We start from the raw sequence: 119,100 nt of genomic DNA, 5'->3' as shown, positions 1-119,100 counted from the left end.
GCATTGAGGGGCGGAGCGTGACATCACACGGACTCCTGCGATCTGACATCTTATCCCCTATCCTTTGGATAGGGGATAAGATGTCTAGGGGCCGAGTACCCCTTTAAGGGCATGTTACATACACCAATACCACTAAGGCTGGGTTCACACTACGTTTTGTCCCATACGGGAGCGCATACGGCAGGGGGGAGCTAAAAGCTCGCGCTCCCGTATGTGACCGTATGCGCTCCCGTATGTCATTCATTTCAATGAGCCGGCCGGAGTGAAACGTTCGGTCCGGTCGGCTCATTTTTGCGCCGTATGCGCTTTTACAACCGGACCTAAAACTGTGGTTGACCACGGTTTTAGGTCCGGTTGTAAAAGCGCATACGGCGCAAAAATGAGCCGACCGGACCGAACGTTTCACTCCGGCCGGCTCATTGAAATGAATGACATACGGGAGCTCATACGGTCACATACGGGAGCGCGAGCTTTTAGCTCCCCCCTGCCGTATGCGCTCCCGTATGGGACAAAACGTAGTGTGAACCCAGCCTAAGACTGATGCAAAGCTACTAGCCCGAATGGCCAAGGCACTTGGAGATTGTACCCCTATACTGTGTCTTGTAGATTGATTAGACAGTGTTTTTTAGGCAAAAGTATAACGATAATAGTTTAATACTGTATGCTGGTATTATTTGGTACTATATGGCACACCATAAGGAGCGGTAGCTTCTGGGCCCCGATGCAAAATCTGCAACAGGGCCCCATATGCCAATTAAAATACTTTTCTTTTAAGGGGCAGATGTGTTTTGGGGCCCCCTTAAGCACCAGGGTCCTGGTGCGACTACTACCTCTATAGCTACACCCCTGGTTTCTATGGAAGGCACTGCACAAGGCACTATGCTCTGTTTCCATGATCCTGTAACAACACATTCCCTGCTGATCTTCCCCAGTAAGGAAATATGTGATAGCTTTGTTCATATTTGTTTTGCTCTACATGTTGGCATACCAGCATGCCGATGCATACTGCCGACCTGTGCCCACTCATTTCACTGGACTGAACATAGTCTACTAGGGGGAGATTTATCAAAACGTGTGCAAAGGAAAAGCTGCTGAGTTGCCCATAGCAACCAATCTGATCGCTTCTTTCATTTTGCAGAGGTCTTGTTAAAAATGAAAGCAGTGATCTGATTGGTTGCTATGGGCAACTGGGCAACTTTTCCTCTGGACAGGTTTTGATAAATCTCCCCCCTAGTGTATAAAATATATATATATATATATATATATATATATATATATATATATATATATATATTATATGTTTATGTCTAAGTGTATGCTGTGATTTTTGTACAGCTAGCTGTGCTTTTGAGTACTGCAATGTAAAAGTATACAGAGAGAAATGGACCAAACGTGTTGACGTATACAGCGTACATGGGTTGACGTATACACAGTACTGTGTTGCTGGTACTGGAGCTCTATAGAAAAGCAATGCTATAATGTATTTATTATTTATGAATTTATCAGATGTGCTTTAGAACCTCTGGGATTCGCTTCAGAAGTGACAGAAAGAATCTGTTGTATAAACAAGAACTTTTATAAAGTTCCAATTCTCAGTCAGAGAACAAATAGGTAACTCAATGAAGAGTTTGTTATTTATAGCTTTACTTAACATTATATAACTATATATTTATTGTATGCATTTGTATTGTATGTAATTTATTTATTTGCTGTTTCTGTTTTATTAAAAAAAAAAAATCAAACAATGATGAATGTAAAAGACTGAATAAAACACTAAGGTCCAGATTTAGCAACGTGCCGGAAACCAAAACTCTATGGTTTTGTCTGAATAAATCACAGTTCAGCTTTCATTTTACCAGAGCTCGATAAGATATGAAAACTGTGATTTAATTCTCTTATGTGTGTGATGGGAATGTACTTTTTTTTTTATTGTCTTTTTAATAATATTATTATTTTTATTATTTATTATTAATTCTTGTTGTTGTTGTACGATGATGTAGTAGGGAATAATAAAAACTACCATGCTTTGTAAGTATAAACCTGTACCAAATATATACACCGAATATATACACATCTGTGCAACTGTGGTGACCCAATACAGGATGTTGTCCTGTCCGGTAAATGATGCCTCAGGCACTTCCAGTGTCACTGTTCTGGGCCCACTACTCCAGAGTAAATTGTATTTTGTTGTATTGCCATTTTGTGTTATACATATGTTTATCAGTGTTACTGTAACCTTAAAGGAGTAGTCCAGTGGTGACCCAGTGGTGAACAACTTATCCCCTATCCTAAGGATAGGGGATAAGTTTGAGATCGCGGGGGTCCGACCACTGGGGCCCCCTGCGATCTCCTGTACGGAGCCCTGACAGCCCGCGGGAAGGGGGCGTGTCGACCTCCGCACGAAGCGGCGGCCGACACGCCCCCTCAATACAACTCTATGGCAGAGCTGAAGCGCTGCCTTCGGCAATCTCCGGCTCTGCCATAGAGATGTATTGAGGGGGCGTGTCGGCCGCCGCTTCGTGCGGGTCGACACCCGCTCTCTGGCCGGAGAGCCGGGGCACCGTACAGAGAGATCGCAGGGGGCCCCAGCGGTCGGACCCCCCGCGATCTCAAACTTATCCCCTATCCTTAGGATAGGGGATAAGTTTTTCACCACTGGACTACCCCTTTAAGGGAAGTCATGCAGAGTAAACCAGGTGATCCTGATGCCCCAATGGGATGCCCCCACCTTAATCCTTATATAATGTAGGGGGAGGAGTTGTTCAGTTGGAGCTGAGGTACAGTGTGGAGAGATGCTGGGAGAAGTCTGTGATAGTCTGAGGAGAAGTCTGAAATCTACAACCACGTCATTTACCAGAACCCTATCGCACAGGTACAGTCTCAAGCCTGGTGATAAGCTAGACGCTTCAGGGGAATATTCTTCAGTCAGTCTAAAGTCAACATGGGTTGTCATAAGTCTAAAGCTAAAGTATAAATTTAGCAGCAACCATAATACAGTCAAGTGAAAGCAACTACAAGTCCTAGCAAGGCAATAGGATCCCAAGGGTTACTTTGCATCTCCCCTGTTCTGGGCTGTACTTTAAAGGATATTACCATAATTCCTGACTCAGTAAAATTTTTAATTTATTTATTGTTTGTTAATTTGGATTTTTGTACGAATATTCACACCCTGCGTTTTCGCCGGTTGCTGTATTCAATACCGCACTAGTTAATTGAGTTCATCTTATTTTCTAAGTAGTGTCCATATATTTCCTTTTGGTCAGTTGCGATTTGGTTTATCGCACTGTCATTTATTTTTTATTTTTTAATAAGGCAGCGATATACAATTAAATAATAATTTTTCTATCTCTTGAATCAATAGACATAACTCTTTATATCATATACATTTTTTGAAATAATATCCAACTTGTGTTGTTGAATGCCGCACCGGCGATTAAGCGGTGTGACTTCTTGAGTCGCTTGTAGTGTTACATTCAGACCACATGCGATAATTATAATTATATTATATTATATATATTTATATACATATGTTTATAGGATTGCATTGTGCTTTCACATTGCTGTCTTATTACTATTTTTGTGATTTCTGTTTTTATATATTTATTTATATCTATTTATATATTTTTTTTCATACATTGTTATATGGATATGTAATTCTATGTAACAACTCTTTTCAAAAAGCACTCTAATGGTTAATTCCTGGAGGTATATATACCTGTTACCAGCCTCCCCTTGTCATGCCTGATGAAGCTGCACATGCGCAGCGAAACGCGTTGCATCTAATAAATCCATTGATTTTATTTGGCTGTCTGATGGTTCCTCTCTGCGCCAGACAAACTCCTGACTCCTTGGTCATTCGCTTTTGATTCTACTCTTACCCAGGAGGGCTGCAGTGGACCTTCTTTCATATCTCTTCTGCTCTTAACCTTGTTGTGTGTGGGCGCACAACCAAATTCGGTAAGCGGCTTGGGAATCACCTTCCCCTACCCCCACCTGCAAGATCTACTGATCCCGCACATGAGGCGCCTTCCCTCCTTTCTCTTGACTCAGTAAAAGATAGTTTTCCGTAATCCTGCATCTGTGGTCATTATTGTCCCCAACGCTTGGCCCAGGAGAACTGTCTAAACCTTGGAGCATGGAGGTTAACGCTACCCTGGCATCACGAACAGTACACAACAATGTTCATAAACTGCTGCATGACCAATGTTACTCACCTACCATGTCACAGTGAGCAGCAATGGCTTCTCCTTGATAGTTTTGTTCACCTGCTAAGTAACAAGATGCTATTTCTCCTCTTGCTTGACTAAGTTCACATATACTATTTTTGTTAGGTTTTGTTTGCCAAAAACAGAAATGGGTCCAAAACACACAAAAAGGTGCAGATCTTTCCATTATAGTATTTCTCTGTGTTGGTGCCAATTCTGGTTTTGGGCAAAAAATCCTGACCAAAAATGAGGACCACATAGTGACACTTAGCCCATCCTAAGGCCAGGTTTACACTATGGAATCTCTACCTGGAAATATTCTGGTTGGAAATTTCAAGTGGGGGGCCATGTGGACATTGAAGGTAAACATAGACAGTAATGTATTCTGCACAGTATTCCAGCAAAAGAATAAACTAATTAATTATTTTGGCAGAGGAACTTCAGCAGCTGAAAGCTCCACCCCTGAAATTTCGTATTGGGCTCTGTGCAGCAAAATCCCATTAAAAGCAATGGCACTCGAGCCTCATGCATGCAACTGTATTATGGGTCCAAACTACTTCCAAGTTGTATTGTATTATGGGCCCATGCAACCTTCTTGTTGCACTGTATTATGGGGTTGTCTGACCTTTGAGAAAAGTGAATTTAAAGATTTGTATAAAGTCGTAATACGATTTTATACATAATACAATCTCACATTTTGTATAAAAATCTAAAAATTGTGGCATGCTCCATTAGATGATGTTTTACAAAGTTATTCTCTCTTAGAAGCATAGAAGAGAACACACCATAGTACTATGCCATTGGGAGGACTAATATGGCAACAGAGTGCCTACTGCAGTGTTTCCCAACCAGTGTGCCTTCAGCTGTTGCAAAACCACAACTTCCAGCATGCCCGGACAGCCTTTGGCTGTCCGGGGATGCTGGGAGTTGTAGTTTTGCAACAGCTGGTGGTATCTTGGTTAGAAAGCAGATTTGAAGGAGATTGTAATGTGAAGGAGATTGTTTGGTGAAGCAGTTAGCTGACAAGGTGCAAAAACTACTGAAGAACTAGGAGAAGTACGGCCCTCAGATTGGAATGTAGCAGCCATTGGGAAGACATAACTGGATGTAGGAGGAGCTACCACGTGTGTTCGTCTCCTGCTCTCCCCTCTCCTGATCTCCCCTGGCTGGAAGCTCTCCGATCCTACCCAGTTGAACTGCCTCTGAAGCCTTGACCCTGCTCTGCTACTCTCATCCCCAGACCTTGCCTGTTATTTGTCTGCTGCTTCCAGGCTCTCTGGCCCTTTAGCCTGCTGGAAGGAACCGCTGTTGTGTGCTGGAGAGTAGGATCCCTGCCATGACGTGTAGCTGAGCCGGGGCAGTCACGTGAGTGGTGCGGATCACGTGAGTGCCGGCCGTGGCGCGGCTGAACGCTAGTGTACGCACGGTCTCTGTGGATGCTGCTGCAGGTCTGAGGAGGCTGCTTGCTAAAGTCATGTGTGGTGAGGGTATGATAAGGGCATATGGCATTACCCCTTCTGTTCGTGACGCCAGGGCATGGTTTATCCACCACCCAAAGGAATACATCTGGATCCTGGACTAGGCACGGGGGCAAATAATGACTCCAATGCCAAGTTAAGGAACAATGGCAGCTTTACTGAGTCAGACAGGTGTAACAGTCTATACAGCTTGGCTGGGCCCAAGGAGGTGACCAGTGACTTCAGAGACCTCAGCTGGGACTTATGGTGGACTGGGACAATTTTCTGCAGAGCCACACTGACTGAAGACAGATTGACTTGGACTGACTTGACTATGGCAGACTATGACTGACTTTACCCCTTCTGTAGCTTACCAGGCTTTGACTTGACCTGTTCTGGACTTTAGGATCCGTGGCTGAGTGGTAGACTTTAGGCCTCTTTAGGACTCCAGACATACACCTAGGACTTGACCTTACTGCAACTCAGCAAAGTCTTAAAGAGAGTGAGGAGGCTCCACCCAGGGCTTATATGGGGGAGACTCTGGTGGGGTCCCATAGGTAACCCTTAGGTCACATGGTCACTGGTACCTCACTGGGTTACAATCACATGACAACAGTTCTTAAAGGCATAACACATTTTATATACAATACTCTATATAACAAGCATAGAAGCAGATATACAAAGGAACAGGTGCAGGGGGGGGGGGCCCAGGGGTAACTGTATGGAGGCTGTCTGACAGGGAAGCAAGGGTACAGGGGTGCAACTCCTGTACTGAGCCACCACAAACTCCTCCTCTTAAATACAGCTGTCCTTGGCACCCGGTCCTGGAGGGTGGACGACATTAAAGTGGCCACTGGGGCCTGGTGATAACAAACAGTTCCTGGGGCATTTATGTCAAATGTCCTTCTCAGGGCTGGTGAATAAATAACAAATAACTCTGGTACAGTCCATGTGGCATTGGCAAGAATGTCCTTATAGGCTCCTTTGTTAGCAAGGGTATGGATAACCGGGATGGTTAGACTTGTGAGGTTTTTGAGTCTCGTAAATGCATACATAAACGAATGCCTTAGCTGCTGGGGCCCTTCGGCTATAGCTACTTCTCCACAGAACACTATACACAAGGATATACATTTTAAGACAACATAACAATATTACCATTATACATGGTAGCTCTGTCACTATACATGTTTTACCTATGCTTCCAGGAGAACTCTCTGGCCAGTAGAGTACCCTGTACACGATGGACAAGAAAGTGGTTAGACATTTAGACATTATTGACTATTTTGGACTGAATAATATACACTGGTTAGTTACAGTCTTAACTAGGCATAACATTTGACTAGTTGATACACACACACACACTGTGTACATGACATTAGCATTATCTATGCTAGACTGACTAAATATCACAGTATTTTATACTGATAACATTATACAAAGGTAATATTACTCTTTGTACTTGGCTGGTAACTGTCATGGCAGTGAGGTAGTGGAAATGCTTCTCCTGACCTAGTCAGGATACCTCCTATACAAATTGCCATGGACAAAAAAACATAGAACGTTTCAGGCATTTTTGTACAAACACGTTATATATACTTTATCACAATGTGCCTTAAACTATACAACAACAATATTTGCATTTAATGGTGCAAAAAGGAATAAGCCAAATATATTATTCTGAAAATATATTTTTAGAGTACCGCTCCACAGTTCTGGTACATTTAGAGTTCTCAGTAAAGGATCACAGCTATAAGCCGGGCACATACACTTACGAAATGGTTACAGGAGTTCTTGGTGAGTCCACCAGGCACTTTTCCTTAACCCCTTAAGGACGCAGGACGTAAATGTACGTCCTGGTGCGGTGGTACTTAACGCACCAGGACGTACATTTACGTCCTAAGCTTAACCGCGGGCATCGGAGCGATGCCCGTGTCATGCGTGGCTGATCCCGGCTGCTGATCGCAGCCAGGGACCTGCCGGCAATGGCCGACGCCCGCGATCTCGCGGGCTTCCGCCATTAACCCCTCAGGTGCCGGGATCAATACAGATCCCGGCATCTGCGGCAGTGCGTGATTTGAATGAATGATCGGATTGCCCGCAGCGCTGCTGCGGGGATCCGATCATTAAGAACGCCGCACGGAGGTCCCCTCACCTGCCTCCTTGCGGCTCCCGGCGTCTCCTGCTCTGGTCTGCTCGATCTCAGACCAGAGCAGGAGACGCCGGGAGCCGCAAGGAGGCAGGTGAGGGGACCTCCGTGCGGCGTTCTTAATGATAGCCGATAACACTGATCTGTTCTATGTCCTATACATAGAACAGATCAGTATTAGCAATCATGGTATTGCTATGAATAGTCCCCTATGGGGACTATTCAAGTGTAAAAAAAAATGTAAAAAAATGTAAAAGTTAAAGTAAAAAAAAAAGTGAAAAATCCCCTCCCCCAATAAAAAAGTAAAACGTCCGTTTTTTCCTATTTTACCCCCAAAAAGCGTAAAAAATAAATTTTATAGACATATTTGGTATCGCCGTAAATGTGTAAATGTCTGAACTATTAAAATAAAATGTTAATGATCCCGTACGGTGAACGGCGTGAACGAAAAAAAAAAAAGTCCAAAATTGCTTCTTTTTTAATACATTTTATTTAAAAAAAAAATTATAAAAAATGTATTAAAAGTTTTTTATATGCAAATGTGGTATCAAAAAAAAAGTACAGATCATGGCGCAAAAAATGAGCCCCCATACCGCCGCTTATACGGAAAAATTAAAAAGTTAGAGGTCATCAAAATAAAGGGATTATAAACGTACTAATTTGGTTAAAAAGTTTTTGATTTTTTTTAAGCACAACAAGAATAGAAAAGTATGTAATAATGGATATCACTTTAATTGTATTGACCCTCAGAATAAATAACATGCGTCATTTTTACCATAAATTGTACGGCGTGAAAACGAAACCTTCCAAAATTAGCAAAATTGCGTTTTTCTTTTTAATTTCCCCACAAAAATAGTGTTTTTCGGTTGCGCCATACATTTTATGATATATCGAGTTATGTAATTACAAAGGACAACTGGTGGCGCAAAAAACAAGCCCTCATAATAGTCTGTGGATGAAAATATAAAAGAGTTATGATTTTTAGAAGGCGAGGAGGAAAAAATGAAAACGTAAAAATTAAATTGTCTGAGTCCTTAAGGCCAAAATGGGCTGAGTCCTTAAGGGGTTAAACATTGCATAAACCTGAAAAACAGTGGTATTTTCACAAAACACAGTTAGTGTCACGACTCAATAGTAAAGTTATCACACGTAGACTTTTCCGCCTGGGTATTTGCCATCCCAGCCTGCTTCTGAGGGACATATAACGGGGTCCCCGGGACTGTGCCCCTTCAATGGAATCACTCAGGTGTTCCAATTTACCCGAGATAAGGTAGACTCGGTAATGGTGGGGCTGATGGTAAACACCATCTGCACGGCAGCGGCTTGCGCCACTGGGGGAACAGTAGTTGGTGCCTGTTCGGCTGGCCAAACCTCCTCCTCAGCAGGAGCAGGCCGAGGCACTTTAGTTGGTGCCCACTGATTAGGCCAAACCTCCTCGACAACAGGAGTAGGCCTGGGCACATCTGTAGATGACTTGTGCAGTAACTCTGGTGCCATGACAGGCGCCTCGGGCAAGTAGACATCTTCCTTTTGGACAGTGCCTCTGACTTTAGGTGGCAGCAAACCAAAGAACTGCGTCCCAGTCGTCCAATGGGAAATAGACAAAAGGAATTTGAGTTGGGTTTTTCGGACGGGTCACTGCTGCCGCCCACTCTCCTCTCCTACTTTGCACAGGAGTGTATTCCACAATCTCCCCGCTCTCTAGAGAATGCAGTGGTGTGGGGAGATAGTTCCTTTGAACGGCACAACGACTGACCAAGCTGGTCCCACCATGATGACAGTCCATGTGGTTGCCAAACCCCCGCACTTTGTCAAATTTCACAACTGTAGCTCTGCACCTTTCCAGGGGTGGCTCTCTCGGGATGATCCAACATTCTGATGTATAGGGCTTCCAGGGTCTTGGTGTCTTGCTGCTGCGCCTGGCGTTCTTCATAAGGTAGAAGCTTCGGCCCATACTCTTTCCTTCTTTGTGCCCTCATCTCCTCCACTATTTTGGCCACCTGGGCTTCTCTCTTAGCTCCCTTGGACTGGACTGTTGGAACTGAGGGATGGGGCTTCCCTAGCAGGGGAAGAAGGTGCTCTCGCATATAGTGGATCAGTCCAGGCTCATCGCCAAATAACCACTGGGGCAACGGTGGGAACCAGGGGCATACTGCAGACTTCTGGACCTGGGGGGTTTGTTCTGGGCTAGGCATAGAAGGATGGGTAGAGAAGACGGCCTCAGTCGGGTACTCACTTATGACTCCTCTGTATGGATCTCCGCCCAGGATCCCCAGGTCCGGTGGTGAGGGGACAGCCTCACCGACGATGCACCTTTGGAAGATGCCGGCGTTCCCTCCGTCGGGGTTGCTGGCCAGTCTCCATTGTCCTCGGGCAGCGGGACTTGGTAGCAGGCATCTTCGGCCCCCGATGGAGATTTGTTGTAGACGATCTGCCAACTTCTGAAACATGTGCGCCGCGGCAACTCTCCAGGGCCATCTTGGGACTCTTGTGCTTGCCTGTTCCACCATGTTGCTCCACTCACAGACTTCTGGCGCTGCTTCTTTTACTCAGGATTTCGGGAAAATGGCCGCCGGCCAGAAGTGCGTCAGTGGTGCAGCACTGACTTCCACTCCCCCGGCAACAAGGGGCGGATCTTCACAGTTACACTTTGGATTCAACACAGCAACATGGCTTCCACGCCCAGGGGCGGGATGCTAACCAGTGCGGGACATTTCCGTGCGATTCTCCAGCACATCTTTAACCCTTTCACGTACAGGCAATACTTTGTGACGTAGCATAGCTTCTGATCTGATTTTACACATGGTCGGCACAATACTTGTTGTCACGCTGCCTCCCCGGAGTGCTCACGGCGCTCCTCTGTCTGCAGCGCTCCGGTCGGCATTGCTGACCGCGAGCGCTGCTCTCTGGTCCCCGGAGGGGACGCGATCCGAGGCACGGCTCCTGTCCGCCCTCGGGTCGCGCCCCGTCTCACTCACCTCTCGCCCCCGTCTGCTTCCTCCCGGCGCGCGCGGCCCCGCTCCGACTTGCTTAAATTTAAAGGGCCAGTGCCCCACTAATTGGTGCCTGGCCCAATCACTTCCTATCACTCCCTAACCTATAAAAACCCACTTCCCCTTCCTCTCCTTGCCGGATCTTGTTACCTTGTGCCCTGAGAAAGCGTTTAGTGTGTCCCAAGCCTGTGTACCTTGACCTTCTGCTGTTGCCCCTGACTACGAACCTCGCTGCCTGCCCTGACCTTCTGCTACATCTTACCTCGCCTCTGTCTAGTCCTTGTGTACCGTGCCAGTCTCAGCTGCCAGAGAGGTCGAGTCGCTACTGGGGAACACGACCTGGTAGTTACTGCAGCAGCAAGTCCATCCTGCTTTGCGGCGGGCTCTGGTGAACACCAGAGCTGGTTGGTAATGTAACTGTGAACACGCAGAGCTGGTTGGTAATGTAACTGTGCAGGAAAATCTTGGTAATAGCGTCCACAATATAGTTACTTTTGACTTAAAATGTAGAAAACAAAGACAGACGGGGAAGGCAAAAACATATAACTTTAAAAAGGCAAATTTCCCTGGGCTGAGGGCTGCACTACAGGACATAGACTGGGGGGAGGTGTTCTCAAATACTGATACAGAAGGTAAATGGGACATCTTTAAATCAACTCTAAATAACTATACAGCTAAATATATACCAAAGGGGAACAAATATAAACGATTAAAACTAAATCCTACATTGCTGACACATGATGTTAAAAGAGCAATAAACAACAAAAAAATAGCCTTCAAAAAATAAAATCTGATGGGTCAGCTATAACATTTAAACAGTACAAGGAGCTTAATAAAATCTGTAAAAATGTAATAAAAACAGCAAAAATTCAAAATGAGAGACAGGTGGCCAAAGAAAGCAAAACTAATCCTAAATATTTTTTTAGATATATGAATGCAAAAAACCAAGGACAGAGCATGTAGGACCCCTTAATAATGATAATGGGGAGGTTGTCACGGGCGATCAAGAGAAGGCGGAGCTACTGAATGGGTTCTTTAGTTCTGTATACACTATGGAAGAAGGAGCTGACATTGGCCAGGTCAGTGCTGCTAATACATCATGTAATGTACTGAACTGGCTTAATGTAGAGATGGTACAAGGTAAGTTAAGTGATATAAATGTAAGCAAATCCCCAGGACCGGATGGACTACACCCAAGAGTTCTTAGAGAGGTAAGTTCAGTAATATCTGTACCCCTGTTCATGATATTTAGAGATTCTCTGGTGTCTGGTATTGTGCCAAGGGACTGGCACAAGGCAAATGTGGTGCCAATCTTCAAAAAGGGCTCTAGGTCTTCCCCAGGAAACTATAGACCGGTAAGTTTAACGTGCATTGTGGGTAAATTGTTTGAAGGACTTATAAGGGATTACATACAGGAATACATAGGGGATAATTGTATTATAAGTGATAGCCAGCATGGGTTTACTAAGGATAGAAGTTGTCAAACCAATCTAATTTGCTTTTATGAAGAGGTGAGTAGAAGCCTTGACAGAGGAATGGCTGTGGATATAGTGTTTCTGGATTTTGCTAAAGCGTTTGATACTGTCCCTCATAGACGTCTGACAGGTAAGTTAAGGTCTTTGGGTTTGGAAATTTTAGTTTGTAACTGGATTGAACACTGGCTCATGGATCGTACCCAGAGAGTGGTGGTCAATGATTCGTACTCTGATTGGTCCCCGGTTATTAGTGGTGTACCCCAGGGTTCAGTACTGGGCCCGCTGCTGTTTAATTTATTTATCAATGATATAGAGGATGGTATTAACAGCTCTGTTTCTATCTTTGCAGATGACACCAAGCTTTGTAGCACAGTACAGTCTATAGAGGATGTGTATAAGTTACAAGATGACTTGGATAGACTAAGTGTCTGGGCATCCACTTGGCAAATGAGGTTCAATGTGGATAAATGTAAAGTTATGCATCTGGGTACTAATAACCTGCATGCGTCGTATGTCTTAGGGGGGATTAAACTGGCAGAGTCACTGGTAGAGAAGGATCTTGGTGTACTTGTAGATCACAGACTACAGAATAGCATGCAATGTCAGGCTGCTGCTTCCAAAGCCGGCAGGATATTGTCATGTATCAAAAGAGGCATGGACTCAAGGGACAGGGACATAATACTCCCCCTTTATAAATCATTGGTACGGCCTTACCTGGAATATGCTGTTCAGTTTTGGGCACCTGTCCATAAAAGGGACACTGCGGAGTTGGAAAGGGTGCAGAGACGCGCGACTAAACTAATATGGGGCATGGAACATCTTAGCTATGAGGAGCGATTAAAGGAGTTACAATTGTTTAGTCTTGAGAAGAGACGTTTAAGGGGGGATATGATAAACATATATAAGTATATTAATGGCCCATACAAAAAATATGGAGAAAAACTGTTCCAGGTTAAACCCCCCCAAAGGACGAGGGGGCACTCCCTCCGTCTGGAGAAGAAAAAGTTTAGTCTAAAGGGGCGGCACGCCTTCTTTACCGTGAGGACTGTGAATTTATGGAACGGTCTACCTCAGGAACTGGTCACAGCAGGAACAATTAACAGCTTTAAAACAGGATTAGATACATTCCTGGAACAAAATAACATTAATGCTTATGAAGAAATATAAAATCTCATCCCTTCCCCAATATCGCGCCACACCCCTACCCCTTAATTCCCTGGTTGAACTTGATGGACATATGTCTTTTTTCGACCATACTAACTATGTAACTATGTAACTGCTTAGAACCGATTCCCCAGTACGGCCCGTGTCATCGCCTCTCTGGTACAGGGGATCCACCTCCAGTGTCTTCACCAGCCGCTAGTCCGGACCCTGACACTTGTATAATTCACAATGGCAGATAACAATGTTTTCTTCACCTCCCCCCCTATTTCACAATAAACACTTTTTACTGACAAAGTGCTGTACACTTTTTGGCACAATTTTTGTTCGCATCTACGTGCAAATTTTCGGCAATACTAATCACAGTTCAAACTAGGGGGGCACTTTAGGCATAAGGCACACACCCGTATCCTGTTCGTGGGACGCCAAAAGTTGTGATGAGGGTGTGATGAGGGCAGATGGAATTACCCTAGGGGCAGATGGCATTAACCCCTTGTGTTCATGATGCCAGGGTGTGGTTTATCCTCTACACCACCCAAAGGAATACCACTTGACCCTGGGCTAAGTACATGGCTGCCATAAATCTTGATATATAAGCGGTGCAGCTGAGTAGCACTGCACCCTATGTATTAGTGAAGGTGCTGAGGTCCTCTGGCATGAGTGCTAAATCCACCAACTAGTGCAAATATCCAGGTTGACTGTGGTGCCCCTGGTGGCTAATGTATGTATAGTTACTCAAAAGCAGTCTGTTTGGAGGAACTATTGTGGTTAAAGAGGTATTACAGGGTTAAATAACTTTTAAATATCCTGCCCATTATGAACCCATTATGGTTCATCTGTACGTCCTGATGTGCCGGTGTCCCATGATCTCGACAATCTGTGCAGGGAACGCTGGCACATCAAGACGTACAGATGGACCCCAAACGTCATCAGGGGGCTGGCTGTGTAGGAAATATAAGAAATAGCCAAGCCCCCTGATCCCAGCTGCCACCTCGAGCCGCAAAGGATTGTGAGACGAAGCCCCTCAGTTTGTGAATAGCCTGGGACATTAAAGGGTTAATCACATTGGGGCACGGTACCTAACAATGAATAAGTATAAATCCAAAAACTATGGAAAAGATCTCAAAGATGGAGTAGGAACCAGGGCAAAGCGAGGCATGAAACAGCTGGAGGCTCATTCTGATATTGTGGATCAACTTGAATGTGTTTATTCAACTAAAAAAGCCCCATCTGCATTAAAAATGTCTGAAAAAAATATATCAGAGTATAGTAGTATGGATAATCTGGATAAGAACTTAGACTCGGGAGATGAGCTGGGGGCACCTTTACCTGACATGCCCAGTGGTGCATATAAAGGATCAGGACCAAAAGCCAATAAGGGTACATCATGGGAGAGTTATACGGATAAAATGACTGGGGAAATGGAGCCCCTAAGCTGTCTAGTGGTGAACCTACCTTGAGTGATGTTTTAGGGGCCGTTCTCCAATGTAATAAATCACTGTCAACACAGATAGGGGGTTTAAAGGAAGAGGTATCCCTAATCCGCCATTATTTAAAAAAAACTTGTAGAATGAACTACTGAGTTGTAAACTCATGTGGGTAATCTGGAGGATGTACAAGTTACCCTACAAAAGAAGGTGGACCTTCAGGTTAAAATAATTAATTCGATCACTGTCAAGCAGGATGATCGGTTGAGGAGAAATAACTTGAGATTAATCGGGGTCCCTGAGAAAGTAGAGGTAAGTAATCCCACAGTTCTTTGAATGCTGGATGAGAGACATATTTGGATTAGAAAATCTATCTACAGGATTCTCGCTAGAATGGGCTCCTAGAGCACCGACTAGGCCCCTACCACCGGGGGCTCCTCCCTGTACCGTTATGCTTAAAACTCTGAATTATAAAGATCGTGATACAATTTTGCAGAAATCCAGAGAAAAGTAAGATTTAAATATGAATGGCCAGCAAATCTTGATATACCCAGATTACTCATTAGAAATCCAGAGGAAACGGGTTAAATTCTCAGATGTGAAGAAGCACCTAAGGGGACTCTCGATCTCATATGCTATGCTTCATGCCAGGCTGAGAGTTGCTGCTTTCGAATTTTTTGAATCTGCAGAAGACGCTATGGGATGGATTGATTCTAATAGACCAAATTGAAGCCCCCCCCCCCCCCCCCTAGAGAAGTGTATAATATAAAATGTGGTTAATTTGGGGGAGGGGTGTAATGTCAGGGGATTTATTGCTTTAATAAAATGTTATATTGGTATACTTACGGGGGGGGGGGGATACACGGGGTTGTGCTGCACTTACAAATTTGTCAATGTTACGCCCCCTCTCATAGGCTTGCATTGAGGGGGCAGGGCGTGACGTAATGAGGGGGCGTAGCTATGATGTCACGAGCTCCAACAGTTTGTTCCAAAGGCTGTGCTGCGGAGTACCCCTTTAATTAAAGGTCTTTGTTATGGCACCATGCAGGAGACTGTCGCCCTATATGCAGATGACTTGTTATTGTTTCTAAATGAGTGGCAAGATTCTCTGCCTGCGGCTATGGCATTAATTAACAAATTTGGTGGTGCCTCAGGTATTAATATTAATTGGGAGAAATCTGCAGTTTCACCACTACTTAGCCCAGGCCTACAAGAGATAAGTCTGAACAGTCCCCTCAAAATAGTGAGTTCTTTTAAATACCTAGGGGTGCAGATTACCAGTATTGTAAATGATTATGGGGCATATAATTTGGATCCATTGTTAGATAAATAAATAAATAAAAATAATTAAGGATTGGTGTAAATTGCCAATGCCAAATCCTTGGCTATATTACCTTGCCTCACAGATGCAACATTTGAGAGGTTGGGCGATAAATGATAGGGAAACAAAAATTACTAAATTATTAATGTATTGGACAGAAACAGATCATTTGATAGAAGCCCTTGAAATTGGGGCCTTCACTGATAAAGCGACCCAATTGCCTATGTTATTGGCCATAAAAAAAAATATGGGATAAAACTAAGCAGCTGCTTGAAGTGAAACACAAAATATTCACCAATATGGCCGAAACACATATATACTGAGATTGGTAATGTCTGTAAAATAGAAAGTTGGGTTAGGAAAGGGGTAACTCGAATGTCCTCCCTATTTCATAATAATCTTCTTAAATCATTCTCCCAGCTTCAAATAGAGTATGAAGTGCCCCAAAATAGTTTCTTTTACTAACTACAGATAAGAAGTGCGGTTAATAAACAGAGTAAAACAAAAAGAATAGTTCTAGAGAAAAACTTCCAACCAATGGATTTAATATTAACTACATCTAAGTCAAGAGGTGCTATATCCGAGATATATATGATAGGCTTTTAGATGGCACCATTAATAAAAAAAAAAAAAAAAAAAAAAAAAAAAAATGCTACTGAAGGAGAAATGGGAGAAAGATATTGGTTTAATTACAGAAGAGCAATGGAGAGAAATACTCAGAAATATACCTAGGTCCCCAGTGAATGAAATACAACGGCTCTGGAATATATACTTAATCCATCGAGTATATCGTACCCCAAAAATATTATCTTTATATGGGGGGGGGGGGTTTAACAGATGATAGATGCCCTAGGTGTCAGGAGACGAGAGCCAATTTTAGGAACTGCCCTAAATTAAGGAGATATTGGGAAAGTGTGATTGAACTAATAGAAAGTGTATATCAAATTACTTTAAACGTTACTCCGTTAATCTATATTTTGGGCTGTACATCTAGGCTATCGGTACCTAAGGAAACAGATTTAGCTATAATGAGGTTACTATATATGACTCTAATTGCCTCCCATTGGAAAGACAAAGATCCTCTAACGCTGGGAGAATTTAAAAGACAATTTGTAAGAATATTACTTTAGAAAGTTATGTCTATAAGAAACACAACAATATTGGGCAGTACTATGCCATTTGGGAAAAATGGTTGGGCTTTTCCCTCTCTGGAATAGATAATACAGTGAAATCTTCCTTAGCGGACACCTCCCAATAGTGGACAGTTTTTAATTCCCCAGAAGAGTCCCATAAGACTTAATGTATTAGCACCCTGCGAATAGGGGACATTCCCAATAGTGGACGTGGACACACCTTATAGGGGACAATAGGGGACAAAACACTCCCAATAGGGGACAATAGGGGACAAAACACTCCCAATAGGGGACAAAACACTCCCAATAGGGAACAATAGGGGACAAAACACTCCCAATAAGGGACAAAACGCACCCAATAGGGGACAAAACACACCCAATAGGGAACAATAGGGGACAAAACACTCCCAATAGGGGACAAAACACTCCCAATAGGGGACAACCAGGCTTATGTGCCGGCCCTACCTTGTACACAGGGTCGCCATCAAGGGGTACAGCCAATACCCAAGTAAGGGGCCCAGACTCCCAGGTGGCCCAGGCCACCACTGCAGCAGCCCCAGCACAGAAGCAGAAGACCTCTGTGTTCTCCTGCTTCTATATGTCTGCCGGCCACATCATTCCCCCCCCCCCCCCCCCCCCCTTCTTCCCTGAATCCCCCCTCCCCCCGTGCCACTTTATTCCACCTGTGTCAAATCATCTCCTCCCCCCTATTTGCCACCCCTTGTGCCACAACATTTCTCTTGACCCCCCCTCTTCATAAAGGGGGGGGGGGGTGATGAATTTACAGAGGGTAATAATGGGGGAATGAAATGGCTCAGGGGGAATCAAGGGGAAATGATGTGGCCAAGGGGGTAAGGGTGGGATAATTTGGCACAAGGCATAAGGTGGCACAGGGTGTAAAGAGTGGATGAAATGATGGGGGGGGGGGGTGATTAAACATCACTGGGAGATTGTACTGTAATATTGCTTTTTATTATGTTTTATAGGTAATTACACTCTGGAGTGAGTACAAGACAGTGTTCAGGCATTAAGAAAGGTTTTTGAACCTTTTTTCCAATAAGGGATATCTCTCAATAGAGCGGTCACTTTTTTATGCCCCATGAGGGTCCGCTATTGGGAGATTCTACTGTAGAGAGAGAGAGAGAGGAATTTGAGAGGAAGTTAATCTATGGTACCTAGTCTCTTGCAAGGAGGGAAGAGAGAGAAGAAGGAAGGGGGAAGGAAAAAAGAAGGGAGAAAGGGAAAGTAGTTATGTTTCATGCTAGCCCCAAGGCCAGACGTGCCTTCTTTTTTATTTATTTTTTCTTAGATTGCCGGTATTTGGAAGTAAATAAGTATTACGTACTTCAATATAATTCAAAATAGGAAATGGTTAGGGAGAGGAATCCTGATTCACCCTGTATCATTTAGTAGTTTTCTTTTCTTTTTCCCTGTTATTACTGTTTTCTTCTTTTTTTTCCTACCTTAGTCGGCTCGACTATTTTTTTTTTCTTTTTCTTTATTTTCCTTTGGGTTAAATACTCAGCTAGTTAGATCTTATAGTAAAGGGCAGGGGAAGGGAATGAGTGGGGGGAAAGGGTGGATGGGTTTATTCTATGTTTATTAGCTTTGCAGGTACTTGCTGGAATACACTAAACAATATCCACAAAATCTCTAGAAAAAAAAAACCACCACAATAAAAGATAAGAAAGTTAACTACCGTATATGCCAGCGTATAAGACGACTGGGCGTTTAAGACGACCCCAAACTTTTACAGTAAATATATAGAGTTTGGGATATACTTGCCGTATAAGACTACCCCTCCTACCGCGATGTACAGTACCTTGTAGTTCCCTCCATATTAAGTAGGCAGTATAGTTCCCCCACAATAGCAGGCAGCTCTCCCACATTAGGTCAGCAGTTCCCACACATTAGGTCAGCAGCTCCCACACATTAGGTCAGCAGCTCCCACACATTAGGTCAGCAGTTCCCCCACAATAGTAGGCAGCTTCCCCACATTAGGTCGGCAGCTCCCCCCCACAATAGTCGGCAGCTCCCCCCCACAATAGTAGGTAGCTCCCCCCCCACAATAGTAGGCAGCTCCCCCACATTAGGTCGGCAGCTCCCCCCCACAATAGTAGGCAGCTCCTCCCCACAATAGTCGGCTGCTCCCCCCCACAATAGTAGGCAGCTCCCCCTCACAATAGTAGACAGCTCCCCCCCACAATAGTAGGCAGCTCCCCCCCCCCCCCCCCACAATAGTAGGCAGCTCCCCCCCACAATAGTAGACAGCTCCCCCCCACAATAGTAGGCAGCTCCGCCCCACAATAGTAGGCAGCTCCCCCCCACAATAGTCAGCAGCTCCCCCCCACAATAGTAGGCAGCTCCCCCCCCCCCACAATAGTAGGCAGCTCCCCCCCACAATAGTAGGCAGCTCCCCCCCCCCACAATAGTAGGCAGCTCCCCCCCCACAATAGTAGGCAGCTCCCCCCCCCCCCACAATAGTAGGCAGCTCCCCCCCACAATAGTCGGCAGCTCCCCCCCACAATAGTCGGCAGCTCCCCCCCCCACAAAAGTAGGCAGCTCCCCCCCCCCCCCCCACAATACTAGGCAGCTACCCCCACAACAGTAGGCAGCTCCCCCCACAGACATACAACTTCCAGCCATATAGAGTGTATGGCTGGAGGCTGTATGTCTGTGTACTGCCCCCCACAGTGTTCCGTCACCGCTCCTCCGGCCTGGGGTCACAATCTACTGCTATGGCCTATGGACCATAGCAGCAGTCCCCCGACCGGAGGAGCGGTGATTGGAACACTGTAGATGACGCGCCGCTTGTCACTCAACAGGCCCCGGCCAGCTCTCGTCCTCCTGCACCTCTATGGTTGTACGCTCGGGACATCACTGATGTCACGTGCGTACAACCATAGAGAGGTGGAGAAGCGAAGAAGGACTGGAGGAAGACCGGAGGAGGACGCGTGGTGGTCGGGGAATGGTAAGTGGCCCGCGGATATCCTTATGTTCCGAAAAGATTTTTCGGGACACAGGGATGTCCGGCATATGAATACTTATGATTATCTTCCCGGCTTCTGTGTGCAGCTGCAGGCGGGGGCCGGCCAGAGCATGTGCAAACTAATTACTGTACAGTATACTTAAAAACCAGGGTGCCTCCAGCTGTTGTGAAACTACAACTACCAGCATGCCCGGACAGCCTTTGCTGGTCCGGGCATGCTGGGAGTTGTAGTTTCACAAGAGCTGGAGGCACCCTGTTTTTTAAGTATACTGTACATTAATTAGTTTGTACATGCTCTGGCCGGCCCCCGCCTGCAGCCGCACACAGGAGCCAGGAAGATAATCATAAGTATTCCTATGCCGGACCCCAATACCCGGCGTATAAGACGACCCCCGACTTTTCAGAAGAAAATTCGGGGTTAAAAAGTCGTCTTATACGCCGGGATATACGGTAGAAGGTGAAAGACGCTCCCTGCTGCAGACATGTGTGGCTGCAGGCATCTCTGTGGCTTCCGGTAATGAAGTGGTAATATAAAGGCAGCTTCACTGTAAGTAAACATTCAATAGAAAGTTAACCAATCCAAATTCTCTCTTATTATGATGTTCAAGTTATTTCTTAAGGCAGTAAATGAAGACATTCTATAAGGGTATGTTCACATATCCTACACCTGAGAAAGTATATTAGGAAACTACTGCAGAAATCAGTGTTTTGTAATGAAGAACGTATGTTGTTTACACGTCAAGCCAATGGTCAACCTGTCACATTATGGGGGCCTCACATGGGGTCCATGGTTCCACTATAGTGCTGGACATAATGTATCTAAGGGCAAAGATACAGTGGGTGAAATAAGTATTGAACATGTCACCATTTTTTTCGCTTAATATATTTCAGGTGCTATTGACATATAATGTTCACGTCAGATGTTGGTAACAACCCGAGCTATGTATACATACAAAGAAACCAAAACAAATAAGCACAGAAATTAAATGGGCACTGTCAGATAAAAAAAAAAACTTTTGATATGTTGTAAAGCATGTATAACCAATAGGTTTTGCAATTGCTTTCATTAGAAAATGTTCAGTATTTCATACCGAAAAAGCCAGTCAGACAACTGCCCCCTCCCCTTGCCTGCTTGGACACATACTGTGTCCATGAGTCATCACCTATGTCATGGACACACTTCCTTGATTGACAGCTGTGAGCGTTTTCTTGGCTGTGCGTTTGGGATCATTGTCTTGCTGAAATGTCCGCCTTTGTTTCCTCTTCATCATCCTGGTAGATAGCAGCAGATTTTTCTCAAGAATGTCTCTGTAAATGTGCCCATTCATTTATCCTTCAATTATGTGAAGTTTGCCAGTACCATTTGCTGAAAAGCCGCCCCACACCATGGTGTTCCCACCTCCAAATTTCACTGTTGGTCTGGTGTTTTTAGGGTGATGTGCGGTGCCATTTCTCCTCCAAACATGGTGGGTGAGATTTCTCAAAACCCGTCCAGAGGAAAAGTTGCTGTGTTGCCCATAGCAACCAATCAGATTATTTCTTTCATTTTTGAAAAGGCCTCTGAAAAATAGAAGAAGCGACCTGATTGGTTGCTATGGGCAACTCAGCAACTTTTCCTCTAGACAGGTCTTGATAAATCTCCCCCGGTGTGTATCATGGCATCCAAACAGTTCTATTTTGCTCTCATCTGACTACACTATTGTGGTGGCCCAGTACGGGATTTGTTACCTCGTACCCTTGTTGCTCTGTCAGGCAGCCTCCCTGTAGTGTCCCCTGGGCCCCACCTGCATCTGTTCTACTGTATTTGTATATTATCCCTCTTTTATGTATATAAGAATGTTGTATCTTTAACCTCTTAAAGGAGTAGTCCAGTGGTGAACAACTTATCCTCTATCCTAAGGATAGGGGATAAGTTGCAGATTGCGGGGGGTCCGACCGCTGGGGCCCCCTGCGATCTCCTGTACGGGGCCCCGACAGCCCGCGGGGAGGGGGCGTGTCGACCACCGCACGAAGCGGCGACTGACACGCCCCCTCAATACAACTCTATGGCAGAGTCGGAGCGCTGCCTTCGGCAATCTCCGGCTCTGCTATAGCGATGTATTGAGGGGGCGTGATGGCCACCGCTTCGTGCGGTGGTCGACACCCGCTATCTGGCCGGAGAGCCTGGCCCCCGTACAGAGAGATTGCAGGGGGCCCCAGCGGTCGGGGGGCCCCCGTGATCTCAAACTTATCCCCTATCCTTAGGATAGGGGATAAGTTTTTCACCTCTGGACTACCCCTTTAAGGAAGTAGGGCATACCTGTACACCCTACGCCCGATCCCGGTATTTAAAAACGTGACCCTGCATCATACCGGGTCGGTCCCGGCGGCTAATGATAGCCGGACCCTGGGCTAATAGCGTGCAGCACCGATCGTTGCGCTGTGCGCTATTAACCCTAAAATGAAAGTGAAAGCTTCCCGGCAGCTCAGTCGGGCTTATCGGGACTATCGCGATAAAATCGCAATGTCCTGATCAGCTAGAAAACGACCGCCTATAACACTGATCCATGCAAAGCTATGGCTTTGCAGGGATCAGTGTAAAAGGTCAGTGTGTGCAGTGTTATAGCCCCCTATAGGACCTATAACACTGCAAAAAAAAAGTGAAAAAAGAAAGTTATTAAAGGTCATTTAACCCCTTCCCTAATAAAAGTTTTAATTTTTTCCCATAAAAAAAAAAACTGTGTAAATAAAAATAAACATGTGGTATCGCTGCATGCGGAAATGTCCGAATTATAAAAATATATCCTTAATTAAATAAAAATTCCAAAGCGTATTTTTGGTCACTTTTTATATCATGAAAAAATGAATAAAAAGCGATCAAAAAGTCTGATCAATACAAAAATGGTACCGATAAAAACTTCAGATTACGGCGCAAAAAATTAGTCCTCATACCGGCCTGTACGCGGAAAAATTAAAAATAGCATTATTAACCATAACTTAATTCCTGAGCTTATTTCTTTCGGTTTCTTTGTGTGTCTGGATTTCTTTGGTCGTTACCAACATCTGGTAAAATGTCATGTCAATAGCCCCTTTGGAAATATATTTTGTGAGAATAAATGGTGTTGTGGTAGCGGGGTGTGATGAGGGCAGATGGCATTAACCCCTTGTATTCGTGACACCAGGGCATGGTTTAGCCTAAAACCACCCGAAGGTATACCGCTAGATCCTGGGCTAGGCACGGGGGCAATAAAGACTCTGACGTCAAGTTACGGATAACAGTATCTTTACTGAGGGTAGACAGATGGTAAAGTCTATACAGTTCAGCCAGGGCCCAAGGAGGTGACCAGTGATGCAGAGACCTTAAGGGCTTGCTGGGACTTGTAGTAGGATTGGACAATTGAATGCAGACCACGCTGACTTGACAGATGACAGGGACTGACTTGACTCATAAAGCTGTGACTTTATCTTACTTGACTTGCATCTCCTGTACTGGGCCACCACATTGTCATGTTCAACTCTTATTTCTCCTACTGTATCCTTAGAAACATTATGTGACGGAACCATGGACCCCATGTGAGGCCCCCATAATGTGACAGCCTGACCATGCTTTACAACATACGTTCTTCATTACAAAACCCAGATTTCTACAGTAGTTTCCCAATATCATCTCTGAGGTCTAGTGATGTGAACATAACCTCATAGGATTTCTTCATTTACTGCCTTAGGAAATAACTTGAACAACACTGTGAGAGTGAATTTGGCTTGGGTACTCTCTACTTACATTTTCCCACGGGTGAAGCTGCATTTATATTACCGCTTCATTACCAGAAACCACTGAAATGCCTGCAGCCACACGTCAGCAGCAGGGGCAGGGTTGGAGCAAGAATTTTTGCCACCCTAGGCCATAGCTAATTTTGCTGCCCCTTGATCCCGCCCATTGTCTCCGCTCTTTGACACGCTCCACCTTACTACTGGGGTGACACACTGTAACAAACCTCCTCATGTAATCTCCTTACTACTCAGGTGACACTCTGTAACAAACCTCCTTATGTAATCTCCTTACTATTGGGGTGACACACTGTAACAAACCTCCTCATGTAATCTCCTTACTACTCAGGTGACACACTGTAACAAACCTCCTCCTCATGTAATCACCTTACTACTGAGGTGACACACTGTAACAAACCTCCTCCTCATGTAATCTCCTTACTACTGAGGTGACACACTGTAACAAACCTCCACCTTCTCATGTAATCTCCTTACTACTGAGGTGACACACTGTAACAAACCTCCTCCTCATGTAATCTCCTTACTACTGAGGTGACACACTGTAACAAACCTCCTCCTCATGTAATCTCCTTACTACTGAGGTGACACACTGTAACAAACCTCCTCCTCATGTAATCTCCCTACTACTGACTGAGGTGACACACTGTAACAAACCTCCTCCTCATGTAATCTCCTTACTACTGAGGTGACACACTGTAACAAACCTCCTCCTCATGTAATCTCCTTACTACTGAGGTGACACACTGTAACAAACCTCCTCTTCATGTAATCACCTTATTACTGGGGTGACACACTGTAACAAACCTCCTCATGTAAGCTCCTTATTACTGGGGTGACACACTGTAACAAACCTCCTCCTCATGTAATCACCTTATTACTGGGGTGACACACTGTAACAAACCTCCTCCTCATGTAATCTCCTTACCACTGGGGTGACACACTGTAACAAACCTCCTCCTCATGTAAGCTCCTTATTACTGGGGTGACACACTGTAACAAACCTCCTCCTCATGTAATCACCTTATTACTGGGGTGACACACTGTAACAAACCTCCTCCTCATGTAATCTCCTTACCACTGGGGTGACACACTGTAACAAACCTCCTCCTCATGTAAGCTCCTTATTACTGGGGTGACACACTGTAACAAACCTCCTCCTCATATAATCTCCTTACCACTGGGGTGACACACTGTAACAAACCTCCTCATGTAATCACCTTATTACTGGGGTGACACACTGTAACAAACCTCCTCATGTAAGCTCCTTATTACTGGGGTGACACACTGTAACAAACCTCCTCCTCATGTAATCACCTTATTACTGGGGTGACACACTGTAACAAACCCCCTCCTCACACTATGGTGGTGCTGGCTGGACGGGTGCTTTGGATGAGCGGAGGGTGCTTCAGATGCTGGCTGGTTACTAACTTTCTGGCAGTGGATAGAGCGAACCCCCATCAAGAGAGCACTCTAGGCAGCTGCCTATTTTGCCTATAGGCAGAACAGGCCCAGAGCAGGGGGCATCTTATCACCTTCTAGTTTCCTAACTTTCTCATCCATTTTTGTCTTTTTTTTTCTCCCAGAATTACTTCCTCTCACTGCTACAGGGGATATTGTTTAGTGCAGTGGTCTCAAACTGTGGCCCTCCAGATGTTGCAAAACTTCAATACTCAGCATGCCGGGAGTTGAAGGTTTGCAACATCTGAAGGGCCACAATTTTAGACCACTGGTTTAGTGTATTGCAGTATGTATCAGTGCATGGAGACACATCTGTAGGCCACTGTTACCTAACCAGGGTGCCTCCAGCTGTTGCAAACTACAACTCCCAGCAAGCCCAGCCAGCCTTTACAGACCACTGAAGTTTATAGTATTTTACATCTTTATGCGCCCTCTTCCGGGGAGAAGTTGTATTTGACAGCAGAATATAGGGAACAGAGTATTTACTGTACTGTATCTCCTATACATCCTATACTGTCATCCCAGTGCTGCCCTGCAGACACAGAGAGCGAGCCACAACTGATTAAACCACGCCTATTTAACAAGCCTTGTCCAATCAGGAGTGAGCGTGCAACCCGGGTTTCCAAGCCCCGCCTCCATCTATACACTCGCCAGGAACGCCGCGGCGGAGTTGTTATTGTCAATAAAGTTTTGTAGAGAAAAAAAAAAACTTACGAGAAAGTGATTGGATGCTTGTGTCTAGAACGCAGAATCTCATTGGTCGGTTGGTTTGAACTGCGGCGGTTGTGAAGAGACGGAGATCACCGGGTGATAGCTGCGGCTACTATACTAATAAATATAATGGAAGCGACCAAGAGACTGACGGCGGGAGGTGAGGCTGTGCTACGGGAGATATAGCGTGTGTGTATATGGCGGCAGCAGACTGCCCTGTATTGTTGTCAGGGCATACACCTCCAATATGTCATATATATATATATATATATATATATATATATATGTGTAATTTACATGAGCTAGAGTGTGTGTGTATATAAATTATACAAGACATGACACGCCCCCAATATACACCTATCATGTGTACATAACCTATAATATACAATAACACTAATATACATGCACCTTATTCATATCCAATGCATTCCTGCTGATATATATGCATTCCTACATATTGTATACATTACTAGTGCTATAGAAACACCCCATGTGTACACATCGTATACATTCTGTTGGACTAACCACCTCCACCACCTCCTATGCAAATTGTAGGCGAACTTGTGTTATTTGCAGTGCACTCTATGGTAAAGAATGACACCTTCTCTTTATTCTGTGGGTCAATACGATTGGGGTACTCCGGCCATAAGACATCTTATCCCCTATCCGAAGGATAAGGGATAAGATGCCTGATCATGGGGGTCCTGCCGCTGGGGACCCCCGCAATCTTTCATGCAGCACCCACCCCCTCCCATAGGCTTGCATTGAGGGGGCAGAGCCGTGACATCACGATACTCCAGCCCTGTGATTGTGATTCATCAGACCCGGAGCAATGTTCGCTTCAGAGGCTGATGATCGTGGGTGCTGCATGAAATATTGTGGGGGTCCCCAGCGGCAGGACCCCCACAATCAGGCATCTTATCCCCTATCCTTTTGATAGGGGATAAGATGTCTTAGGGCCAGAGTACCCCTTTAAAGCAAATCTGACAACTAGTTCACCTGCACAAAGCCGAATACACCGAGCGGGTGAACTTGATTTAAATGATGTTTAACTTATTTGGATCCATGGTTCGGTTCCAGATATATATAATTTTTTTGCCTCCCTGCCCATTACTTCCATGTGCCCGCCTATGTAAGCATGTTGTGGGGGGAATATGGTAGCAGAGGGGATGAAGGAAGGGATGCTGGGTATACCAGGTCCTACCCCCATTGAGCATTCCTTGTAAGGGGCTACAAATATATTCTGATATGTCTTAATGCTTTTATATAATATATAAATCATATATTTTTTTTCTTCACAGAAGAGCGCCGGTTGAAGCTTCTTGAATACTTGGCAGCAAAAGGGAAGCTGAAACCTCAAAACAACTGCAAGTAAGTAAATGGGTTATCTTATTAAAGTGGTGTGACACGTAGGGTATGTTCACGTGTACTTAATGTGCAAATTTGATGCAGCAGATTTAATCAATATAAATGAACAGCTTAAATCTGCAGCGGATTATGTATGTGTGAACGTACTCTTAGAGTGTATTCTCATGTACGGTGTCCTGCGCATGTTTGATGCTGTATATTTGAAGCTGTGTTCAGTCATTTAGTTTATATTGAAACCTGCTGCATCAAATATGTACAGGATACTGTACGGGTGAATACACCTTTAGGGTAGGGTCACAAGAAGCGCATCCGAAGCGTATTTGGATGCGCTGATGACCTTCCCTAGAGTGAGCCTCCTGTTATGTCTGTGTGTCCTGTGTTATCTGCTCGTAGCAGCAATCCGCCACTACAAGCAGACACACACAGATCTGTGAGTCTCACTCGCATTAGAGTCCGCTCTCAGCCGAGCTCAGGGAGCAGGGGGGGGGGGGGATGGGGCAACCACAATAGCCCTCATTTACTATTGCAAACCCGACATGTTTTGTCGAGTTGTGGGCCAGATTCTGTCGCATTGCGTCAGAAATTCTGTCTGCGCCAGAATTGAAAATACCCCAACTAACTCTAACAATTACCTTTGCTAAGAAAACCCGAAAAAGGGGTGTGGTCTCCGAAAAGGGGCATTTTACAAAAACCCAACATATTTACTAAGGTTTCCACATAAAATGTGGTGGATTTGAGCTGAGGAAAACCAGACAGATCAGAACATGTGTAAAAAAAAAAAAAAAGTGTAGGGAAATTGGAAAATGTAGGGAAACCTTAGTAAATACCGTGGAAAATAAATAGCAGGGAATTAAAACCCACAAAGAAACCTACACAACGCTCTTAGTAAATAAGGGCCATTGTCTGAGTAAACTGTGCATGCGCGCACAACTCCCAGATCCCTGTGTGTCTTCTCGTTGCGGCAGATTGCTGCTATGAACAGAAAATCCTGGACACATGGGGACAGAAGAAGGCTCACTCTAGGAACGGTCATCAGTGCATCTGCACTGTCAAATACGCTGCGGATGCACTTTGTGTGACCGTACCCTTACAGGCAATCTGACGTCTGTATTTGCTGCTAATGGCTGCAAATACTGTTGAATAGTTGTTAAGGCATGAAAGCAAACTGTACCTTTCCCAGAGCTGATGGTGGTTGCCAAATTTAAAAAGTTTCCTGTTTATTTCTCAGCCAAGTGTCAAGGAGGTATGACTGAGCTGCTCAAGTGCAACAGCCTGACATGCCTGTCTGCTCGCTCTCACCTCCCAGGGGCTGAAAGGTGGTAAGACATGCCAGGTAGCACTTGAGCAGCTCAGCACCGCCCACTTGACTGAGAAATAAAAAATAAATTTTGGCAACTACCATCCGTTGCAGGAAAGGTACAGTTTGTAAGTTTGCTTTTACACCCATAAAATCTATCCAACAGTGTCTGCACTAACATGAATATAAAGTAGTACCGACTACTCAGAGGGTTGCACATTTTGTGGTTGCAGATGACTGGTCTGGTCTCTGAATTCTAACTTACAAATGTTCAATTTCATGTGTTTCGCAGACCATATCTAAAAGATTGCACCAATCTACAAAGTAAGAAGCCACATGAGTCTTCTAAACAGGTAAGTGAGCAAAAAGACACAAGATTCATTTTATTTATTTATTGAGAATCATAACATTATATCCTGATCTATAGGCTCACAATGCACGAGAAGAGAACCTTAAGGCGAGTTTACACATTGTTTAATTGTTGTGGAATTTTGCTGGCATTGTAAGTAGAGTGTTGGCAAACCCCATAACCACAGCCTTAAAGGGGTACTCCGCCCCTAGCATCGTATCCCCTATCCAAAGGACCCCCGGGATCTCCGCTGCAGCACCCCGCTTTCATTACTGCACAGAGCAAACTCTCTCTGTGCGTAATGACCGGCAATACAGGGGCCGGAGCATCGTGATGTCACGGCTCCGCCCCCTCGTGACTTCACAGCCTGCCCCCTTAATGCAAGTCTATGGGACTGGGCGTGATAGCCGCCACGCCCCCTCCCATAGACTTGTTTTGAGGGGGCGGAGCCGTGACATCCCAATGATCCGGCCCCTGTATTGCCCTTCATTACACACAGAGCGAGTTTGCTCTGTGCAGTAATGATAGGGGGGTGCTGCAGCAGAGATAGGGGATAAGATGCTATGGGCGGGGTACCCCTTTAAGCAATCTGCAGCAGATTCTGGGAATGGTGAGGATTTTCAGATCCGCGGTGTCCAATAAGCACTTCTCTAAAAGTGAAACAAAGGTGTAGAGGCTTATAGACTTGATATATAGGGGGAGATTTATCAAAACCTGTCCAGAGGAAAAGTTGCTGAATTGCCCATAGCAACCAATCAGATCGCTTCTTTAATTTTTAACAAGGCCTCTGAACAATGAAAGAAGCGATCTGATTGGTTGCTCTGGGCAACTTCCTCTGGACAGGTTTTGATAAATCTCCCCCAAAAAGCTGAGCAGAGACGATCAGAAACAAACGGTAACTCTGCCATAAAAAGTAAGGACCCACTTTATTCCTACACTCAAATGTGCTAAAACATTACTATTTTTTTTACTCTCCCATTAAAAGTTATGTTTTAGCACACTTGAGTGTGGGAATAAAGTGGGTCCTTACTTTTTATGGCAGAGTTACCGTTTGTTTCTGATCGTCTCTGCTCAGCTTTTTGGGGGAGATTTATCAAAACCTGTCCAGAGGATTAACAACCAATCAGATTACTTTTTTTATTTTTGAAAAGGCCTCTGAAAAATGAAAGAAGCGATCTGATTGGTTGCTACGGGCAACTCAGCAACTTTTCCTCCTGACAGGTTTTGATAAATCTCCCCCTTGTTTTCACTTTAATATTTTTTTACTCTCCCATTAAAAGTTAAGTGAAAACAAGGGGGAGATTTATCAAAACCTGTCAGGAGGAAAAGTTGCTGAGTTGCCCGTAGCAACCAATCAGATCGCTTCTTTCATTTTTCAGAGGCCTTTTCAAAAATAAAAGTAATCTGATTGGTTGCTGTGGGCAACTTTTCCTCTGGACAGGTTTTCATAAATCTCCCCTAAAGTTTTGAAAACCCAGCACTCTACACTCCTAGTAGTATATAGTGTTACACCATGGTAATTATTATTATTCATACATATATAAATTTTTTTTTTTTATTTTATTTTTTTTTTTAGCCTACTAAGATATATCCTGAGGGCACCTGCAGTGTACCACCAGGCTAGGCAGGATTGGTACTGATATGAAACACTTTACAAAGCCCCCCTAACATGTTTCATCACAGAAATTACATCTTCAGAGGATATGGAGCAATGCCCAATTGGGTACTTTTGCTCCTTAGTTTTAGGGATTGGTTGGGTTTTCTGCACCCAAACCCTTACCACTCAAACCTTTTGACGTTTTAAAAGTTTAATAAAAAAAACTTTAATATAAAAACTTTGCATGTAAGGGAAGTCACTTTATTTGGTCAACCTCAAAGATTGTATAATATGGTTCCATAAAGACCAAAAAAATCACGTGAACCAAAAAGTGAAAAATCTCTATAGGTAATGTCTTAAAAGTTGTCCACGTGGCCACATCATTGTATCACAATAGTAACTGTACTTTGTGTTGTTGTTTTTTCTTCTTTTTTTTAAATAGATTTGGGAGACAAAGAAAAATGCTTCTAGTAAAGTGTCACATTTTGCTTTTGAAGCAAATAAGAACAAAACCTCATATGCCGGATCTCTTCCACATAAACCGAGCTTAGGAAAAGTTCCAGCACAGCAGACTGTCGCAGCAAACAGACCTGTGAATAAAACTTTATCCAGGAACCCTCATCCATCTAAATGCGGCCTACAAGGAGCAAGACCAGATTATGTGGAAAGGACGGTGCAACCCTCTTCTGTTCCCAAGACCCATGCTATAAAGCAGGAAAGAAGTGAAGAGGCGGACATCGCACTAACAGTTATCTTGACAAAAACACAACATGGGGAGAAACCTGAAATCTGTGTGATGGACAAGACATCACCTACCAGGAGGAGCCAACATGCATCCGGTGTACAGTCTAAGAACAGACAGCAGAGCATATCCCAATATAAGAAAATGCCTGTAACCAAAACCATAACACAGACTACCAAGACAAGTCTCTGTGATGCTCAGACCCAACCTCCAGCTGGTAAGCCCTTGCCTGTGGACAGCAGTGGACACATCCGCATAGTGTCTAGATTAAGCCTTCCTGGAGTTAAAAGTGCAAATGAAAGAAGCTTCCTGATCAAGAATTTAAGGAATGATGGCTCAAAGCAACCAGTAAAGGAGCAGAGGAAGAGTAAATCTCAAATGACTTGTCCTACCAGGCACAGCACAGCCGCACCAGGCGCATCCTCCACTATCATGGCACAAAAGATTAGCACCGGTCCTGTGTCTGCTCCAAAGACAAAACTACGTACTTCAAGGCACAGCACAGCCGCACCAGGCGCATCCTCCACTATCATGGCACAAAAGATTAGCACCGGTCCTGTGTCTGCTCCAAAGACAAAACTATGTACTTCAAGGCACAGCACAGCTGCACCAGGCGCATCCTCCACTGCCATGACACATAAGAAAATTAGCACAGGTGTTGTGTCTGGCCCACAGACAAAACAATGTAATTCGGGTTATTCTTCAAAGCAGATGTCTAATAGTCAGAATACTTATTCACTGAATAACCTAACAGCTTCTAGAAAAAGCATAGGGCCACTTGGATGTAACAAAGTAGTAGGTAGATCCAAGGATGAGTACACTAAACAAAACAGAACTAGAGAGAACAAGCAACAAGGTGTGACTAAAGTAACCACCAGTAAAGCATCCAATCTTGCTGCCACGGACACCACTTGCAGACCACAGACTCCCAGCATGACAGCGGAAGACCGCAGGTAAGTGAAAGCTTATATATAGTTCTGACACTTATAGACAAGACATTATATTATAAGAACACATAGAGAAAAGGAAAAACGAGAGCACTCACTGTTCTGTAGTCCTTGTTTCTTTATTGTGCAATTCTTTGCTGTGAGGGATGTGAAGAGCTGTGGGGGGGGTACAGCAGTAGGCGACGGTCCGTATTGCACGGCGTGCTCTTCATCAGGCCCTTTGTGGGGCCTGACGAAGCACACGCAGCACGATACGGACCATCGCCCACTGCTGCTAAACCACCACAGCTCTCCACATCCCCCACAGCAAAGAATTGCACAATAAAGAAACCAGGACTACAGAACAGTGAGTGCTCTCGTTTTTCCTTCTTGATATTGCCTGCAGCACTAGGAGCAGCACCCTGAAGTCCAGTGCAGTATCACCTGTGAACTACCTGTTCCCATAACTGAGACATAGAACGGAGTTAAGCAAATGCCGCGTCCTCAGATGTGTTTTGACATTATATTACAGTTGATCACACTAAACATCTTATTATGTGTTTAAGGGGTTGTCCCATCAGGACCTGTTATGGGATAAGGATGTTGTAGAGGGGTCCCCTTCCTTAGGGACAGATGAAAAGTAGATCTTGCTGTGGCAGACATCTGTATATTACATGGACCATCTGAATGATCACCATATAATGCTACAGTTCCCCCTGCAGGAATGAATCCGCAGTATTGTTTATCTTACCACACATGGAAGTTATTTAGTGCACCCAGGGTATTGTACAGCAGCTCTGCCTCTGCCTTAAAGGGAATCTGTCATTAGTATCACCCACATTAACCTGTTGTACAGACTTGTAGTGCGGGTAACAGAGGACAATGATACTTTTCAGTCCATGCTTTGTACCTCTGTGTTCCGCTGGAATCCTGGTTGTTCAGTGCATTCGAATTCCTTTTTTTTGGTGCTAGGTGACATCTGGCTTAACCCCTTAAGGACCGAGCCATTTTATACCTTAAGGACCGGAGCGTTTTTTGCAATTCTGACCACTGTCACTTTAAACATTAATAACTCTGGGATGCTTTTAGTTATCATTCTGATTCCGAGATTGTTTTTTCGTGACATATTCTACTTTAACTTAGTGGTAAAATTTTATGGTAACTTGCATCCTTTCTTGGTGAAAAATCCCAAATTTTGATGAAAAAAATGAAAATTTTGCATTTTTCTAACTTTGAAGCTCTCTGCTTGTAAGGAAAATGGATATTCAAAATATATTTTTGTTGGGTTCACATATACAATATGTCTACTTTATGTTTGCATCATAAAATTTATGAGTTTTTACTTTTGGAAGACACCAGAGGGCTTCAAAGTTCAGCAGCAATTTTGACATTTTTCACAAAATTTTCAAACTCACTATTTTTCAGGGACCAGTTCAGTTTTGAAGTGGATTTGAAGGGTCTTCATATTAGAAATACCCCACAAATGACCCCATTATAAAAACTACACCCCCTAAAGTATTCAAAAAAACATTCAGTAAGTATATTAACCCTTTAGGTGTTTCACAGGAATAGCAGCAAAGTGAAGGAGAAAATTCAAAATCTTCATTTTTTACACTCGCATGTTCTTGTAGACCCAATTTTTGAATTTTTGCAAGGGATAAAAAGGAGAAAATTTTTACTTGTATTTGAAACCCAATTTCTCTCGAGTAAGCACATACCTCATATGTCTGTTAATTGTTCGGCGGGCGCAGTAGAGGGCTCAGAAGGGAAGGAGCGACAAATGGTTTTTGGGGGGCATGCCGCATTTAGGAAGCCCCTATGGTGCCAGGACAGCAAAAAAAAACACATGGCATACCATTTTGGAAACTAGACCCCTCAGGGAACGTAACAAGGGGTAAAGTGAACCTTAATACCCCACAGGTGATTCACGACTTTTGCATATGTAAAAAAAATATTTATTTTTTTTACCTAAAATGCTTGGTTTCCCAAAAATTTTACATTTTTAAAAAGGGTAATAGCAGAAAATACCCCCCAAAATTTGAAGCCCAATTTCTCCCGATACAGAAAACACCTTGCATGGGGGTGAAAAGTTCTCTGCTGGCGCACTACAGGTCTCAGAAGAGAAGGAGTCACATTTGGCTTTTTGAAAGCAAATTTTGCTCTGGGGGCATGCCGCATTTAGGAAGCCCCTATGGTGCCAGAACAGCAAAAAAAAACCACATGGCATACCATTTTGGAAACTAGACCCCTCGGGGAACGTAACAAGGGGTAACGTGAACCTTAATGCCCTACAGGTGTTTCACAACTTTTGCATATGTAAAAAAAAAAATTTTTTTTTACCTAAAATGCTTGTTTTCCCAAAATGTTTACATTTTTAAAAAGGGTAATAGCGGAAAATACCCCCCAAAATTTGAAGCCCAATTTCTCCCGATTCAGAAAACACCCCATATGGGTGTGAAAAGTGCTCTGCTGGCGCACTACAGGTCTCAGAAGAGAAGGAGTCACATTTGGCTTTTTGAAAGCGAATTTTGCTCTGGGGGCATGCCGCATTTAGGAAGCCCCTATGGTGCCAGAACAGCAAAAAAAACCCACATGGCATACCATTTTGGAAACTAGACCCCTCGGGGAACGTAACAAGGGGTAATTTGAACCTTAATACCCTACAGGTGTTTCACGACTTTTGCATATGTAAAAAAAATATATATTTTTTACCTAAAATGCTTGTTTTCCCAAAAATTTTACATTTTTTTAAAAGGATAATAGCAGAAAATACCCGCCAAAATTTGAAGCCCAATTTCTCCCGAGTACGGCGATACCCCATATGTGACCCTAAACTGTTGCCTTGAAATACGACAGGGCTCCAAAGTGAGAGCGCCATGCGCATTTGAGGCCTAAATTAGGGACTTGCATAGGGGTGGACATAGGGGTATTCTACGCCAGTGATTCCCAAACAGGGTGCCTCCAGCTGTTGTAAAACTCCCAGCATGCCTGGACAGTCAACGGCTATCTGGCAATACTGGGAGTAGTTGTTTTGCAACAGCTGGAGGCTCCGTTTTGGAAACAGTGGCGTAGTTTCTCGCTGGCAGTTTGAGCTACGGCAGAAAATTTGACGCAGCTCAAACTTGCAGCCGGATACTTACTGTAATCCTCCGCCCATGTGAGTGTACCCTGTACGTTCACATTGGGGGGGAACATCCAGCTGTTGCAAAACTACAACTCCCAGCATGTATGGTCTATCAGTGCATGCTGGGAGTTGTAGTTTTGCAACCGCTGGAGGCTCCGTTTTGGAAACAGTGGCGTACCAGACGTTTTTTATTGGGGAGGGGGGCTGTGTAGGGGTATGTGTATATGTAGTGTTTTTTACTTTTTATTTTATTGTGTGTTAGTGTAGTGTAGTGTTTTTAGGGTACAGTCACATGGGCGGGGGTTCACAGTAGTTTCTCGCTGGCAGTTTGAGCTGTGGCAGAAATTTTGCCGCACCTCAAACTTGCAGCCGGATACTTACTGTAATCCTCCGCCCATGTGAGTGTACCCTGTACATTCACATTGGGGGGGGGGGGGACATCCAGCTGTTGCAAAACTACAACTCCCAGCATGTACGGTCTATCAGTGCATGCTGGGAGTTGTAGTTTTGCAACAGCTGGAGGCACACTGGTTGTGAAACACCGAGTTTGGTAACAAACTCAGTGTTTTGCAACCAGTGTGCCTTCAGCTGTTGCAAAAGCTACAACCCCCAGCATGTACGGACAGCGGAAGGGCATGCTGGGTGTTGTAGTTATGCAACAGCTGGAGGCATACTACTTTGGCTGGGGATGCTGGGGATTGTAGTTATGCAACAGCTGGAGACACACTGGTTTGCTACTTAACTCAGTGTGCCTTCAGCTGTTGCAAAACTACAACTCTCAGCAGTCACCGACAGCCAAAGGGCATGCTGGGAGTTGTAGTTATGCAACCACCAGATGCACCACTACAACTCCCAGCATGCACTTTAGCTGATTGTGCAAGCTGGGAGTTGTAGTTACACAACAGCTGAAGGTACACTTATACATAGAAAAAATGTGCCTCCAGCTGTTGCAAAACTACAAGTCCCAGCATGCCCATAAGGGCATGCTGGGAGTTGTGGTGGTCTGCCTCCTGCTGTTGCATAACTACAGCTCCCAGCATGCCCTTTTTGCATGCTGGGAGCTGTTGCTAAGCAACAGCAGGAGGCTGTCACTCACCTCCAACGATCCAGCAGCACAGGTCAGTCCCTCGTCGTCTCCGCCGCCGCCGCTGCTCCTGGGGCCCCGATCCCAACAGGGGCGCCGTGGATCGGGGTCCCCAGCACCCGGGGTGCACGTCCCGCACCCGCTCACGTCCTCCGGAAGAGGGGCGGAGCGGGTTGCGGGAGTGACACCCGCAGCAGGCGCCCTGATTGGTCGGCCGGTAATCCGGCCGACGAATCAGGGCGATCGTGAGGTGGCACCAGTGCCACCTCACCCCTGCTGGCTCTGGCTGTTCGGGGCCGTCTCTGACGGCCCCGATCAGCCAATAGTTCCGGGTCACCGGGTCACTGGAGACCCGACTGACCCGGAATCCGCCGCAGATCGCTGGACTGAATTGTCCAGCGATCTGCGGCCATCGCCGACATGGGGGGCGAATGACCCCCCTGGGCGATATGCCCCGATGCCTGCTGAACGATTTCAGCAGGCATTGGGGACCGGCTCCGCTCCAGATGGTTGCGGGGGGCCGGTAAAACACATGACGTTCTCATACGTCATGTGTCCTTAAGGACTCGGAAATGGAGACGTATGAGAACGTCATGTGTCCTTAAGGGGTTAAAGGAGTACTGCAGTCTAAGACACTTACCCCCTAGCCTGCGGATAGGAGATAAGTGTCTGATCGCCGAGGGTCCGACCGCTGGGACCCCCCCCCCCCCCTTCCCCCCCCGATCTTCTGTACGGGGACCCGGCATTACCGCGGCTCGGTGTGCCCCTCCATACTGCTCTATGCGAGAGGCGGGGATGCACGAATACTGCTTTTCCGCCTGTCCCATACAGATACATGGAGGGGGGGGGTGTTGACTTTAGCGTCATGCTGGGGCCGACACGTCTCCTGCACGAGAGAGCTGCGACAGAGCCGGGGCACCGTACAGGAGATCGTGGGGGGTTCCGAATCCTGCAAATATGGGATGTGTCTAGGGCTGCAGATCTCTTTAAGGCTAGGTTCACACTACGTTTTGTCCCATACGGGACCGCATACGGCAGGGTCGGCTCATTTTCGTCGACCACGATTTTAGGTGCAGTGGGAAAACAGTTTTACACAGGCAGGCAATCATTCTTATGAAAATTCTATATTCAAAATCAACAAAATAAAAAAGCCCCCCCCCCCCCCCCCCCATAACCTGAAAATCAAATTTTTTTGAAATTATAAAATTAAAATAACTCTAAAGGTGTATGCACATGTAAAGTATCCTGCGCATATTTGAAGCTGCAGATTTTGTGCTGCAGGCTTGAATGCATAATGCTGTACATGTGAGTAGACCCTATTCCCTTTCCACAGGATTTAGGTTAGCAAGGTGATCGGTGGGGGTCCAACCACTGGGACTCTGATCAATCATGAGAATGAAAGAGGATTGTCCTGCAAAATGTGGTGAAAAAATATTTTTGCCATAAAACATGCTTTATTCTAAAAAGTACTGAAATGTAAAAAAAAAGTATTAAAAGGTTAAAGAAAATAGTTAAAGGAAAACGGTCATCTGTTCACCCACACTAAACCCAATACACTGGGGTTAATGGGTTAAATACATACCTGTGCTCCGGAGATCTGTCCCTCCGAGAATCGGCATCCACCTTCAGTGAATTGCGAGCTGGAGGCGGGCCGGCAGGCTCAATTTGAATATTCATTGTCGCAGGTCACCTGAGCGCTCAGTCGGCACAGCGCTCACATGACAGATCTCCGGAGTGCAGGTACGTGTTTAACCCATTAACACCACATTGGTCTCCTTTTCACCCACACTATATCCCAGTGTATTGGGCCGTTACACGGGGGTGGAGTCGTGACGTCACAATACTCCAGCGCTTCCTGCAGGGCTCACAGGTGGGTGCTGCATGCTAGATTGCGGGGGTCCACAGCGATCAGACATCTTATCCCCTATCCTTTGGATAGGGGATAAGATGTCTTGGGGCCGGAGTACCCCTTTAAGCAGTGGTCAGATATGCATGCTAGCACTTCATTTAATTTGATAATGGAGTACATCTTTGTCAAGCCCCTATAGTCTAACTGCCCCTTCATTTAACCTGGGGAACACTGGACCCCTCGGCAGTCATTTCCCCAAATACAATAACTCAAAGTATAACTATATTGTGCTTTTATTTCCCTTAATAAGGAAGAAATTAGAAGAGTGGATGAAGTCTAAGGGTAAGACTTACAAGAGGCCACCCATGATACTGCCACCAAAGAGACCACCCACAGCGAAAAAACAAAACCCCTGTAATCGCTCTTTGTGGGAGGGCATTGAGGAAGAGGAGGAGCTTCTGTCTCTGTCCAATAAGATCAGCCAGACACTTAGCGAGTGTCTAGAACTCATCGAGAAGGTAAAGGTTCTCCACAATGCTTCGTCTGCTGGGGAAAAATCTTTCTACAACATTGTATATAAAGTGAAGAAAATAACACGGTCATGCCTAGTGCAGGGCCACTTAACATGTTCATGATTTTAGCTTTCTACAAGTGAGTACAGCAGATACTGAATACTACCTATATTAAGTGGTTTATTTGTCATATAGGGAATTCCAGGAGAGGATATTCATGCTGCATTGGACAAGGTCCCTGAAGCAAAGAGGTTTGCAAAGTACTGGGTGTGTAAGGCAAGGCTCCTAGAAAGGGAAGGCATCTATGAGGTTATTGACGTCTACAAGCAAGGGGTCCAAAATGGGGCCACGGTAAGTTTGTGCTTTTATAGGAAGTTGCACAGCATTTCAGTGTATTATTAAGGGGTCACTCTAATTTTAAAACACTTTTGCCATATCAAAAAGACATGTCTAAAGTTTTGATCAGCCGGGGTTTAGGTGCTGAAATCTGCACCAATTGCTGAAATCATCAGGAATTGGCATTTAGCTAAGTGCTTATCTCCCATGTTGTCCTCGCCGTAGGAGATGGGATCCACAAACTTTCTATTTAATCCATCTCCTGCTGCCAGGCAAAAGACTGTGATGGCAACAAACTTTTTTTTTTTTTTTTAATGATTGTGATTATTTAAATACCTTTTTAAAGAGATACTTTCAAATGTGTCCCTAAATGTATCTGCAAGATAGACAGGGCTTGGACAGGGCAAATAACGTGTGCATACTCCTCCATTGCATGCACAGCGAGAGCCGGGTCCCCTGTTATGGAGATCAAGGGTGGGTCCCAGTGTTTGGAACCATTGCAGTCAGACACTTATGCCCTATCCTAAAGATAGGGAATACATTAATGGAGTACCTCCTTTAAAGAAAAACATTTTTTGGATTTTAAGTGGTACTCACATGGAAAACTTTTCTTTTTATTTTTTTTAAATCAACTGGTGCCAGAAAGTTAAACAGATTTGTGAATTACTTCTATTAAAAAAATCTTAATCCTTCCAGTACTTTTTAGGGGCTGTATACTACAGAGGAAATGCTTTTCTTTTTGGATTTCTCTTTTGTCACGACCATGTTGCTCTCTGCTGTCCATTTTAGGAACTGTCAAAAGCAGCATATGTTTGCTATGGGGATTTTCTCCTGCTCTGGACAGTTTTTAAAATGGACAGCAGAGGTCAGCAGAGAGCACTGTGCTCGTGACATCAGAGAAATCCAAAAAGAAAAGCATTTCCTCTGTAGTATACAGCCCCTAAAAGGTACTGGAAGGATAAAGATTTTTTAATAGACGTAATTTACAAATCTGTTTAACTTTCTGTCACCAGTTGATTTAAAAAAATAAATAAATAAAATAACATTTTCCACGGAGTACCCCTTTAAGTATTCCATTGGGTTGTCCAGAATTAAAAAAAGGGTCTGCTTTAGTCCATGTGCTGTGGCTGCTACTGCAGTTTGATTCAATACACACACCTATGCTGTTTCCGAATAAAGACACTTTTTAACGCTGAACACACTTTTAAGTGTACTTTAGTGACATCACTTTGAAGACTTGGAATTTTTTTTATGCCCTTATGGATAAAATAAAGCCAAAATGCAAGTGTACAGAACAGCTAAGTGCAAATAAGGAAAGTTCCTTCAAAATAAACAGTACAATCCCAAATTAAATCTTAAGTAAATATTACCAAGTGGTGAAAGTAGAACGGGGAGATGAGACGCCACTGCCCAACGTTTCGCCACTTCCTGGCTACTTCCGGGGCGTCGCCCCGGAAGTAGCCAGGAAGTGGCGAAACGTTGGGCAGTGGCGTCTCATCTCCCCGTTCTACTTTCACCACTTAGTAATATTTACTTAAGATTTAATTTGGGATTTGGTGTTGTACTGTTTATTTTGAAGGAACTTTCCTTATTTGTACACTTGCATTTTGACTTTATTTTATCCATTTGGGGTGAGATTTGCCTATTTTTCTTGTTCTCATTGTTGTGTCTCCAGTTGTTGTTTATTGTTCATACTTTTTACATTTTAACTTTTCGTATTAATAAAAATGTATGATTTTAGATCTGTAGTCACGCTTCCGTATGGGTTTTTGTTATCAGTATTGTGCTGCCCAAATTGCCGGCAGCATAAAACTGGTGCAGGCATTGCCAGTCCCGGACACTATGAATCACTCTGTTATGCCTCAGCATTTCAGAGTAAGCATAAGGGTACTCCAGCCCTAAGACATCTTATCCCCCAGCCAAAGGATAGGAGATAATGTCTGATCGCGGGGGTCCTGCCACTAGGGACCCCCTCAATCTCTCATGCAGCACCCACCTGTCTCAGCTACACGCAGTGCTTCGCGTCTGAAGCCTCACAACCATGGGGCTGGAATATCGTGATGTGACGGCCGTCACCCCCCTACCATAGACTTGTATTGAGGGGGTGGGGTGTGACATCACAAGGGGCGGAGTCTTGACATCACGATACTCCTTGCCCCATGGTCGTGCGGCTTCAGACATGGAGCCTCCAGCGCTGCGTGCAGCTGAGACAGGTGGGTGCTGCATGAGAGATCAGATGCTGCATGATGGGTGCTACATCAGACATCTTATCCCCTGTGTTAGCAGTGTTAGTATATGTGTGTATAGGGAGAGACTGTGGTGGTGGGGGGGGGTTAATCGGTAGCCATTGTCAGCTGAACACTTTCAGGTCATGTTCACACATGAAGACATGTGGCTTCTAGATCTATTTTTCCCCACTAATCACTGTTTCTTTGGCATTATTCTTGTATAGTTCTGTATTAACCCACTGTTTATTTCACAGCCAATTGAGGAGCTGAGGGAGGTTGTGTTTGACATAATGAAGAACACAAACAAGAAGACGAAAGGTGAGTTTTTTTATTTATTTATTTTAATTATATATAATATAAATATTTTTTTTATTGTCCTAAAATAAAAGTATGGAAACGCATAATGCTCATGACTTGTCTTCTATAGTGGTCACATTTGGACCTTTGCCAGCTGAGGAGGAGAAGGTGGAGAATGAGAACAATGAGGTTATCCCTTTAACTCCGTTTAGAAGTCGTACAGAAGAGGTGAAGACCCCCGGTACTGGGACTGGCATATGTGATCAAGGTTCTGCTGTGAAGCTTCAGGTCATAGCTCTTTCCAGGTAACACAACATAATAGCATAGTTCATAAGGTTGAAAATAGATCATAAAGATCTACAGAGTCCATCATGTTTAAGCTATATCCCTATTGTGTCCCTACTGTGGTTATCCAGAGGAAGATAAATAACCCTTATGAAGCTTAAGCCAATAGCCAGATATGAGAAAAATTCCTTCGGATCCCATATGGATCAACGTTCCACCACTAGAATCTAATATCCATAACCTGTAATGTTATTACTAACCCGAAAGGCATCCAGACCCCTTTTGATCCCTTTTATTGAGTTCCCCATGACCACCTCCTCAGGCAGAGAATTCCACAGTCTCACTGCTCTTACAGTAAAGAACCCCCGTCTGTGCTGGTGTAGAAACCTTCTTTCTTCTAGACGTAGAGGATGCCCCCTTGTTATAGATACAGTCCTGGGTATAAATAGATCATGGGAGAGATCTCTGTACGGTCCCCTGATATATTTATACATAGTTATTAGGTCTCCCCTAAGCCTTCTTTTTTCTAAACTAAATAACCCCAATTCTGATAATCTTTCTGGGTACTGTAGTCCTCCCATTCCCCATATTACCCTGGTTGCCCGTCTTTGAACCCTCTCCAGCTCCACTATATCTTGTACACTGGTGCCCAGTACTGTACACAGTATTCTATGTGTGGTCTGACTAGTGATTTGTACAGCGGTAGAATAATTTCCTTGTCGTGGGCATCTATGCCCCTATTGATGCCCCCCATGATTTTATTTGCCTTGGCAGCAGCTGCCCGACACTGGTTGCTACGGTTAAATTTACTATTAACTAAAATTCTCAAGTCCTTTTCCATTTTAGGCTAGGTTCACACGCCCATTGTCCCCCGTCCTGGTATTCTCCGTTAATGCTGCAGGAACGGAGCAGACTACTAACTGATGCAAAGGGATGCCATTTAGTGCTTCAGTTTTTCATTAGTTAGTATAAGCCGCTTTCCATGATGAGAGTATTAGTTCCCCCTGCTGCGGGAGTCTGCAGGTGGCTGGGGAGACTACTGTAGTGCTTGTACTACTACCCCCATCATGGAGCAGAGTCTGTTCCATGTTGGGGGTAATAGTACATGGGCTGAGGGATTGATTGCATGGGGTCTCGCTTCTGAGACCCGATGCAATTAAAAGCTATTAACCAGGGGAGCGGGCGGCATGCCGCTCCCCTGTGATGTAGTATATAGTGTGTTTTGTACTTTCACTTTTAAATAGCCGTCGGGAGCCCTGAATGGCCAGCACAGAGTGTCCATTCAGGGCTCCCGTCTGAGTTTTTAAAGTACCAAATGTATATAAAGGACCATTTGTATATAGATGCGCTGCAGGGGGCCAGACATATATTCCATTTGCACAACAGCATGTGAAATTGATTCTCAATCAGTGTTGCTTCCTAAGTGGAACAGACAACAGGTGGAAATTATAGGCAATTAGCAAGATACCCCAATAAAGGAGTGGTTCTGCAGGTGGTGACTACAGACCACTTCTCAGTTCCTATGCTTCCTGGCTGATGTTTTGGTCACTTTTGAATGCTGGCGGTGCTTTCACTCTAGTGGTAGCATGAGACGGAATCTACAACCCACACAAGTGGCTCAGGTAGTGCAGCTCATCCAGGATGGCACATCAATGCGAACTGTGGCAAGAAGGTTTGCTGTGTCTGTCAGCGTAGTGTCCAGAGCATTGAGGCGCTACCAGGAGACAGGCCAGTACATCAGGAGACGTGGAGGAGGCCGTAGGAGGGCAACAACCCAGCTGCAGGACCGCTACCTCCGCCTTTGTGCAAGGAGGAGCACTGCCAGAGCCCTGCAAAATGACCACTCAAATGGTCAGAAACAGACTCCATGAGGGTGGTATGAGGGCCCGACGTCCACAGGTGGGGGTTGAGCTTACAGCCCAACACCGTGCAGGAGGTTTGGCAATTGCCAGAGAACACGAAGATTGGCAAATTCGCCACTGGTGCCCTGTGCTCTTCACAGATGAAAGCAGGTTCACACTGAGCACATGTGACAGACGTGACAGAGTCTGGAGACGCCGTGGAGAATGTTCTGTTGCCTGGACCATCCTCCAGCATGAGCGGTTTGGTGGTGGGTCAGTAATGGTGTGGGGTGGCAATTCTTTGGGGAGTCGCACAGCCCTCCATGTGCTTGCCAGAGGTAGCCTGACTCCCATTAGGTACCGAGATGAGATCCTCAGACCCCTTCTGAGACCATATGATGGTGCAGTTGGTCCTGCTTTCCTTCTAATGCAAGACAATGCTAGACCTCATGTGGCTGGAGTGTGTCAGCAGTTCCTGTAAGAGGAAGGCATTGATGCTATGGACTGGCCCGCCCGTTCCCCAGACCTGAATCCGATTGAGCACATCTGGGACATCATGTCTCGCTCCATCCACCAACGCCATGTTGCACCACCGACTGTCCAGGAGTTGGCGGATGCTTTAGTCCAGGTCTGAGAGGACCTCATCAGGAGCATGCCCAGGTGTTGTAGGGAGGTCATATGGGCACGTGGAGGCCACACACACTACTGAGCCTCATTGTGACTTGTTTTAAGGACATTACGTAAAGTAGGATCAGCCTGTAGTGCGGTTTTCCACTTTGATTTTGAGTGACTCCATATCCAGACCTCCATGGGTTGATAAATTTGATTTCCATTGATAATTTTTGTGTGATTTTGTTGTCAGCACATTCAACTATGTAAAGACAAAAGTATTTCATACGATTAGTTCATTCATTCAGATCTAGGATGTGTTATCTTAGTTTCCATTTATTTTTTTTAGCAGTGTGTGTATATGTGAAAGGTTGAATGACAACCTGGGTTTATGGGAGGGGCCTGGGTGGTATAAATACCAGCACGTGCAGGTTCAGGTGCACGTTGGACGTCACGCTGTAGGGGATCAGCTGACACGCCAGTCAGCTGATGCACAGGAGTCACGGTTTTCAGGATAATGGTAAGCGGCCGGGGCCGGCCGGCGTGCCGACATCCGCGGCAGCCCACTCTCCGGAGGTAAGCCGGAGCACGGAGGGCGCCCTCGGTCAGCCCCGGCCACGGTTTCAGCACCTCCAGTCATTTTTTCCCACTTACGCACCGGGTTCCCGTACTCCGTCCCCGATTCCCCCGTCCCGCACTCTCCTCCGCTCTCTTTGCGGTGGCCCCTGGACCCCCCCCCCCCCCCGTTGCCGTTTTAAACTCTGCTGGACGGTGCATGGGGAGGGGCCTTGGCGGCTACTGGGTTGCCGGAGCGGCGGAGGAGATTCTGACCTCTGCGGGTGGGCCGAATCCCTTGCCTGGGAGTTTTACCGGGGTTCCCGCCACCCGTGGCCGAGTGGCAAGATCGGTTTACCGCCCCCCCACCCCGATCACCAGAGCGGTGCCGCCGGGTCACATGGTGTGCGGGGGGCGGGGCCCACTGCCGTCTCGGTGCCCGGCTGGTCCTTCACCTGGATTTCGCCGCCGGGTCACCTCCTCCTCTTGCTCGGCCTCGTTTGGTCGCCCGGCCGCGTGGTCCGGGGGGGGGGGCGGAGCACATGACTGTCATAGTGCCTGGCATGGTTCTCACGCCGGGCTCTCCTCCTCCTCACTCCCCGTGGCTCAGGGCGGCGGGATCGGCGTCCTCCCCGTTTGCTGGGGGCGGCGTCGCCGGGCCGCGTGGTATGCAAAGGGGCGGAGCTAAAACTTGCAAGCGGGTCAATACACCGGCTTCCCCATAGACGGGGGACTCATCTAAGGGCCCGGCTCCCCGCGACCACAGGGCCGCGGGTATGCCAAGGGGGAAGTCTCCGGTGCAATTCCCCTCCTCCACTTATCACACCCGAGGTTTCCCTGCCAGGCGCAGGGTCCCCACGGACCACGTTTAATGGTGGCTGACGGTTCACGTAGCGGCCATGCCATGCAGCCACTCACAAAGTTGTGCCATACAGTCACTCATAACAGTTGATAATGCACAGTCGCTCATAGAATTTTATTTCGTACAGTCACTCGGCATTTATACCTGGCAGTCATCTAGCTTATACCGTCCAGTCACTCATAGCATTTACACCGTGCAGTCATTATATGTTACCATACAGTATACACGCATATATTTTCGTTCAGTATACACTTACATTTACTACACGGTATACACACTTGCATTTACCATATAGCATACACACTTGCATTTCCATACAGTATACACGCTGGTATTTTCCGTACAGTATACACGCTTGTATTTTCCATACAGTATACACGCTGGCAGTGTCCATACAGTACACACGCTGGTATTTTACATACAGTATACACGCTGGTATTTTCTATGCAGTATACACGCGTGTATTTTCCATACAGTATACACGCTGGTATTTTTCTATACAGTATACACGCTGGTATTTTCCATGCAGTATACACGTTGGTATTTTCCGTACAGTATACACGTTGGTATTTTCCATATAGTATACACGCTGGTTTTCCATACAGTATACACGTTTGTATTTTCCATACAGTATACATGCTGGTATTTTCCATACAGTATACACGTTGGTATTTTCCATACAGTATACACGCTTGTATTTTCCATACACGCTTATATTTCCTTACAGTATACACGCTTATATTTCCATACAGTATACACGCTTGTATTGACCATACAGTACACACGCTTGTATTGTCCTTACAGTACATGCTTGTATTTTCATACAATAGAACACGCTTGTATTGTCATACAATAGAACATGCTTGTATTTTGTTCAATAGAATACGCTTGTATTTTTGTACAATAGAACACACGTATATTTTCATACAGTAGGACACGCTTGGGTTTTCATACAAGGACACGCCCGCATTGCCATACAGTATGACACGCTTGTATTTTCAAGAACACGCTTGGATTTTCATACAGGGTACACGCTTGAATTTGCATACAGTGTGTACGCTGTGTGTCCTACAGTGTAAGTGCTTTTATCATCCAGGTAGAATGCACGCTTGTCTTGCATACAGTATACACGCTCGTTTTCTCTAGAACATGTGATGGTATTTGCATACAAATATGCGATTGTACATTCACACAGTATACGCGCTTGTAAGGTAGGCACGCTTGCATTTTCCATATAGATCACACGCTTGGGTTTCTTACGATGTACACACTCGTGTTTCTCATGCAATATTTACACTGGTGTTTCATACGGTACACATGACTGTAATTCGTACAGTATGAACGCTTACTCTTTCACACAGTGTACATGCTCGTATTTCCAGTACAATACACATGCTCGTATTTCCAGTACAGTATACATGCTCGTATTTCCAGTACAGTATACACGCTAGTATTTCCAGTACAGTATTCTCGTATTTCCGGAACAGTATACACACTCGTATTTCCAGTATAGTATGCATTCTAGTATTTTTAGGTCAGGATACACGTTCGTATTTCCAGTACAGTAGACACGCTCACTTTTCTATATAATATACGTTCGTATTTTCTTTATACAGTATACACGATTGTATTTTTCGATGGTATTGTCTGAACGGTATGCATGATTGCACTTTCCACAAAGTATACGCGATGGTATCTTCGGCACAGCAGGCACGATTGCATTTTCCGTACAGTATACATGATTGCACTTTCGGTAGAGTACACATGATTGCTTTTTCCGGACAGTATACATGATTGCTTTTTTCCGTACAGTATACATGATTGCACTTTCCATACAGTATACGCAATTGTATCTTCTGTACAGCAGGCACGGTTGCATTTTCCGTTCAGTATACATGGTTGCATTTTCAGTACAGTATACACGATGGCGATTTCCGTACAGTATACACGATGGCTTTTTTCCGTACGGTACACACGATGGCTTTTTTCATAACGGTATACACGATTGCATTTCCATTCTGTAGGCACGCTGGTGGTTGCCATGCGGTGTGCATGCCGGTGGTTGTTGTGGGTGCATGCCGGCGGTTGTTGTGGGTGCGCGCACTGGGGTCCACTGTACGGCGGGCATGCCGGTGTTTTCTGTACGGTGTGCCCGCCTGTGGTTGGCATACGGGGTGTGCGCGGGTGTTTTACCATTCAGTGTGTGTGCTGGTAATTAGCACACAGTATACATACTTGTATGCTCCATTCAGTTACACGCTCAGTTTCCATTAGGGATAACACGATTATGGTTTAGATGGTGGGACTCTCAGGTTTCCGATGGCTCAAAACGTTGATGTTGCATTACGAGATTTCATTCATATTTCCATATGCCATGGCACTCTATTGTTCACCATAGGGTACAACACGCTCATGTCGCATACGTGGCATACGCATAGGTTTCCACACGTTATCATACGCTCAGGTGTCTATACGGCATAACACGTGGTGTTCCATACGATTAATGCGATCAAATTCCATATAGCTTACACATACCCGTAGGCCTTACATATGGTATTACACGCTTACCGGGCATAGTATAACGGGATCATGTTTTCACACCGTGGTAAGCATAGGTGTCATGGTAATTGGGTTAGACATGTCTTACAGAGTGCATTTTCACCATTTTTGGGGCATGTCCCGTTTACAGGTCGTGGATATTCTAAACCTGCCTGCCACGTCTGCAGGGGAATACATCATTTGGGCTATTGTTTCAGACACGTTTTCCTGAGCAATAGCAGCAGCACACATAGAGGAGTATATACCTGATATGCCTGACACGTTCTCAGGTGGGATATACTACTTGGTTATTGTTGCTGACACGTTTTCAGAGCAATAACATCACCACACATAGGCAGCTGTATACCTGTTATGCCTGTCACGTCCTCAGGTTGGGATGCACTGTATAGTCGTATGTTCTGACACGTTTCCAGGATACGACTGCCATACCGGTATTAAAGTGATCATTTACGGGTGTACTGAGTCTGGTTGCTATAATATGGGTATGTATACCTTATGTAATTTCGCTTACTATCATAGCTTTTGCTACGGCACATGCGCTACATAAGTTCGAGCATCCGACGTATAAGTTACTACTTGCATGACGCGATGCTTATCTGCCCTTTTTGTTTCGGGTACCCAGTAAAGGTCTCCGTACACGTACGTTATTTTAAGCAGGTTACTTGGTCCTGATTCTACGTTCATGAATAGGTCAGGTTACGTTAACATACCACCGTTATAGGTTCTACGTCAAGCTATCTTACTTTGCATACAGTAGTCATACGCTTACGTCATTGTTGCGGGTATGACACTACGTGCTAGGCATAGTGCTTACTTTCATGGTAACCACAGTGCACGGATCTTACACGTGATGGTTATTTGCATCAGGCACATAGGCGCATTATCAACCATTTTGAATCGGGTTACGTTTACAGGTTACGGATATTCTCACACTGCCTGCCACGTCTGCAGGGGAATACATCATTTGGGCTATTGTTTTGGGCACGTTTTCGCGAGCAGTAGCAGCAGGACACATAGAGGAGTATATACCTGATATGCCTGACACGTCCTCAGGTGGGATATACTACTTGGTTATTGTTGCTGACACGTTTTCAGAGCAGTAACGGCACTACACATAGGCAGCTGTATACCCGTCATGCCTGTCACGTTCTCAGGTGGGATGCACTGCATAGTCGTATGTTCTGACTCGTTTGCAGCATACAACTGTTATACCGGTATTAAGTGATCATTTACAGATGACCTGTGCACACATGTTAACATGGTTCAGTTAGTTGTTTTCTCCCATAGTTATGGTCGTTGATTTAGGGAATAGTTCGTGGTATCGGCAGTATATAGCTGTAATGTTCTGTGTCCCATGACATTTGGGTTTCTTTTTAGGGCTCCCTACGGTTGTCAGGTTTTGGCCATAATCCTGGAAACTACATACTAGGTTTACGGATAGTGGGTCATGTGGTACAGTAGGATAGGGAGCGGGTTGGTCAGTCCATTCAGCAAGTTCAGGTGGCGAATATGCACATGGTGTCTAGATGGTAGTTAGGGCTTCTGGTGAGGTAGGTGTCATTATAGGGATGTCCGCAGTAATATCGGATATTCGCTGAGGGGGTTGGGAACATGGCCTGAAGGCTGGGTCGGCAGCTCAGGCTCTTGTATCACAAGGGCATATTATACCACTACCCTACGCATGCTGTTTTTTTGCCCACTTAAGGTGTACCCCCCGACGGCGGTACGGGCACACCTCTGCCGCAGATTAGATAAGGTAGGTTATGTCCGGCATTCTGGTTACAGGATAGGAAATAGGGTTATAGTTATCATGGTATGTTAGGTTAGGTAGGCGTACGTTCCATATGCACTGAAAGGCCCTGACCATAAGTATAAAATATGCCCCCTGCAGAGTGTGTGTGTATATATATATATATATATGTGTGTATGTATGTATATTTATGCCCCCGCAGCGCTTTTATACATTAATGCACCCCCCCCGCGCCATGTGTACAAAGTATTGTATTAGCGCATCGGGCTGGCTGGGGAAGCCGGCGGCATTGCGCTGGGGTCCCCGGCCGGCCTGATGCACTAATACAATACTTTTCACACACAGCGCAGCGGCGGCCATATATAGATATACAGAAGTGCTGCGGGGGCCAGATATATAGCCCTATATGTCTGGCTCCCCGCAGCGCATCTATATATATATATATATATATATATATATATATATATATATATATATATATATATATATATATAGTACTTTAAAAACCTCGCCGGGAGCACTAAATGGCTCCTCGGTGCCGGCCATTCAGGGCTCACAGCGGGGTGTTTAAAAGTGAAAGTACAAAACACACTATATACATCGCAGGGCAGCAGAGCATGCCGTCCGCTCCCCTGGTTAATAGCTTTTGATCGCATCAGCCCCTGTACTGATACCCCCAACATAGATCAGAAGCAATAACTGTTAAAAAAGGATATTAAAAACAGTGTGCAAACAGTCGACATTTAATGATCATCCGTTTGCCATAGACTTCAATGTTAAATTTATAATATCGGTTTCTATTCCATTATTTTTAACGGGAGGAAAAATTCTGCATGCACCATCTTTATGCCATCAAAAATAACAGATTAGGAACCAAACGGGTGCAAACGGCTTGCAAAGGACTGTAAAAATAAAAATAAAAATAAAAAAAATTGACATCAATCGGATTCATTTACAGCCGTTTGCAAAAGGCTTGAACGGGTATGAATTAACGGGGACAGACGTTAATGTGAACGATCCCTTAATTGTCCCATTGTTTTTCCATTTAATACATAATCCCAACCCAGATTTTTCTTCCCCATGTGCATTACCTTACATTTATCAGTAACGAACCTCATCTGCCACTTCCCAGCCCAAACCACCAACCTATCCAGATCCATTTGTAACAGTGCACTGTCCTCTATTGTGTTTATCTACTATACACCGTACACTGTCCTCCATCGTATTAACCACTTTACAGAGCTTATTACATGGTAATTCATAAATATATGGATGAAAAGAACTAACACACACACGTTGTGGTTGTTTATGATGGGGTGTTGGTCTGAGTGCTGGGACCCCCAATCGATCTGACACAAGTTGGAATACTCCTTTTATGGCTGTAGGTGTCCAGATTTGTCCAAGTGTTACTTTATGCATGTTAGTTTTTCACTCATGCCCTTATTTCCAAACAGCAAGAAGAAGATTCCTGGAAGTGGCCAAGAATGGAAGCGCCTCACTCCGGTGCGGAGGTCCGTGCGGATCCATCACTCCTCTTCGCAGTACCCAGAGGTGGTACAGGAACATGATACTGTGGTGTCCTGTTTGGAAGAGCTCCTGGACCAGGCTGATACAGATGCCTACCTGTACATGAGGAATGAGGCGCTGCCAGAGGAGGCAGATCACAGCATCCTTAGCCTGAAGAAAGATCCCACGGAGGGTCAACATGAAGGACCAGAGTGAAGACTGCAGAGCCCTGTCTGGTCTACTAAGCAACATGTACATGTCTGTGTTCTCCAGGCTGTCTGTACTCAGGCCATGTTCATCAGTCATTTGGTTGCAGAAATACTATCAGAACTTCTACCCGATTGCATTTCCACATTCTAAAAGCCATACATTTTGCACCATAGCTGTGGGCAAACCTGCTGGCCATTGTTAGGCCTTTGGCCACCACCTTAATAGCACACCATGATTCTCAGGAGTGCCAGTGGGCTTTTAGAGGGAGTTCAAATGTTTTCCACTGAGCTGCCTTAGTCAGCAATGACTGTGGCATCTTCAGGGTCTATTCACACATACAGTATCCTGCACATTTTTGATGCACAGGATTTGAAGCTGCAGATTTAATGCTTTGTTTGGTCATTTGGTTTACATTAAACTCTGCAGCATTAAATTTGCAGCTTCAAATATGTGCAGGATACTGTACGTGTTAATACACCCTAAGGGTTTGGCACGACTTGACACCTGCCACACACGGGACAGGCACAGCTCCCATACTACTACTATAGAACAGCATGGAACAGAAACGGACAACTCACTTCTGTTTATTATCGTGGTGCTGGAGGAGAGGTCTGGTGCCATCTGCTGGTGATTAGTTATGTGCACAATGAAACTATACAGCAGTGGTCTCCAATCTGCGGACCTCCAGATGTTGCAAAACTACAACTCCCAGCATGTCCGGACAGCCAACGGCTGTCCGGGCATGCTGGTATTGGTAGTTTTGCAACATTTGGAGGTCCGCAGGTTGAAGACCAATGCCATACAATGTGCTGTCAGTTTTACTAGATGAAATACTTGTATATCACATGTAGCAGATACTGCTATACAGCTGTCTTTACGAAAGACATGTTGCTTTTAATTATTATTTTTTTTTATATTTCCTTACTTTGCACTTATTTGATAAAAAATTTGACGAGGAATAGGACAATAAGAAAATATTGTAAATGGTTACAATTCAGTATTATGAAATGTAAGAGAATTTTCCCAACTTATTTGTACATTGACTTTATATTTTTTGTATTAAAATACCAAAGACTTCAATGTTGTGGAAGTGATATTTCAGTGCAAATATAATGTGAAGATTGGTGTTAAAGGGGTACTCCTCGTGTCTGATCGCCAAATGACTGCTCAGTGCCTGAGATCCAGGCATGTGCACTCAAGCGGCAGAATCATTGATCACTGGTTTCCTATGAGAAACCATTGATCAATGTAAAAGATCAGTGTGTGCAGTGTTATAGCCCCATATGGGAGCTATATATAACATTGCAAAAAAAGGTGAATAAAGATCATGTAACCCCTTCCCTAATAAAAGTTTGATTCACCCCCCCTTTTCCTATTAAAAAAAAAACTGTGTAAATAAAAATAAACATAAGCAGTATTGCCGCGTGTGGAAATGTCCGAATTATAAAAATATATCATTAATTAAACCGCACAGTCAATGGCGTACGTGCAAAGTCCAAAATATCGTATTTTTGGTCACTTTTTATATCATGAAAAAATGAATAAAAAGCGATCAGCAAGTCCGATCAATACAAATATGATACCGCTAAAAACTTCAGATCACGGCGCAAAAAATGAGCTCTCATACCGCCCCATACGCGGAAAAATAAAAAAGTTATAGGGGTCAGAAGATGACAATTTTAAACGTATACATTTTCCTGCATGTAGTTATGATTTTTTCCAGAAGTGCGACAAAATCAAACCTATATAAGTAGGATATCATTTTAATCGTATGGACCTACAGAATAAAGATTAAGGTGTCATTTTTACCGAAAAATGTACTACGTAGAAACGGAAGCCCCCAAAAATTACAAAATGGTGGGGGGTTTTTTCAATTTTGTCTCACAATGATTTTTTTTTTTTTCCGTTTCGCCGTAGATTTTTGGGTAAAATGACTGATGACAAAGTAGAATTGGTGGCGCAAAAAATAAGCAATCATATGGATTTTTAGGTGCAAAATTGAAAGATTTATGATTTTTTTAAAGGTAAGGAGGAAAAAATGAAAGTGCAAAAACAGAAAAACCCCTTGTCCTTAAAGGGGTACTCCACCCCTAGACATCTTATCCTTTGGATAAGGGGATAAGATGTCTAGGGGCGGAGTACCCCTTTAAGGGGTTAAAGGAACTGGGGCATGGTCATTATTGCATTTATTTCAGTATTCGAGGCGATCAGGAAAAGGGGGGGGGGGGTGTAGGGCGCAAGTCACTAACTGTTGCAAAACTACAACTCCCAACATGCCCGGACAGCCTTCGGCTGTCCGGGCATGCTGGAAGTTGTAATTTTGCAACAGCTGGAGGCAGCCTGGTCGGGAAACACTCCCAGGAGGAACATGAAAGAGACAACACAAGTTCTCCAGAGTTATTTCATTGTTAATCCAAGTATTTGCTAAAATAGACATGTGAAGAATTAGACTTCTCCAGGGAATATAAAAGCGTTCTATGAGATATTTTGGCGACATATTGAAATTTATTAACGTTGCTTTTAAAAAGTAAACTTTTTGACACTGCACGTTTTATATATATTTTTTTTTATTTTCTGACACTGCTACTATAAGTAACTAATGCAGGCTTTTAAATTTGTCCGTGAAAAAAAAAAATTTCTACAAAATTATCTAACAAAAGGTGTCAGAAAAAGCAAAACCACAATAACAATATATAAAGAACAAATAAACAATGCTCCGTGTAATATCTAATACTTAAGCTCCTGTTTTAACGTTTGTGGGCGCCATTCAGCTGGTTGTAGTGCGCCTGTTGATCATACATGGTGTAAAGCTGTGTGTGTACTTATGGCTGGCTGTCATGGGCACCCCGCACCTCATGCCAGGCTGTGGTCAACGCTTCATCATAAAACCATAGGCAGCCTTGTTATCCGTGCAGGATATTATGTAATGGCTCTATTATTATTATTATTATTATTAGGTTGTGTTCACATGTTCAGGGCTTTTAAATGCAGTTCGTAAAGAAACAGATCCTGAATGGAGGACGCAGATTCAATAAGTGCAATTAAAAAAACCTGAACGTGTGAACACAGCCTTACTGGTGCTAAAAATCAGTCAATGTGATTGGCTCAGCGGGCTGTCACTCCTTCTCGTCTCCAAGGGTGGGGGCCGAAGCGCTGAGGAGTTTGGCAAGTTCAGTGCCAGAGCTGGGTCCTTTACGGGGCTCCAACAGTAGAACCCCCTCAGTATCCCCTATCCTGTAAGGCTACGTTCACACGGGCGTCTGAGTTTTTTTATTTTATTTTTTTATCCCTGTTTTGGTTCCGTTTTTGCAGGCTGTAAACGGATTAAAAACTGTTTTTAAAAAATCCCATTCATGACAATGGGATTTTTTTGCAATCCGTTTGTACCCGTCTGCACTCATTTCCATTTTTTTGATGGAAGAAAAAACGGCACATGCAGTATTCTTTTCTTCCGTCAAAAAAAACGAAAGAAAAAACGGATACAGTAAATTTAACATTGAATTCTATGGAAAACGGATAAGCCTATGATGTCATCCGTTTGCATCAGTTTTTTCAATCCATTTTTTGATCCGTTTTTACTTCTGAGCATGCCCAGAACAAAAAAAAACTATTTTTGTTTATTAATTGAACAATAACGGATCCAAGCATATAACATCCATTTGCATCCGTTATTGTCTGTGTTTTTGTTTTTTTAAATTCCTTTTTTATTTTTGATGGGAGAAGAACGGGACGGGTCTAGATGGCCATGTGAATGCAGCCTAAAAAGGGGATAAGTTTAGTTACCCAGACAACCCCCTTTAAAGGGAATGTGTAATCAGAAAATGATCTATTGTTTAAATCAAGTGTTTAAGTTTAACTTTAAGTTTTCGAAGATTTTTTTCTTTTTTCCAATTTTCCATTTTAATATCTTTTATTTTTCAAAATAATCCGGAAATCTTGCAGTTTTCATTCTGGCCATTAGGTCTGCAACTAAGGCTTCTCTCACACTGTTGTTGTGACATGGCAGTGTAATAGTAAATTGGATCTGTCGGGACCTATTATTTCCCATTGTGCCCCCGTCAAAAAAAAACGTCCGTTAAGGCACAAAAAAGGAAAAGAAGAAAAAACGGACGTTTGCCGACGGAGCACAACGGCCGTGCGAAAGGGGCCTAAGGTGAAATGACCTGTTCTGTACTGATCGTTTCCCAGCAGTGATCTCCTTATGACAGACAGGAGAACAGTGAAAAGTAACACCAGTTTAGAGATAATAGAGGTATATACAATAGCTGTTGCTCACAGATCAGTCTCCCCTCCCTGTAGAATGACCTCTGAAAAGTTCAGAGCCCGCTAAAACAATGAGACAGTTTCAGTCTATTATTGATGGAAGAGAAACCCAGCACTACTATCATCCAACTTTTGCTCTGTGTATGTAGAGCAGAGTAAGGAGATTTGTTACTCTAAGGCTGGGTTCACACTGCAGAATTTCTGCCGGAGATCGAGCTGGGTGGACCTTTTGGGAGATCTGCTCAGAATTGCATTGCCATTTATGGGGATGGCAATGTAGTCCGCGCGGTCCTAGTGCCGCCAGCTCGATCTCCGGCAGAAATTCTGCCCATAAATTCCACAGTGTGAACCTAGCCTAATAAAAAAGAATCCTATCTTTATTTTGTAGCAAAAACTTCAATATAAAAACTTTAACATGGCTTCAGTAAAGCCGGCGTCTTTCGGGACCAAAGTTCTTAGTCATGGCTGTGATGCAATTAAAGCACACTATCGTGTGCCGTCGTCTTCCCTGATGACACATGGGAGGATTTATTCCCCAGTGTCAGCGGACATATAGGCTACTAAGTACTGACCATTCACTGTGATTTTACCGTAGAGGTCTGGGACTGTTTAAATGCACGCTCCTACCAACAATATATGTGTGCTTTAATTGTATCACAGCCATGACTAAAGACTTTGGGTCTGAAACCTGTCGGCTTTACTGGTGGTAACGTTTTTATCATGACAAAATGATTGGATTTTTTTATTGGAGCTTGGAGTCTCTTCTGTGTATTGTTGTCTATATCCATGGGGCCTGCTAAAAAGCATATCTCTAAATGGTGTTAAAGAAGATTTTTCTAGGGACCTGTTCACATTGAATCTTCTTGCTGCAGCCTCCCATTACTGTTAATGGGATTCCGCTACACAATTCACTTGTTAGATGTTCAACAGTGGAACATGCTTATTCTTTCAGCAGAATGACTGGAACTACACTGCAGTCTGCAGGCTACTGCAGAAAGAATATGCCCAGAATTTCCTTGCTGAAATTTCGGGTGGAATTTTTTGGAGTTTGAACAAGCCCTAAAAATTATTGTAAGCATTGACTTTCTTAGACCACATAAATGTACACATACCCTAAGCAGTGGTTGTTGTTTTTTGTCCAATATAATATTCTCAAACAGGCAGCATATCTTTTATCATTACTAGATCTCTTGTTTCTAGCAGATGCAAGGACTACATTGCCCCTTAAAGGGGTACTCCGGTGGAAACTTTTTTTTTTTTTTAATCAACTGGTGCCAGAAAGTTTTAAACAGATGTTGTAAATTACTTCTATTTAAATATCTTAAATTCTTCCAGGACTTAGCTGCTGTATGCTCCGTAGGAAGGCGTGTAGTTCTTTCCAGTCTGACCACAGTGCTCTCTGTTGACACCTCTGTCCATATCAGGAACTGTCCAGAGCAGGAGAGGTTTGCTATGGGGATTTGCTCCTACTCTGGACAGTTCCTGACATGGACAGAGGTGTCAGCAGAGAGCACTGTTGTCAGACTGGAAAGAATTACTCCATTTCCTTTGTAGTATACAGCAGTTGATAAGTACTGGAAGGATTAAGATTTTTAAATAGAAGTAATTTACAGATCTGTTTAACTTTGTGGTCATTTTGTTGATTTAAAAAAAAAAATAATTCTACCGGAGTACCCACTTTAACGTTTTTTCCACAAAACTGCTGCTTCCACTGTAACTGTAACAAATAATAAACTAACACACAAAAGAATATAAAATGATACTTCAAATAAACAATGTAAACTTCTAAACTCTACTTTTTTTCCCCAAAAGTCCAGTGGTCTCCAAACTGTGGACCTCCAGCTGCTGCAAAACTACAACTTCCAGTATGCCCGGACAGCGAACGGCATGTTAACACCAGGAAGCAGCATCTATACATCAGTCCCTTTTAAATCAATAGTTACATAATATTTCCTTTTCTGTGAAGGGAGTCTTTTTAAGGTAAACCCTAGATGGAGTCTGAAGTAACTGTGTGACACTTGTAATGGCACCATACAGGTCATCTAGTATTCATAAGGGGGGGGGGGGGGGGGGAAATATATATATATATATATATATATATATATATATATATATATATATACACACACACACACACACATACAGTAGGGAAAAACAGTATTTAGTCAGCCACCAATTGTGCAAGTTCTCCTACTTAAAAAGATGAGGCCTGTAATTTTCATCATACCTCAACTATGAGAGACAGAATGAGGAAAAAAAAATCCATAAAATCACATTGTCTGATTTTTAAAGAATTTATTTGCAAATTATGGTAGAAAATAAGTATTTGGTCAATAACATAAGTTAATCTCAATACTTTGTTATATACCCTTTGTTGGCAATGACAGAGGTCAAACGTTTTTCACAGGTCAAAAGTCTTCACAAGGTTTTCACACACACACTTGCTGGTATTTTGGCCCATTCCTTCATGCAGATCTCCTCTAGAGCAGTGATGTTTTGGGGCTGTTGCTGGGCAACATTGACTTTCAACTCCTATAGGTTTTCTATGGTGTTGAGATTTGGAGACTGGCTAGGCCACTCCAGGACCCTGAAATGATTCTTACGAAGCCACTCCTTCATTGCCCGGGTGGTGTGTGTGGGATCATTGTCATGCTGAAAGACCCAGCCACGATTCATCTTCAATGCCCTTGCTGATGGAAGGAGGTTTTCACTCAAAATCTCATGATACATGGCCACATTTAGTCTTTCCTTTACACAGATCAGTCGTCCTGGTTCCTGTGTTGAAAAAGAGCCCCAAAGCATGTTGTTTCCACCCCCATGCTTCACAGTAGGTATGGTGTTCATTGGATGCAACTCAGCATTCTTTCTCCTCCAAACACAACAAGTTGAGTTTTTATCAAAAAGTTCTACTTTGGTTTCATCTGACCATATGACATTCTCCCAATACTCTTCTGGATCTTCCAAATGTTCTCCAGCAAACTTCAGACGGGCCAGACATGTACTGGCTTAAGCAGGGGGACACGTTTAGCACTGCATGATTTGAGTCCCTGGCGGCGTAGTGTGTTACTCATGGTAGCCTTTGTTACTTTGGTCCCAGCTCTCTGGAGGTCCTTCAATAGGTACCCCCATGTGCTGCTAAGATTTTTGCTCACCGTTCTTGTGATCATTTTGACACTATGGGGTGAGATCTGGCGTGGATCCCCAGATCGAGGGAGATTCAGTGGTCTTGTATGTCTTCCATTTTCTAATAATTGCTCCCACAGTTGATTTCTTCACACCAAGATGCGTGCCTATTGCAGATTCAGTCTTCCCAGCCTGGTGCAGGCCTACAATTTTGTTTCCGGTGTCCTCCGACAGCTATTTGACCTTGGCCATAGTGGAGATTGGAGTGTGACTGTTTGATGTTGTGGACAGATGTATTTTATACTGATAACAATTTCAAACAGGTGCCATTAATACAGGTAATGAGTGGAGGACAGAGGAGACTCTAAAAGAAGTTACAAATCTGTGAAAGCCAGAAATCTTGCTTGTTCGTAGGTGACCAAATACTTATTTTCCACCATAATTTGCAAATAAATTCTTTAAAAATCAGACAATGTGCTTTTATGGATTTTTTTTTCTCACTATGTCTCTCATAGTTGAGGTATACCTATGATGAAAATTACAGGCCTCTCTCATCTTTTTAAGTGGGAGAACTTGCACATTTGGTGGCTGACTAAATACTGTTTTGCCCCACTGTATTTATGTGTGTGTATATATAAAGGGTGGGCCATTTATATGGATACACCATAATAAAATGGGAATGGTTGGTGATATTAACTTCCTGTTTGGGGCACATTAGTATATGTAAGGAGGGAAACTTTTCAAGATGGGTGGTGACCATGGTGGCCATTTTGAATCCAACTTTTGTTTTCTCAATAGGAAGAGGGTCATGTGACACATCAAACTTTTTGGGAATTTCACAAGAAAAGCAATGATGTGCTTGGTTTTAATGTAACTTTATTCTTTCATGAGTTATTTACACTCTTCACACACTGATAGCAACACCACAGGAGAAATGCTAGCACAAGCTTCCAGTATCCGTAGTTTCAGGTGCTGCATATGTCGTATCTTCACAGCATAGACAATTGCCTTCAGATGACCCCAAAGATAAAAGTCTAAGGTGGTCAGATCGGGAGACCTTGGGGGCCATTCAACTGGCCCACGATGACCAATCCACTTTCCAGGAAACTGTTCATCTAGGAATGCTCGGACCTGACACCCATAATGTGGTGGTGCACCATCTTGCTGGAAAAACTCAGGGAACGTGCGAGCTTCAGTGCATAAAGAGGGAAGCACATCATCATGTAACAATTTCGCATATACAGTTGAATGGCCCCCAAGGTCTCCCGATCTGACCCCCTTAGACTTTTATCTTTGGGGTCATCTGAAGGCAATTGTCTATGCTGTGAAGATACGAGATGTGCAGCACCTGAAACTACAGATACTGGAAGCCTGTGCTAGCATTTCTCCTGTGGTGTTGCTATCAGTGTGTGAAGAGTGGGAGAAGAGGGTTGCATTGACAATCCAACACAATGGGCAGCACATTGAACACATTTTATAAGTGGTCAGAAACTTGTAAATAACTCATGAAAGAATAAAGTTACATTAAAACCAAGCACATCATTGTTTTTCTTGTGAAATTCCCAATAAGTTTGATGTGTCACATGACCCTCTTCCTAATGAAAAAACAAAAGTTGGATTCAAAATGGCCAACTTCAAAATGGCTGCCATGGTCACCACCCATCTTGAAAAGTTTCCCCCCTCACATATACTAATGTGCCATAAACAGGAAGTTAATATCACCAACCATTCCCATTTTATTAAGGTGTATCCATATAAATGGCCCACCCTGTATATGTATATATGTATATATATATATATATATATATATATATACACACACATGAAATTAAAGATCTCGGAGGACAATTTTTTGGGAAACACCAATGTATCTGCAATGAATTCAGTGTAACAAACAATTCTGCTCCTTGTATCCAACACTCCTGTACCCTTTCTGTATGTAAACTGGCTTCATACGACGTAAAACTGTGTTCTGTAAACTGAGTTTCGTTTTTGTAACAATTGCCACTCTGTCGTTTTTTTTTTACAACCCGACGTGTGAGTATTTGCCCCCCTTCCGATTGTCATGTGCTGTGTGAGTATCTGGTATAACCCCACATAATGTGCACATCCCTCAGCCCTAATACAGCATGACGCTTAGGGGATTTCTCTCTGTTTCGGGCTTTAATACCGGCGAGTCTTGAAGGCTTATCCTGGCGGTGTTTACCATCTGCAACCAATCGTCTTCAACCTGTGATTATAAAAGAATGGTGCCTGGTTAGTTTAACCCCCACAATGTATGCGATGAATAATGTGGAAATATTATAAATTTGTTATATGGTTACAGAGTGCCAATGGTTCAAGAGACATCTGGGGAATTTATTAGGGTGGGTTCACACCACATTTTTCAAGTACAGTTCCGTATAGGTTTTCATTATAGAAAACGTATGGAACCGTATTGAAAACCGTATACATAGACAAAAATTGAAAACTGGATGCATCTCGTTGCGTACGGTTTGCTTGCAACATGTTTTTTTCCCGTACTCAAAACCGTGGTTGAGCACGGTTTTGTCTCCAGGTTAAAAACCGTATTGCAACCGCATACGTTTTTTTAACATGGACGTCAATGGGAAATGCACATGTATACATTTCCATATGGGAAACCATATAGGGTTTTTAACATCCAACAAGGAAGAAAAATAGAGCAAGACAGAATAAGGAGTAAACGGCACCTGTATATGCAAAGAACCGCACTGTGTATGCTAGAACATATCAATGGAACGGTTGTTGCTAATGAGCCAAACCCACAATGACCAGAGGAAACCATACATGACTGCCTGAAGGTGCTCTCGTAGTAAAGTTCTGTATTCAATATATCAAGATAAAAAGAAGAGAATAAACAGAGCACTCACATTCTTGACTTGTCTTCAAAGGCAGGGAACGCCGACTTCAGTTAAGGTCTTCCATTGCGGGGAGGCGGTAGATGGTACGGGGGGAGTCTCCGATGCCGACCATGGACCGTATCACGCCCACTGGTGCTTCATCAGGCCGTGTATCAATACATGGCCTGAGGAAGCCCCAGTGGGCGTGATACTGTCCGTGGCCGGCGTCTGAGACTCCAACCCCCCCCCGCTCATACCATCATCCGCCTCCCCGCTATGGAAGACCGTAACTGAAGTCAGCATTCCCTGCCTTTGAAGACACGTCAAGAATGTGAGCGGTTTTTACTTTGCACATACGCATTTGCATCCTAAAGTTAAAATGTAAAAAAATTATTTATTTTAAATAAAATTTTCAAAAACATAGATTTAAAAAAAAAAAAAAACGGTCGGAACCGTATGCACTTTTAAAAACCGTATACGGTTTAAGAACGCATATGGTTTACTTTTTACTTTTTCCCCATATGTTTCCATGCGGTTCCATACATTTTTTTTTTGACATTCAGTTTTCTTTAGAAAAACTGATTGAAAACAGTATTGCAAAAACGATGTGTGAACCCAGCCTTAAAGGGTTTATCCACCATAAATTGATTTTAATATGTACCTGCCAGACAGTAATGGACATGCTAAGTGTCAGACTATATGGGCCAGAATTAATTCAGACAATAATACTATGTGGCATTCATCTCAATTGTCCAAGCCAAAAACTCCATGTTGTTTAAAGTTGATTCTTAGTCTCAAACTCCACAATTTCACATGGTGTCTGCAAGTGCGAAACATCCCTTTGTCATTGTTTATATAAACCATTTTATGGCTCAGATAAGTGCATTGGAATTCAAGTCAATTTCAGTTCATGAGTGTGTGTATGTATATATATAGGAAAATACTTTTCCTAATATTCTTGACAGTAGTTAGATATGCATTACCCATCATTATTTTTATGATTATTATTAGTAGCATGTTTATGTTATGTGGTCAGTATACCATTTATAACCTATTTAGTTTTTCTGCATCTATAAGATAGTATGTATGTAATCTGGTGGTCTGATTTTGTCCCATGAATAGAGTCTACAGTTATGTCTTATCTAATAGATTTATAACTGTAAATCTAGACAATTTACTGAGGGTCTATTCATTAGTTAAACTCGGGTGGGACCATTGATGACAGATTCAGATTGAAGACTTGGGAAAATCCCAAGATATCTGCTGTGAGTTTATGCTATATGTCGAAATCTAATCCAGCTAACTATATTTATTGGCCATTAGTTGGAGAGATGACTTGACATGATATATCTATATCTTAGGTAATAACTGCTAATATTTAAGAAAATATTTTAGCAACTCATGGTCATGAGTGCCCTCTCTGGTCAGTGAAATAATTACATCTGGGCGAGACAAGAGCCTAGAACGTTTTTGTTCTAGAGACGTGATTGTTTAATTTCTCATCTGATCAAGATAAGGGATCCTTGTTTAAACTGTAGTGGTGAGGCTGGGGGGGGGGGGGGGGTCATCATCCTTTGTTCCTTCTTTGGAGAGCATCCAAGATTATCTTTCTGTGACTGCTGGGTGAACAGGCTGATCCCATCCAACTTGCTTGACCCACTGGCACTTCTACTTTGTGGTAACTATAAAAGAACTTTAATATATTTTGATTATTGTTGGCTATTCTATAGCAGGGCGAGTTTATGCTTAAGATTTATATTTTCCTACCCATAACTTGTGGATGAATTTATAGATTTATGTACAGGTATAACTTTAGTGAATCTGCAGACACTGACATCTATCTGAACAGAATAACTTTAATTGTACTTTTGATTCATTTTTCTCCAAAAGAAATAGCCCCAAATTATAGAATTAGTAAGGGAAATTCCCCTCTGTATAGCCATCAATAATTTATATGTTATCATTTATTAAGACAAAGTTTAATTCATAATATTTCTAAGTGGGAAAATCACTGTTTCATGTATTAACATATCTTGTATTTAATATACTCAGTTCTTAAGTATACCAACTGCGTATATACCGATGATATCTATGCTGCCATCTTGTGGTCAATTTTGAATACCGTTGTGAACTAGGGCGGTATACTGCCATCTAGTCGGCAAATTTTAGGTATTACTGTGACTTAGTATGGTATAAGGACATCATATTGATCTGCATATTCCATCGTATTTTATATTTCTATATCTTAATTAATTGTATATCTATTTTTACATATTTTATTGTTGATGTCTTATTTGTGCAATGATATTCCTATCTTCCAAATCTTAACGAATAATAGAGGTATTTATTGCGTTGACGTCTGAGGATCTCACATGTTTATAATTTTTTTTATCTGCGGTCCTCATATTTTTTATTTTTGAGAGCTAACGTTTATTACTTTATCTTCCTCGCCTATAAATTATACGACATAAGAAAGAATCCGTGCTTCTCTTGGAGATAAATTGCTAAATTGTGAGATTACCAGCCATCAAACACAGGTACAGACACTATATTATAAACAACACTAACTTTACAGCCCCTGTAGCATAGTCAAATAAAAAAAAAAATCCTGGAATACCCCTTTAAAGACCAGCATTTTACAAGGTAAATGCTTTAATTTTATTAAGAAGTCCAGTCCTCTTAGAGGTGAATGCACCCTAGGTTTGCAAATCCAGCGGGAGGATTTCAAAAACGCCTCCAGCAGGATCCACACCATACCCCATTAATTTCAATGAACCCACCAAAGTCACTAGTCAGTCCAGTTGGCTCATTTTCCGTTCTTATCTGTTTTTTTTAACTGGATTGAAAACTGGCCTGCTGTGTCCATACAGGTTGCATATATCTTGTACTCACATGGTCCCTTTTGATGTATTTCAGATGTTGCCCAAGAACCTTGTTGGCATCTGCTCCGTCCACACTTACATGGTCCACTGTGGATTCATGAGGCATCTAGGAAGTATTAATATATGAAGAAATGTAAAGGGGAGGTATGCAGGATTCAATTTCCTATTCTTTCATAGGGCTTGTTCTCCTGCAAAACAATGAACATCAGACCCAACAGACCCCATTCAAAGTCAATGGAACCTGTCTGGACCTGTTGGTGTCCACTGGAAAACATTTTTTTTTTTCTTAAATCAACTGGTGCCAGAAAGTTAAGCAGATTTGTAAATGACTTCTATTAAAAAATCTTAATCCTTCCAGTACTTATCAGCTGCTGTTATGATCCACAGGAAGTTCTTTTCTTTTTGAATTTCCTTTTTATCTGACCACAGTGCTCTCTGCTGACACCTTTGTCCATTTTAGGAACTGTCCAGAGCAGGAAATGTTTTCTATGGGGATTTGCTCCTACTCTGGACAGTTCCTTACATGGACAGAGGTGTCAGCAGAGATCACTGTGGTCAGACAGAAAGGAAATTCAAAAAGAAAAGAACTTCCTGTGGATCATAACAGCAGCTGATAAGTACTGGCAGGATTAAGATTTTTTAATAGAAGTCATTTACAAATCTGTTTAACTTTCTGGCACCAGGGGAGTACCCCATTAACTAAGGAACAGACTGCGACAAAGGTAAAAAATGCTAATGTGAACAAGCCCTTATCTTTATCAGACTTTGCCCCATGCCTATTGAATGTGAAATTGCGGGATTATTACTTTTGGGCATCCTCCTGTCTCATCATTGTATATCGTACGCAATATCTTTAAAGTCCCATGAGATTAAATTTTTTTCCCCCCCTAATTCTAGGATATTGTTTCCCAACCAGGGCGCCTCCAGCTGTTGCAAAACTACAACTCCCAGAATGCCTGGACAGCCGAAGGCTGTCCAGGCATGTTGGGAGTTGTAGTTTTGCAACAGCTGGAGGCACCCTGATTGGAAAACACTGTTCTAGGAATATGTGGCATCTGTTTAACATTTGCAAAGTGCAAATACTGCAGCCCGGGCTTTACCAGATACATACCAGCACAGGAAGAGCATTGAACACATAGCTGAACGGATAGTACAAAAGGTTTAGGAAGGTGGCGGCATATAGATCAGCATAGCGACTGAGCTGGCTGGAGAATAGTGTCTGCCGAGAACCACTGCGGAACAGGCTGCCCATCTTCCCGTAACACAAGTCCATCTCTTGGGTGATTTTCTGTATGTAAAATAAAATAAATTTTACATAAAAAACATCTTTATGTTACACAATGAAAAATACCACAATCACAGGATGCCGTCATTGCTGTTAGAGATGGCAGTCCAGATGGCCATAGCAGAATATGTTCATGTAGTATAAATTATTTAGAGACAGTACAGTCAATAGTATACAGCAAAAGCAGAGGTTCTAGTCTTACATGGGCCCACGTGACTGAGGAACGCAAAAGTCACATACAATACAATAGTCACATTTTGTTATGTTGCAGTCTAAAAACTCTCCCCCTATCCATCTTCACTCAATAATGAATACCCAATAAGGTTGCGTTCACACTCTATTACTAGCAGTGAGTTACGCAACCATTGATTTAAATGGGTCCACAGACAGACGGCAATAGTGTCAGATTTGCCGACTGTCCGCGGACCCATTCAAATGAATGGTAGCGTAACTCACAGCGGGTTTCCCGCAGCAAGTTACTAGCGTGTAAAAGAGGGAAGAGAAAATTAAACTTTCACATGGACATAAGTATTCAAACCGTTTGCTATGAAACTCCCATTTCTCCTGATCATTTCTGAGATGTTTCTTCTCCTTGGTTGGAGTCACCTGGGGTAAATTCAGTGAACTGAATTCCAATGGACAGGATTTGGGAAGACAGAGTCCTGTCTATAGAAGGTGCCAGAAGGTTAAACAGATTTGTAAATTATGTCTATTTAAAAATCTTAATCCTTCCAGTCCTTATCAGTAGCCGTATGCTACAGAGGAAGTTCTTTTCTTTTTTAATTTCTTTTCTGTCTGACCTCGGTGCTCTCTGCTGACACCTCTGTCCATGTCAGGAACTGTCCAGAGAAGGAGAAGTTTGCTGTGGGGATTTTCTCCTTCCTGACACTGCTCATCACCTGCCCAATACCATCCTTACAGTGAAGCATGGCGGTGGCAGCATGCTTTGGGGGTGTTTTCCAGCAGCTGGGACAGGGAGACTGGTCAGAAATTAGATAAAGCTAAATGGAGCAAAGTACAGAGATATTCCTAAAGGGGTTTTAGTACTTACCTGCCAGACAGTAATGGATCAGTGCTTGTCTTGGGGCTAAATTGACATGTTGTGATTCCAGTATAACGCTGCTGATTTCTTTTTGTGAATTGGCTATTTCCTGTTAGAGTTCCCTCCTTTCAACTACAAGTCCCAGAAGTGAGGTCACTTTACTCCCTCCCATACATCAGTCATCCCACCCATTGAAGCACAGGTGTGCTGCCTTCCATACTTTGCTGTGAACAAGAGACCAGTGTTTTCTAACCAGGGTGCCTTCAGCTGTTGCAAAACTACAATTTTCTTCAGAATGATCTTCTTCACACCCAGCGGTCGCTCTACCCATTGAAGCAGACAGGCACCTTTGAACACGTAACTAGTGATGTAATGTCTCAGGCCACACTGCAACCTGAGACAACACTCATTTTGTATGCAGAGATCACAGAAGACTTGCGGGACCACCATCAAGCACAGGTACAGACACTATATTATGAACTACACTAACTTTAAACTTTAAAACCTGATCCAGAGTGCTGTGGACTTCAGACTGGGCCACATGTTTACCTTCCAACTAGACAATGACCCTAAGTACGCAGCAAAGACAACACAGGAGCGGATTAGGGACAACTATATGAATGTCCTTGAGTGGCCCAGCCAGAGCGCTGACTTAAACCCAACTAAACATCTCTGGATAGACCTGAAAATGGCTTCCACCAATGACCCCGATCCAAACTGCTGAGAAGAATGTCAGAAAATCCCAAAATCCAGATGTATAAACTTTGTGATATTATATCCAAGAAGACCAGAGGCTGTATTCACTGCTATAGGGGCTTCAATTACATACTAAATAAAGGGTCTGAATACTTATGTCAGTGCAATTTTTTTTCCCTTCTCACTAGGTTAACAAAGACTTCCAACATTCTGTTTTCATATTTACATCATTATGAGTTATTAAGTGCAGAATGATGGGGGAAAACTTGAATGTATTTTATTTTTATGCTACATAATAAAACGTGAAAAAAATGAAAGGGTCTGAAGACTTTGCAAATGTATTGTAAGATAATTCTTCAGGATTTATTGATACATCATTTTTACTGGATATGTTTGCAAATATTTTGAGGATACCCGGAGGTATAAGTTGACGTTCCTTGGTCTTTCTCACTATTATATTCTGCCATTTATAGTACTCGAATATTCTTATGTGGCAGAGGGGCCATGTGGATGTGGCTGCTACATAAGTTACATCCCTTAAGGACCAGGCACATATGAGTACGTCCCTGCTCCCTGGGTCTTAAGGACCAGGCACGTACTCATACATCCTGGCGAATTTCGCATCCCCCAGCGCGCCGGGCGGGTTGCGAAACCGGACACCTGCTGAAATCGTATTTTGGGCACATGATGGAATAAAAGTTTTTTCTTAAAGTTGATTTTTTCACCATATTGGAGTGCTGTGGTTTTTTGTTTGACAGACAGACTTACAGGTATATATGAGATAGATAGATAGAGAGATAGATAGATAGATAGATAAATAGATTGATAGATATTAGATAGATAGGAGATAAATAGATAGATAGGAGATAGATAGATAGATAGATAGATAGATAGATATGGGATAGATAGATTGATATGAGATAGATAGGAGATAGATAGATATTAGATAGATAGGAGATAAATAGATAGATAGATAGATAGATAGATAGATATGGGATAGATAGATAGATATGAGATAGATATGAGATAGATAGGAGATAAATAGATAGATAGGAGATAGATAGATAGATAGATATGGGATAGATAGATAGGAGATAAATAGATAGATAGATAGATAGATAGATAGATAGATAGATAGACAGATATGGGATAGATAGATAGATAGATAGATAGATATTAGATAGATATGAGATACATAGGAGATAAATAGATAGGAAATAAATAGATAGATAGATAGATAGATAGGAGATAAATAGATAGATACAAACAAGGATGAGTTGGCCAGCACTTACTGATACCAAACTAATACATGGACCTGGAATACAGGTGCACGCTGCTAGGCTGAATATACATTAAAAAAATTTTTTAGATAGATAGATGGAAAGACAGACAGATAGATACAGTAGATAGATATGAGATAGATAGATACAATATATAGATATGAGATAGATAGATCAATGATTTACACACAGACAGTTCACATGGATACAGAAGAGAGGTCTCTGTACCTGAATCTGCTTCTGAATGGAGCTGATATTTGGTTGCTCACTGCTGCCACTGTCAATGTGTCTGGAGGAAACATAATTACACAAGATTTATTAGTAGGGAGCTTTTCAGTACTAATACTTACCAATCCATTATATACATAGAAATGCCTGTCATATAAGGACAAGGTAGAAAACTATGAACACCAACTGCATGTTCCAAGGTACCTGCTAATCCATACTGACAAAAATGTTGGATCAAGTGGAGCCAAACATACTATAGATACTGGAGTCAGAGATTATAAATATTGTCTTAGGTTGATTTTACTTCTTACGGAGCCCATACCTTAAACTAAGGTCCTTCAAACCCACCACCTTCGGTGGATTTGGGGAACTGTCCGAGGTGTACAGTGGCCTCCTGAATCTCTTCTCACAGATGATGTTGGTGGAGAAAAAGTCAGGCGTGTTGGATTTTCACTGCCCAACCTTAGTGTTCTAGGAGGAATAAGCTGATGCCAGAGTTGTCTTACTACAATTTAACCCCCCATAGAAAACACCTGAACATGTGCCAAATGTGTATAGGGAGATATCTCTTGGCTGAATGAATGTTCGGCCAACAGTTATTAAAAATGTCACCTTTAGCTTTTAGTTCATCTGATTTAGAAGTCTTTACAAAGTTCGTTAAAACTGTAATATTAGGTCAGTATATACAATAATGGTATAATTTAATTTTTTTGTACCCTTCTAAAGATATGTGGCTCTACACAATCCTGTCTCTTAGCTCTACTGGCAGTTATTTCCACCTCATGGCTTGGTTTTTGCTTTGATATGCATTGCCAGCTGTGAGACTTTATATAGACAGGGCTGTGTCTTTCCAATCAAGGTACAGAAACATCTCAGAGATGAACAAGAGAAATGGGAGGAGTCAGAGCTAAATTTCAAGTGTCATAGGAAAGAGTCTAAGTGCTTGCAAAATTGCATTCAAAAGTTTAGTTTTTTCCATTTTTTTTTTTAACAAATGTTTTGTTCCCCGGAGTACCCTTTAAATGGCAAATAAAAAAACAAGAAAGTGGATGCCGGACCGAAACACCCACTTGTCCATACTCTATCTTATGGTAGACATCTTATGAAAACTTCCAGCTCATTGGGAAGGGAAAAGACAAGTGGATGACCAACAAGATATCACCTTGAAAATCATGAAGATTGGTAAATAGAACAGCATTACTTTAGACAGGTGCCTGCTGGTCTCAGACTGCGATCTAGGTCCAAAGGAGAAATCCAACAAAATCCAACACTTCAATATGGTGAAAAAAAAAATACTTTTATTCCATCTTGTGCCCAAAATACAGTGATGTTTTGGTCCCTTTTTGGAAGCTTAGAATGGTATTTTGGGCACATGATGGGATAAAAGTTTTTTCTTCAAGTTGAATTTTAAGCCTCAACATAAAAAGTAAAAAAAAAAAAAGTCTGAAGACTTTCCGAATGCATAGTGTATGGTAACTATTACAAGACAAAGCTGTATGCCTATGTGTCCACAATGTTTCTATTACTTGTTTATTGGTTGCTCATTTTTATTTTTGTCCAACCATGAAGAAACACAATATAAATATATGGTAGACTATAGACTTACTCATGCAACTGGCCAAGAAAGATGTCCAGATTCTTCAACTCATTGAAAAGTTCTGAAAAATAACATCATCATATCACTGACAGTATTTCTTAATGTTTATTGTGATACACAGAAAAATTTTAAGACCACCTCCTTAAAGGAAAACTGTCAGATATTTTCTCCCGCACTATCCACACTACTGTTGGATAGTGCGGGAGACGCTGATTAAAACGAGCCCTACCTTGGTCTGATGCGCCCGGCCGTTCGCCCGCAATTGTCGTTTTATTCTATGTGAATATCTTGTTGTAACTGGCACGGGCATGGCTTATGCAGCTAACTGGCACTGACGTCAACGCCGCTTATGAATATTCATAAGGGGCGCTGACGTCAGTGCCAGTTAACCCGCAGAAGCCATGCCCGTGCCAGTTAGAGCAAGATATACACATAGAATAAATCTACAATTGCGGACGAACGCCCGGGAGGATCCAGACAAGGTAGGACTCGTTTTAATCAGCGTCTCCCGTACTATCCACCAGTACTGTAGATAGTGCGGGATAAAATATCTGACAGTTTTCCTTTAATGTTAGCTGGTCCCTCTGCTCTGTATAAAGTTATTTGCAGGGGGTCTCCATAAGTCCCTGGATGATAAGTTATTTCCACTTTCCATCGCAGAATTTCCGGACCCTAGACTCCCCGAAAGAATGAACATGTAAATTTTTTTTGTCAGAATCCGATCGGAAATGCATTTCCATCTATTGAGACATCGCATTTCTGATCGGTCCTATCGCCGGCTTGTTTTGCCAGCAGCCGCTCCAGATGGGATCTTCTGTGTGAATGTGCCCTTACACTATGGAACTTCCAATGAAGTCAATAGGATATACAGGTTTGCAGATCTCTATAAAAAGCTACTTTTACAGGAAATGCTGAGTAAACTTTAAATTTCTACATTCACTGGCCCAGATTTACTCTTGAAAAAGCACCAGAATTCTGGCTCAATGCATACAAAAAAACGGGATACATGTCGTACACTAAATTTATTATGTGTTTAAAGGGGTTATCCAAGAATAGAAAAACACAGCTACTTTCTTTCAAAAACAGCACCACGTCTGTCTCCAGGTTGGGTGTGGTCTTACAACTTTGCTCCATTCACTTCAATAAAAATGAGCTGCAGAACCACACCCAACCTGGAGACAGATGGGGAGATGTTTTTGAAAGAAAATAGCTGTGTATTTCTATTCCTGGATAACCCCTTTAAGAATGTTTTTTTCATTGCATCTGATAAAGGGGGCATTGGTTTTAGCCAAAGGGTGTGTGGCTCAACATTCAAGATTGTTTGCGAAAGATTGTGCAACATTTTGATGCAAGATTATGGCACAGTTTATCTAGCTAATAGTTGGTTTAAACTTAGACTAGACAGTCTAAAGATGCACCAGATGTACCAAACAACCTTAGCCACTGTGATAAATCTGATGCTTTTATAGACTGTCTAGTCCAAGATTATGTAAGAATTAGATCGTATTTTTAAATCTGGGCTATTGTGTCTGCATAATCAAAAAGCAAAGAGACATTTTGCAGGGGTTACATATGCAGACCTATATTTTAGAAAATTTGATAAGCCTTTTCTGCCCTAAGCTACTGACCAGGAACCCACATTCCCAGGTTTGGTGAGGTGTGCCAATCAACTTTTTTTTTTTTTAGCATTTATAGTCGATATACCAAAAATGTCTATGGTGCAAAACACCTTTAAGATTGATATACACAACAAATATAAACCACATTCTCCAAACACCTTTATAGGTAGATACTCACCACTCTTCTCACTCCAGATGTTGAGTTCTTTGGCCAGTTCAGGCACCACAAGAAATGTTCTCCATCCCTGTCTTTTTTTAGATTTCAAGATGTCTCCAAAGATGTGGTCCCCCACGTACAGGATGTCTTTACCTTTCACCCCAAGTAGGTCACACACAATATCAGAGGAGCCTGAAAATCACAACATTCACCAATCTCAATGTGAACAAAGCCACACGTGGCTCGTGTGTAACAGCTAACCCAGTGACCCCCCGCAATGACATGTTGGCAGAAAGGATTACCTACCCCCTGAGTACACCGCGCAGTGCTGGTGGGAGCCTGTGTAAGTGCCAATTCTTAGCTTTCCATTATCCTAAAAAAAAATTGCGATAGTAATAATTGACCAACTGTGATCTACTCTAAGACTTTATATGAAGATTGCCACAGACATATTGGTTATTGACTAAATCTGACAACCCTATAATATTTATACCGAAACTAAACTTCTCAGTATGCCTGGACAGTTGTTGTGGTTTTGCAACCGCTATAGTGCTGCAGGTTGGAGACCACTCATTTAGTTACTGTAGCTCAAAAATGTCCCCATGTAGGCTAAGACTCTATCTGTAAATAGGTTACCTTCCCCTAAAGTTTTCTGGGCATCATTTATCCATGTTATTAGCCTTAGTTAGTACATATAGAACATTTTAGCATGAAAGTGACGATAGATAAAAATGAATCTTGTACCATGTTGACTTGACGGAGAACAGTTCCTTCTGCAAAGAAGAGTGGTTTCCTTGTGTCCACAACAATAAGATCAAAGTAAGACCGCCATGTTTTCTTGTTGGGGTCATACTAACAAGGAAGCAGAGAAATGGAAACCTTAAATTCACACAATGCTACTTTAGTGTTCATCAATATGTAATAAAGATGTGCCCAGCATGAGACACATGATCACACAAAGGAATAGTTGAAGTTACAAACATATACAAACATATGACCATATCAATGAAAGAGAAATACATTTTGTAAACATCATGTCAAGCAATATCCCCAGCAGAGATGTCATCTTCCTATGTTCAGCTGTTTCCTAGTTACATATGTTTCTACTAATGGCCCCCAGCTTTCTATAATGTCTGAATGACAAATCTAATTACAAAAGGGTTTGTATCTTTGCAGAACTAGGATACTTCATTCAGCGATCTGGTAAAACATTTTAAACCCTATTGGATTTGTAATGTCAGCATACTGGTTAACAGCAAGCTTTTCCTGTTAAACATTACTTAGTTATATCAGTTTATTTCACATGTAGTATACATGTGCCGAGCATGAGACACATAATCACACATAGAAATATGTAGCGTCACAATCATGTATCAGATTAAATGATTAATAAAACAAGGGGACAATTGAATTTTATGTTATATCAAACAAGATATCCTCAGCAAATATACACTGCTCAGAAAATAAAGGGAACACTTAAACAACACAATGTAACTCCAAGTCAATCACACTTCTGTGAAATCACACTGTCCACTCAGGAAGCAACACTGATTGACAATCAATTTCACATGCTGTTGTATAAATGGAACAGACAACAGGTGGAAATTATAGGCAATTCGCAAGACACCCCCAATAAAGGAGTGGTTCTGCAGGTGGTGACCACACTCAGTTCTTATGCTTCCTGGCTGATGTTTTGGTCACTTTTGAATGCTGGCGGTGCTTTCACTCTAGTGGTAGCATGAGACGGAGTCTACAATCCACACAAGTGACTCAGGTAGTGCAGCTCATCCAGGATGGCACATCAATGCGAGCTGTGGCAAGAAGGTTTGCTGTGTCTCTCAGCGTAGTGTCCAGAGCATGGAGGCGCTACCAGGAGACAGGCCAGTACATCAGGAGACATGGAGGAGGCCTTAGTAGAGCAACAACCCAGCAGCAGGATCTCCACTTCTGCCTTTGTGCAAGTAGGAGCACTGCCAGAGCCCTGCAAAATGACCTCCAGCAGGCCACAAATTTGCATGTGTCCACTCAAACGGTCAGAAACAGACTTCATCAGGGGGTTACGAGGGCCCCACGCCCACAGGTGGGGGTTGTGCTTAAAGTCCAACACCATGCAGGACATTTGGCATTTGCCAGAGAACACCAAGATTGGCAAATTCGCCTCTGGCGCCCTGTGCTCTTCACAGATTAAAGCAGGTTCACACTAAGCACATGTGACAGAGTCTGGAGATGCCGTGGAGAACATTCTGCTGCCTGCAACATTCTCCAGCAGGACCGGTTTGGTGGTGGGTCAGTAATGGTGTGGGGTGGAATTTTTATGGGGGGCTACACAGCCCTCCATGTGCTTTCCAGAGGTAGCCTGACTGCCATTAGGTACCGAGAGGAGATCCTCAGACCCCTTTTGAGACCATATGCAGGTGCGGTTGGCCCTGGGTTCCTCCTAATGCAAAACAATGCCAGACCTCATGTGTCTGGAGTGTGTCAGCAGTTCCTGTAAGAGGAAGGCATTGATGCTATGGACTGGTCTGCCCGTTCCCCAGACCTGAATCCGATTGAGCACATCTGGGACATCATGTCTCGCTCCATCCACCAACGCCACATTGCACCACAGACTGTCCAGGAGTTGGCGGATGCTTTAGTCCAGGTCTGGGAGGACATCCCTCAAGAGACCATCCGCCACCTCATCAGGAGCATGCCCAGGCATTGTAGGGAGGTCATACGGGCATGTGGAGGCCACACACACTACTGAGCCTCATTTTGACTTGTTTTAAGGACATTACATTAAAGATGGATCAGCCTGTAGTGGGGTTTTCCACTGTGATTTTGATTGTGACTCCATATCCAGACCTCCATGGGTTGATAAATTTGATTTCTATTGATAATTTTTGTGTGATTTTGTTGTCAGCACATTCTACTATGTAAAGACAAAAGTATTTCATACGATTAGTTAATTCATTCAGATCTAGGCTGTGTTATCTTAGTGTTCCCTTTATTTTTTTACGTCACAGCAGGGGCATTGCTAGGTCTCCAAAAGACCCGGGGCTAGAGCCCATAGCCCAGCCACGCCCCCTAACCACACCTTCAGTCATGCCCCAACCACACCCTCATACACACCCCTAACCACACCCAGCCTCCTTCTTTAACCCCTTAACGACCACGGACGTAAATGTACGTCCTGGTTTGACGGGACTTCGCGCACCAGGACGCACATTTACGTCCTGTGTATGACTGCGAGCTTCGGAACGGTGCTCGCATCATACATGGCAGGTTCCGGCTGCTAGCAGCAGCCAGGGACCCGCCAGTAATGGCTGACATCCACGATCATGCGGATGTCCACCATTAACCCCTCAGATGCCGTGATCAAGGCAGATCACGGCATCTGCGGCAGTGCGGCACTTTGAATGGATGATCGGATCGCCCGCAGCGCTGCCGCGGTGATCCGATAATCCAGCATTGTGGCCGGAGGTCCCCTCACCTGGCTTGGGCCATCTCCCAGGGTCTTCTGCTCTGGTCTGAGATCGAGCAGACCAGAGCAGAAGATCGCCGATAATACTGATGCATAGCACTGAACAGTATTAGCAATCAAATGATTGCTATAGATAGTCCCCTATGGGGAAATAAAAAGTGTAAAAATAAGTTTAAAAATGTAAAAATAATAAGTAAAAAAAAAAGTGAAAAATCCCCTTCCCCAATTAAAATTTAAATTGTCAGTTTTTCCCATTTTACCCCCAAAAAGCGTAATTTTTTTTTTATAAACATATTTGGTATCGAAGCGTGCATAAATGTCCGAACTATCAAAATATAATGTTAATGATCACGTACGGTGAATGACGTAAACGTAAAAAAAAAAAAAAAAAAATCAAAAAATGCTGCTTTTTTGTCACATTTTATTCAAAAAATTTTTATCAAAAATTATCTAAAAGTTTTATATATGCAAATGTGGCATCAATAAAAAGTACAGATGACGGCACAAAAATGAGCCCTCATACCGCCCTATATACGGAAAAATGAAAAAGTTAGAGGTGGTCAAATTAGGGCGATTTTAGATTACTGATTTTGTACAAAAAGTTTTAGATTTTTTTTAAGCGGTACAAAAATATAAAAGTATCTAGCCATTGGTATCATTTTAATCGAATTGACCCACAGAATAAAGAACACATGTCATTTTTACTGTAAGTGTACAGTGTGAAAACAAAACCCTCCAAAATGTGCAAAATTGTGGTTTTCATTTCAATTTCCTCCCTAAAAAAATGTTTTTGGGGATTCGCCGTACATTTTATGATAAAATGAGAGGTTTCATTACAAAGTAAAATTGGTCACGCAAAAAACAAGCCCTTATATGGGTCTCCACCAGGCTGGGAAGACTGAATCTGCAATAGGCAAGCAGCTTGGTGTGAAGAAATCAACTGTGGGAGCAATTATTTGAAAATGGAACACAGACAACACCACTGATAATCTCCCTCGATCTGGGGCTCTACGCAAGATCTCCCCCGTGGTCTCAAAATGATCACAAGAACGCTGAGGAAAAATCCCAGAACCACACAGGGGGACATAGTGAATGACCTCCAGAGAGCTGGGACCAAAGTAACAAAGGCTACCATCAGTAACACACTACGCCGCCAGGGACTCAAATCATGCAGTGCCAGACATGTCCCCCTGCTTAAGCCAGTACATGTCCGGGCCCGTCTTAAGTTTGCTAGAGAGGATATGGATGATCCAGAAGAGGATTGGGAGAATGTCATATGGTCAGATGAAACCAAAGTAGAACTTTTTGGTAAAAACTCAACTCGTCGTGTTTGGAGGAGAAAGAATGCTGAGTTGCATCCAAAGAACACCATACCTACTGTGAAGCATGGGGGTGCAAACATTATGCTTTGGGGCTGTTTTTCTGCCAAGGGACCGGGATGACTGATCACACAAAGCAATAGGTAGTGTCACAATGGTATTTTAAAAAATCTGATGAAATTATCATACAAATCAAGGGAACAATAGAATTTTATAAATGCCATACGAAACAAGATATCTCCATCAAATATATGTCATGGAGTCATTTTCTTACGTTCAGCTGTTTCTTAGTTATATCTGTTTCTATTAATGGCTCCCATCTTTGGAGCTGTAGTGACAGTAGATTGGTTGTAAGTGAGCTTTTGTTGTTAAATGTTGCTTAGTTACATTTGTTTCTTCAACATGTAGTAAAGATTTTCCCAGCATGAGACACATGATCACACAAAGCAAGGATACATTGTCAGAAAATTATATCAGATTATATGATCATATAAATCAAGGGGATAATTTAATTTTATTAATTTTATATATTGGTTTGGGAAAAACATGTGTCAAACCCCACTGGAGTTGTAGTGACAGTAGACTGGTTGTCATATGGCTCCTATGTTAATATTGCTTAGTTATAGCTGCTTTTAAAAGCTTGATAGCTAGCGTTTCTATATCCCAAAGAGGCAAAGTGCTGTAGCTCTGCAAGGTTTTTCCCCCTTGTCTACCCCTTTGAATATCATGCTTTTGACATCAGATATACTGGTTGTAAACAATGGAAATAGAGTCAGTCAGGATAATATGGGAATTAGCCAGAGTTTCAGATAACTACTGCAGCTGGTGTTTTTCGAGTGACCGAAAACCAAAATCATCCAAAACGTTGGCATTGTCTGAGAGAGACTCTCTGCCTGTATCTAAAGGGTCAAACAAATCAATGACCTGTAGCCTTAGTGGATGTGACCTTCATTTCTGAGATAAAACAATCGAGAGAGAATAGCAATCCTAATACTAACGCTATAGTAATTGTTTAGGCATTACATGGGATTGTGTGGGCATCATGCAAACCATCTGCACCTGCTGCTTCATATCTCAGGTTCATCATATATCACACAATAGTAGATTCCTGCCCGTGTTAATCTAATAACCAGGAGCTCAGCCCAGCAGCCAGGTCTGGATGTAGCCCAAGTCCCCAATGTCCCAGCACGGACGATTAAACCATTATAAAGTCAGGGACAGCCAGATCACTGAGATTTAGAGGGAGCTTGTTAAAACTATATTAAGACGTCCTCTAATATTCAACCATGTCAAAGATACGGGATTACTGAAGGTGACAACTACTAATACCAGTCATTACCATCCCTAAAGGGTTTGTCATCCCAGCTTTCTACAAACTCTGAATGCTAGGTAAATACACATTGTTATGGATTGGGATTGTGCCTAAGAAGACAGGTGTAAATGCTATTCGGGGTCTGGGGAAGCCAGGTCCAGTTTTCTCCCCCTATGTATGACAACAATTTCCAGTGTTGTCATTGACCTTAGAGAAACATTTCTAGGAAAAGCTTTGGGTTATGGAGGATTTCCTGCTTTCCTCTAAAGGGAGAATAGAAATGGGGAGGCTCCTAAAAATAAGAGGATGTTGTAATACTGGCACCTGTTGTTTTGTTGTAGGATATCGTGAAAAATTTATACTGGTCTTCCTTGGTCATGTGGATACGATGCGGATTAGGCTTTATCTCATCAGAGAGGATGATGGGTGAAGTTTCTTGCAATGAAGCAACCTTAGGTCTTAGGCTACCCTGTATGTAACCAAGACAGATGGAGGCACACTAGGGCCCTATAGAAGTGAAGAGCTAAATATATTACCGTTCCATACAATTTGTAGGTTGTATCAAGCCTCAAATACTTGTGCGTAGAAGCCCTTAGAGTATGTTCCCACGTCTGATAATATATCAACGTATTTACATGGCTGAGATCCAAGGCTGACCTTCAGATTTTGCCGTGGATTTGCACTAAAGTCTGGGACAAATCTAATCATAGACCCAGTTTTTGGTTGCTTTGTTAATGATTTCTGTAACACCTATTGCTAACCTATAGATAATCTGGACCGCACATGGGGCCTGCAATGGAATTCATAAAGAATTATATTGGAGAACACCAGTGTGTAGTTCTCTACTATAGGTTCACCCTGTGCCTGTATCAAGCAGAAAAGGATATTTTGGGAGAAACATGTTGGGAAGGATGGGCTTTACTCATACGCTTCTCCCTTTTGTCCCTTTTAGTTGGATGCAGGCCATTTTTACTGTACTGTCTAGTGTACATTGTTGAATATAATAGCTATTTGTAATATAATATCTAGCTACTGTATATGCCTGTCAGTCATCCCAGAGACATAGATCAACATTATTTATATTATCCAGCCAATTGCTGTACTCCTAACTTGGATAAACAGTATGCATACTTATGGAAATACCTTTCTTTAGTCAGTTATTACCCCTGACGTCTATACTCTGTAAGCAATAATTTAATAAGTTTGTATGTATGAAAACATTAAAAACTAACCTTGTCTTCAATTCCATCATTAAATAGGTAGGACATGATGGCCTGGAGGAAAGAGATAGACTGTAAGTCACTGTGCAGAATGCAGAGCAATGGCAGGTGCCCATAGGGATGGACGTACTCACATTGGTGTATTTGTAGTCGCTGTTTGTGGCTAGAAAAACTTTTCCCACCTCACGTAATCGACTTAGCAGCAAAGGAATTCTCTCCTGAAAAAATAATGTATTCTTGTATTGTACATGATGAAACAAACATAGGCTGGTAGAGAATAATGTGTTGATAGACGGGGTCTCCCATTTAGGCCCCTCATCTATCAGTCAAGGCTACAATGAGCATCTCTCATCCTTCAGGAATTAGGATACCCATACATTACTGAGGCTGCCCAATGCTCAATATCACTTGTAGGCAAATTGCTGCTAAAGTCCCCTACAGTGCGGATTATAGGTGATCACTAGGATTCTAGCAGACATGAAACATGGGCAACTTTTAATGCCTCTATAATTGAAATTGTTCACAGCAGACCAGTGCCCTAGACACTCTGTGAATTTTCAACAGGTGCTTCCCCTCGGTGCACAGATACTGTTGAATCCCAGTAGCAAACAATAGCAGGTGATAAGCCAGAAATTGAGAAGTGAAATTCCATTGATTTATTGAGATGACTTCAAAGCAGACACAATTCCAGCAATAGACACGTCCATCTTTACGGGTTTCAGGCTAAACTGCTCTGTACCTATTCCTCATCTTGCCATGTCCCAGTTTTGTCCCAATCTACCCATGTCCTCTGCTCTGTCCCCATCGCCCCTCCTCTGATTGTCCCCATCTCCCTTGTGGCTCTCCTACTTTGCACAATCTCACAATGTCCTCTGCTTTGTTGCCATCTCTTCTGCTCTGACTGCCCCCATTTCTCTATAGATTCCGAAATTTAAGCCCATGTCACTGGCAAGGAACCTAAGGATGTCCCCAAGCTCAGTGAGGGCATCCTTGGCCTGTGACGTAAGGAGGTCCCAGCTGGCGTTTGGATGTTTTAACCCTGCCTCCTTGCATAACTGGCCAAGGATGCCCCACCTCCCCTCCAATTTCCCAATTACTAGAGCACAAAGTAAGTTTCCAGACAATATTTTGTTTGTTTTTTATTTGAAAAACAAAAATAGAGAAACAGAAACATAGCTGCACATCCACAATTAGTATTTTGATCTATTTTCTCAGCATGATTTCAAAAATTAACACGTTGTTAGTGTACTTTTTGATCAAAAAGTACAAGCTCATTCGTCACATCACATCCACCTAGTCAGAGTGGGTCCCTAACCTAACAACATTGTAGTGCCGAGCAGCGACCACTGCCTCCGTGACACCATGCCCACAGGGGAAATGACCCAGTGGCCAGGCAGCCCTGGTCCGGGCGGCTGTGTTTCCGTTTCTCTATTTTTGAGTCTCTCCCCTCTTTCATAACCAGCACTCGTCTCCACCCATTCGGCCCAGGCGTTTTTAATTAGCTGGAGACGGCATCATAGATCCCTCTATTGCAGTCAGTTTACACCATTAGACTAGCAGTCGGTAAAGCGAAGGCTACAATGTATTATGCTCATGTGAGCCAGGTCCAATGCACTCATCTATCTGCACATGCAAATGTAGAAATCCAAATGTAATAACTAAGGAGGGACTTACATCTTGGACAACATATTTATTCAGATCTTTTAGTGTCTTCTCCTTCAGAACACCCTATGGAAAGATAACATGGAGAATTCATGAGATTAAATAGTCAAAATGAAAGATAATGTTAATAATAAAAATACATATAATGAAAGGTAAGTGTCCCTCCTACTTTAATAAGAGGAGAGTTTAATTGTCTCACTTTTCTGTAATGTACCCTATGAGAATTGTATCCCCTGGTATCTAGCACAAGGACCACATACAACACATGTCCTTAATCTAGACATACAAATCAGGCTTAGTTTTCTATAAAAAAAAAAAAAAAAAAAATATATATATATATATATATATATATATATATATATATATATATTAAAACATTAAAAAAAAACATCACAAATGCTGCACATAGGTTTTTTGTTTCTTTTTTGTGTTTGATGTTAGCCAAAAGTCAATAGGGATTTATGAAATGCCAAACCAACTTGCCATTTTTTCCCTTGGCATTTTTTCACTCATTTTGGCTTTTTTTCCTACGGTTTTGAGCTCAGTGACAGATTTCCAAAATAGTAGCTAGTTAGACTATGTTTTTTTTTTTTTTTTGACAAAATCTTTGCCTTTCTCTCCAATAGAAGTCTATAAAAGAAAAAAACAAACAAACACTAGAGGACTCTGGCAGTGGCTTTCTTCCCTCTCCCTGTTCATAACACATGCATGCTACACTGTGCCAAACAGGCTCGGGTATGTGGGAATTAGGAAAGATAGCTGTCAGCCTAATTTATAAATATGGCCAGCTTTAAAGGAGTAGTCTCATGAAGAAAAAAAAAACTAGGTTTTAGATCGCAGGGGTCCGAGCCCTGGGGCCACCCAAAATCTCCTGTACTGGGCCCCGGCTCTCACTTGGAGTGAAGCATAACAACCCATGCCAGAAGCGGGGGTCACCACAGCCCCTCCATATATCTTTATGGGAGAGCCGAAGATAGCTGAACAGCTCTCCATTAAAGATATATGGTGGGGGCATGGGGCCCCGTAAAGGAGATTTTGGGGGGCCCTAGCACCTGTGATCTAAAACTGTTGAGTTTTTTTTCATGAGATATCTCCTTTAAGGACGTTCAATTCATATACAGTTGAATATAGCTGCATAAGGATAGGAGGCCCTTGGAAGGGTGAATGAAATGAGATTTTAACACATAAGAATATGGAAGTACAGGGGATTGAGGCTCCCTAAGTAACATAAATGCAGTCCAAGCCTTCATAGAATATATCACAGAAAGTGTAAAAAAAATAAACAGCATTGTCCAGGATTAGAATTTAAAATAAAATAATCTTTTTTTTTTTAGAAACAGGGCCACATCTGTTCATGATCTGTATAGCATCTCCATTCGAGTGCATGTAACTCACTTTGAGTACCAAATATTGCCCATAGACAAGAATGGTAAAGCAGTGGTACCAACTATGGAGTCCATATGTTGTAATGCAAAACTATAACTCCCAGCATGCCCGGACAGCCAACGGCTGTCCGGGCATGCTGGGAGTTGTAGTTTTGCAACAGCTAAAGGTCCACAGTTTGGAGACCACTAACATAGAGGCAGGGGCTTATAGAATGCCCATTGATCCCAATAGTTTAACCCCTTATGGACATCTTGTTTTCACACCGCACTACATGAACGCTGGCCACATTATTATATTTCAGTTCATGTCGAAGGTGTTTTGGGTCATAGAACATTCTTGGCCTGTTCTGCCAAAATTAACTATGGACACTGATGTAGTCTGGGCATAGACCCAAGCCTTCCCCCAGGGTGGTAAAGTATCACAAAGAGTGGTAATTGAGAACAGCTTGTGATAACCTGCGGTCTGTTTCTGAATAACATTTACGTCCGAGGAGGGGGTCTGTTCTCTACCGGTGGGAATTCTGCCGATGTCCTCGATTTACACGTGGCAAAGATCCGATGACTCCAAAACCACGTGAGTCATGGTCAGAGACTTGACCCATTGAATGTTTCACCACCGCACAGAAAGGCGTGGAGTAGTGGAAGCTCTTATCTAATCCATATGGGGTTCCTCCTGTGTTGCTGACAGTCATGTCAATGAGATAATAATATGCATGACCTCTATAACCCCCTCCCATGATCTCACCGAGTCATGCACGTAGTCCATCGCGTCTCTCACGTCCTGAAACATACTTTTATAGGACATAAACAGATTGCCATGGCGGTATCCGGTGTCGTAGCTACAAGGGAAGTAAGATACAGAATGACTGACATTTTATAACTAACAATAACTTCACCTTAAAGGGTCACTCTCATTAAAACAAATTTTTGCTATTTCACTCCTTATGGTAAATAAAAAATCTTTCTAATGTACTTTGCTTAAAAAAAAAAAAAAAGAAGTTTTCTATGTTTTATTTGTGTTTAAAAAAGCTGCCACTAGGTGTCTCCGTACTTGTCCAGAGCACATCCCCAACCGCCCACTCCATCTCTTGCACAGGTTTTGGACTACTGCTTGCCTTGCAGGAGTCCAAAATCAGGAAATTCAGTCTGGAGTGCTGAGGGGGGTGTGTCCAACAGCCTTATCCAATCATAGCTCATCTCACACTGAACTGCTCTGGGCTGTGTGTAGCAGAGTGAGGGAGGAAGTTCTCCCCTGTATGGCTTCAGATGATGTCACACCTGCTGGGTAACGCACCCTCCCAGTCTATGAATTTGACTGAGCAGAAAATACAGAGCAAAATCAAAGTATAAAACAAAAAAATATAAAAATAAAGGCAGGGGGTGGTTTATCATGATGGGGGCGGTGAACTGTGAGGATTAGAAAATTCAACAAGATCATGACAGGCACTCTTTAAAGGGGCTTTCCCATTTTTCAATAGATGTCATATACAAAGTAGCTAAAGGGGTGCTGGTAAGACATGTGCCCAAATGAGGTACCAACAAGTTACTCTACCATGACCACAGTATGTGGACACAGGGCCAGGGTGGTGAACTGCATCTTCAGTTTGCCACCCAATGAAGAGAGAAGGAGACAGACTACAGTAAGACAAGCATTCTGTCACATGCTCAAATATAAGGTGTGAAACAGACAACACTTACTTCACAAATCGTGGGCAGTCACTGAAGAAATCCACTAGACAGGCGTAAAGATAGGTCTCTATGGAGAGAGGCAGAAAAATATTTAGTGGGAGATGAGGCAGTAGTTGTATAGGCCGTCTGGCTACAGTAATAGTCAGCAGTATTAGTCCTTGAAGACAGCTCAGTGGTCTCCAACCTGTGGCTCTCCTCCTGTTCCGAAACTACAACTCCCATCATGCCCAGACAGCCAACATTGTTGTCTCGCAACAGCTGGAGAGCCACAGGTTGGAGACCTGTCTAGCCTATAGTACTGTAAACATATATCCCACAGAAAACATGTATGTCCACTCAGCTCTGAGTGTAGTGACTAATAAGGTAATACAAATAAAAAGTAGATGTCCGGGGTGAGAGAACCTTGCACCTTTTGAAGGTATTGACAAGTAAGTAGGTTAGGATATTGTGTTTGTTTGTGGGTCCATCTGAAGAGTCAAAGAGGCGTGGCCTGGGCACTAAAGTGTCCTGGGCTGCATCACCTTTCCCTGCTCCCTTGTACAACCCTCTCCACCATCCATTCTCCATCTATAATTGATAGAAAAGGCTTCTCAGTCTCTGCTGAAATCCTGTACACGGCCCATTGTCATTTTTGCAGTATAAATTGACATGCAAAGGATTTTAAATCCACACTGCAGGTCCATTTATGCGTGGGTTCTCTGTGTATTTCCAAAAATCACATCCACTTTGCTGTTACTGTATGCAGATACGCTTTATCTATATCCAAATAGTTCATCAGAACAAGAGTTAGATTAGTTTTGCATGAAGGAGCGGTATTGAGAGAACAGGTCAGAGATGTATGGGGGGGACAGGTTATGGATGTTTGTCATTGTTAGCAGTTTAAAGGGGTACTCCGCTGCCCCAGCGTTCAGAACATTTTGTCCTGAACGCTTGGAGCAGGCGGCGGTGGTCGTGACATCATGGCCACGCCCCTTGTGATGTCACACCATGCCCCCTCAATGCAAATCTATGGGAGTCTACGTCACGCCACACCCCCTCCCATAGACTTGCATAGAGGGGGAGTAACGTGACGTCACAAGGGGCGTGGCTGTGACATCACGACCCCTGCCCACACCCAGCATTCTGAAGGAACGCCGGGTGCTGCACAGAGATCGTGGGGGATCTCTGCGGGATAAGATGTCTAGGGGGGGAGTACTCATTTAAACTAAATTTGGGCAAAGGCCAGTAAAGGGATTGGCACAGGGGAGAGCCAGAAGAGAAGGGAGAGGTGGATTATTCGGTAGCAGGGTTGAGGATGGTTTAGAGGGGAGCAAGAGTGTTTGATGGAAGGCCACAGAGGAGGATGTTACAGTAGTCCAAGCAGGAGATTAGGAGGGCATGTACCAGTAGTTTAGTTGAGTCAGAGTTTTAAAAAAAATTAGCGTCTCTGAGAAATGTTTTTTAATGATAGAGGCAGCAGGACACTTGGTAAGGGTCTGGATGTGCGGTTGGAAAGACAGAGCAAAATCGAAGGGATTGGGGGACTGGGGGGGAGATTGGAGCCATTGACTGTAATTGACAGATCTGGTGGGGGGGTGAAGCAAGATAGGGGAAAGATAACAATAAATTCAATTATCTCTCAGTTATGTTAAGCTTTAGAAAGTGGGAGGGGAAGAAGAAAGATATAACTGATGGACACTCTGGGATCCTGAATAGCAGAGACTTGATATCCGGCTGTAGATTTGAGTGTCATCAGCATAGAAGTGATCTGTTCCATTCCAAAAGTATAAATTGGGAAGAGCAGGGGACAGGTTCGGGACAGAGTCTTGGGGGGACTACAACAGTGGCAAAAAATAATGCGCAGTAATTTACTATAAGAACTGGGGTGCATATTTCCTTTAAAACAATGTAGCAGCTAGTTGTTAATGATTCCCATAAAGCTGCTGAGTGGATCAAGAACCAGATGCCATCACATGGTACTCTAGTCTCCTGTCCCCTCATCTTCACTGTATTCGCTGTCGGCGACAGCGTATACAGCTAGTTGTTATAGTAGATTGGTTATTACTTGGTAGTAGATGAGGTATCTCGTAGTAAATGCCAGAAAGGAGTCTTTGTAAAGTCAAATAGTAGTATCTAGTAGTTGTAGTAAATTCTAGTAGTTTTTTATTTTAAGAAATACAGAACTCTGTGCTTACCTGCCAAGTTGAATAGGGTGTTGAGGGTATAATACCTCTTGGTGTCATCTCTCTGGATGAATTTATTGGGGTATTTAACCCAGACCTCTACCCTAAATAATAAAAAATAAAGGGGTTGAAACTTGAAGATATTTCATAACCATGACAAGTATAGAAAGATCATAAGGTTATCAAACCATCCCATTGAGCCTGCTGCAGACCCATATGTACCTACTGTATCAGTGGAGTTGTACCAGCATGGACGGCACATCTGTCATCCTAAAACCACCACTCTTGGTTTCTTATGCCTGGGGATAATGAATGATCCCACAGCACCTAGAATGTTGAATGCACTAAACTGGTTGTAATGGGGATCCTCTGCTATTATGTTATCCCCCTATAAATTGGTCAAAAATTTGTTGTTTTTTTTTATTAAGGGGGAGCATTGTTTCCTACTAAAGGTATGTTCACATGGCATAAAATATGCGGAATGTCCGGAAAACAAGGGCGGACCTTCCGCACATTTGCACAATACGGCCGGTGCTAGTACTGCTCGGAAATGCGCTGTCTCATAGACGGCAATGCATTTACAAGCAAAATCTGCGGAAAGAAAAGGCATGTCTATTCTTTCTGCAGATGCTGGAATTTCCACGGCAGAGACACCTTTCTTGCAAAAAAAAAATACCGGCCATGCTAATTTGCATGTTTAATTATATATGCGTAACATCACGGGATACACATATGAGGGGGAAATGTTGTCCTATTCTGTTACTAACTACAAATCCCAGCATGCCTTGATACAGCCTGTGGATTAGCAGCTGCCTCAAACGAAAATTACAACTCCCAGCATGTTGGACTATATAGTAGTATATAGTGTAGGTCAGTGTTTCCCAACCAGGTAAATTCTTGTGATTGGACAAGATTTGGAAAGCCACAGCCCTGTCTGTATAAGGTCTCATAGCTGACAATATATATCAGAGCAAAAACCAATCAATGAGAAGGGAAAACTGCCTGTATACCTCTGAGACAGGTTTGTGTGGAGCCACAGATTGGAAGAAGGGGATAAAAACATTCCGCTGCTCTAAAACTACAACCAGGACACTTTCTCGAGCTGGGCACCCCACAAATAGTAATCGGGGAAGAAGAGCCTAGGTAAGATAGGTGACCAAGAACCAAATGTTCTAGCTCAGCTCCAAAGATCCTGTGTGGAAATCAGAGAAGCTTTCAGAAGGTCACCCATCAGTGCAGCACTTCACAATGTGGCCGCACACTGAGGCTGCTCCCGCTTCATGTGGCCGCAAATTAGCTAATTCCTGCCAGTGACCCTGCACCCTTAGATGGGGAAAACCTCCCGGCGCCGACTGAAACCTCCACCTACCCCTCGGCAATCTTCCACCCCTCCTGGGGGCATTACACGCTTTCTAAGGCCGCCTCAGGCCTCTGCTGTCTGCCCGCCATTACGGGTCCCGCACTGGGCCTTTGGCCCTGCTCCCTGGGCCCTGCTCCTCCTCGGGGTGTTGAAGATCTGTGGGAGGAGTCGCAGCCGCCGGCACCTACCTCTGCTATTAGCTCCCAGGGAGTTAATAAGGCTCATACAATGCTAGCTAGGCGCCTTCTTGACCGGGCGGTCGCCCAGTCACCCTAGGCTCTGAAGGATTCTTCTGGTGTTCTCCACTATCATCTGGCTGACATTTCCTGCCTTTTTGTTGACTACTACTCTGGTCTTTACTCTCTTCCTTCTCAGTTTCCGTCTGACCTGGTGGAGCGTGCCGCAGAACTTATGTCTCTCGTTGTGGTTTGCCGACTGTGAGGTTCTCAAAGCTCCTATTACCCATGAGGAGCTCCAAGAGGTCCTTAAGTCTTTTCCTGCGGGTCGCTCCCCCAGTCCAGATGGCTTTCCGTAGTGGAGACCCCGCAGTCCTTAATACACTCCTTAATTACATTGATACCTAAGCCTGCCAAAGGTTGGCATGATTGCTCCAGTTATCGACCCATTGCTCCTCTGAATTCCGATTAAAAAAATTTCTAAGGTTTTAGCTGTCTGTCTCTGCTCCTTTCTCCCTTCCCTTATCCATAAGGATCAGGTTGGGTTTATACCTTGCCGTCAGGGTGGCGATAATACTTAAAGAGTGTTGGGTCTTGTTGACTTGATTAATCGGAGGTCTGAGCAGGCTTTATTTCTCAGTTTGAATGCAGAAAAGGCCTTCCACAGGCTAGGCTGGCCGTCCCTTTTTGCCACTTTGCAGAAAATTGGCATCACTGGTAAGTTTTATTACTGCACTGTGGGGTCTGTACTCTTCCCCTACTGCCCCTCTTAAACCTCCTCAAAACTGAAGCGCTCCCACTGAATCTTCCTTTATCCCTGTCTACTCTCTTGCCTGATAATTATTCTTTTAAATGGTCTTCCTCTGCTATTAAGTACCTGGGTGTTTAAATTTCCTCCCGCTTTTCCTCTCTCTATTCCACTAATTTCATCCCCCTCTTCTGTGAACTTAGGGCCCTCATAGAGAATGGCAATATATTTAGTTTTTTGACCGTATTTTCGTTTTATCTGGGATGGGAAACGGCACCGTCTCCCAATGTCGGTCATGAGGGCTAGCAGGTACTTGTGGGGACTAGTGGTCCCTGATGTCATTAAATATTACTGGGCTGCTCATTCATGCCATCTAACTGCATGGTCTACGTACCATGCCATGCATATAGTCGCAAATAGAAACTGTGGTTGGCTCTGATTCACCTCAATACCCTTCTTTGGTGCGTCCCTCTGCCTGCCGTCTCTCTGTCTCCCTTGTTGGGTCCCATGTCTCTACGTATGTGTGGGGATACTGTTCCAGGAAGTTCAAGCTGTTTTCCTCCCCCTCTCCTATGCGGTCTTTCCTTTACCATCCTGATTTTCCCTCTGGTTTGTCCTCTGGTATGGTGCGGGAGTGGGGCTCCAGGGGTCTTTTTTGCTGGGCGGATGTGGTGGACCCTCTGTCTCGCTCTCTCTTGTCTTTTGACCAGTTGGCTTCTCGTGTGGATCTCCCCTCTTCTGAACGCTTCCACTTCTTGTGACTTTATGTTCTCTACATTGAGTTCGGTGGTTGTTTCTCAACCTACCAGCTTTGAAAGATTATGCCGTGGTGGAGCTCAGACGGGGGAACTATTTTCTAATATTTATTCTATTCTTCTTCATTCCCCTGACGGTGATCCTCCGTCACACCTGTGGTGGCCCAGTACAGAAGTGGCCCTTCTCACACTGTTTGGTCCTTTCAGGTGGACTCAGTCCCCTGGCCCCACACTCCTCAGGACTCTCGTCACACTATGGTTCATATAAAGGGTTAATGTGAATTTGTCTTTAAGCCCTGTTGTTAAGTCATGTAACCAGGAAAGGTGTCAGTGACCAGGTGACTTGTGTGTGACCTATGGGAGTCCTCCAAGTTGCTCCCTTATATAGCAAGGAGGAGCTAGCTAGTTCAGTTCTATGCATGCTGAGGAGCAGTACAGTCAAGACCTGAGAGTGTCTGGTGTCCTAAGAGAGACCAAGGTCTAAGCACGCAGCCACGCTTCCATCAACAGTGAACCCCTTCAGGTGAAAGTCAAAACCTGGTAAGCAACCACAGGGGAGAAGTCTAATCAGTCATAGTCAAGTCTAAAGACAGTGTAGGATTGCATTATTCAGTCCAAGTCCACTACAAGTCCCAGTGAGCCCAAAAGTCTCCTAAAGTCACTGGTCATCTTCTTGGGCCTAACTGAGCTGTAAAGACTATTCCATCTGTCTGCCTCAGTAAAGCTGCCGTTGTTCCGTAACCTTGCATCGGAGTGATTATTTGCTCTGTGCCTGGCCCAGGAACCAGCGGCCATACCTCGGGTGGTGTAGAGGATAACCACGCCCTGGCATCACGAACACAAGGGGTTAATGCCATCTGCCCCAAGGGTAATAATATCTGCCCTTTCATTGCACCCTCAAAACACTACATTATATGAGTCGCTGGGAGGAAATTTTAAATGCTACTATTACTCTCCCTCAGTGGCGATTTACCTGGGAGCGGGGTTCCAAGGCCTCAATCTGCATTGCTTATAAGGAGACCAAATATAAAATGCTTATGGGGTGGTATCATACCCCAAAACTGCTGAATAGACTGAACCCTGCTATGCCCCCCCAGAGCTGGCGCTGTGGGGTAGGACTGGGATTGGTTTTCCATATTTTCTGGTCCTGTCCTCTTATAGTGGACTACTGGAAAATGGTGCAACGTTTGCTGACGGATGTCTTGGGTGTCTCGGTTCCCTTAGACCCCTCATATACTTTTTGCATCTATCTCATCGGGCCTTGTCTAAAAAGCCCTTTAAGCTTTTCATGCATGTTGTTCTGGCTGCTAAGGCCCTCATTGCTAAGTACTGGAAGAGGTCTCTCCCTCCCTCCGAGGTGGATTTACTGGCCCGTATACGTGAGATCCGTTCCTTGGAATCCCTCACGGCTTCCCTGAATAACTCTATCTCCTTGTTTCTCTCTGTCTGGGAACCATGGGACCGCTTCTCTGACCGACAGCCTCCGTGATCTACTCTGTTTTTCTTTCCTGTTCCCTCTTTTTCTTTTCTTTTCCCTTCCCCCTTCCATTACTTGTTTTGTGGGTTGTCTTCTCGTCTGTCTTTGAGGTCCCCTTCATGTCCCCTCCCCCTTTAATCAACTGGTGCCAGAAAGTTAAACAGATTTATAAATCTGTCCAGAGCAGGAGAGGTTCGCTATGGGGATTTGTTCCTACTGTGGGCAGTTCCTGACATGGACAGAGGTGTCAGCAGAGAGCACTGTGGTCAGACAGAAAAGAACTACACAACTTCCTCTGGAGCATAAAGCAGCTGATAAGTACTGGAAGGATTAAGATTTTTTTTACAGACGTAATTTACAAATCTGTTTAACTTTCTAAAACCAAATGATTTGAAAATAATAAAAACCTGATTCAGAGCACTCTGGACCTTAGACTGAGCCAAAAGATCACCTTCCAACTAGACAATAACCCTACGCACAGAGCCTACACATTGTCCTAGAATAGGCCCAGTCAGAACCCTGACTTGCACCAAGTCAAACATCTCTGGAGTGACCTGAAAATGGCTTTCACTGACATTCCTCATCCAACCTAACAGAGCTAGAGAACATCAGCAGAGAAGAATGGCAGAAAATACCCAAAATCCAGGCGTGTAAACCTTGTGGCCTCATCGCCAAGAAGACTGGAGACTGGAATCTCTGCCAAAGGTTTAACTAAGTCCTGAGTAAAGGGTCTGAATACTTACCGTATTTTTCACCATATAAGACGCTCCGGCATATCATATGCACCCAATTTTAAAGGAAGAAAATCTAGACAGTGATCTTCAACTTGCGGACCTCCAGATGTTGCAAAACTACAACTCCCAGCATGCCCGGACAGCCGTTGGCTGTCCGAGCATGCCGGGAGTTGTAGTTTTGCAACATCTGGAGGTCCGCAGGTTGAAGACCACTGGTATAGGAGGTAATACTCACGTGTCCCGCCGCTCCGGACCGCCACCGCTCGTCACCTCTGCCCTGGATGTCGCCCTCCATCGCTGTCGCCGCGTCCCCGTCGCTCTGGAACGTCTCTGCTGCCCGGTATCCTTGCTCTCCGTCGTCACCATCACGTCGCTACGCACGCCGCTCCTATTGGATGACAGGACGGCGTGTGCGACAATGTGATGACGACGAAGGAGAGCGCCGGCCATGCAGGGGATCCCAGCACGGAGCAGTCACCGAGGAGGCAGGGAAGGTCCCTCCCGGTGTCCTGTAAGCTGTTCGGGACGCCACGATTTCACCGCGGAGGTCCCGAACAGCCTGACTGAACAGCCATACTAGTGTCACTTTCGCTTCAGACGCTGCAGTCAGCTTTGATAGCCGCGTCTGAAGGGTTAATACAGGGCATCACCACGATCGGTGATGTCCTGTATTAGCCGCGGGTCCCGGCCATTGATGGCCGCAGGGACCGCCGTGATAGGACAGGGTTTTAATGTGTCTTTTCCGTATAAGACGCATCACTGCAATATTTTAGTTTTTACCTTTCAATGATTTAGCAATTCTGTTTTCCCTTTGTAATTATGGGATACTGATCGCAGAATGATTGGGGGTGGGGGGGGGGGCATGATTTTTTGTTTGTTTTTGTAGCATAAAATAAAAACATAACAAAATGTGAAAAAAGGGAAAGGGTCTGAAAACTTTGCAAAGTTCCTCAGTATGTAATAAAGAAAAGTTTCGGAGTGATATAGTGAGTGATGTGTCAGGACCGCTCACAGAGGAGGAGACGTTTAGAGGACAAAGAGGAGACTGAAAGGAATTCTGGCCAGTGCACAATGGAATTATGTATAGAAATATTAAACCCACAGGGATCTTCGGTAAGAATTTAGCATCATGACAGCACCAAACAAACATGTCACTCTGGATCCAGACCCTATTTCCGTCTCATAGATGAGATTGAGAAAGCAGCGGGCGCAGTCCCTTCTGCCAATCCCCGGGGTTCTTATTTTTTTACAGGCCTCCGTCCACTCACCCTCTTAAGAAGCGGAAGCCATGAGTGCAGACCAGCACATTCCCATTAGAGTCAACTTTCAGCAGGTTTCCGTAGAGACTGTCAAACACCAGACCCCTGCCGAAGACACAAGGCATAGAGATATTTAGTCATTCATTCATATACACATGTAGCAGAGGTCAGATTGTCATTGAGCACAACTTGTCATGATGTGCCATCTGTGGGTTTTCCAATGGACTGTACAGTGGTCCCTCAAGTTACAATATAAATTGGTTCCAGGACGACCATTGTATGTTGAGACCATAATTCTATGGAAACCTGGTAATTGGTTCTGAAGCCACCAAAATGTCATCCAAAAATAGGAAAAAGTGAGGATTAAAGAAAAATAAGTAGAAAACTAATATAGATAAAGCAAATCCTTACATATAAAAGTAAGAAAGATCTGCTGGGAGCTGTAAATCACTGTCTATGTAGAGGACAGGAGCTTCTTCAGTACAGTACACAGTGTCCTAAAAAAGTAACATGGAGTCACCATCACCCGGTATCCAAAGGAGCAGCTAACCCTGGAACAGGTAAAGAGTACAGAACATGTAGTACCTCCCTGTACTGTAGGGGGCACTACCAGACAGCCAGTCAGTGCATACGCTTCAGTAATACAGGTAAAGCGTACAGAACATGTAATACCTCCCTGTACTGTAGGGGGCGCTACCAGACAGGAAATCAGTGCATATGCTTCAGTAATACAGGGGTTTTACTAGTAAAATGCCCATTCCGATTGGTCGGTTCTTCCAGCCATTGACACGTTTACTAGATCTAGACTGTCCGTAACATTGTATGTTGAGTCTGGTTTCAAGTTACAATGGTCCTGAAAAGATCAGTGTATGATGAAAATATTGTATGTTGAGGGATCACTGTACAAAGCACAATCCAGCTCTGCTACATCTCAAAGCATGCAGTCATGCAAGGTAGAAAAATACACAGGGCAAAATAGTGCTCTGTCATTATTGTGTGTCAGAGAAAACACTGTATAACATACAAAAGCAAACAGAAGACTATGTCATGTGTGAGCGGCCGGATAACCTTATCTGCTGTAAACAGATCATGCAGAAAAGCGTAAGGACGTCACAAGACAAGTCAGTATGGGATTCCGCTTCTAAGCAGTATTTGGGTTCACGCCTTTGACAGTATTACTACAGTGTTACTCTTTAGAACCAGACTTTTATTAATGAAAGATCAGTTTGTTATATGTAGTAAGCCATACTGCGCCACCTGCAGGTGTGATATAGTACTACACCAATAAAATAAAATAAAAAACAGGGGGATACCTGAAGGGGGGACCTAGAACATTTGTAGGTTGCATGTACTCCAAGTGCAGTGGTCTCCAAACTGTGGACCTCCAACTGTTGGATAACTACAACTCCCAGCATGCCCGGACAGCCATTGGGAGTAAAATAACGCCAAGAAAAACACCATGTGGGTTTTAACTTTGGTATTTTTTCAGGTAGTTTTTATTCTGTTTTTGGACTTTAGCGATCCAAAAAAGTGATGGAGATACCTTTTTTTAATAAAATTTCATAGGGTACCATTAAAAAAAAAAAGATACAGTAGTGATGGAAAAAATTGTGTTTAACTAATTTTATCTTTTTTTTAATGAAAGTTTTATACATTTTTAAACAGGGACCAATTTATGTGGGCGGGCAGGGCACTAAAAATGTAGCCGACAAAAATAAAAATGTAGTGTGTATGTGTTTCACTTTTTTTTCTTTATTTTTTAAATTTTTTTTAGGTAGTACTACTACTCCCAGCATGGTACACACTGCTCCATGATGGGAGTAGTAGTACCTGTACTAATTGACAGAGCGCCCTGGGTCCGTTGCGATCCTCCAGTATAATGTATAGATGCGGCCGCTCTTCTATGGTCCCCTGCACTGACGTATATATACACCTATTCATATTTCCCACAGAGTTGTGATTGTCCAGATGGTTCCAGCCAATCACAGCTCTCTGTGGGAAACATGAATAGGTGAATATATATGTCAGTGCAGGGACCATAGAAGAGCAGCCGCATCTATACATTATACAGGAGGATCACAGCGGGTTACAGGAGTGACGTCCACTGTGATCTTTCCTTAACTGCAGGTACTTCTATGGGAGAAAAATGCCACGATTTCAAGAAACAAAAACGCCATAGGCTTAACATGCTGCGATTTTGCAAAACCACCAAGGAGCTGAAAAAGAGTGCAAAAAAGCCAAAAGGGTTAAAAAAAAAACCCCACCAAACTGAAAAACTCAAAGTGGAAAAATAATTTCGTGATTTCTCATGGATTTACAGCTAACATCTTGCCGCAGCATTTTTTTGGCCGAAAAAAGCTTCAGGGTATGTTTACATCTACTGTATTTGTTGTGGATTTTATGCTGCAGATTTTATAATGCAGATTTTATGCGGCAGATTTTATTGTGCAGATTTTATGCTGCAGATTGTATGGTGCGGATTTTATGCTGCCGATTGTATGGTGCAGATTTTATTGTGCAGATTTTATGATGCAGATTTTATGCTGCTAACTGATAATTTTAGGGCCCCCCTTATGTCTGTCAGGGCGTATTCACATTTTACAGATATGACACAATTTTTTCCTGTAGTATACACCTATAAGACGTACATAAATACATATTAGACCAGATACAGACATCTTGTCCTCTTCATCCTTGGGATCAATGGGGGCTCTAGAGACCTCTTTATACACACTTTTATGTTTGTCTTTTATCTCTTGTTATTCCTAAGGTTTCTCTATACATTGGATATGTACATGAGGAGCAAAGAACATACAAAGGGCTATGACTAGGTTTCCAATTGTTTTGTTTTTTTTTTGACAAAAATGGCAATAAAAACGCCCATTCTGCCACATGGCATTAGCAGCAAGTCAATAGGGAACTGCAAAATGCCATATCCACTTGCCGTTTTTCAGTTTGGCGTTTTTTTTTTTTTTTTTATCCTTTTGGCCTTTTTACAGCTATTTTTGGCTCCTTGGAAGTTTTTCAAAAACAACCTCTTGTTGAGGCTTTGGCGTTTTTTTCAGGACAATCTTGGTGTTTTCCTCCCATAGAAGTCTACGGGAGTGAAAAAACGCCAAGAAAAACGCCATGTGGGTTTCAACTTTGGCATTTTTGCAGGTGATTTTTATTCTGTTTTTGGACTTTAGCTATCCAAAAAAGGGATAGAGATACCTTTTTTAATAAAATTTCATAGGGTAACATTTAAATAACAAAAACAAACATACAGTAGGGATGGAAAAAATTGTATTCAATAAAATTTATATTTTTTATAACAAAATGTTTGTTAATTTTTAAATAGGGATCAATTTATGTGGGTGGGCAGGGAACTAAAAATGTAGTTTGCAATAATAAAAATGTTGAAAGGGGCCATTTAAATGTAAAAATAATATATTTTTTTTAATGAATTTTGTTAAACTTTTTATTTGTAATGTATTTTAATAATGTGTTAATAAAGTGTGTGTGTGTGTGTGTTTAACTTTTTTCCCCTTATTTTCAATTTTTTTTAGGTAGTACTACTACTCCCAGCATGGAATAGACTGTTCCATGATGGTAGTAGTTGTACCTGTACTAATAGACAGATCGCCCCGGGTGTCACTTCTGACACCCATTGCGATCCTCCTATATGATGTATAGAAGCGGGTGGTACTCCTGCCCTTCTCTAGTGCCCTGCACTGTATTCTGCGATGTGAGTTCTTCACATTACAAATTCATATTTCCCACAGAGAGCTGTGATTGGCTAGATGGTTCCAGCCAATCACAACTCTCTGCGGGAAATATGAATAATAGGTATATATATACGGCAGTGCAGGGGACCAGAGAAAAGCGGCCGTGCCACCCGCATCTATACATTATGCAGGACGAGCACAGCGGATGTCAGGAATGACAAACGCTGTGATCTGTCCTTGACTGCAGGTACTACTGCTCCCAACATGGAGCGCACTCTGCTCCATGCTAGGAGCTGTAGTACCTGCATTAATAGACAGATCGCAACAGGTGTCAGAAGTGACACCCACTGCGATCTGTCTATTAATGCAGGTACTACAGCTCCCTGAATGGAGTAGAGTGTGCTCCATGTTAGGAGCAGTAGCACCTGCAGTAAAGGACAGATCACAGTTGGTGTCACTCCTGACACCCTCTGTCATCGTCCTTCATCCTTCATCCCTGAGATGCGGAGTGGCTTTCTCCTGCACTCACATCTCTGCTTTATACTCTGGCCGGCCAGTGATGTGAAGATAAATTCACATCACTGATTCATATTTCCCATTGGGAGTGGTGATTGGCTGCCAACATCCGGCCAATCACCACGCTGGGCGGAAAATATGAATCAGTGATGTGAATTTCTATTCACATCACTGGCCGTCCGGATTATAGAGCAGAGATGCGGAGCGCAGGAGAAAGGCGCTCCACATCTCAGAAGGATGAAGGATGATCACAGCAGGTGTCAGGAGTGACACCCGGGCCAATCTATTAGTACAGGTACTACTACCTAAACATAAAGAAAAAAGTGAAAAAAGTTGAAAACACACACACACTTTATTAAACACCTTATTAAAATACATTACTAACACAAATTTTAACAGAATTAATTATAAAAAATATATAGGTAATTTTTCTATTTAAATGGCCCGTTTCTACATTTTTATTAGTGTAGGCTACATTTTTAGGTCCCTGCCCACCCACATAAATTGGTCCCTGTTTAAAAATTAATAGTAATTTTGTTATTAATAATGAAAATTTTGTTAAATAATATTTTTCAATCCCTACTGCATCTTTTTTTTTTTTTTTGGTACCCCACAAATTTTGAAAAAAAAAAGCCAAAGGGGCCAAAAATGCAATTTCCACTCAAAGGCAAAAATGCCCAAAGAAAAAAATAAAATGCCCAAAAAAATTAAAACCACCAGAAGAAAACTTAGTGGAAACCTAGCCTATAAGTACATAATCTTCCAGGAGTTTCAGAAGCCTTGTAATCTTAACCTATGTTCACACTGTATATTTTAGGGCTTAAAAACGCATTTGTTTTCCAAGCAAAAACAGACCCAAATCTTCAAACTTTTTTTGTTGCTTTTTGAGCATTTTTATGCCCATTTTTCTTTTACAGAGGATTTTTTCAGAGCATTTTGGCATTTTTCTGGTGTTTTATACTAATCTGGTCTTTGTTTGCAATTTTTCAACAGTTTTTGCCGCAAAAGGTGTAAAAAAAAATATGTACAGGGTGGGCCATTTATATGGATACACCTTAATAAAATGGGAATGGTTGGTGATATTAACTTACTGTTTGTGGCACATTAGTATATGTGAGGGGGGGGAAACTTTTCAAGATGGGGGTGACCATGGCGGCCATTTTGAAGTCGGCCACTTTGAATCCAACTTTTGTTTTTTCAATCGGAAGTGGGTCATGTGACACATCAAACTTATTGGGAATTTCACAAGAAAAACAATGATGCGCTTGGTTTTAACATAACTTTATTCTTTCATGAGTTATTTACAAGTTTCTGACCACTTATAAAATGTGTTCAATGTGTTGCCCATTGTGTTGGATTGTCAATGCAACCATCTTCTCCCACTCTTCACACACTGATAGCAACACTGCAGGAGAAATGCTAGCACAGGCTTCCAGTATCCGTATACACTGCTATATACTACTATATACACTGCAGGAGAAATGCTAGCACAGGCTTCCAGTATCCGTAGTTTCAGGTGCTGCAGAATGGGCAAAACAAAAATTGGAACAGGACCCTCAGTTTATGCAGAAGATTTTGTTCATTGATGAGGCATACTTTTAAGTGAATGGTGAAGTTAACAAACAAAACCACCGCTATTGGTCTGACACTAACCCACATTGGATAGATCCCTCCAAGACTGTTGGAACACAACAATTGATGGTATGGTGTGGTATATGGGGTACAAAGATAGTGGGGCCATTCTTCATCAATGGAAACCTCAAGGCCACTGGATATGTGAAATTGCTACATGATGATGTGTTTCCCTCTTTATGCACTGAAGCTGCACGTTCCCTGAGTTTTTCCATCAAGATGGTGCACCACCACATTATGGGTGTCAGGTCCGAGCAAGGTCTCCCGATCTGACCCTCATAGACTTTTATCTTTGGGGGTCATCTGAAGGCAATTGTCTATGCTGTGAAGATTTCTCCTGCGGTGTTGCTATCAGTGTGTGAAGAGTGGGAGAAGAGGGTTGCATTGACAATCCAACACAATGGGCAGCACATTGAACACATTTTATAAGTGGTCAGAAACTTGTAAATAACTCATGAAAGAATAAAACTACGTTAAAACCAAGTACATCATTGTTTTTCTTGTGAAATTCCCAATAAGTTTGATGTGTCACATGACCCTTTTCCTATTGAAAAAACAAAAGTTGGATTCAAAATGGCCGACTTCAAAATGGCCGCCATGGTCACCACCCATCTTGAAAAGTTTCCCCCCCTCACATATACTAATGTGCCACAAACAGGAAGTTAATATCACCAACCATTCCCATTTTATTAAGGTGTATCCATATAAATGGCCCACCCTGTATTTCTGGCATACAATGCGTGCGTGCGCAGTGTGGTTTTTTTGTGTGTATTGACTTGCCCAACAGTTGTCTCCTTTTGCGCTATTTTTATGTTCTCTGCGCTGACTTTGTCATGTATCTTGTGCACTTCCAGGGGGCGTAGTTAGCAGATGCACTGAATTTATCACTTGTACAAAAAATTGGGCACAAATTTGCACACATGTACTCCAGTGACCTGCTCTGTAAGGATGTGTTTGAGCTTTTCAAATTTTTTTTTATCTTTTGCACTATTCAGGGGTTTCATGTTGTTTGTGCAAATTTATGAAGCAATGTGTGCAACATCATTTTGTGCAGCAACTGGGAGAACCAAACACTTGCAGCAGGTTTTCGCACTACACAAAAATCTGCACTAATAATAAACCCCCTATGTGTAAACATAGGGGGAGATTTAGCAAAACCTGTGTAGAGCCAAATCTGATTGGTTGCTATGGGTAACTGCACCGCTATTGCTGTGCACAGATTTTAATAAATTATCCCCATAGTCTCTGGACACGTCTGAGCACTTTTTGTATGTTATTCATATATTCCTAGCAATCCCACATGATAAAAATAATTGACTCAAACCTTGTTGGGAAGCTTGGGTCATATTTATACTCAAGAATTTCATGGGGGTATCCAATAGAAACCAATCTGTCCAGCAGAAGCTCAAAGCCAAGTTCTTCATAGTCTGGGGAGCGGTACACTATAGGAAAAATCAGTAAATAGTAAATATCATAACATAATATAGAATATAATCAGGGGTGTAACTATAGGGGTGCAAAGGTGGCAGTCGCATTGGGGCCTTGGTGCCTAAGAAGGACCCAAGGCACATCTGCCCTATAAGAGTTCAGTATTATAAAAGTACTAGCTGAGTACCTAAAGTTACCCATCTTTTTCCTACCTAATCCTGGGTGATGAAAAGCAACAAAGGAGGAAGCTTTCATCCGCCATTTGACTTCATATTCTGACCACATATCCCGTCCTCATATTCTGACCTCATATCCCGTCCTCATCTCCTGTCCTCATATCTCATCCTCATATCCCGCCCAAAGTTGGGGCTGAGTTGTGATGAAGAGATTGTATGCCGAAAATAGAAGGAGGCATGGTTTTGTGGCAGTGGGCATGACTTGCAAGCCGTACCAATGCACAAAAAGGGAACATTCACACGAGCGGATCCCCAGCATATTTTACGCTGCAGAACTGCTGCTGAAGGACCGCTGTATGCTGCCTTTACATTTGCCTGCTCGGAGCGCCAATACGACGCTACGAGAAAACACATTGAACGATGTGCATGGGGACCGGCCACGATGTGTGCGATGTCGCCTCGCATGCGCGGTGTACTAGCACACATCGCGGCCGGTCCCCATGCTCTATGAGCTAGGCCGAGAGCTGCGATGAGCAATGTGCGAGAATACTGTGCATGCACGCTGCAACTCGCCGCTCCGAGCAGGCAGATGTAAAGGCAGCATACAGCAGTCCTTCAGCGGCAGATCCGTAGCATAATATATGCTGGGGATCCGCTCGTGTGAATGTACCCAAAGGGTAGGAAGAAAAGGAGTGGTTTAAATGGTGGGTGTGGCTTTGCGAGATACGATGTGGCATGCGGGGGGGGGGGCTTACCAGCCGGACTGACACATTCACCAGGAGATGCAGAGCAGAGCTTGGAGTAAGGTACAGGAAGTCCTATATACTTGTATGGGACTTAAGACAAAAATCCCATCCTTCATGTAAGGGGGTAGGTTAGGGTTAATTTAACTATCATATATTTTTATTTGACATAAAAGTAACGTATGTATTAAGTTTCATCAAAACATCTCCAGCCATTTGGAAGTTATGCTGGAACATACATTTCCCATAGACTTGCATTGGACGTTGAACAAATTAAAGGGTTAATTTATCAATCCTATGTTTGTAGTTGACGTATAAGTAACATGTGTACCAAGTTATTGAAATATCTTCAGCTGTTTGGAAGTGATGTTGGAACATACACACATACATACACACACACACACTGAGTTATATATATATATATATATATATATATATATATATATATATATATATATATATATACTCGAGTATAAGCCGAGTTTTTCAGCACGATTTTTCGTGCTGAAAACACCACCCTCGGCTTATACTCGGGTGAACTCTCCTCCCTCAGTAGTCTTCAACCTGCGGACCTTCAGATGTTTCAAAACTACAACTCCCAGCAAGCCCGGGCAGCCATCGGCTGTCCGGGCTTGCTGGGAGTTGTAGTTATGAAACCTCTGGAGGTCCGCAGGTTGAAGACCACTGTGGCCTTCGACATCATCCAGACCCCCCACCCCCTTTAGTTTTGTACTCACCTCCGCTCGGCGGGACATTAGGTTGCGCTGGTCCGGTGCTGCAGTACTGTCCGGTGGGGAGGTCGTCCGGTGGGATAGTCGTTCCAGGCTGTCCATCTTCACCGGGGGGGCCTCTTCTCCGCGCTTCTGGCCCGGCCCGGGAATAGTCATGTTGCCTTGACGACAACGCACAGAGACGTTCATTAGCAACGTCCCTCTGCATCGTCGTCAAGGCAACGCCTCTATTCCGGGTACGAAGCCCGGAGAAGAGGCCCCCCCGGTGAAGATGGACAGCCTGGAACGACTATCCCACCGGACGACCTCCCCACCGGACAGTACTGCAGCACCGGACCAGCGCACCCTAATGTCCCTCCTGAACGGAGGTGAGTACAAAACTAAAGGGGTGGGGGGTCTGGATGATGTCGAAGGCCGCAGTGGTCTTCAACCTGCGGACCTCCAGATGTTTCAAAACTACAACTTCCAGCAAGCAAGGCTTGCTGGGAGTTGTAGTTTTTAAACATCTGGAGGTCCGCAGGTTGAAGACCACTGTATCAGACATTGACAAGCGGTGATGATGATGAAGGGGGGGGGCTGATGACATGTGGTTATGATGACAATGGGATGATGAAGGGGGGTGTGGGATGATGAAGGGGGGGTGTGGGATGATGACGGGGATGATGAAGGGGGATGATGAAGGGGGGTGTGGGATGATGACAAGCCGATGATGACAGGCAGTGATGATGAAGGGGGGATGATGACAGGGTGATGATGACGGGGTGTTAATGACGGGGGTCTGGATGATGACAGGGGGGGATGATGTATTTCCCACCCTAGGCTTATACTCGAGTCAATAACTTTTCCTGGGATTTTGGGGTGAAATTAGGGGCCTCGGCTTATATTCGGGTCGGCTTATACTCGAGTATATACGGTATATAGATTATAAACAGCACATAGGGCCCTGTTGCAGATTTTGGCACAGAATTGTAAGAAAATATTGTCTTAAATTTATAGTCATTTCTACATAGATAATCTAGCATAAAAACAGAAAAGCAACTTACTTGCCAATGTATAATCCATATCAAATCCAAAACATTTTATTTTCTCCAAGCCCAGACTGCGATTGACAAAAATCCTGCAGGGAAATAAGAAGATAACATCAAGAATATGCACAAAACCAAAATAAGTTTAGCTCACCGCACCTGTACTCACTCTATAGATGTCCCCGTCTCAGAGCGCGGAGAGCTGGAGCGTGCTAGGTCCAGAATCCCCCCAAAAAATAAGATCCAGCTCACAAGGAAAACGTCCCAAAAAATCTAAAGGCTTTATTTAATGCATCCAAACTATACGAATCAGGTAAACACGACCTAAAAACCCGACTGACGCGATTTGAGCTATGTGTCCTTATGAGTTATAGTCAACGTCAAGAATAAAATCACATGCAGTATTTCTCATCTGATCTAAGACCCTGCATAGATAAGTACTATATAAGAATACGGTTTGTCTGAAAGGGAAACTTTACTTTCCCAGTATATTAGGGAATTGCTCCTGTATATGTTGAATTAACTATATAATAAGATTACATAATATGAACCTGTCCTCAAAGGTACGTCAAATAGAAAAGAATGATTGAATATTATATATCCAGTAAGAATATAATAAAAATAACATATATATATATATATATATATATATATATATATATATATATACACACTGCTCAAAAAAATAAAGGGAACACTAAGATAACACATCCTAGATCTGAATGAATGAACTAATCGTATGAAATACTTTCGTCTTCACATAGTTGAATGCGCTGACAACAAAATCACACAAAAATTATCAATGGAAATCAAATTTATGAACCCATGGAGGTCTGGATATGGAGTCACACTCAAAATCTAAGTGGAAAACAACACTACAGGCTGATCCAACTTTATGTAATGTCCTTAAAACAAGTCACAATGAGGCTCAGTAGTGTGTGTGGCCTCCACGTGCCATATGACCTCCCTACAACACCTGGGCATGCTCCTGATGAGGTGGAGGATGGTCTCCTGAGGGATGTCCTCCCAGACCTGGACTAAAGCATCCACCAACTCCTGGACAGTCTGTGGTGCAACGTGGCATTGGTGGATGGAGCGAGACATGATGTCCCAGATGTGCTGAATCGGATTCAGGTCTGGGGAACGGGCGGGCCAGTCCATAGCATCAATGCCTTCCTCTTACAGCAACTGCTGACACACTCCAGTCACATGAGGTCTAGCATTGTCTTGTATTAGGAGGAACCCAGGGCCAACCGCACCAGCATATGGTCTCACAAGGGGTCTGAGGATCTCATCTCGGTACCTAATGGCAGTCAGGCTACTTGCCAAACGTTGTGCACGGTGTTGGGCTGTAAGCACAACCCCCACCTTTGGACGTAGGGCCCTCATACCGCCCTCATGGAGTCTGTTTCTGGCCGTTTGAGTGGACACATGACATTTGTGGCCTGCTGGAGGTCATTTTGCAGGGCTCTGGCAGTGCTACTCCTTGCACAAAGGAGGAGGTAGCGGTCCTGCTGCTGGGTTGTTGCCCTCCTATGGCCTCCTCCACGTCTCCTGATGTACTGGCCTGTCTCCTGGTAGCGCCTCCATGCTCTGGACACTACGCTGACAGACACAGCAAACCTTCTTGCCACAGCTCACATTGATGTACCATCCTGGATGAGCTGCACTACCTGAGCCACTTGTGTGGGTTGTAGACTCCGTCTCATACTACCACTAGAGTGAAAGCACCGCCAGCATTCAAAAGTGACCAAAATATCAGCCAGGAAGGATAGGAACTGAGAAGTGGTCTGTGGTCACCACCTGCAGAACCACTCCTTTATTGGGGGTGTCTTGCTAATTGCCTATAATTTCCACCTGTTGTCTGTTCCATTTGCACAACAGCATGTGAAGATGATTGTCAATCAGTGTTGCTTCCTGAGTGGACAGTGGGATTTCACAGAAGTGTCATTGACTTGGAGTTACGTTGTGTTGTTTAAGTGTCCCCTTTATTTTTTTGAGCAGTGTATACATACATATATATATTTTCCCAGAGAACTGAACTATATATATATATATATATATATATATATATATATATATATATATATAATTATCCTTATGATATTCTTACTGTATATATAATATTCTATCATTCTTTCCTATTTGACATACCTTTGAGGACTGGTTTATATTATATAATCTTATTATATAATTAACTCTTTATAATTCAGGTCTATTGGGGTTTAGGTAACACCAACAACCTTGGGTTCGCCCTTTACTATAGTGAGCTACACTACTTTCTTTCTCCTGTATATGTTTCTAACTTGAGAAATGGAAGTGAATCAGGTGATGGAGGAGAACACATGGGAGTAAGCGAATGTCTCCAACATCAGCGGATACTGTGTATAGTATTTTGTAGATAGGGCAGCAGAGGAGCTATCACCATCAGCACATTGTAACAGACCCTCTGCTGTTTACATTTAATGATTATGAGGCAGATGTACACTGATGATGCTGTATGAGAGCAGACACGAAGAATGTTATTTCCTTGTCGCTACTCGCATATGTTGCCTGAATTGCTTCCGACTGTAAAGATAAATGTTATTGATACCTATGACCTCCTCTACATAAATGTGTCGTCATTTTTTTCCCCTCCGGCGCTGCAGAAAATGCACCGTAGAGAAAATAAAGCAGGAACTGACCCCATTCATGTGAATGGGACAGTTCACAATCATCCAGCGTCTCTCACCAGACTGGCACAGACAGGGGAACACATCTTTTCATTTTTCAGAGCACTTGCGGATAAAATATAGTATTAGGACATGTTCACGCAGAAGCATTTTTGTGGAATGTCCGGGAGAACATGCTAGCACTAGGACCGCTCGGAAATGCGCCGTCTCCTTAGATGGCAAAGCATTTCTGAGTGTATTCTGTAGTAAGAAGTCAGGATCAAATTTTAGTCATTAGTAGTAAGAAGTGAAATTTTCTACAGCAGATTTTTCACAAAAATTGCAGATCCCTATTAGAAACAATGGGACTCTGCTGAAACAGAATTTCCGAGTGGAATCCAGAGCCAAATTCCGCTCGAAATTCTGCCATTTGAACATGGCCATAATGGGGTATTCCAGGAAAAAGCGTTTTTTATATATATCAACTGGCTCCAGAAAGTTAAACAGATTTGTAAATGACTTCTATTAAAAATATTAATCTTTTCAGTACTTATGAGCTTCTGAAGTTAAGGTTGTTCTTTTCTGTCTAAGTGCTCTCTGATGACAACTGTCTCGGGAACCGCCCAGTTTAGAAGAGGTTTGCTATGGGGATTTGCTTCTAAACTGGGCGTTTCCCGAGACAGGTGTCATCAGAGAGCACTTAGACAGAAAAGAACAACTCAACTTCAGAAGCTCATAAGTACTGAAAGGATTAAGATTTTTTAATAGAAGTAATTTACAAATCTGTTTAACTTTCTGGAGCCAGTTGATATATAGATATATATATATATATATATATATATATATATATATATATATATATATATATATAAATTTGTTTCCTGGATAAGCCCTTTAAGGTTAGCTCATTCCAATGAATGGCTATCCATGTAATACAAGGAAGGCTCAAATAGACCAGAAAAGAAGTCAGGCTCTCCATTCCGGACCATAAAAGGGGGCACAGGGTGGCGGACCCTGTGAGTAATGTTTATTTTCCTATAATAAGACATAAAGATAGGAGTTGTCTTTAAAAGAGAACAAAGAGTCAGGCAGGTATATAGCCAATAAATTAACAAGCTAAAGCAATGTTTTCCAACCAGGGTGCCTCCAGCTGTTGCAATACTACAACGCCCAGCATGCCCGGACAGCTTTGGCTGTCCGGGCATGCGGGGAGTTGTAGTTTTTCAATAGCTGGAGGCACCCCGGTGAGGGAAACACTGTCCTAAAGATAGATGTCAGGGAACACCCAGGCTGAAACTATGGACACTGGTCTGTCTAGGTATCTAGGGCTAGGTTCACACTGCGGAATCTCTGGGCAGAAAATTCGCCGGAGATTCCGAGTATGGTCGGCGCTAGGACCGCACGGACACTGCAGTCTCCAATAGACCGCAATGTGTTCCGCGAGTATTTCTACCTGAAGAATGAGCAACGCCATTCTTCAGGCGGAAATTTCCAAGCGGATTTTCCGTTCACAAATTGTGTGAAGAGTGAATTTGTGAACGGAAACCCATTCACTACACTATACATTTTAGCAAGCGGAATTTCTGCCTGCAATTTCATAGCGGAATTGCAGGCGGAAATTCCGTAGTGTGAACATAGCCTAATGTTTATGGCAAGCATTAGACAACTACTTCTTTTTTAAAAGCAATGAACATTAAAGGAATTGTCCCACCATTAAGACATCCCCCTTCCTACAAGATAGAGGATAAATGTATGATTGTTGAAGATGAATGTATAATTGTTGTGGGGTCCTAAGTTACCCTAAATCCTTCTGAGTTGTCCCAGCAGTCAGAGATAAAGCACTAATGTTTTCTCCTCTGGTTAGGGCCTTAATGGTTTACGGCAACAACAACCATGAACATGTTTTAGTATAGACACAAAGAATTTGACAAACGTTCTCGTATTGTAACATTTCTCTAAATATACAAAGATGTTTTGCAACAATTTGACAAATGGTCTTTCCAGTTTTACAGAAAAAGCAAAAGAAGGATGCCTTTAAAGGGGTACTCCGGTGAAAACCTTTTTTCTTTTAAATCAACTGGTGTCAGAAAGTTAAACATATTTGTAAATTACTTCTATTAAAAAATCTTAATCCTTCCAGTACTTATTAGCTGCTGAATGCTACAGAGGAAATTCCTTTCTTTTTGGAACACTGATGACATCACGAGCACAGTGCTCTCTGCTGACATCTCTGTCCATTTTAGCAACCATGCATAGCAGATGTATGCTAAGGGCAGCATGGTGGCTCAGTGGTTCAAATCCCACTAAGGGCAACAATAAATAAAGTGTTGTTATTATTATTATTATTATTATTATAACGTCAGCAGAGAGAACTGTGCTCGTGATGTCATCAGAGAGCATTCCAAAAAGAAGAGAATTTCCTCTGTTGTATTCAGCAGCTAATAAGTACAGGAAGGTATGTAAACTCTTATAGGTATAATATCTGCATTTATATGAGTATTTATATATATTTATATGAGTATTTGCGACAAGAAATTGTAGATGAGAATACACCAGTATGGTTGTTATTCAATACAAATAAAGCTTATCAGTACTCAGAAATAATAGTACTTAGTATTCCCATATACAGTAGATTTGAGAAATGATCGATTATGACAAAAGTACACATATGCTTTGTGAATAATAAATAGATACCGCCCGTCCTATGTGGGTATAGATCAACTATTACAGTAAATGATGATATGCTGTAATTCAGTAGTGCCTCTATGCTTATGTAGTTCGGCCCGTCCTACATTCACATATCACAGTCAATACGTTAGCGATCAATTAGCCGTCGGTCGTATATAGCACAGAGCCCCCAGGTTTAAGACCCTGCTTCTAAACAGAGCGGAAAAATAAAAACAGGGCAACCAACAGTCACAGTAATGCCATAATAGGGGTGATACTTATGTGTCCAGATGATGAGGATGTAAACGTGTATTCTGGTGTATTCTCATCTACAATTTCTTGTCACAAAGGGGGACTCATATACATGAATATATTATATCTATAAGAGTTTGCATAGGGTCTGACCCAATTGAGAGAGATCGCCCATCCACCTAGCTAGTGAGTGTTTTTGTAGGGACATCTAGTGAGAACAGGGCAGGTTTCGGAGCGGGGCCGTCCTTATCAGGATGTCAACTCCGCCTTGGGGAGGTGTACTTTAGGGATACCATAGGGCTCTATAGGTTCCCGTGCCCTGCCGTCCCTACCCTTCCACCCCCAAGCCATGGGGTTAGGGCTAGTGATAGCCAGGTGTGATACGTTTGTATAATCATTTTTATCTGCATTATTAACTACATTCCTATATCACCTCGTGAGAGGTATAAGGAAATTTTGTTTCACCTTTTTGCGCACTTTATTTTTGGTGTATTATTTAAATGATGGTAGCCCGGGATTTACGGGCATTTTATTAAAGATCCAATAAATGTTAAGTTTTAGGCTATGATTGGCCTTCCAGTTTTACCTCTGCACTGTCCAAATTAAGGAATTCTTGGTCCTTTTTTGGTTATAGCGGGGATAGCAATGACAATGATGGCAACAATTAATTATTTTAAGCAACAACAAAAAATAAAGCAGATTTTATTGGATTTCCCATTTTGTCGCTCATGACACAATATTTATCCCCCCCCCCCACCCCCCACGTCAGTCAGATTTGAAGAATTGTGGTGACATCAATGGTCATCTGGAGTCACATTTTTCATTATTCTCCCAAAATGATCTGTATTGTGGAAAAACTATGCTGTGGTGGCCAAGCTCACCAAAAATGACAAAAGTGAACTCCTAAAGTTACCTAAAGTTTACACTATAACCCCCCTTGTCTCCAACAAATTGTGGGTCCTGACCAACACCCCAGATGGACTGTGTTGTGGGGGCATTATAGTATGTCAGAGGCCTCGAAATACTGCAACAGTCAAGAGTGGAACCAAAATGTACCCAATAAAAGCGCCAAGTTGGGTGATACATCTACTGGGCTCCTTTTGCATTCCAGCTTATTGAACTAATGTTGTATATGTCAAGGTGGCCAAAAGTGGAAAATCATTCAGAACTGGTGACATTTTGCCTGAGCCTGGCATTTGTGCTATATTATATAGTATATAGTACAGATTGATAATTTTCTAGTTGAATAATGCAAATATTAAATCAATTGCTTTTCTAAAAAAGTATTCAGATGGTAGTATCATATCTTGGCACATGCATGGGTTTAAAAAGAAGACCTTCTTCTTTGTGTCTATGGTCAGTTTACATGTTGCCCAACCTGTCACTCACCTGTGGTGGTAATCTCTCTTCAGCGTGCGTAAATCGATACCACTGGTGTCGGTGACGCTGAGGCGATGGTCATGTAGCTGGCGCCCATCGGTACCCATGTTATGCTCCTTACTGATACTGCCCATGGTCAGACTTCTCTCTGTGCCAGCTGAATGCTCAGTGCCGCACTCACTGTACTCTCAGTGCCATATCACTAAAGCTTAACACCCAGGTCCAAGGGTCTATCTTGTGCTGCAGATTATGTTATCAGAAGTGGACAGCCGCTGCCTCATCCCTCCCTCCTACTCCTGTTCCAGCAGCCCCCTCCTCTCTACAATCCCTCCTGTTCCCAATTCTGTGTCTCATTCAGTCTTCCCCTGCACAGTCTGTCACTTGTCAGTCTATCTATGTTCCTCACATTGCATCTATCTCACTGTGTCACACCATTCTTCATATTTTTTGCATCTCTCCTCCCTTTCTGCTTTTTTTAAACTATTAAAGCAAAAAATATAATTTCACAAGTTTAGTAGACTTGACCGTTTACCTGTGGGGGAGATTTATCAGAACCTGTCCAGAGGAAAAGTTGCCGAGTTGCCCATAGCAACCAATCAGATCCCTTCTTTCATTTTATAGAGGCCTTTTCAAAAAGGAAAGAAGCGATCTGATTGGTTGCTATGAGCAACTCAGCAAAGTTTTAATAAATCTCCCCCGTAGTGTCTATTGTGACTGGTCCCAAATCAAATGCCATCATGTACGGTGATAGTCTATCACTAGGATATGACATCATTTAATGATTGGGGAGGGTTCCGGACAGTGCAATTTCCAGCCCGGCACTTCAGCGCTCAGAACAATTATGTTTAGAACAGGGCCAGCTCTGCCGGCAAAATAGGCAGCTGCCTAGAGCGCCCTCTTGAGGGAGGCGCTGCTCTGCCCGCCACAACTTAGCCAGCCAGCTTCCAGACCACACGCTCACAACCAGCACCACTCCCCCGACACCTCCCAGTGTTTGTTACAGTGTGTCAGCCCAGTTGTAAGGAGATTACATCAGGAGAGGTTTGTTACAGTGTGTCACCACAGTAGTAAGGAGATTACATGAGGAGGGGGTTTGTTACAGTGTGTCACCACAGTAGTAAGGAGATTACATGAGGAGGGGGTTTGTTACAGTGTGTCACCCCAGTAGTAAGGTGATTACATGAGGATCAAATTTGTTACAGTGTGTCACCCCAGTAGTAAGGAGTTTACATGAGGAGGGGGTTTGTTTCAGTGTGTCACACCAGTAGTCACACCGTGGCTGTGGTTGTGACGTCACGCACTCTGCATTCATATCTACAGGAGGGGGGCGCGATGTCACGGCTGCCCCAAACCGGCGATCTGAACATAAATGTTCAGAACGCCAGGGTGCCAGGCCAAAGATCCGGGGGGGGGCTGGGATATGGGATCTGACATCTTATCTCCTACCCTTTGGATGGGGGATAAGATGTCTAGGGGTAGAGTACCTCTCTAAGGCTCATTTACACTACAGAATCTCCACCTGGGACAATTCGGGTGAAGATACCATCTGGAGTGGGCAATTGCAATGTATTTCCAAGTGCATTCTGCCAAAAGAATGAATGTCCGCTGTGGAAATTCTATAGTGTGAATGGTGCAACAGAATCCCCTTAAAAACAATTGGTGGCTGCTGCACCATATTTTCGGCAGCATGTAGTGTGAATGGCCCCTTAAGGAGAAACTGGCGAGTTGTTATGGGTGACACTTATGCAGTGGCCTGGTACCATCTGCTAGCTGCTACAGAGGAAAGTTATTGGGTGGCAGAGGAGTTAACCTTTGTCAGTCTCAGTATTGTGAGTAATAATAATATGTGTTAGTTATACTATTGCATTTTGTCTTTACATACACTGAAGTCTTATGGATGTGTAAGGATATGTTCACACTACTGAAATTCCAAGCTCGAAATTCCAGTGCAGTAGCCTCCCATTATATTCACTGGGTTTCTGCCGCACCATTCTCACTGCAGAAATTTTGGACTCCAGACCCACCAAAAGAATGATCATGTTCATTTTTTCACTGGAATCTGCTCGGAAATGCATTGCAACCTATGGAAATCGCACATGTCTGAGCATTTTTAGCACAGACTGATTCAGTCGGCACCTGCTGTGCATGGAATGTCTGCCCGGATATTCTATATGGTGAACCCAGCATAGGTGGTAACATGCTCTCTTTACTGCCACCATTGGTGGATTACATTTGTACAGCATGAATGGAACATTGGTCACATAACTTGCCCGCATGATTTAACATAGAAACGTGTACTACAGTCATGGCCATAAATGCTGGCACCCGTGAAAGTATTTCTCATAGAAAAGGATTGCAGTAACACATGTTTTGCTATAAACATATTTATTCCCTTTGTGTGCATTGGAACTAAACCAAAAAAGGTGGAAAAAAAAGCAAATTGGACATAATGTCACAACAAACTCCAAAAATGGGCTGGACAAAATTATTGGCACCCTTAACTTAATATTTGGTTGCACACCCTTTGGAAAAAATAACTGAAATCAGTCTCTTCCTATAACTATCAATAAGCTTCTTACACCTCTCAGCCGGAATGTTGGACCACTCTTACTTTGTATACTGCTCCAGGTCTCTCTTATTGGAAGGTGCCTTTTCCCAACAGCAATTTTAAGATCTCTCCACAGGTGTTCAATGGGATTTAGATTTGGACTCATACCTGGCCACTTCAGAACTCTCCAGCGCTTTGTTACCATCCATTTCTGGGTGCTTTTTGATGTATGTTTGGGGTCATTGTCCTGCTGGAAGACCCAAGATCTCGGACGCAAACCCAGCTTTCTGACACTGGGTTGTACAGTGCGACCCAAAATCCGTTGGTAATCCTCAGATTTCATGATGCCTTGTACACATTCAAGGCCCCCAGTGCCAGAGGCAGCAAAACAATCCCAAAACATCATTGAACCTCCCCCATATTTCACTGTAGGTACTGTGTTCTTTTCTTTGTAGGCCTCATTTCATTTTCGGTAAACAGTAGAATGATGTGCTTTACCAAAAAGCTTCATCTGGGTCTCATATGTCCACAAGGCATTTTCCCAGAAGGATTTTGGTTTACTCGAATTCATTTTGGCAAAATGTAGTCTTGCTTTTTTATGTCTTTGTCAGCAGTGGGGTCCTCCTGGGTCTCCTGCCACAGTGCTTCATTTCATTTAAATGTCAACTGATAGTTTGCACTGACACTGATGCTCCCTGACCCTGCAGGACAGCTTGAATATCTTTGGAACTTGTTTGGGGCTGCTTATCCAGCATCCGGACTATCATGCATTGACACCTTTCATCAATTTTTCTCTTCCGTCCACGCCCAGGGATATTAGCTACAGTGCCATGGGTTGCAAACTTCTTCATAATGTTGTGCACTGTGGACAAAGGCAAATCTAGATCTCTGGAGATGGACTTGTAACCTTGAGATTGTTGATATTTTTCCCAAATTTTGGTTCTCAAGTCCTCAGACAGTTCTCTTCTCCTCTTTCTGTTGTCCATGCTTAGTGTGGCACACACAGACACACAATGCATGCAAAGACTAAGTGAACTTCTCTCCTTTTTATCTGCTTTCAGGTGTGATTTTTATATTGCCCACACCTGTTATTTGCCCCAGATGAGTTTAAAGGAGCATCACACGCTTGAAACAATCTTATTTATCCACAAATTTGAAAGGGTGCCAATAATTTTGTCCAGACCATTTTTGGAGTTTGGTGTGACATTATGTCCAATTTGCTTTTTTTCCTCCCTTTTTAGGTTTAGTTCCAATACACACAAAGGAAATAAACATGTGTATAGCAAAACATGTGTTACTGCAATCCTTTTCTGTGAGAAATACTTCATTTTCTAGAAAAATTTCAGGGGTGCCAACATTTACGGCCATGACTGTAAGTGCCCTGGTTACTTTTTGTTGTATTTGCTTGGAAAATAAATTGGTTTAATAAAATCGCTCCTTTAGGCTGGGGTGTTTTTGTGAAAATAACTATACATGGTGTTTTTTGGGGGGCCAAAAAATGCTGTGGCCGGTTAATAGCTGGGAGTCATTAGGGAAATATGAAACGCCATACCCACACGGCATTTTTTCTTTTGCCGTTTTTTTCACCCTTTTGTGGCAATTTTTGCCTCAGTGGCAGCTTTCCATAATCACAGCATGTTGAGGGTACATTGTTTTCTTTTTTTTCATTATTAGACAAAAATGCAATGTCAAGTTGCCCTCTTTAACCCCTTAAGGACCAAGGACATACCGGTATGTCCTTGGTCCTGCTCTCCCGATATAACGCGGGGTTACACAGTAACCCCGCGTCATATCACGGCGGGCCCGGCGTCATAGTGAAGCCGGGACCCGCCTCTAATAGCGCGCAGCGCCGATCACGGCGCCGCGCGCTATTAACCCTTTAGCCGCGCGCTCAGAGCTGAGCCGCGCGGCTAAAAGTGAAAGTTGCCGGCTAGCTCAGTCGGGCTGTTCGGGATAGCCGCGGCTAATCGCGGCATCCCGAACAGCTGACAGGACAGCGGGAGGGCCCCTACCTGCCTCCTCGCTGTCCGATCGCCGAATGACTGCTCAGTGCCTGAGATCCAGGCCTGAGCAGTCATGCGGCAGAATCGTTGATCACTGGTTTCTTATGAGAAACCAGTGATCAACATAGGAGATCAGTGTGTGCAGTGTTATAGGTCCCTATGGGACCTATAACACTGCAAAAAAAAAGTGGAAAAAAAAAGTGAGTAAAGATCATTTAACTCCTCCCCTATTAAAAGTTTGAATCACCCCCCTTTTCCAATAAAAAAAAAACCTCAGTGTAAATAAAAATAAACATATATGGTATCACCGCGTGCGGAAATGTCCGAATTATAAAAATATATCATTAATTAAACCGCTCGGTCAATGGCGTGCGCGCAAAAAAATTCCAAAGTCTAAAATAGTGCATTTTTGGTCACTTTTTATATCATTTAAAAATGAATAAAAAGCGATCAATAAGTCCTATCAATGCAAAAATGGTGCCGTTAAAAACTTCAGATCACGGCGTAAAAAAATTAGCCCTCATACTGCCCCATACACGGAAAAATAAAAAAGTTATAGGGGTCAGAAGATGACAATTTTAAACGTATTCATTTTCCTGCATGTAGTTATGATTTTTTCCAGAAGTCCGACAAAATCAAACCTATATAAGTAGGGGATCATTTTAATCGTATGGACCTACAAAATAAAGATAAGGTGTAATTTTTACCGAAAAATGTACTACGTAGAAACAGAAGCCCCCAAAAGTTACAAAGCGGCGTTGTTTTTTTTTTCAATTTTGTCGCACAATGATTTTTTTTTCCGTTTCACCGTAGATTTTTGGGCAAAATGACTGATGTCATTACAAAGTAGAATTGGTGGCGCAAAAAATAAGCCATTATATGGATTTTTAGGTGCAAAATTGAAAGAGTAATGATTTTTTAAAGGCAATGAGCAAAAAACGAAAATGCAAAAACGGAAAAACCCCCGGTCCTTAAGGGGTTTATTCTGCAATATCACAGAGTCACATGAAAGAACTATATGATTTGTAATGAAAAGATACAGGGGTAAACTAAACACACTATTTTTAGAAAAAAAATGCCACAAAAAAAACTGCATCATGGGAGTGCAAAAGCTGAGTTTTTTGTGGCATTTTTTATGCCCAAAAAAACACAAAATAAAATTTGTGGGGAATCCCAAAAACAGACACTGTGTTTTTTTTTTTTTTTTTTTTTAAACAAAAACAATGTGTGGTGTCCCGGTACCGGATTGCATCCGTTACCTTGTGGTGAGGTCCCCAAAGTCAGAGTCCCTAGGTACCGGTGGGGTCCTCATCAATAATTAGCCCCTTGTCACCCCTTTAATAGTTACAATTATTCAAATTCAATGTGTATATATGTAAATAAAGTGTACTTACCTTGTTGTGGCGTCGCAGGACCTGCGGGTCACGTGATGCGTTCCAAAAACTCTATGGTTTTCTGGTTCAAGGACCTTTGGAGGAGGTCAGGTGATCGCCCACCATGCATTGTAATGGTGAGTGACAGCTGACACGGACCAATCCAAAACGGCCCTGCCCCTGCCCATATAAGGGAGCGGCGGCCATTAATCTCTCTCTTTCCTCGTGGGCTGCTGATGAAGGAGGATCTGTGCAGCTGTCATCAGCAGTGACTAGGCCCAAGCCTTGCGGCAACGGCCATCTTTACAAAACTGTGAGTTACTTCAATCCCTGTTATCTCCGCAAGATCACCGGACCTAAATAGACCCCTAAATCCGGACGAATCTCTGCACCAATCCTAATTCTAATAGTCCTTTGGATAAGTCAATGGTCCTCAGCATCTGTCAATCACTGCCGTGCTGTATAGAGACTGTATTGCTAAGACTGTTGCTGTTAATTGGATGTACCGCAAGTACCTCAGTAAAGTTTATACAAGTTCAAGTTCATCTCTATTGTGGACCTTCATTCATTTAAGCACGCACCTATCGTTCCTGGGAAGGGTGGCGAAAGGCCGAAGATTTACCTCAGCGTATTAACCCTCACCCTGGCGTCACGAGTGACAGGGGTCAAATTAACCCCTCATATACCGAAGTACACTACACCCCAAGGCAGTTACCACAAATGCATGGCTTTCTTTTTTTAAATGGATGCTGTGACCAGATATTAGCTGGTAGTCAATACAGAAATAAGAATAATTTTTTGGTGTGTTTTTTTAACCCTATAGTGGCATTTTTAGGCTCAGTGGCAGTTTTCTAATTTGCAGCATGCTCCGGGTATGACATCTACTTTTTCCTATAGACTTCTACAGGTGAAAATATATATATAAGCAAGTATGTTGGCTTTTCTGGCATTTTTACCTCAAATTCTTCAATAAAAATTCTTAAATCACATGATAAAGAAATCACATGACTTTTAATGAGAAAATGCTGGGAATAAAAAAAAAGCGCAAAATAAAAAAACACCTATACTAATACACACAATTTTTTTCAACAACTGCCACAAAAATTAGGGGGGCAGTTTTTTTGAAAGATGTACAGATAGAGAAGATCTTTTGTAAATTTCTCCATGCGCCTTCCTGTTGTGACAAGGAGAATATAATATTCACACTTTGTTCTTACATAATCCTGTAGTTAATAAGAATGGACTGAGTGTCTATAGTGCTGCGGAATATGTTGGCGCTAGAGATGAGCGAACTTACAGTAAATTTGATTCGTCACGAACTTCTCGGCTCGGCAGTTGATGATTAATCCTGCATAAATTAGTTCAGCTTTCTGGTGCTCCCGTGGGCTGGAAAAGGTGGATACAGTCCTAGGAGACTCTTTCCTAGGACTGTATCCACCTTTTCCAGCCCACGGGAGCACCTGAAAGCTGAACTAATTTATGCAGGAAAAGTCAGCAACTGCCGAGCCGAGAAGTTTGTGACGAATCGAATTTACTGTAAGTTCTCTCATCTCTAGTTGGCGCCATAGAACAAATTTGAATGAATGAAAGAAAAAGTAAATAAATAAAATATGGTTTCTCCCCCATTGGTACAAATGAATACCAGCAATGTGTTATTTCCAGAGTGTCTCTAATTTAGTTGTCACAAAACTGGGAACCTCCAGATGTTGAAAAACTAAAACTCCTACCTGTTACCTGTTAGTACTTAGGGTCCTATTTAAAAAAAAACAAAAACAAAAAACACATAGGGGGAGATTTATCAAAACCCGTGCAGAGGAAGAGTGGTGCAGTTGCCCATAGCAACCAATCAGATCGCTTCTTTCATTTTCCACAGGCCTCTAAAGAGGCCTGTGGAAAATGAAAGATGCAATCTGATTGGTTGCTATGGGCAACTGCACCACTCTTCCTCTGCACAGGTTTTGATAAATCTCCCTCATACTGTTCACTATACGCTTTCTTGCTTTATTCGGCTCTATAAAACAGTGTAGCAACCTGCTCTATTTGATACAGTAAACCTGCTCTATTTGATACAGGATATGAGAACGGGATACGAGGTCGGGATATGAGGACAGGATAGGGGATATTAAGACGGGGTATGAGGACGGGATATAAGGTCGAGACATGAGAACAGAATAGGAGGACGGAATATGAGGTTGGGCTATGAGGACAGAACATGCGGATGGGATATGAGGTTGGGGTATGAGGAGGACAGGATATGAGAACGGGATATGGGATACGAGGACGGAAATGGGATATGAGGCAGGGATAAGGGGTTGGGATATGAGAACGAGATATGAGGTCATAATATGAGAACAGGATATTAGGTTGGGTTATGAGGACAGGAT

The 119,100-nt window shown here is 43.1% G+C and overlaps 2 protein-coding genes across 2 annotated transcripts; one reads left to right on the top strand and one right to left on the bottom strand.

The window, feature by feature from the left end:
- The first annotated feature begins 26,163 nt into the window (after nucleotides 1–26,163).
- CKAP2L (cytoskeleton associated protein 2 like) lies at nucleotides 26,164–52,841 on the top strand. The gene is made up of 9 exons (XM_056571259.1): nucleotides 26,164–26,404; nucleotides 27,546–27,615; nucleotides 29,202–29,262; nucleotides 31,298–32,550; nucleotides 38,891–39,098; nucleotides 39,288–39,443; nucleotides 41,911–41,974; nucleotides 42,084–42,258; nucleotides 51,869–52,841. Exons 1-9 carry the CDS (start codon nucleotides 26,374–26,376, stop codon nucleotides 52,134–52,136), a joined length of 2,286 nt encoding a protein of 761 aa, XP_056427234.1. The 5' UTR covers nucleotides 26,164–26,373; the 3' UTR covers nucleotides 52,137–52,841.
- Nucleotides 52,842–61,278: 8,437 nt separating this feature from the next.
- LOC130368052 (cytosolic purine 5'-nucleotidase-like) lies at nucleotides 61,279–111,292 on the bottom strand. Its single transcript, XM_056571277.1, has 18 exons — nucleotides 110,802–111,292; nucleotides 103,861–103,934; nucleotides 101,064–101,181; nucleotides 93,894–93,989; nucleotides 87,388–87,479; nucleotides 85,223–85,280; nucleotides 84,270–84,363; nucleotides 82,152–82,205; nucleotides 80,612–80,695; nucleotides 80,490–80,531; nucleotides 73,908–74,015; nucleotides 73,470–73,536; nucleotides 73,185–73,355; nucleotides 71,397–71,448; nucleotides 69,791–69,851; nucleotides 66,371–66,547; nucleotides 65,270–65,365; nucleotides 61,279–61,746 (listed from the first exon to the last, which is right to left on the bottom strand). Exons 1-18 carry the CDS (start codon nucleotides 110,924–110,926, stop codon nucleotides 61,636–61,638), a joined length of 1,680 nt encoding a protein of 559 aa, XP_056427252.1. The 5' UTR covers nucleotides 110,927–111,292; the 3' UTR covers nucleotides 61,279–61,635.
- Nucleotides 111,293–119,100: the final 7,808 nt, after the last annotated feature.

Source organism: Hyla sarda, chromosome 4, assembly GCF_029499605.1.
Source record: "Hyla sarda isolate aHylSar1 chromosome 4, aHylSar1.hap1, whole genome shotgun sequence".
NCBI lineage: Eukaryota > Metazoa > Chordata > Amphibia > Anura > Hylidae > Hyla > Hyla sarda.
This window is presented reverse-complemented; position numbering and strand designations above follow the sequence as displayed.

Excerpts from the sequence above, each read along its gene's own strand:
- LOC130368052 (XM_056571277.1), bottom strand. The coding sequence starts at position 110,926 with ATGGGCAGTATCAGTAAGGAGCATAACATGGGTACCGATGGGCGCCAG. Across the intron at positions 103,935-110,801 it reads AAGAGAGATTACCACCACAG|GATTTTTGTCAATCGCAGTC; the intron begins GTGAGTGACAGG and ends ATTTCCCTGCAG. Across the intron at positions 69,852-71,396 it reads TTTCTTGGCCAGTTGCATGA|ACACATTGACAGTGGCAGCA; the intron begins GTAAGTCTATAG and ends TGTTTCCTCCAG.
- CKAP2L (XM_056571259.1), top strand. The coding sequence starts at position 26,374 with ATGGAAGCGACCAAGAGACTGACGGCGGGAG. Across the intron at positions 26,405-27,545 it reads CAAGAGACTGACGGCGGGAG|AAGAGCGCCGGTTGAAGCTT; the intron begins GTGAGGCTGTGC and ends TTTTCTTCACAG. Across the intron at positions 27,616-29,201 it reads AAACCTCAAAACAACTGCAA|ACCATATCTAAAAGATTGCA; the intron begins GTAAGTAAATGG and ends TGTGTTTCGCAG.